This window comes from Dama dama, chromosome 33 (assembly GCF_033118175.1).
Source record: "Dama dama isolate Ldn47 chromosome 33, ASM3311817v1, whole genome shotgun sequence".
NCBI classification, from domain to species: Eukaryota; Metazoa; Chordata; class Mammalia; order Artiodactyla; family Cervidae; genus Dama; species Dama dama.
Window position 1 is genome coordinate 53,346,900 of NC_083713.1, and position 144,179 is coordinate 53,491,078.

Sequence of the window (144,179 nt, forward strand, 5' to 3'; positions counted from 1 at the left end):
CTATCACCCACTTCTAGAGGCTCCAAGAGATGAGGGATCCTGGCTGTGTTACTACACCTCTAGTGCCCACAGCTGTGTCTGAGAAATAGCAGGCTCTCAATAATTCTATACATCACTTATCAGTCACTCTCCGCTCCCTTCTCTTCACCCACATGAATACACTCACATATACATAGTCTCTCCACCATGCACATATACCTTTAAGATTATTCACATTTTTCATAGATAATTCCTACAGGCTACTTTAGATGCTATTTTAATTAAATTACATATATAAGAATTGTTGAGGAGCAGAGCCACTGGGTATATCATCAGATTGCCCTAAACCTAAGGTTGTCAGTCTCCCTAGAAATATGCTTTGACTTAGGCAAGGAGGCAATAAATTATTAATAACATGGAGAGATTTTTACTCCCAGGGAGGGACTTGGGCACCAGGGGAGAAATAGTCTCAATCATTGATTCATTCGGCCAATTTCTATTTCCTTAAATAAAAAGTGGTACATCAATAGAAAGTTTAAGGATAATGATGGAACACTTAATATTAAATGAAAGAAAAACCAAGGAGATGTGGATGAGATTTGAAAGACTTTGAAGTCCACATGAGGAGGGATTTGGTCTTTTGCCTTCCACCTAGAATACATAATTAAGATGACTTTGGCTCCAATGGGGCACATGGGGACTGTAGAAGGTTTGAACATTTTAAGGATTTAGAACATGTCTACACTTGTCTCTGCCTTAATTACATAAGGGGAAAGCTTTTATTTTAACTCTGGCCAAGAAACCCTAGTCATGAAACTGTTTTTATTTGACGAAATGTTTACTCTCACAGGAAAGAGGCAAGGCTGTGCACATTTGATGAGCCAACACTGAAGTGGTTATACATGAGCAGAGGGAAAGATCCAAGGAATGGGCATGGAAAAGTTGCCAAAATTATCATGACATCAAGGTCATAGATCAAATCCATGACCTTCCTGAAAATCTTGGGAAATGCATGTTTACAAAATACATGGCACAACACGAAACTTCTAAAGGCATTCTCCAAACAGTCATATATTTCAAACTGCTAAGTTGTATATAACAATGAATAAAATGTTAATGTTTCAAAGACTTTGAAAGCAAACACGCTTATAAATGCAGATTTCAGTTATAGAGAAATCCTTGTCGTGAATCATCTGTACATACCTTTTCTTTGCACAAATGTAGCCAAACTGCCAGACAGCTGAAAGATAAAGACGAACGCTGAGAACAAAGAACAGCGCTAAAGCTAAGAGAGATTTGACTCATGTTTTGAGGGTCCATACCCCTTCTGATTGCTGTGGGATGTTTACTGTTCGTGAAGAACAGAGAGAGTGAACACTGATTATGAGCTCACTCCAAAGTCTCTCACACCCAATAAACTGTGCTGCGTTTAGGAGGTCTGGTTGGGAATGGCTGAGACCATCCTATCAGAATGACTCCTCTGGAAGCTCTGAGATAATCTTGCATAGTCACAAATATTATTACTTGGTCAATAAAAACCTCATTTTGCAGGACTAGATTGATGAAGATAAATAATACATGCACAGTTAATGACTACAGCAACAGTCTGGAATCCAACAGCCTCGAGGTCTCGCCTCAGTCCATCCCCTATTTTACTCTGAAATGCACGATACTTAAGCTGTTTCCCTCAGTTCCCTGGTTCAGTTTTATTTACTACTATGTACAAAACATTTTCCTAGAAGATGAGAGATACCAAGATGAATAAGAAACTCACCATGCAATAGACTCTAGCCCAGTCACAGCAATATAAATTAATACCGAGTGAATGGGAAACATTAGGATTAACATGTAAGGAATTACCAAGTTTTAGAGCTGAGTGAAAACAAAGGATTTGTATACTGAAACCCCCTATCTTAAGCTTATGGAAGATAGTACAAACTTAACAGTTCTTAACTCTTGATTGTTGTTTTAACTTGATTGAGTTTTTAACTCTTTATTGATTGTTCACATATGCTTGACCCTTTAGCGAGGGCACAATTTTTATCCTTCTCCAAATGTAATTCCAACAAGGACCAACTTGGATTTCTATGAGGTATAAAGCATACCATTTCTGAGGGAAATAAAATATGATTGAAATTTTATAGCAAATAACACACCTAGGCAACCTTGTCAACTGCTATTATGGCATGGCATTTAGAATTTCTTTCTCCTTTGAGTTATAGCCCCAACTATATTATAACTTCTTAGAAGACAAAAATCTGAGATTTACGCTTATGGGTTTAGAGTGCTTAGCACCAAAAATAAAGCATACTGGATACTCAGAATCCTTTTCCACAGTATTGGACTCTCATTTTGAACCTATGTTCACCAACACAATCTCTATATAAGATGAAAGCAGGAAAAAGTGTTGAAGTAAGTCAAAAGAAGTTTAATGAACATGGAAGGGAAGACTGACTAAAAATTACAAAACAGAAAGGCCAAGATCCTGAACTATGCTTATATATGCATCACTGAGTCCCCATCTCCTTGAAGAGTGGCCCTATTTCAATATTTATTCAATGAGTAAATGAAATAATTATTACTCTCTCTCTGGGTCAAAATATTGAGCTCAAAGGATCTGAGATAGCAGGTTGACCATGTCCCATGAGAAGAATCGCATGATCTATTTGGTTCAAAATAATAATATGAAATCATTCTAGCCATTATTCACATATCTACAATAAAATGAGTGATGAGGGGAAGCAAATGAGAGAAAAGAATACAATTCATGGAGGACATATTATGTGTTGTCTTTTTTCAATAAGCCTTATTTAATTCTTAAACATTCCTATAAATTAGATGCTATTATTCTATAAATTTTTTAAAAACTGAGTAATAAGTGTTATTATCACTAATTCAAGAGAAATAGGGGAAACTGAAACAGTTTTGTTAAGTCAGAAATATAAAACATCAGAAATTAAATTATCCTTCAAAATGTTGACATGTTAATTTAATACTTTTACTAAAAAGAACAATAGACAAAATGCTTACTTTAAAATGTATGAGTATGTTTGCACAAACAGGCACATTTCCATTGGATGATAAAGCTAAAGTATCCCTTGGAAAAATGTAATGAACAAATACAGAAAACCATTTTACCAAAAAAACTCCTATAAATGACCTCAGTTCTGTTTTGGAAGAAACTGCTCTCTAAGGAGAAATGAAGTAAGTTTTAGTTTCAGCATTCACTGTCTTTTTGTGCTGTTCATGAATAAATTGGACTAATTGTTGGATGTGAGAAGTGATGGTTTTATAGTATGTATTACTGCCCCCAAATTTTTGGTTGCTAAATTCACCATCTTTAACCAACGAGTGAGGCTGCATCCAGAGGAGATACGATTTTCAATATGGAGTTCCCTAAATTCTTTGCAATCCCCACATATATCTGCAACAGGTAATCCCAGTTATCAAGTTCACAAACTTGAGACACTGAAAGAGCTTCCTTCAAATATCACATAACATTTCAACATTTAATATGCATTTTAAGCATATCAATTTCTGCATATAAAGAGTGACTAGCACATCATGCATTACAATATCATACTAGTTCTGAGGAACAACGGCTTTCAATTTAAAGAAGAAAACACCCTCCAGCTGAAGAAAATTCTCACATTACAATATGTTTAAAAGAATCTATTCCAGTTGTGGTTGGTTGTCTATGAGAAATCTTTTTCATGGGGGAAAAAAAATTGAACATTCCCATGTGAAAGTCTTTTTCACAAGAGAAAAAAACTGTACGCTGCATTTTATACAAACTAGGTGAATTCAAAATGATGGATCATTTCAAAAATATTCATTATACTATTTACTTACATAAATGTGGTTGTATAAAAAGTAAAAAAGGAATGCATTCACAATTGGTTTAAGTAATTTTCTCTTGGCAAACCACCATATAAAACAGGGGCGTCATGGCGCCACAGAATTCTGAATTGTGGTGGAGCATCATCAGTACACATGGCATTAATCTTTGTCTCGTTGCAGGAGACACCCTTGCTTGCATTAGCAGGCTGCCTCTTAAATGTAAGATGGTGTAATGTAACTCAGGTTTAAATAACACAATAAATAAGATCTATTTCTCCTTAGTTTTCTCACCAATCACTTCCAAGCCCCCTTTGTTAAAGTGCTTCATTGTTTACACATTTTAATGTAAATAACAAATTCTCAAGGTGGGAGGGGGTACTTTTTCAAAAGAACATGGTGAAGGAAGCCCTCAAGAGGGTAAGATCAAATTTTTTTATTTAAATTGTTAAGCAGTTAAAAGATTTTTTTTTAAGTCAGCATATGTATGTGAACGTAGCATAATTACTTGCCCCACTTTCTTGTCTTTTAGCAAACTGACAGTCCCAATATTTTGGAAATTGCACTGTTTTATATCACTTCATGTTCCCCATGACAAGGGGAACATTTAGCTGTCTTTAATGTCTTCTAATTAAATACTCAAAGCATTCTTAAAGTCTCCTTTTTCCAAATATAGATATATTTTAAAATAACAAACTTTTCCAAATGCATTTTTCTATTGAACTGAGAAGCTTTCAGAAACTGTCCCCACTGAATATAATGACTATTTAAGGAAACAAGCTATTTATGTGGAAATATTAAGAGGGATGATTTTGATAACCCACACTCAAGGCCAAAATAAGGATCATTGGGACTTTTACCGAAGAAGTTAATGGAGGCCAGGCCATTGGCAAATGACCTTGAAATCCCTCGATGTAGCCTCAAATTGGCTTCAGCACAAGCTTATTATTAATGCAGACAGCTAGTGTATGCCATGAAAAGCACATGATATCTCTCTGAAACCTAGCTATCACTCAGGCACCCCCATATACAAATATAAGCATCAACGTGACAGCACTTTTTTACATGATTTTTTTAATAAATATCACAAATTTGTTAATCAGTATTTTATGTTGCCTAAAAAATAGAATAAGCAGATAAAGTTTAATTAAGTAGGTATATAGAAGCTTTTTATATAAGAATTATCAGATAAAGTTATCTTAATAAAATGTATTATCTTACAATATTTGAATCAGATTCTAGATTGTATTTTCATCTTTAATTTGTAAGGTCCCAGAGACACATATCAAACATCTTTTATTTTAGATATCTCAACATGTGAAAACTATATTCCCCAAAGGCTTTGAAAATTGATATGACATATTTCAGAACTTACACACATGTGCATGCATGCACAAACACACACACATACACACTCACTCTACCCAGTCAGAAAGGAACTGTTTGCTCAGTTTGCAGATATGAAATCATTAGGGACTGAGTTTTACTTTGGGAAATTTGAGCACCATGTATTGTTAATGTAAAATAAAGAAATAAAGCCTGGGAAGTTAGAAGATTATTTTTTTTGGAAATGCATGTTTAGAACTTTAAAAAAAAAAAAAAGAAAACATTCTCCTAATGGTAAAGCATTAACAAATACTTTTTCATATGAATAAAATCTGTAATCAGTTAGATAAGAGCAATGTGCCTTTTTTTGGCATTTAATCAAACAATGAAATCATATACACATTTCCTGACACAAAAGACAAATGATGTAATAATCTGAAGGAGTTTCTCTATCTCCTTGGAACTTTGCATACTTGACTTGTTTTCCATATTTTGTGACTTTAAATGGTGGGAAAATTATATTAAAATGCTTGTAGCAGTTCCTCTAAACTAGCATCCTTTTTGTTTTATTGTATTTAATATAAAAGCAGCAATTATTTGATTTCAAAGTTATGAAAATATGTACCTTATGAGAAAACAAGCAATTTAAGCTTTAATTGGTGTCATTTTTCACAGAACTGGCAAGATTCTTGCATCCCTGGCATGTTGTTTTTCTATAAAACTGCAGAGCTGCCTTCAATGAATGTTTTACGAACGCAAAAGTTGTTATATGAAGGTATATGCATAGATGCCTGGAAATATAAGATTTCTGGTGGGAGTTATTTACAAAAGATGTATTTCATTTGTTACTGTGCGTGTAACAACTCCTATTATTCTAAATGTTTCTCTCTTCTCAATAAGACTGTTCTTAGCTCATGTCTATGAAACATTGGGGCTTGTGTTTAAAGTAGAATAAAAGTGGATGCTTTGATGAGGCAAAAACATAACACGTGAGAAAAGTAAAAAGAAATGATAATTTTAACTGAAAAGAAATCATACTGTAATATACTAAAAGGCTAATTCTGGTTTTAATCAGAAGAGACAATATAAAATATACGCTGGGAGGCTTGTCTTACATAAATTACATATATGAACCACAAAACTTCTATTTTTTGAAATGTTGGTTTACCATGAATACTTTGACTTATTTCTGTTCAGATTACACACATCCCACATTTTCAAAATTATGTTCTATGCTGAAGGACAACAGTTCTATATATTTATTGAGAGGTTTCACGACCTGACCTTCTCCAAGGATTTCAGTGGCTTCTATACCTGAGGAGGTAGGTACTTGTTTATTGTTGTTTTAAATGCAAATTTCCAGAGCTACAGCCAAGATTTATTTTTCAAAAGATCAGAATGAAGATAAAGAATCCACATTTTTTAAAAATGTCTAGATGGTTCCTATGATCAGCCAGATTTTTAGGAAAACTACAAATTAGTGGACATTATGCTGGAAGTCCTTTCTGGGTAAATAGAGATTAGGACAAATAAGTATTGTTTATTTTAATTACATCATTCACTTTGTTTTAAGTTGACCATATTTATTGAAAACAATGATGAACGTATACAGAGTGCTACTATATGCCAGGCACTGTGCTAACCACCATATATGCTTGCAACCCAACAGTCTTATAAAACAGATAACCATTCTCTCCTCTTAAGGGATGAGGGAATTATTTGTTAGGGAGCAATTTACTATAGTCACAAAGCAAGTAATAAACAAGTAAAAAGTGTAAATCATTTCTGTGTGACTCTAAAGGTCAATTTCCTAACCACTGTATTACACATGGAGACTCAAACAACAAACATGACCATAAGTGTTTTGAAAGCCTTTTCCTGTTGACTGCTCAAGTTAAGAATCAATGCTATTAATACTTAGGACTGATGTGATCCGAACTATTGACATTTGCTCATTATTATCATTATTGATCTGATTCAATTTTGATTCACATTGAACTACCAAAGATGATTGAGTTGTATCAGCACAAGTTTTCCCTTGATGCCATTTTCTATAAATATCAATATTAAAAGTTCTAAATAGTAGCTGAATGGGAAACAAATTATATAAAATTTTCAATCCATGTATAATTGCCACCTATTAATTTACTAATCCATGACTGCATGAAACTAACAAGATATAACAAAGATATTGGCAGGAAAGTTAAAAAGATTATTTTTCTGGGACCTACAAATTTATTTCCAAAGGGATATCAAAGCATTGTTCATTGTTGAGAGTTGACCTTTGATCCTGAGTGTTTCTCATGATTTTTCCATTTTGGATTATAAGTCTGTCCATGGTTTCTCCCAGTACTCTGGATTTACTCCTATCAGAACACCAGCCTGTGAACCCTTGAGACGCAGGGCTTCTGATATTTGTCCTTCAATCCCCTGAGGGAGCCGTATTGGTTTTGTTTTGTTTTATTTAATTGTTTTTATTGAAGTGTAGCTGATTTACAGTATTGCATTACTTTAAGGTTTACAGCAAAGTGACTCAGTTTATAGATATATTGTTTTTCAGATTACTTTCCCTACAGTTCATTACAAAATATTGAGTGTGGTTCCCCATGCTAATACAGTAGGTCCTCATTGGTTATTCTATTGTTATGGGCCTAGTTCTGGACATGGCCAACAATTTTTTTTAATGTATAGAACAAGATAATACACATTTTAGGCCTTTAAGATTATATCATATCTGTGGCAACTATTCATCTCTGCTACTGGAATGCAAAAATGGGGATACACAATACATATGTAAATGGGTATGGTTGTGTTCCAATTAAGCTTTCTTCATGGACACTGATATTTTGGTTTCAGTTTTTATGTGATACAAAGTACTATTCTAGTTTGGATGTTTTTCAATAATTTTAAAATGTAAAAATTATTTTTGGCTTGCATGCATGCTCAGTTACTAAGTCGTGTCAGACTTTTTGTGACCCCATGGACTGTAGCCTGCCAGGCTCCTCTGTCCATGGGATTCTCCAGGCAAGAATGCTGGAATGGGTTGCCATTTCCTATTCCAGGGGATCTTCCCAACCCAGGGATTGAAGCACTGTCTCCTGTACCTCCTGCATTGACAGGCGGATTCTTACTGCTGAGCAAAATGAGATGCCCATACAAATACAGTCAGAGGGCCAAATCTGACTAGTGAGCAGTAGTTTGCTAACCCCTACACTGCTGCTGCTGCTGCTAAGTCGCTTCAGTCGTGTCTGACTCTGTGCAACCCCATAGACTGCAGCCCACCAGGCTCCCCCGTCCCTGGGATTCTCCAGGCAAGAACACTGGAGTGGGTTGCCATTTCCTTCTCACAATGCATGAAAGTGAAAAGGCAAAGTCGCTCAGTCGTGTCGGACTCTTAGCGACCCCATGGACTGCAGCCTACCAGGCTCTCCGTCCATGGGATTTTCCAGGCAAGAGTACTGGAGTGGGGTGCCATTGCCTTCTCCGACCCCTACACTAGGCAACCAATACTCATTTGTTGACTGTTTTCATGGCAAGGTAGTTGTGAGAAAGTAGTCTCTGCTTAGGCTGAACACATGATGAAATTATGCATATGATAAAGGAAAGCCTAGTTCCTGACTTTCAATTTCTGCTTTAGAAATAAAGGATAGGAAAAGAACTCCTAAGATAGTAATTAATAGGCAAGGCCAAAAGGACGCAGTTGTTGTTTAGTCGCTAAGTCATGTCTGACTCATTTATGACCACAGGGACAGTAGCCTGCCAGGTTCCTCTGTCCATGGAATTCTCCAGGCAAGAAAACTGGAGTAGGTTGCCCTTTCCTCCTCCAGGGGATCTTCCCAATCCAGATATCTAACCCACGTCTCCTGCATTGGCAGGTGGGTTCTTTATCAGTGAGCTACCAGGGAAGCCCAAAATGAGGCAGGGCCACGTAATTAACATCAAATTAAAGATTTCTAGAAAAATCCAGGTCACATGTAGACTGACTCAACAAAAAAAAACTATAGTAGTCCATCCTCACCAACAGATAAAGATTTTTAGTTGCTTCTCTAACCTCTTGCTCAACATCCTGTGGACCAGGACACCTGTTCCCACATCTCACTCTCACTCTGATCCTCTTCCAGGCTCATATTAACTATTTATTTGACCACAGTTGCCTTGATTTGAAAACTCAAAGTTTGTTTATGGAGCAAATCTGAAGTTTTTCACAGACAAACTGCATTACTGTGCCCTGGCATTTTGTGTATTTAGTTTGTCTGGGAGAACATCTTACAGGACATAGGCCATCCAGGCAGATCTCGGAGGGTGCTTGTAGGGCTGGGCAAGTGACAAAAATGAAGGTGAGAACTGAGGCAATGGTATACGTGGGCATACCTTGTCCTTGCCTGCATCCTGAAATCCCTAAATGCAGAGGAACAATTTCTGTCAGTCCCATGAGTCCCTGCTGAGAATATAAAGCAATAAGACTTTACATTAATGGATTCCACCACTTTATAGTCTAGGTTTCTTACAAGACACAATACACTTCCTTCCATTACTAAGATGCCTGAACTTCTAGGATACAAACAGACAACTCCCTGCCTTCTCTCTATTAGACAAGCCAGGCCAATAATCCCATATGCTCACATGTCATCACTTCTCCTCTACAACCCAAAGCACTCAAAGCAAGAGAATGCATGAAGAGTTACTTGGTTTATTAATTAGGAAAAATGATGTGCCTTACTTTAGAAGTTGTTCTTTGAACTTCAAGAACTGGTATCTTACTGTTTACAAATATGATATTTGATCTCTAGCCTGAAATACTTGACTTCAAAAGAAAATAGTGGAGAGTATTATGATATAGAGGAATTCAGTAGGGGATTCAAGAGTGCTTGCAGCAGTCGTCATAATATGTGACCATAGACTTATTTGCTGAAGTGCTTAATCACTGTCACCCTCCTAGATGGTGAGCCCCGTTGGAGTAAGGACTATATTTTACATGATGTAAAACAGAGCCTGGTATACAACCAGTACTCAATTAAAATGCATTAAACAAATAAATTATTAAAGTGATCAAAAGTTAGTTGACAAATAATCATGGTTATTTATTTACCCATAACAGTAAATAAACAGACATTTCCAGTTCACTTTACCACAGTGCCAAGTCAAACAATGACATGTCTCTGCTTCAATTCAAGACCTACTCTTATAATATCCAGCACATGTGTGTCAGCTTCTGCTCAACTATTCCTTCATGTGATTCTGACCCTCTGCTTCATCCATCTTATATTTTACTTTCCTTATTATAGTATTATTCCTTTCCTTACCATATTACTCACTGCCTTTTGCTTTTTTTTTTTTTTTTCCTTTTTTCATCTCTGTCTTCAGGAACTTCCATTACCTTCCTAGGCCAAAATAATATCTCCTGCTCCCTGAGATGACAAATCCATGGTTTGTGGAATTAGTGAGGACAGTAGCAGTTTCCTGACTGCCACTTCTTTGAGTAAATATAGAGAATGACATCTATATCTATATACCTACATCTATCGTTCCATTGATCTACCTATCTATCTTTATCACTTGCTTTAATGCTGAAATAATGCCGTCACATCATGCTACATGTCTACATCTGTCTCCTTCTGAACACTCTCAGAAGCATACAACGTGTACCTGTGTGCTCAGTCACTAAGTTGTGTCCATCTCTTTTGCGACTCCATGGACTATAGCCCACCAGCATCCTCTGTCAATGGGATTCTCCAGGCAAGAGTACTGGAGTGGGTTGCCATTTCCTCCTCCAGGGGATCTTCCCAATCCAGGGATTGAACCATATCTCCTGTGTCTCCCACATTCTTCATCACTAAGCCACCTGGGAAGCCTGTCATGAAGTATCAGTCTCCTGTAATCAGGAATAATTAGAAGTGGTGACCAAATTCCAAGGAACTTACAAATGCCCACACTCAGCAGCCTTAGAGTTGTCAGTTCAGTTCAGTCACACAGTCATGTCTGACTCTTTGTGACCTCATGGACTGCAGCATGCCAGGCTTCCCTGTCCATTACCAACTCCCAGAGCTTGCTCAAACTCATGTCCATCGAGTAGGTGATGTCACCCAATCATCTCATCCTCTGTCGTTCCTTTCTCTTTCTGCCTTCAATCTTTCCCAGCATCAGGGTCTTTTCCAATAGGTCAGTTCTTTGCATCAGGTGGCCAAATTATTGGAGTTTCAGCTTCAGCATCAGTCCTTCCAATGAATATTCAGGACTGATTTCCCTTAGGATGGACTGGTTGGATCTCCTTGCTATCCAAGAGCCTTTTCCAAAACCATAGTTCAAAAACATCAGTTCTTCGGCACTCAGCTTTCTTTACAGTCCAACTCTCACATCCATACATGACTACTGGAAAAATCATAGCTTTGACTAGACAAACTCTTATCAGCAAAGTAATGTCTCTGCTTTTTAATATGCTGTCTAGGTTGGTCATAGTTTTTCTTCCAAGGAGCAAGCGCCTTTTAATTTCATGGCTGCAATCACCATCTGCAGTGATTTTGGAGCACACAAAAATAAAGTCTCTCACTGTTTCCACTGTCTCCCCATCTATTTGCCATGAAGTGAGGGGACCAGATGCCATGATCTTAGTTTTCTGAATGTTGAGCTTTAAGTCAACCTTTTCACTCTCCTCTTTCACTTTCATCAAGAGGCTCTTTAGTTCCTCTTTGCTTTCTGCCATAAGGGATGGTGTCATCTGCATATCTGAGGTTATTGTTATTTCTCCTGGCATTCTTGATTCCAGCTTGTGCTTCATCCAGCCCAGCATTTCTCATGATGTACTCTGCATATAAGTTAAATAAACAAGGTGACAATATACAGCTTTGACATACTCCTTTCCCAATTTGGAACTGGTCTGTTGTTCCATGTCCAATTCTAACTGTTGCTTCTTGACCTGCATACAAATTTCTCAGGAGGCAGGTAAGGTGGTCTGGTAATCCCATCTCTTTAAGAATTTTCCATAGCTGGAGGTATAGGGATATGAATACAAGACAGATTTTAAAGGGAAGTACTATTACTTGCCAACCAAATGATTATGTTATGCAAAGGCAAACTAGTTAGGATGCTTGTAGTCAACTGTCAGACACCCAAATTTAGCTACATATATAAAAAGAAAATTTACTATAAAGGTTTACTAGTCTGTCTTGTGAAACCAAAGGCGAGGAATATGGCTCAACCTCAAGGAAAATGTATACTCAGGGACTCATACATACTGGCTATCTTATCTTTCTCTTTCATTTCTCTTCTCTGCAAGTGTTTAGTTCTTCTCTCTTTTTCTGGTTTCTTCAGTTTCTTAAGCTATATGGCCTAGTTTTATGACAGTAGAGAACCTGGTCCAACCACTAGAGGCTCTAAGCCCAAATTTCTATAAAGATATTTCTTAATCTGAGTGCTTATACCTAGACTGAGCTGTAGCCATGTGGAAGAGAGTGGGTGAGTAGAGTAAAATTTCTGGAAAATGTGTCAGGGCGGGGGCTACTTGGCAAACAATCTCATGAAGAGTGTACTACAAAAGTGTAAAAAGGATGAGTTAAATATGCCTCCAAAATCCCCGATTTTAAGGTGTTCACCTCCTGTGAACAGACAAGAAAAGGAAACAGGAAGGATCACAGGGGACAGAAGAGTAATTCTCTCCAACCCACACTCAGAGTGAAGGGGAGTTCTGATATTATAAATTTACTGTAAGATATCAAAAGTTGTTGGATGAATTACTAGACATTGATGTCCTCATCTCCTATTCTGTTCTAAATGAAGCTCAGAAAGGTTGGGGAAACAAATATTAGCAAAGAATAAACAAATAGCATTAGGTAAATCTGGCAAAATTCTGAAAGAGAATTTTATGTGAAACTCAAACTAGACAATCAAGAGATCACATTTATTGGTTCCATCTTTATGTGGCATGTTTAGACACAGAGCTAATGACTGCAGGTGTTATTTTAATATGAGGCCTGCTTCCCTAAAGAATCTCATGTCCAAATACATATCTATGAAATAATGTTAACTGTGAAAAAAGAATATATATAATCAGAATTATGGGTTCCTAATGGAAGATATTATAAATCATCAGAACCATCAAGGAATACTTCAGGAAGGAAATAGAATTTCACTTGAGTCTTCAAAAATGAGCAGGAGTTCACCAACTAGAGAAAGTGGAGGGCATTCTGTGTCAATGGGGCAGCAGAAACAGCACTGGACGATATCATGGTTTTTTTGTTGTTGTTTTGTTCACTCTGGGAACCAGGCACTTGACTAGGAAAAATTAAGTCTGGCTCACTTAAGGCCAGATATCAACCCACTTTACAAAGTAGTAGATGAAAATGATTGGAACAAATTCATGAAAGTAGAAAAATACATGCAATTGTCTAAATCATAATTCTCTGCAGCAATCTAAGTGATAGCCTAAATGTTTGGGGATGAATGCTAAGGGACTTATTCCTATTCCAAACTGGACATCTCTGCTTCCACCTGTTCAACTACTGATGAGTCTTCTGCTCTCCTTGACCCTCACTAATATGCACTGGTCTTGTATATCATTTATTGTTATTGGTAAAAATTCTTATTCTTCATGATGCCCACATTTCACCAAGTGCCATGTCTGCCATAGTCTATTTAAGAAGATTAGGTTTCCTCTAAGACACTCATCTCACACGCTAGCAAAGTAATGCTAAAAATTTCTTCAAGTCAGGCTTCAGCAATACGAGAACCATGAACTTCCAAATGGTCAAGATGATTTTAGAAAAGGCAGAGGGACCAGAGATCAAATTGGCAATATCTGCTGGATCATCAAAAAAGCAAGAGAGTTCCAGGAAAACATCTATTTCTGCTTTGTTGACTATGCCAAAGCCTTTGTCTGTGTGGATCACAATAAACTGTGGACAATTCTGAAAGAGATGGGAATACCAGACCACCTGACCTGCCTCTTGAGAAATCTGTATGCAGGTCAAGAAGCAACAGTTAGAACTGGACATGGAACAAAAGACTGGTTCCAAATAGGAAAAAGAGTACACCAAGGCTGTATATTGTCACCCTGTTTATCTAACTTATATGCAGAGTACATCATGAGAAATGCTGGCTGGATGAAGCACAAGCTGGAATCAAGATGGCCAGGAAGAATATCAATAACCTCAGATATGCAGATGACACCACCCTTATGGCAGAAAGTGAAGAAGAACTAAAGAGCCTCTTGATGAAAGTAAAAGAGGAGAGTGAAAAAATTGGCTTAATGCTCAACATTCAGAAAACTAAGATCATGGCATCTGGTCCCATCACTTCATGGCAAATAGATGGAGAAACAGTGGAAACAGTGGCAGACTTTTATTTTCTTGGGCTCCAAAATCACTGCATATGGTGATTGCAGCCATGAAATTAAAAGACGCTTACTCCTTGGAAGAAAAGTTATAACCAACCTAGACAGTATATTAAAAAGCAGAGACATTACTTTGCCAACAAAGGTCCGTCTAGTCAAGGCTATGGTTTCTCCAGTAGTCATGTTGGATGCAAGAGTTGGACTATAAAGAAAGCTGAGTGCCAAAGAATTGATGCTTTTGAACTGTGGTGTTGGAGAATACTCTTGAGAATCCCTTGGACTGCAAGGAGATCCAACTAGTCCATCCTAAAGGAGATCAGTCCTGGGTCTTCATTGGAAGGACTGATGTTGAAGCTGAAACTCCAATACTTTGGCCACCTGATTTGAAGAGCTGATTCATTGGAAAACACCCTGATGCTGGGAAAGATTGAGGGCAGCAGAAGAGGATGACAGAGGATGAAATGGTTTGATGGAATCAAACTCACTCAAATGGATATGAGTTTGGGTAAAGTCCTGGAGTTGGTGTTGGACAGGGAGGCATGGCATGCTGCAGTTCACGGGGTCACAAAGAGTTGGACACGACTGAGCAACTGAACTGAACTGAAGACATTCCATAAATGATTTGGCCCCAAGGACAGTATCCTCCCTTATGGACAGCTATGGCTGCTCACCTCTGAGTCTGTGTATTACGTCTATTTACTTAGGCCAGTATTCTGTACCCCTCTGGTGAAGGCAATCTCTATTCCTTCTAATTTGCATTTTGTTCCTTTGTTCTTTATGTGACAGTGAGTTCCTAAACTGAAAACAAATCTCCCATTAGGGAGACAGAGAGCTACCTCCTCATTTCTGGTTGAATACTATTAAAAATCCTACCTGGTTGCTACATTTCGGTAGTAGAATTTGCCATTTCCCTCTGATAGTCATGGGATTTCCCAGGCAAGAACACTCGAATGGGTTGCCGTTTCCTTCTCCAGAGGATATTCCCACAGGGAATCAAACCCACATCTCCTGCACTCCAGGCAGTCTCCTGCATTACAAGTGGATTTGTGAGTATTACAAACGTTGTTTGTAATAAACAATGTTATTTGTTTAACCAACTGAGCCACCAAGAAAGTCAAACAATAAGGAGAGAGAGAGAGAAAGCGACATCATCTTACTTTTAACAAATACACAGCCAGAGCTGACTGGAACACAAACTAGGTATGAACAAAGTAGAGGTAATGTTTTGTGTGTGTGTGAGTTCACAAAGAAAATACATTTTTAAGGTTCAGAGATTTTAAAAATAATTTCTCTTTCAGAGGGAGCATTCTCATTTCTCATTAATTATAAATAGTATAAGAGGAATAAATTTTAATTTTTGCATTAACACTGCAGAAGAATTCAATGAGAAAGAAACAGCTAACTGTAAACCGTTGCACTGAGATTTGAAAGACTATGAAAAGATTTGCGCTGAATTCTGTTTTCTTTTATTTTTTATAGTCATTCCTTTTCAATAATCACTCCTATGAACCTATGTGCATCAAAAAGTGAAAAGCTGTATATCTTCAAAGCACTCAAAATAGCTCCAGTGGTTCAAAATATGCATGATGATCAAAACAGACACCTATAAATACTGTAGACCTATCACATGATAAATACACATTTTCAAATATTTGTACATTCACATATGTATATTTATGGAGTGGAAAGGGAAGAAGAGATAGAGGGAATATTTCTGTTAATGCTCATAACTAGTTGGCAAATATATATCCCACAATATGACTACAGTGCATGGGACTTATGGGAATATGTATTTCTGTATTGTACACATACACATAAACATAGAAATTGGAATGTTCACATGTACACATGCATACATATTTTAAATAATGTTTTAGATGCAGTTTGGAAATACATATGCATATACATACTCACACACATTCTGAAATGCCATCATTCAACATAATTCATGATGTGTATTGAAATATATCAAAGCAGAAACACATTCCAGAAAGAAATACTCACTGGTGCAATTAAATCATAAAGGAGTTTAATTTGTTCACTTAGTAGCTAAATGTTTTTTTTTCAACATTTTGGCTAGCAGTTTCTTAATGAGAAGGTACCTGGAATGAATTAAATTTGCTTATTATTTAAACTCATGAGTTAAAGTGTTTCTTCAGGGAGTACACTTATGCTTTGATGCATTTCAATAAATATTGTTCTTGAAAATGCCTGTTTCAACTACTTGAAACTTGGAACCTGAAAATTCTCATAATAGTCTGGTTTATGAAACTAATCACGAATATTTGTGGGATACACAGACACAATATGCCTCTCACCCTTTTTTTACATAGCATCTTTATTAAGGTCTAATTCATATACACAATTCACCTACCTAAAGTATACAATTTAATTTTTTCGTGTATTCACAGAGTTGTGCAACTAGCTCTACAATTAATTGTTAAGACATTTTCATCACCCCACAAAGAAGCCTTGAACCCATCAGATCTCATTCCCCATTGTCTCCCAACCCACTTCCCCTAGGCAACCTCTAATCTACTTGTGTCTCTATGGATTTTCCTATTCTGAACATTTCATATAAACACAAACAAACAATATTGAGGTCTTTTGTGACAGGCTTCTTTCACTTGGAATACTGTTTTTAAGGATTATCTATGGAGTGTCATATGCTTCATTTCTTTTTATTGCTGAATAATATTCCACTATATGGATACATCACATTTTATTTATCTGTTCAACAGTTGAAAGACATTTGGGTTGTTTCCTCTTTTTGACTATCATAAGCAGTGCTGCCATGAACATCTGAGTAACAAGTTTGTGTGGACATCAGTTTTCACTTCTTTTGGTACATACCTAGGAGTGGTATATAACCAATGGCTGGCCATATGATAATTCTGTGTTTAAGCTTTTGCAAAACTACCAAAATGTTTTTCCACGGTGGCTGCCCATTTTACATTCTTACCAGGATTGTATGAGGATTTCTACTTCTCTGTGGGTCACTCACTTTGATGTCAGTGATCATGCCTCCTAATTCATCAAATCAATGCATTTCCTAGATGCTGGGTTGTGTGCCCTCCTGTGTCCTTCTGACGGATGCATGTGAGCATAGCCATAACAGATGGGATACGAGCCCTGATTACTGTCTTGTATGCATTGCCACAGCATACTGTAGACCCAGAAATACCAGCCCTCCTTCAAGCACACCTTTCAAGCTGCCCTAAGAAACCTGTCTACACTGAGGTTTACCAACTGTAAAATGAGGGAGTTTTTTCCAGAGTGAACCAGCCCACTTCCACCTTGTTTGTAGAACTAATTGCTTCTGTTTTAAACCCATTTGGTGGCCCCTCCAGCTCCATGGGACTTCGCAGGTGGTGCTAGGGGTAAAGAACCCGCCTGCCAATGCGGTAGACATAAGAGAGGCAGGTTCAATCCCTGGATCAGGAAGATCCCCTGGAGGAGGGCATGACAACCCACTCCAGTATTCTTGCCTGGAGAATACTGTGGACAGAGGAGCCTGGCAGGCTACAAACCATAGGGTCACAAACAGCCAGACACGACTGAGAGATTTAGCACTCACGCACACACACACACGCCAGCTCCATGAGCAAAGTAGGTATGCAAGGAGTGAGCACAGATGGTGTTTTAGATCAACTTAGAATATTTTGCAAACACAAACCTTGAAACCGTTTAAGCAATAGCCATGTGAGCAATGTATCAGTCCAGTGAGGGAAGATGATCCTATAGATTGTTTAGATTCTTAAATAAGTACCCTTCCATGTTCTCAGAAGAGACTCCATTCTTTCACTGCTAGAATAATTTTAAACACACTATTGCTCTTTCCTAAAATTATTATATGACACATGCCTTAAAATTTGAATGAGTTATAATTTACTTGATTATGTATAGGTTGCAGCTTATTTCACTATATCCAAAACAACCTTGAAAGTGTAGTTGCTCAGTCAAGTCTGACTCTTTGCAACCCCATGGACTATAGCCTGCCAGGCTCCTCTGCCCATGGAATTCTCTAGGCAAGAACACTGGAGTGGATTGCCATCCCTTTTCTAGGGGATCTTCCTAACCCAGGGATTGAACATGGGTCCCCCGCATTGCAGGCAGATTCTTTACCATCTGTGCCACAAGGGCATCCTCCAAAACAACCTTGAATAGGACATAATAAGGGAAACACTAATGAAGGTCAATTTATTTAATTAATTAAATTGTTCACTTTTTCATATTTTTAGCATACAATAGACAATCTCAGTGAATAAGGAGCATATATGCCACCCTTCACTATAGTGAAATACACCATCATATACTGAGGTTAAGGGGGTTAATGACACAAGAAAAGCAACAATAATAATGATATAACAATACCATCTGTATACTCACTGTATGTGCCAGTAAATATGCTAATTGTTTTACCTATAAAGTAAGTTCGTCTTCACAGGTACCCACTAGAGTGGGTGCCCTTACTCTCTCCAGTTTAGAGATGAGAATACTGATCTTGGGAAGTTAAATTACTCACTCATCTTTTGTTATGCAGCAAGTAATGCTGGGCTAAAACTAGAACCCAGGTTTATCTGATTCCTGTGAAACCTCTAGGCCATGCTACTAACAAAAAAGGTTATGGCCACTAAAAAAGAGACAGTTCTGTAATATATTTTCTACAGCTGCAATTCTCAGCATCTCTACTCCTCATTGAAAAGCATGTTATTTCAGGGGGTAACTGACAACCAAACACTGTCTGTGGATTAACAAAAGAGTATGTCTCTCACACATATTAACAGTTTTATTTTAAATATGTAGAATATTTCATGCTTGATAAAATGCAAGTTCATTACTGCTAAATTATACTAGCCTTACTATGACTATGTAATATTTCAGTCAACAGATAATGAAAATACAACTATCAATATGTTAGCATCTGGAAAATTGTATTATTTTTGGAAGAGAGGAGCTTCATATCTGAAAATGATAATACCTATAAGAACTAAAGAGTTTTCATAGCCTTAATGAATAAAATGTACTTCTAAGCATAGATAAAGCAGCTATATATGCCCATTAACTATAAAAATGTTATGAAAAAACTATAAAATACATGTGCTTGAAAATTTCTTGTTTGCAATTTATAAATATGAAATCTAAAATACTAAAAGACTAATTTTCTTGGTGTTAACAGAAATAAAGAATCATTATCATAACAAATAACTACATCTTAACTATTCACTTAGAGTCCAGCTCCTATAACATACTAGGAATTTAACCAATATCTTAAATGTGCAATTTGTGACCCTCATTCTGTGCTACCCTCTGGAGACCATTTTTGGGGTTGCTCAATTTAAAGCAGCAATCTTAGCATTGTCTTTAATTAAAATTCAATAAAACCCCTCAGTTTAAAAGTTATCATGGTCAAAACTGTGGGTGAGCTACAGAATCCAGAGATGATGGCAGTTAAAATGGATTTAGCCACCTATGAGGTGTAATAATCATGCTGAAAAGCATGGCCCAGAGTGTTTTCATTGCTTTTACAAAATGAAACATGCATATAAAATAAAGAAAGCATTCAGATATGACCATAAATAAATTATTGCCACAAAATGAACAGTAAATAAGAAATCACTTATTAAACGTGTTACCTAACATTCAAACACAAATTCAAAATCATGTCTTAGAAAATCTATGAATTTATGAATTATACACATGTAAAAATGCTACTCACTGTCTAGACTGTGTATTCTCAATATTAGCAGTGACAACTCTAGAGAGATCACTGGGTCCAAAGAGGGTCTGTATCTGAATCATTCAAAGCTATGTCATATAGCATATAAAATTTATATAGAGGTAAAAGAGGTAATTCTACATTTTGAGAATCATAGACTGTGATTCTCAAAATGTAGAATTGTGGTTGCATAAATCTAACCCATGAATAGGTTTCCCAGGTGGCTCAAATGGTAAAGAATCTGCCTGCAGTGCAGGAGACCTGGGTTTGATCCTGTGTCAGAAGATCACCTGAAGAAAGGAATGGTTACCTACTCCAGTATTTTTGCCTGAAGAATTCCATGGAGAGAGAAGCCTGGCGAGCTACAGTGCATGGGGTAACAGAGTCAGACAAGACTAAAATGAAGTTGTTCAGTCGTGTCCGACTCTTTGCGATCCTGTGGACTGTAGTCAACCAGGCTCATCCGTCCATGGGATTCTCCAGGCAAGATTACTGGAGTGGGTTGCCATTTCCTTCTCCAGGGGATCTTCCCAACCCAGGGATCAAACCCAGGTCTCCTGCATTACAGGCAGATGCTTTAACCTCTGAGCCACCAGGGAAGCTCCAGACAAGACTAAGCAACTAACACTAATCCACTAATATTCACTCAGTAATATAATTTTGTGATATATATATCATATTATAAAAGATAGCTTTTAATAATATTCATTGATTAACAAATATTTATTGAGTATATATGCTATAATGCTATAAAATGAATGGTATTTTGAAAGCTACTGGTTTAGAATCCAATATCCAAAATCTTATATCTCTGCACCCAGCTAGCTAAGAGTATTGAAAACCTAAATTCTTTATCATAATTTGGTTTTCTCACATGTAAAATAAATTAATTCCACCCATCTCATAAGGTTGTCTGGAAAATTAAATAGTTAAAATATTTTGTAAACTGTGAAATAAATAACAAAATTGGCCAAATTAGTAGTCTGTCATCAATTTACATGAAATACAACACTGCCTAATTTTTTAAAACACTTTTTAAACATCCATTTTGTCAAGCAAAAACCCAAATATATTTTTAATAAGGCAAACTGGTTACAATTTATAAAACTTATTAAAAATATTTATAGTTACAATTCATACAAGTAGAGTGGCTTTGATCCAGCTAATTCAAGCCAATATTCATCAGTACAAATACGGGTGCCTAATAGTGCAAATATCCTGTATGACCAATGGTATGGATATTTTATTAACCTTTTTCAATTTTCTTTTATCTATATGATATCAGAATGATCAGTTTCTTTTATTACACACAGCTAAGAATAATAAGTTCATTTCCCCTCTAGCATACTCTCCTAGGTTACTAAACAGAGTTGTGAAATCCTCTCCAAGGCTCTCATCAGTTTCTTATTTTTTAAAAAAAAATAAACTTTACTGGAGAATTACTGAGATACAACAAAGCTGACTGAACCATGAGAATAATTAGAACTTCGAAGTAACCTTCCAGATAATGTCTCTCTGAAAAGGAGATTTAGATGATCAAGAACTATGGGTAAACGACAGTCTTGATAAAGAGCAAGCAACTAAAATCATCTGGAAAAATACTGAGAATGCATATAAGAGGCAAAAATGTTAAACTTTTAAGCATATTATTAACTCATGCAACAGATATTTGAGGGGTTTGATGGATCAAGGAACAAGCAGTAAGATTATAATGATAAATCTTACCGAGATCGTGTATATAAATAAGGATTATGCACCAAATAATAGAGTTGAGAAAAACACATTAGATATAGATGCAGATGAACATATGGACTCCAATAAAGCTGTGTATGAGGACTGTACCACAATATAAAGATTGGTGTGACACACACTATATATAAACATTTCAAGAGTGATGACCTAAGTGGAAAGATTGGGGAAAACATCTTAGAACATAGGGTCTTGGAAGAGCACAGTGCCACTGAACATAATAATAGGGAAGGAAGTTTTGTCAGACCTAGAACCATGAAAGTAAAGACACAGCATGGGAAACTATCAATTGCATTCAGATAGGAGTGAAACCACTTGACTAGAGTAAGAGAACCTATAAGTAAATATGTGGAGATAAGTTTGTAAATATGGTAGAGCCATATTATAAGAGGGCATTGAGCATCAAGTTAAGAATAATTGATTGATATCTGGTAATTTTTTTTAAACTTCAGAGACATTTTATGCCAATATAGTACATGCCATTGTATTACATTTTAGAAGTTTCATAGGAATATTAAGCTGGCAAACACTCATAAAAGGAATTAAAATGAGAAAAAGCTAAAGAAGAGAGTAATGGAACCTATTGTAGCAGCAAGATACAATGTAATTGGCAAGTGGGAAGGTAAGGAGGCCTGCCCTTAGCTACAAGAATGAGCGAGAGAAAGAATGTTATAAAGACATTTTAAAGAGAGGATTGGCAAGCAGTAGTAACCATTTGGATTTAGAATTAGAAATTCTATTTTTTCCCTCTTTGGCAAGTATTATCTGGCATTTATCCTGTAAATTTCCGTATCTGCAAAAGCTATTGGGGTAGAAGTAGAACGAGGAAAGAAAGGATGGTGATTTCCCTATTCTTCTCCATCTTTCTGAGAAATATTTGATAAGGTAAACAATTCTATAATACCAAGTGCTCACTCTCCATTTAATTTTTCATCTATAAACAGACTACACCTTATATTCTCCCCCGACCCTAACCTTGATTTAAAAATATCTCCATTTATGTGCCGATGCTCTAGAGCCCCAGGAAATAGAAGTGGAGTCCCCACAAGATGAGGTTAAAACACCAGCAGGTTGCAATGGCATGAATAACGATTTAAATGATAATTTTTTGAAGTGTATTGTATCAAGACATGTTCATATCCTAAGCTGAATAATGAGCTGAAGACAATGAAAGATTAAACAACAACAACAACAAAAAATCATCAAATCAACAAGATGAAAATAAAAATATGAAACCCAAAAAAAGTCAATAATTTTTGGATCAATTTCAAAAGAACTTCATTCCATCAGTGCCTCCATGCCCTAAATGTTTACCATCTGCTATGTTTTCTCCAATTTGTATTTTAAAACTCTTGCTTCTATCTTTCATTTGCAACTTGGTCTAATTCTTTTCTTTGCTCCAAATTTCTATCACTCATTTCTCACTCTGAACTTACTAATTCCTTCACCTGGGATTGAACTAGCATTTTCACATTTAGAGTTATTCCTCTTTCTCTATTATATTCCCTCTTGAATGACTCATTCCAGATACAGCTCTGAATGCCTGAGCACATCACTTTGCTAACAAAGGCCCTTGTAATCAAAGCTTTCCAGTAGTCATGTACAGATGTGAAAGTTGGACCATAAAGAAAGCACCAAAGAACCGATGCTTTCCGATTGTGATGACAGAGAAGATTCTTGAGAGTCCCTTGGAGTGCAAGGAAATGAAACCAATCATTTCTAAAGGAAATCAACCCTGAATATTCAACCCCGATGCTGAAACTGGAGCTCGAATACTCTGGCTACCTGAATCAAACAGCTGACTCATTGGAAAAGACCCTGATGATGGGAAAAATTTAGAGCAGGAGGAGAAGGGGGCAACAGAGGATGAGATGGCTGAATGGCATCACCAACTCGATGGGTACTAATTTGAGCAAACTCCAGGAAATAGTAAAGGACAGGAAAGCCTGGCACACTGCAGTCCATGGTGTCGCCAAGAGTCAGATATAGCTGAGCAATTGAACAGCTACGACCTAAGCCCAAACTGTCAGCAGCTTTAACCAGTGATGTAAGGGATCAAGGTGCCAAATGCATGGTCAGTATCTCCTCAGAACTAATAGTTTTGATATCTTCCAGTCTCCTATATTGTTTCAGGTTCTAAAGTCAGAGGATTTTCTTGAATTTTTTTCTGGGGAAATATTTCAAGTTTATGAAAACTTAAAGCTAGTCATGGAGTCAGAAAAACCTAGTGAAGTCTGAAAGCTCTGTAGGCACTTCAGCATGATAAGGGAAAATTAGTCATTCAAAAGGAAAGATGAAAAATAGACCTAAAAAAATAAGAAGATGGGAAGTGTGGAGTGAGAGCAAAGGGTAGAGGTGGGTGTGGTAGACAGGAGAGAATAGTATTCTATCAAATCTTTCCCAACAGTACATCTTGTTTGGATCATGCAATTTGAGCAGAATTTGGGGGTCAGTTTTTGTTCTTCTCTGCCATTTTTAGAATTGGTTTGCCCAACGTTATGACACACATGTTCCCAGTTACCATAATAGACTACATATGTAACGTTAACTACATCATTTCAGAGCTCCATTTGCAGATTCTACATTTTATTTGTCTCATACTCCCCCCTACCCCAAAGGAGACAGGCTGTTAATCCGCTCCTCTGTGGGAAGGTTATGCTATGGCTGGCAAAATGTGAAAAAAAAAGTCTTTGTATTCCAGTTGCCATGTTAGCTGTGATATACACACATATACATTTCCTCTCCAGTGTTGGTCTTCATTAATTCATTTTGGAATTCATAATGCAGCATTTCAGCATCGTCTTAGAGAAGCTCAGAGCAGATTTTTCTGAAGTTTGCAGCTAATGTGAATAGGGACATCTAAATTCATACTCTTTAGGGTGAATCTTAAACTTTTGATAAGCCCTGCCTGGAAATCCAAACTCAGGATTCGTCACAGAGAATGTGTCTCATAGTACTAAGGGAGAAAACTAAAAGAGATTGGCTTTTTCCCACTATGTGTCTGATGTGAAATCTAAGTGGAACAAGAAAAGAGGAAAGTTCTAAATCATTTGAATAAATAGAAGAAGGGGCTCAGTCATAGAAACACAACATTTTAATTTCATATCAATACTTTCCAGCTATGTTAAATGTTAAGTATTACTTATCTTACTTGCTAAGAGTGGAGAGTTAATAAAAGCGACTGCTTGTTTCTATGTAAAAAAATGTAGTTAAAAAGATATGTATTAGGAAATGAAATACAAAAGCAAAATGATTACTAAAAGTTTTGATTTTCACATTAGAATATCAGCACTTTGTATTTTGATGCTTTAGAAAGAGATTTAATTCACAAAACAAAACTTTACTATTAGTTCTGGTAGAGCTTTGTTCCAGAAAAAAAACTGCTTCATTTATGACTTCTCAGGAAATGTATATAAAGATGGTACGAGTGTTAAAAAAATGCATTCAAAGTAGATTTTCCCAACTACAGGAAAATTTTATATATATGTGTACATATATATATAACTGACATATATGTAGCTGGATACTTCAATAGTATTAATGCTTTCCTAGGAATTAATTTTTTCAGATATAATAAGTTCAGTTTTCTAAGAAAAACTTTTCCATAATGCAATAGCTCTGTTTTTCTCTCTAAAATCTTACAAAAGAAGACTTACAAATAGATCATCAATTATTTCCATTGTCCTTTGATGGTTTCCTGAATGTTCACTTTTGGAAATTCTTCCAAAATTAAAAGTTTCAAAGTTAAAAAATATTTATATGCAATCATAATCTGATACAACACACAAAAAAACCTTTCACTCTTTCTCCACTTAATTTTGCTTATTTCTCAGAGAACTCAACAATAAAATCATTAAACAGTATGATTTCTGAGACCTGGACAATCAAAACTAATTTTTTCTTATTCTAAAGTTGCAAATGTCACCACAGACATATAAAGAATACTTTTCATTTTAAAATGACAATAATTAATATATAAAAACACCAAGGACAGCCTTTGAAAATCTTAAACTTGAGAAAAATTAAATAGTAACTTTCCAAAGAAAAATATAAACTAGAAAACATGATTGCAAAATATCAAACTAAATACAGTAGCAAGAGTACTGAAAACATATCTGAAGTTTTATTGCATTATTTTTATTTCAGAATTTGTATAATTTTCATGCAAACAAGAAAAGTGATACAATTATATGCACAAATTATGTAGGTCAGTTTTCCACTCTAAAAGTATGTATTCCCTCAATTAATAATATCTGGTCAATTCAATGTGCATCAAGAAACTCTATATTAAAGATAATATTATATTTTTCTTTTGGAGATTGACAGAATCCCATATCGTACTGTATATACCTTGAGCTCTCACTCTCATCTATCACTCTGCATTTCATATCAAATTGATTTTGACACATCACATTTGAATAAAACAGTGGTAGAACATGCATACTCATTTACACTTCAATATTAATTGTTACACTTTTTATGCACTAAATAAATGTACATAATTGGTAAAATGCATGGGAATTAAGTCAAATCAGCTGAATATGCACTGTAAAAAAGAAAGCATTTCCCTATCTTAGGCATAGCTATATACGAAGATGTGTAGTAAGATATACCCTGTTATAGAAAAATGATTTATATATTTATGTAAAATTACATTTTAGGTAAATATTCTCCCTAATCTAGTAAAACAGAATAAATTTTCATTGGGTTTAGAGTTCGGAAAACAGGATTTGTCTTTATTCTAAAATTGAAAGAAATTATTTCCTACATAGAGACCATTAAGTGAGAAAGTCAGAACTTTTGAGATTTGCAGCCCCAAATCTGAGGCAATGAGATCTTCTTCAGGGTCAGTGACCTCTAACTACTGGAAAATCTATGAGAAGGGCTGAAGAAGGCTAAGATTGGAATAAATCAATTGAATTTAACAGAATCTCCTTTTAAAAGAACTATGCCACTATCGACATTTTACCCTTTTTCTGGCCAAAATCACGTGTCCCCAAAGAATTTCGTTTTTAAAAATTAGGGGGAAAGGGATCAGCTGGCCACCAATTTTTCTAATCCTATCAAATCACAGCAGAAAATCATGCCTGATGATTTAACAATAAAGTCACTATTACCAAAAAAGTGATCTGGAATAGAAACGTGAAAGTCTCTTAGAAACATACTACATACTACAATATTGATACCACAGTGATAATTTTTTTAGATAGCAATGGTGTTTGAGCCAAATAACTATGGAAGAGAAAAAAAGCTGTGAGCTAATATTTCTTAAATGAAAATGGTTTGTGTGTGCATAGAAGTGTTGAATACCTTAATTCAAGGGCAAATACTAATGGCTTACTCAAATTGAGGTCAAAGAACTTCAGTCCATGAGAATAGTTTTGTTCTTATTAGGTAGGAAGTTAGGCATGAGCAATGAGGGGTGTCCTAGCCCACAAGGATGCAAACTAATCTCTAAATGCCATCCCAGACACACCCAGGAGAGCTCACAGATATGCTACAAAATAACCACAGAGACTTTCCAACTCCTACACATGCACCCTAAGCATACAGTGGATAGAAACTAACCATAGGGACTTCCTCAAAGAACCTTAGGCAGCTAGGAGAATATTAAGGGTTCATAAATATTCTACACATATATACATCTGATTATAACAGACTGAATTATGGGAAGACATACACAACAGAACCCATTGGTATGTAAGTTGCAACTGTCAACAGGCCTTGAGCGTATGCCCGTTTGCATTTAGTTTCCTGAATGGTGGTAAGTACAAGCCCTATTTTGCATAGGGCACAACCAAAATGAAAATGCAGCAAGTATAAAAAAGGGTAAGACAAAAGAGCTTGCTCCCATGTCTTGGGAGTGTCTGTTTAAACAAAGACCTGTCTATTTGAGCTGTAACTTCTCTGTTGTTTTAAACCCTTTAGTCTGTCATTCCAAATTTCTTTGTGACAAAATAAGAACCAAGAGAGAGAAGCAAAGCAACCTGACATTCTTAAAAATAAAACTGGCCCCTGACCTTACTAATAGCCATGAACAAACACAGATCATATTTTTGAATCTTAGACAAAGCTTATGGATCCTCCTTTAGAGCCTAGTCACTTTCCCACAGTTCTAGAACACTGTTTCTAAACCTAGGCACTATTGACTTTTTAATCCAGATAATTCTTTGTTCTGAAAGTCTATCCTGTACATTGTAAGAGGTTTAGTAACATGACCTCTACTCACTAGATACCAGTATCCCCTCCAAACTGTAACAATAAAAAAATGTCATCATACTTTGCCAAATGTCCCTTGGGAGTAAACTTGCTCCTGTTGGACCTGATGTTCTAAAGGGTGGGGAATAACATTTCTTAAATACTAGCTCATGTAGGAAAGCAAGGAGTAATACCTGACAGCTTTATAAGGAAGGAAAAGACAGGAATGAGACAAAATGATAACAATTCTGCATACAATCTTGGATCACTTGTGAAGGAGCTTCATTTACTACATACACTAAGTATGACCAGAGATTGAGAGTGTTAGTTGCTCAGCCATGTCCAACTCTTTGTAGCTTCCCAGGCTCCTCTGTCCATGGAACTCTCCAGGCAAGAATACTGGAGTGGGTTGCCATTTCCTTCTCCAAGGGATCTTCCCAACCCAGGGGTCAAACCTGTGTCTCCTGCACTGCAGGAGGATTCCTTACCTTCTAAGCCATCAGGGAAGCCCTGTAAGTATGACTAACACTACAATAAATATAAATAGCAATTATTTCATTCTGCATTAATATACAGATACCCTACAGTGAGAGCATCCTAAGTTAGTGCTGAATAATATAAATTATATTCATTACAGTGATCCTGAATCAAGAATTGTTAAGAGTTTCTTCAGTGTACTCCATCAAAGAAAGTAAAAGAAGATATAAGACATTTGAGAGAGATTTCCATTTTAGAAAATTGAACTTTTGTAAATTCAGGTCTTTTGATATTTATTGGGGAAAAATTTTTGTGTTGATACATATTTTAGATTTTACAAAACAATGTTGATTTGGAATTTCTTTTTTGTAGCCATTCCTTAATGGGGATTCAGAAAAGAGACATCACCCATAAAAGGGACACCTTATTCCCTTGATAAAATCTTACAATTATAATGTGTGCCTAATTCAACTCACAGGTCTAATCAAAGATAAATCCTGCAGCTCCCACCTGGTCAGGGATACCTGTGTGAATGCTAGAGAGAGGTGTGTTAAACTAGAAAGACTTGGTCAGTTTCCAAAGCCCAGCTCAACGAAACCTTTATCAGACTGGGTTCTCCAGGGAAATACAATGAATGGCATATACATATATAAGTATATAAACATATAAAGGGGCTTCCGAGGTGGTGCTTGTGGTTAAGAACCTGCCTGCCAATGCAGGAGACGTAGGAGACACAGGTTCAATCCCAAGGTCAGGAAGATCCCCCGGAGGAGGGCATGGCAACCCACTCCAGCATTCTTGCCTAAAGAATCCCATGGACAGAGGATTCTGGCAGGCTGCAGTCCATAGGGTCACAAAGAGACAGACTGAAGCAATTTGCACACACACATGCATCAATATACAGAAATAGGAAAAGGGATTTACTATAAGGAATTGCCTGACATGATAACAGAAGCTGAGAAATCTGAAGATATGCAGTCAAAGGCCCGAGAGACAGAAAACTGATGGTGTAGTTTCCAGTCCTACACCAGTCCAAGTCCCAGTTCAAAGGCAGGAGGGGACCCACATCCTGGCTCTAAGACAGGCAGAAGGAGGGTGAATTCTTACTCAGACTTTTGCTCTCCTCAGGCCCTTACCACCATGGATAAGGCTCACCCAGGTTGGGGAGGGTAATCCTCTTTCCTCAGTCTACAAATTCAAATGTTAATCTCATCCAGAAACTTTCTCATAGACATACCCAGAGTAATGTTTAACCAGAAACCCTGTGGTCCAGTCAGGCTGAAACATAACATTAACCATCACAAAACTTGATATGAAGAGAGCCTGTAAAACAGAGTCAGGATTCAAAGTAGGAGAAAGAACAGAAGAGAAAAAACAAAGGAGCTCACTACCCCAAAGCAAAACAGTGTGGCAAGAGTCAGAGACCAGTTGGGTGTGTATAAAACAAAGTCTTATTTTGGAGAAATTTTAGAAATTTTACTTACCCACTAGAGTAAACAAATAAATGAGCAAGCCCAATTCTAAAGTTTGAGTGGCAGTCTGAAATAGGAATACAGGACTAAGAAAAGAACTAGAATGGGTGTCAACCTTTCCATCATGATGTCTGTGGACCTCGGTCCTTCCTGGGGCCAGGAGGAGAGGGGTGGGATAAGGGGATTCCAGAAAGAGCTGTCAAAGGGATTGGAAGGGAGTCAATGACTATGTTCTCTGTTCACTTGTATTTTAGACATTAAGACAAAGTAGTAACCATTCACAGATATAGACTTCAGTTTGGAACCCAGCTCAGTCACTTACTAGTTATATAATTGTGAGCAACTAGTTAACTTCTCTGGCCATTAGTTCTCATATATTAAATAAACAAATAGACTAAGTAACATTCTGATGACATGAACATTCACATTCAATCACACTACTGGTGACTGGCTGCCAGTCTTCACCTGATCTCCAGTCTCAAATGAAGGTGGGCCACACAGGATTAGAATTTCATCGGTGATTACTCGTGGTCATTTTGGACTAACTCAAGTCAAAGTGTTGTCACTTGTGCACGGCACATGTCTCATTTTCTTAGTTTTGTACTTTTTGTCATAGAACAGACCATCTAAAAAATATTGTTTCTTCGTAACTTTGCAATAGAACAAATACATAATTTCTGTGATTAAATTTCCTGAATACCCTTTTGGTGTCATGGTGAAATTTACAGTATCTACCTAATAAGGCAGGCAAAGCAGGTCTAGGTTCTGAGGGGTCTTACATTAATACAATTTTGTAAGCCTCTTTAAGAAAAAATGTATAAAATCATATACAAAGATGGGCTCAATAAAGGACAGAATTGGTATGGACCTAACAGAAGCAGGAGATGTTAAGAGGTGGTAAGAATACACAGAAAACTGTACAAAAAAGATTTTCTTGACCCAGATAATCATGATGGTGTGATCACTCACCTAGAGCCAGACATCCTGGAATATGAAGTCAAGTGGGCCTTAGTAAGCATCACTATGAACAAAGCTAGTGGAAGTGATGGAATTCCAGTTGAGCTATTTCAAATCCTGAAAGATGATGCTGTGAAAGTGCTACACTCAATATGCCAGCAAATTTGGAAAACTCAGCAGTGGCCACAGGACTGGAAACGGTCAGTTTTCATTCCAATCCCAAAGAAAGGCAATGACAAAGAATGCTCAAACTACCGCACAGTTGCACTCATCTCACACACTAGCAAAGTAATGCTCAAAATTCTCCAAGCCAGGCTTCAACGATATGTGAACCATGAACTTCCAGATGTTCAAGCTGGATTTAGAAAAGGCAGAGGAACCAGAGATCAAATTGCCAACATCCGCTGGATCATGGAAAAAGCAAGAGAGTTCCAGAAAAACATCTATTACTGCCTTATTGACTATGCCAAAGCCTTTGACTGTGTGGATCACAATAAACTGTGGAAAATCTGAAAGAAATGGGAATACCAGACCATCTGACTCACCTCTTGAGAAATCTGTATGCAGGTCAGGAAGTAACAGTTAGAATTGGACATGGAACAACAGACTGGCTCCAAATAGGAAAAGGAGTATGCCAAGGCTATATATTGTCACCGTGCTTATTTGACTTATGTGCAGAGTACATTATGAGAAATGCTGGGCTGGATGAAGAACAAGCTGGAACCAAGATTGCCAGGAGAAATATCAATAACCTCAGATATGCAGATGATGCCACCCTTATGGCAGAAAGTGAAGAACTAAAGAGCCTCTTGATGGAAGTAAAAGAGGAGAGTGAAAAAGATGGCTTAAAGCTCAACATTCAGAAAACTAAGATCATGGCATCTGGTCCCATCACTTCATGGCAAATAGATGGGGAGACAGTGTCAGACTTTATTGTATGTGCTCCAAAATCACTGCAGATGGTGACCGCAGCCATGAAATTAAAGGTACTTACTCCTTGGAAGAAATGTTATGACCAACCTAGACAGCATATGAAAAAGCAGAGACATTACTTTTCCTTCAAAGGCCCATCTAGTCAAGGCTATGGTTTTTCCAGTAGTCATGTATGGATGCAAGAGTTGGACTATAAAGAAAGCTGAGCACAGAAGGATTGATGCTTTTGAACTGTGGTGTTGGAGAAGACTTGAGAATCCCTTGGACCGAAAGGTGATCCAACCAGTCCATCCTAAAGGAGATCAGTCCTGAGTGTTCATTGGAAAGACTGATGTTGAAGCTGAAACTCCAATACTTTGGCCACCTGATGTGAAGAACTGACTCACCTGGAAAGATCCTGATGCTGGGAAAGATTGAAGGCAGGAGTATAAGGGGACGACAGAGGATGAGATGGTTGGATGGCATCACTGAATCAATGGACATGAGCTTGAGTAAACTCCTGGAATTGGTGATGGACAGGGAGGCGTGGCATGCTGCAGTCCATGGGGTCACAAAGAGTGGACATGACTGAGCAACTGAATGGAACTGAACTGATGCAAAATCATTAATATAATACTAGGTATCAAAGAAAATGTTTGTTCAGAATGTGAAAGAAAATTAGAGTCTTTTTAATGAGAAATTTTAAAACAGGACTTTGGAAGGCGCTATTGTAAGTGAATAGCCCAGGAAATGTAAACTTTAGTAGCTTCTGGGGCTGGATGAGGATTGAAGAAGTTTATGCATAGAAATAGGTAATGCCTGATAATAAGAACTTATCTTCTGCAAATGTTAGCATTATGATTATCAGTGTCAAAGTGGTTAATAATCATGATGATTGAGCAGGTACCAAGTGAGGACACTTGAGGATGTAAGAGGTTTGGAGGAAGGCTGTGGTGATGGATCAAAGCTTTCTTACAGTCTTTGCTTTCTCCTCTTTCTGAGAAACCTGGCCATTGTAGCCCAGCACAGAGTAGGGAAAGTTTTCATATGAAGAAGTATCAAGTGAAGAAAGGGACCAGAGCGCTACTGGCCTGATTAGTAGGGTCAACCTGGGAAAATCAGATGTCAAAGCTATATTGTCTTCTGGTGTTATAAAAATGAAAAATTAACAATAGAAGCATTTTGTAGTAATAACCACAAATATATTTACAATACAGTATAATCAGCAAAATATATACATAAACAAACAGTTATAGTAGTACAAACAAAATAAAAGTAGACCATCAGTTGCCTCCAGAAACATTAGAGAAGACTTCTAAAGGAAGAGATGCTTGAGTAAAATTCTAAATGGGAGCAGTGACATGCAAGGAAGATGTGTAGGAACAGGTGTGGGCCACGTGAGACAAGCAGGTAGTACTCTGGAGTTAAGTAGTATGACAGGAGATGAAACTGCAGCGGTAGTTTGGGATGGAATTGTCTGCCAGGGTAATGTATTTGGCCTGATGGAAACAGGGAGATAATTAAGCACTGATTTTTTTTTTTTAATGAGCTTTATCATAACAGCCTTGGGGAAGTTGTGCAAGGGTCACTTTTAGGGGGGTAAAAGCTACTGTTAGGGAAAGTGCCCTTGTGTATGTCAGGCTGCATAGGCTACACACTGCACAACTCCACGGGCATGTCATTCACATAGACTACAGAGAGAACAATGCTCCTTAGAATTTTTTACATGAACAATGAGGGATCATGAAGAACTTAACCAAGCAGATGCAAGAGGATGAAGACCAGATAACAGCACCAAGAAATATTCATACTTCTGAGAGACAATTAGTGTATCTGGGACACAATACTTCTCTTCGGTTTCTTGTATAGTTGCTGATGCATTAAGGGAACTTGGGGCAAGCTTGAAAATACAAGCCAATACAACTTTAAAAGCACTTGGGGAAAGATTCATTTCTTCTTAGGGGTCCATGTTGGCCAAGCTACCCCTCAGTTAAGTTCAGTTCAGTCACTCAGTCGTGTCCGACTCTTTGCGACCCCATGAATTGCAGCACACCAGGCCTACCTGTCCATCACCAACTCCCGGAGTTTACTCAAACTCTTTTCCATTGAGTCGGTGATGACATCCAGCCATCTCATCCTCTGTCATCCCCTTCTCCTCCTGCCCCCAATCCCTCCCAGCATCAGGGTCTTTTCCAATGAGTCAACTCTTCTCATGAGGTGGCCAAACTGTTGGAGTTTCAGCTTCAGCATCAGTCCTTCCAGTGAACACCCAGGACTGATCTCCTTTAGGATGGACTGGTTGGATCTCCTTGCAGTCCAAGGGACTCTCAAGAGTCTTCTCCAACACCACGGTTCAAAAGCATCAATTTTTCGGCGCTCAGCTTTCTTCACAGTCCAACTCTCACATCCATACATGACCACTGTATAGCCTTGACCAGACGGACCTTTGTTGGCAAAGTAATGTCTCTGCTTTTTAATATGCTATCTAGGTTGGTCATAACTTTCCTTCCAAGGGGTAAGTGTTTTTTTTTAATTTTATGGCTGAAATCACCATCTGCAATGATTTTGGAGCCCAAAAAAATAAAGTCTGACACTGTTTCCACTGATTCCCCATCTATTTTCCATGAAGTGATGGGACCAGATGCCATGATCTTGGTTTTCCAAATGTTGAGCTTTAAGCCAACTTTCTCACTCTCTTCTTTCACTTTCATCAAGAAGCTTTTTAGTTCCTCTTAACTTTCTGTCATAAGGGTGGTGTCATCTGCATATCTGAGGTTATTGATATTTCTCCCGGCAATCTTAATTCCAGCTTGTGCTTCTTCCAGTCCAGCATTTCTCATGATGTAGTCTGCATATAAGTTAAATAAGCTAGGTGACAGTATACAGCCTTGATGTACTCCTTTTCCTATTTGGAACCAGTCTGTTGTTCCATGTCCAGTTCTAACTGTTGCTTCCTGACCTGCATACAGGTTTCTCAAGAGGTGAGTCAGGTGGTCTGGTATTCCCATCATTACTGATAGATAAATGTTCAGAATGAAAAATTGCAACAAATGAGAAGCTAGAAAGTCAGGGTGCTTCGCACTCACTTTTCAGAACATGCAGGAACAGTTCCCTGCCCAGGCGCTTCTTGTTTGGAAAAACAAAATAAGACAAAATAAACAGACGAACAAAAACATCATTTGTTTCCATTTACAGAGAGTTCAGGAAAATTGCATTTGTCTTATTTTTCTCACCAGTTTCATTTACAACAGATTTATGGAATTCATGTTCACATTACCTTTAGGGCACAAGAAATCCACAATTATACAAGAATGCCAAAACAGGGGAGGAAAATATCAAGTGTCTGTAAATACTAACTATGCACTAAAATCACTCTGCCAGTTCAGTTAAAACCTGAGTCTTCACCTGGTCTTAATCTATCTCTAAACACCATTTACCTAAGCTAAACTGTTGTTGTTGTTGTTTAGTTGCTAAGTCATTTCCAACTCTTTGCGACGCCATGGACTATATAGTCTGCTCTTCTGTCCGTGGGATTTCCCAGGCAAGAATTGCCATTTCTTTCTCCAGGGGATCTTCCTGACCCGGGGATCCTACCTGCATTTCCTGCCTTGGCATGCTGATTCTTTAGCATGGAATCACCAGAGAAGCCCTGAACTAAATTTTCACTCAAGTCATTGACTTGAGATTTTCCCTGTCATTTATATCAAAAGGAATTCTCTTGTCTTTAGCTATATCACCCAGACTCAAAATAAATCTATTTATTTATAAGCCCAGTAAGTCCAGGGTTCTTAGTCTGCCATTTCTTCATTATCAAATCATTATCAACAATCAGAAAAAAAAAAAGAATTAACTACATGAAACAATGGTATTTATACCTTCTTTATTTTCCTACCATCATAATGTCTTTCTGATATTTCAGAGACCTAATAGATTTTGCTGCTTATAGTGTAATCTAATGGGAGATTTTCAGAAACGCAGAATCTCATTGAAAGTTACTCAGTTGTGTCTGACTCTTGCAATCCCATGGACTGTAGCCCACCAGGCTCCTCTGTCCATGGGATTTTCCAGGCAAGAGTACTGGAGTGGGTTGCCATTTCTTTCTCCAGGGGATTTTCCCGACCCAGGAATTGGACCCGAGTTTCCTGCATTCCAGGCAGATTCTTTACTGACTGAGTTATAAGGGAAGTCTGCAGAATCTCAGGCCCTACCCCAAACCTATTCAATTAGAATCTATATTTTCATAAGAACCAAGATGACTCCTATAAGGTAGAGTTTGAAAAACACTATTTTAATCGGCTTCAAGGGAGATGAAGGTACCAGGCTAATTAGCTACTTTCACAAAACCACCTTAAACACACATTACTAATAAACCAAATGAAGTACATGAGTTTTCCAAACAAACAACTTGGCTCAAGAACAGTTCAAATAAAATGATGAGATGAGACAGTTAGAAAAGGAAAAAGACCACCAAGAACAGGGGAAAATACAGGCTCCAATTAGAAGTGCTGAAGTTTCCAAGTTTTGAGGCTGATTTCAATAATTTGACTCTTAAAGACTGCCCACAAAACAGAGAATTTGGTTCCTTCTCCTTACTTGCATGAATACAGAACTTCCAATGAGGGAAATATTCACTTCATATCATATTTTAAATGATTGCAGCCAATGTCAGGTGGCTAAATTGTTCAGCCATCAGCCTTGTACCTTGTACACCAGCTGAGGCATGCCTAGCTCCTGGAAAATGGGCTGCCTGTGTGCTGCACGCCTTAATTATTATATTAACATATTGAAGTTTTCTTTGATTAGCTCTTCTCTGTGAGTGTGTTTACTCTATCGAAAAGCCCTTCAGTGATTTACAATGAAGGTAATTTTTCTTGTCAGCTTACTTCAAAAATCCAATAAGTATAAATCCAATGCAATTTGAGTTTTGCAGACACTTTCCTTCCATTTCATCCTGTTTGTTTCCTTCACTTCCCTTTTTTCCTTTAAACCTCAAGTGGAAATCTTCATTTCCTGAATGCAAAGCAGGCGAAGCCTCTCCCAGAACACACAGGGTTGCTCTGCCTTTCTGGTTCCTGTGATGCTGGGCACCTCTGCTTACAGTGGGCAGAATTCAGGCTGCCTAATAAGACTACATCAGAGCACACTCAACTTTGGCCTACTTGGCAAGATTTGCACATTGACTAATTGAAAACTGATGGACGTTCATATCTGTAAGTACAGAGCAATAGAAGCTTTTTTTGGAGCAACGCACATACAAAACTCCCAAATTCACAGTCATCCTTATACCTGTTTCCTAAATCTAAACCTGTAGGGTACTGGCATGTAATTCTTAGTCAACAACCTCAAAAAAAGACAGGGATATTCTGTGGCATTCCAAGTCAGCATTCACTTCTCTGGCAAGTGCCCTTACAAGTAGTGAGCCCTGTTTCTAATTATTTTAGCCACATCCCCAGTGTGTTCTCCTTAAAATTTTCGCATATGGTAAGGACTGAAGTTAAAGAATAAATATTGGTTTTTATTTGAGTTGTATGCGTGCTCTCACGATTTTTTTTATTATTTAAGATTCAGGGGAAGAACTGCTCCCCCCACAGGCTATAAGTTAGCCCGAGCAGAAACCAAATTTTATTCATCTTTGTAGCCCCCTCCCACTTGCACTTGGACTAAAGATTGGTGCTTAGCTGTGCTCAATGAAGCTGCTAACTTGCAGCTACTCTCAACTTTGCATCAACATGCTCAATTTTCTTTTTAGCGCTACATGACAGAACAACAATAAGAAAACAAAAAAAAAAAAAAAATCAAAGATCTCTACTCCACTACCAAATGCAGACTACTGAATAGATGAGGTATTTGAATTTACCTATACGTCTCATCCAAAATAAGCCTTCCTAATTGTCCTCTCCTGACACTGTAAAATGTTTCCAGAAGTTCCTCTTTGTAGTGTCTTCTAAATGAACTATAGTCTTTTAAAGATGATTTATTTGTAGATTTTTTTTTTCAATATTTTATCTAATTTTCCTTTCCTTAGTATCACAGACCCGACTCATTGCCTCACCTACATGAGAGTAGTTTAGACGCAGGATGTCATTTTTATGACTACAGACTACTGTCAAGTTAAAGCAAATGGCATTGGTAAAACACAACCTCAGAGGAGAAAGCAGATGACAAATGAGCAGTGGCTACAGGACCACAGCGGAACCTCATTGGTATCACATGTATTCACCCCTCAGTGTGCATAGCTGATAGGTTGGCAAGAAGACTCAGAATAGGTCAGTTCCCACCAAGGGCAATCAAGTGGTGGCAGCTGTAGATAGGGCGGTGAAGTTTGGTGGTTACAGACACTGACTTTGAACTCAGACAAGCCTGCGGTCCCTTGGTTATCTTGTGTGGCACTTGAGAACAAAACACAGAGAGAAATTAAGAATAAGACTCTCCCAGAGCCAGGAATTTCAATGAAAGACAATGAAAGAGGTAGCCAGCACCAGGAGACATCAGCCACAGAATTCATCAGCAACCTTTATCTTCAATCTTCAGGTTCAAAGCCTCTGTTAACGATTTTCTATTCCTATGCAATAGAAAAATAACTGGTGCCATTTTGTGCTAAGCATTAAGGTCTCTGAGTTTTGCTGGGGAGTCGTGTAAGTTTTAATAAAATTACTGCAAGGTAATGCAAAACTTGACAAGGGCGGTATGAATAAAGTGTGAAGCACAAGAAGATGCAGCTAATTTGACTTTGAAGGGAGGTCATACTCAAGGTGAGTGTTCAAGCAGAGGAGGACTTTGCCAAGAAGACAAGGAGTGAAAAGAATTCAAAGTGGAAGAATCAAAGGCAGAGCCAGAGAAAGGTTGACAATTTCCAGAATTGTTAAATATCCTGGTATACTCAGAGCAGATGGAGGATGGAGATAAGACCAAAAATATAGATGTAGAGGTGAAGGTTCCTGCAGGAAATGTAAAGGAACTCAAAAATTTAAAGGTAATAACTGTTTAAGTAAAAAGTTGATAAGCCCATATCTATGTCTTAACTTTTTGGTTTTTCTCCCAAAACCATGACATTTAATCATGGTGTCCAGTCCTACCTTTCCTCTGCAATGTCCTTAATATTGAATGTCTTTATTTCTCTTGCTATCACTGGCACCAGTTCAGGCCTGCACCATCTCTGGATGTCTAGCATAACCCTCTAGCAGATCACCTGACCTCTCACCTCTCTTTTTTGAATCCAGTCTTTGCTCAGGTGCCAGGCAAAGTTCAAACTTCTATGACTCCCCTGCCCTTGGATTGAAACTTTTTGATAGTCATGACAAACTGACTGACATACTTATCCAAATAAACAAACAAACAAACAAAAAGCACATATATTCGGGAAGACATCCCAATTATGTGCTGCCCACAAAGAATATTAAGTGGAAAAGGAAATTGCCTACAGCTAAGGCCAGAAGCCCAGAATCCTACCGGAGGAATCTGGAATTCCTAATAAACCTTGGAAAACATGAATTTCTCAGCAAACAATCTAACTCTTCTCCAAAAGGTCTCAGCTATCTTCTTTGGACATTTCCCCTTTTATTTATTCCTCTGGACCATGTGCTGTAACCTAACACACTCAAGATTTCTCAGCCTCATACCTTCTTCCACACTGCCCTCAAAATAAGGAATGCTTGCATCTTGTACGGTTTCTTTGCCAGGAAAATCCCTACCCGTCCTTCAAGGCTTAGCTACCACCCACCCGTGGATGACTTTCTTATCCACCCATCTGGATGTAACCTCCTTCCCTACACTCACATTGAAATTGCTCAGAGAATTTTGCCCTTCAGTCAACTTACTTACTTTATTATACATGTATTATAATCACAGTGAGTAAGTTGATGGCAGGGGCTATTTTCCCTACTGTATCCTCTGGAAATTTACCAATGATTTATTTGATAAATAATAACAATTTATTAAATTCAATAACTTCTGATCAGACATTGTATTAGATATCTATTGATATGTAACAAATCACTCCAAAAACTTAGAGGCTTAAAATCACAAACATTTAGTATCTCACACAATTTCTGAGAATTTGAATTGGGGGAGTGACTTAGCTGGTGGTTCTGAGTCAGGGTCTCTCATGAGGATTGTTAGTAGGACCAGAGTCATCTGAAGGCATAACGAGAGCAGGAGGATCTGCATCAGAGTTCACTCAGATGGCTGCTGGCAGACGCTTGAGCTTCTCACTAGATGCTGGCTGAAGGCCTTGGTTATTTGCCACAGGGGCCTCTTCTTACGGCTGCTTATGACATAGAGAATTACTTCCCCCAGAGTGATCAATCCAAGAGAAGAAAAGAGAATGAGAAAAAGACCAAGGCTGAAGTGGCATGTGTTTTATAACTTAATCTCAAAAGTTAATCTTAATATCACCACTTCCGTGGTATTTGTCACACAGACCAATCCTGGTATATTGTGAGAGGGGACTGCACAAAGGCATGTATGCCAGAAGAGGGACTCACGGGGGGCTGTATTGGAAACTGTCTATCATAGGTACCTCCAAATTATGCAGTAAGAAAGAGTCTATTCAATCACTGACTCAATGGAAGGCTAATATTCGCTTGATATTCTTTATGTTTGATCAATATCATATTTTGCAAATAACTTTTAAAATGTAATAGGAACTAATCAATGACTTGGATTATCTCATTATTTAATAAGCAAGGAGTCTCAATAGATGAGTGGTAAATTGTCCAACAATCAATATCACTGATGAGTGGGGTATCTTCCTTTTTTTTTATATCTCACCAAAGAAAACATGGTAGCTCAGCTGGTAAAGAATCCACCTGCAGTGCGGGAGACCTAGGTTTGATCCCTGGGTTGGGAAGATCCCCTGGAGGAGGGCATGGCAACCCATTCCAGTATTCTTGCCTGGAGAATCCCCAAGGACAGTGCAACCTGGCGGACTACAGTCCATGGGGCAGCAAAGAGTCAGACATGACTGAGCAACTAAGCGCAGCACAGCACAAAGAAAGCATTTTTAAAGTTAATTTCAAAGTCCTTACCCTGGACTAGCGCTGTCCTTTAGAACTTTCTACAGCAGTAGAAACGACTAACATATACAAACAACACTACTGTACATGAAATAGATAACCAGCAAACACCTCCTGTGTAGCACAGAGAACTATATTTAATATTTTGTAATAATCTACAAGGGAAAAGAATCTGAAAAGAATATAGGTATATTTATATACATATATACATATATATATATATATATATTGGTGTTTAGTTACAAGTCATGTCTGACTCTTTTGCAACCCCATGGACTGTAGCTCACCATGCTTCTCTGCCCATGCATGGGATTTTCCAGGCAAGAATATTAAAGTCGGTTGCCATTTCCTTCTCCAGGGGATCTTCCTGACCCAGGGATCAAACTTGATCTCCTACATTGGCAGACAGATTCTTTACCACTGAGCCACCAGGGAAGCCCATATAGGGGCATATATATATATATATATATATATATATATAACTGAATCACCTTATTGTACACCTGAAGCTAGCACAACATTGTAAATCAACTGCACTTCAATTTGAAAAGGAAAAGAAGTGTTTTATATTTGTTTAATCCAAAAGATAGCCACTAGACACATGGAACTATGAAGCGCATGCAATGTGACTGCGGAACTAGATTTATTATATTTTATTTAATTTAATTAATTCAAATTTAAATATAAATAGCTACATGTGGCTGACAGCTATCACACTGGACAGTTCAGGCAGGTCTAGACTAATGTTTATTCTTTTACTTTGTTTTGACATAGACCTGAAACAGAGTTTATAGTGATGTCTTAGCAAATTATCAAGTTCTAGGGTCAAAGTATTTGGATTCCAACTTAGATTCTTCATTTACAAGTGATTTGAGCTTGGAAATTGTACTTCACTTCTCTTTGCCTCAGTTTCCCCTATCAGCAAAATACAAGTACTTACTCCTATAGGATTGTGGGATGGATTAGCACCAGACACATAGTAATTGTGGTAAATATGATTACAGTCTCTAATACTATGTAACTATTTCTGAGCATATTTCTCCAATGCCAGATATTACTTAATTTAATGGAAATAAGTGCATAAAATGAATCTTCACAATCCTATTATTATATTAAGAACAAAGTAGCAAGTATAGTAACTTCAGAGGAGGGTTTTTTTTCCTTTGAGGGTAGACAAATCATTAGCCGAAATATCTTTTTCTTTCCTTAGTTTGACATCAAAGTTTTGTGGTGGTTTGCAATATATCAGTCATAACTTTGATGATCATCATCATGAGAAAAACCAGGAAAGTGCCCTTAACTAAATTTGTAAAGTTTGCAAGTGTTCATTTGAAGTTACTGTTCTTTGAAAGATGAGAAAAATATGGCCTTGTTCCCAACAAAAGTAAATGTTTCAATCCCCTACCTGTAAGTATGAAGATACTGTATTTTATTTGCACAGGTAATACCATAAACTTTATTAGTTTCCTCCAGGGGAATAAGTAAAGTTTAGTTGCTGGCATTGAAAAGAAAACAGATTTTTCATTTAATATAGACTGAGATAAATTCTGATTAAGTACTATATAAAGAAAAATGGTTACAATATTTATTATAAAAACAGCACATAGAACTCTGTTTTATATTTCTATCATGTCTCTCTCTCTCTTTCTCTCTCTCGCTCCCAGTCTCTCTCACACACACACACATGATTTTAAATCAGAACTCAGTCCAAGTACCATAGAGAAGAGGTGAGTTATACATCTTCCTTTCACAATTTATTATTGATCTGCTCTCACTGTAGTTTATTTTCTTCCTCAGGGGAAACTAAGAACTTCTTTATCAATTTGGTCAAAGTTTTTATGACTACCCTTTGTCTGACTTATAATGTAACATAATATATTCAAACACATCACTTGATAGTATCTTGCTGATCTCTGTTCTAAATATCACTCCTCCTCATACTATGATTCAATTTAAAGACTCTTTCCAAAGATCAGTCTAAATAAATAACAAGTTAGCTTTCAGGCAAACAAATGAATTTGCATTGTTTTATATTCGTCATAAATATTTCACTTAATTACCGAGGTACCTTGTTCAGAAACACAAAACAACATTATAAATTAATTAGCACTGTCCCTGCTGACTTTTTAGAAGTTCTGTGGAATGTAAAAGCCAAAAGTAAAAACAGCCTGCAGAGCCAGCCAGAGCACATATTATATCGAAATGCAAAGGCCACAAACATGTCATAGTAAAAATTTGAGATATATTTTGAAACACCAAGAGTTTATCTTTTGTCAGGTGTTACCCTATTTATTTTTAAATTCAAGGTCAAAGAAATTCTCCTCCCTTTTTTTTCTTCTTTTGCTTTATATAATCCAAACTGACAAAATCCCATATTATCTTGAAAGTGATTAAAGGAGTTACTTTTCTCTCATTTCAGGGTAATGAAATTCTAATATAACTAAAATGTAACAACACATTTTCAAAGATAGGGAAGATTATCATCATGAAATGTACTCTCAATATATAAATGTTGACATATTAGAATAAGCACCTAATACAAAAAATTCAAGTCCATTTAATATTATCCAAAACAAAGGTAACACATTTTTACTTAGCTGACTGTAACATGATAAAAAAGCCATTCTGAAATTATTACTTCCAAATACATGATAATTTATAATGTTTCTAAGTGGAAGTGTAATGTAGTCTCAAAGGAAATAGTAAAAGTTTATAATTTCTGAGCATGAAACTAAAATAACAAGGTGTCCATATTTTATGAAATCATAGCCATAATGTTTTGTGAAAAAATGAATTTAAATGTAAATCTTACAGAATAAGTGATACAAATATCAAATTAGTTTCCAAAACTTAATGCTTCAGCCCATTTAAAAGTTTTAAATGCTTCATTATATAAGTATATATAGGGTTTTTTCAAGTGATCTTAATAATGTATAATATCATTATAAAATACTTGAGCTTTTTCATTGTTAGACATTAAAGTATCTGCTAATTCTTCACTGAAACCTCTGCTAAATCATGTTGCTTTCCTTCTTGGTGAACTAACAACAGCCTGAAGGAATTAGTGCTGAGGAGAAAAAGTCAAGAAAACAAAAATATTTTGTTTGACCAAGCAAAAGGCACCAAAAATGGTTTGGTTTAAACGATGCAATAATTTGTAAACTGGGTCTGATTCTGCCTGAGTTAAACAGCTGGGGCTTTTTTCTGAGGAGCTGGGGAATCAATTAAATCCCTCTAATACAAGTATCATATCTTCAACATGCCTTTTTTGGCAATATTAGTGAATGTTTTATAGAAAGACTGTTGTAAAACAGAACACTAGTTACGTAAAAATAATACTTAAAATATGCATGTTTTGTATAACATGTATTAGAAGTGAGTGTACATGCAACATTCCAGCAAAACTAAGAAGCAAATTATCTCTTTTCTGAAAAGAGACTGAAAGTAATAAGGACTGAAAATAATAGCACAACACATATATAGGAACCCCTGGTTACATTCCTTGATTGACACTTTCTACCTCCTGAAACAAGAAAGAGTTAATTGGTAGATTTCTCAACTGCAATTTCATGATAGTTTACTCATTGACTGTTGGTTAGTCATCATGCTGACAGTTTCTAAGCCATCTTTTCTAGGCATACAAGGAATGAGAAGATGGAATAAATGGCTAACATTTAATTAACACATTTCCAGAGTTTCTAAGTAGTCACTATGCTCTGCTCTCAGAAACATGTGAAGTACATTCTCAGTGTTCATATTGCCTGGTCTCTAATTCTTTATCTTGCCATGTAGTATCTTTGGGCATGTAGCTTCTGTTCTTTCAGTGGTCTATGTTGGGATGCTCCATAAAATGAAGTCATTTTGCTCTGACCTTTGTTAATTTGAGGTTGCTATTATTATTTCTGGTACAGAATAACATTTAAAAAAGTGAAATCATATGAGTGTATGTGGGTGAAAAGACTGAATAGGAAGCTAGATACATATTTATACTAATGATAAGATAATAGGTATTTTATACTATCACTGCCATAGAAATGTAAACTATTAGTAGTAAAATTTTATACTACTCTTTAATTTCAACATGTTTTTCATGTTTACTGAACTATAATCTAAATCAAATAACTAAAAGAGATGTTGAGTAATGACTGACACCCAAGCTAGCTAAGTTATAATCTTACTGAAAGAAAAGATAACTAGCCAATGATTCAGCTATCATGCTGACTGTAAAGAGAGATTGTAGATTATATTTTCCTGAGAAGGGTAAAATATGAAAGGTAGGTTTTAAAATATAGGTTAAATATCGATGTACATTTGTTTGTATGTATGTATATAAGGTATATTCAGGAGATTTGTCTCAGTGCTAAAAAATAGAGAAATACCCAGTGCTTAAAATGTGACAAAGTATAGGTTGCTAGAAGCAGGGATGTATAAAATGAGGCACTTCATATTTCATATTATCCCCTAGCTATTTGGTCAACATGCGATTAGTCCAATGACACTATACCAACAACTGATTCCAGCAATGGAACATCATTCTGAAACCTCACTTGGATACTCTCTGCTGCTCAGAAACCCTCCCATTCATCTCTTCTGGACTGCTAATAACAGTCAGACAGTAGCTGTTTCAAACTATCTCTCTGTCTATAATTTCAGTCCTGCTTCAACTCACTCCATTGCCTACCATGACTCCATTTTTTTCCTTTACTGAGAAGAATAAGGCTATGTGATTGATAGACATTTTTAAATTCTATTCCCTCCATCTCAAAACTACCACTATGTCATCTTTTCTCTCTGGCCTCCATCTCAACAGTTTTACAAGGAAAAATATTTTTAAAAATTTTCAAAATTTAATTGTTTTATGTGCTTTCTATCCCATCTGAACCCACATCTTCTATTCATTCAATCACTCATTCATTCAATCACTAGGCCAGTCAACACTTACTGGGCAGACATGCAGTACAGTAGTTTGAAGCCAGTGAAAGTGAAAATGTTAGTCACTAAGTCATGTCTAGCTCTTTGCGATTCTATGGACTGTAGCCTGCCAGGCTCTTCTATCCATGGAATTCTCCAGGCAAGAATATTGGAGTGGGGTGTCATTTCCTTCTCCAGAGGATCTGCCTGTCCCAGGGATCAAACCCAGGTCTCCTGCATTGCAAGCAGATTCTTTACCGTCTGAGCCACCATGGAAGCCAGAGGCGGGTTTTAATACCTGTCTACTCACTTTCTAGCTTAACAAGCACAGACAAGTTGCTTAATCTTTCTAGCATTCAGTTTGCTCATCTATAAAGTGAGTTATACCTTTTTTATATACCAGTATGAAAATGAAATAACAAATGGCAAATTAAGCACTTACTACACTTAGTACATAGTAAACTTAGAAGCAAGAAAATGCTAGTTTCTGGGGTTATATAGTTGAAAAACGTGATCCTCAGGACATTGTATCTTTTGGGGATCATGCCTTTCAATTATATATGATATACACACATGAACATATGTGTGTGAGTTTGAGTTGTTGTTCAGTCACCAAGTAGTATCCACTTTTGCAACCACATGAACTGCAGCAACCCAGGATTCCCTGTCCATTATCTCCCAGAATTCACTCAAACTCATGTCCATTGTATTGATGATGCCATCCTTCCATCTCATCCTCTGTTGCCCCCTTCTCCTCCTGCCCTCAATCTTTCCCAGCATCAAGGTCTTTCCCAATGAGTCAGCTCTTTGCATCAGCTAGCCAAATTACTAGAGCCTCAGCTTCAGCATCAGTCCTTCCAATGAATATTCAGGGCTGATTTCCTTTAGGATTGACTGGTTTGATCTCCTAGTAGTCTGAGGGATGCTCAAGAGTATTCTCTAGCACCGCAATTCAAAAGCATCATTTCTTTGACACTCAGTCTTGTTTATGGTCCAACTCTCACATCTATACATGACTACTGAAAAAACCATAGCTTTGACTATATGGGCCTTTGTTGGCAAAGTGATGTGTCAGCTTTTGAATACACTGTCTAGGTTCATTGTAGCTTTTCTTCCAAGGAGCAAACATCTTTTAATTTTGTGGCTGGAGTCACCGTCTGCAGTCATTTTGGAGCCCAAGAAAATAAAATCTGTCACGGTTTCCACTTTTTTCCCATCTATTTGTCATGATGTGATGAGATCTTCATTTTTTGGATGTTGAATTTTAAACCAGCTTTTCACTCTCCTCTTTCACCCTCATCAAGAGGCCCTTTAGCTCCTCTTTGTTTGAGTTTCAGTAGTGCAATATAAAATGGAATATAATATGGAGTATAATACAATGATCAATTTTAAGCTATAATTAATAAAAGATAAGCTGAGAGGCCAAGTACAAATAAATTTACAAAAGTTTAGTGTTTCTATATTATTTGATTCCCACAGAGATAAAAAAGATTTTATTTATAATTACTATAAAAATATATAAGAAAAAACTTGGTGTGAAAAACATGAGATTTAATTAAATAAAACACTTACCATTGACTAAAGCATATAAAAACTTAGAATAAATTAAAAGATAGCTCCCTTCCTGGATATTATAATAGTCAGAATATCTTGTATTCTGAAGAAAATCCCAATGAGATTTGTTTTGTACTTCAAATAAAAGGAAAAGATTCTAAAATGCACCTGAAAGGATATACAGGTAAAAGTGGAATTGGAAATCTGAAAAATGCTGGCATATGATAGGGCACTTTTCCTACTAGATATTAAGAGGTATTATATTAGTACAATGGGCTTCCCAGGTGGCGATAGTGGTAAAGAACCCACCAGCTAATGCAGGAGACATAAGAGACCTGGGTTCGATCCCACGGATCCGGAAGACCCCCTGGAGGAGGACATGGCAACCCACTTCAGTATTCTTGCCTAAAGAATCCCATGGACAGAGGAGCCTGGGAGGCTATGGTCCATAGGGTTGCAAAGAGTCAGACATGACAAGTGATTTAGCATGCACATGTAAGTACAAAAATGAAAAAAATGGAACTGTCCCTAAAATTAGCAGATAGAAAATGGAATACATAGATAGCTCAGGAGGAAAACATAATAATTCATATGTTAAAGCATAACATACAAGAATGGTGACCTAATCTGTCAATGAGAAAATATTATTTAATAATTAATTCACTATTGGGGATTTTAAATCTAAACCATATGTTTATCCCATTAACAAAATTGACCACAAAATATTAAAAAGAAATTCTAACATTGAATAACATAATTAAAGGGAAGCAACAGGCTGTGAAATTTTTGATACATATCAATTATAGTACTAGTATATGAATCCCTCATGCAAATCGATAAGACCTAAAACCTAATTACATGTACAATCAAGTGACAAAAGGAGTACAAAAGTAAATAAGAATGTGAAAAACAATTTACAGCCTTTCCTATTACAAAAGAAAAGGAACCATAGGATACTCCTTCTGCCTGTCAAAATTAGAAAGAGATAAGGGTAATGCAATAGTCCATGTTTGTTATGGTGTGGTCAAACCTATATGGGCTTCCTGGGTGGCTCAGTGGTAAAGAATCTGCCTGCCAATTCAGGAGACGCAGGAGATGTGTGTCATGACAACACAGATCCCTGGGTCAAGATCCCTGGAGGAGGAAATAGAAACCAATTCCACTGTTCTTGCCTGGAAAACATGGACTGAGGAGCTTGGTGGGCAACAGTCTTTGGGGTCGCAGACAGTCAGACACGACTGACTAACCAAACACACACGCAAACACACACACTGTTGTTTGGAGAGTAAATTAGTACATATGCGATTTTATTAGTTCATTCTCTCCATTCAGCAGGTATTTTGTGAGCATTTGCTCTTTATAAGGAATTGTTTTATGTAGTTGGAAAATTGGTATCAAAGGCTTTTCAATATTTCCTTTTTTATTCTTTGGATTACTTCTAGGAAATCTATCCTAAAGAAATAAACATTGACCAGCAAAAATGTACATGTAAGTGATATTTATAATAACTTTAATAGCAAAAACTGTAGACACACCTAAAAGTCCAACAATAAGAATGATTAAATGAATATTGATATTTCCATATATTTGCTTATATATTCTTTAGACAAAATCAATTTTTTAAAGAATATAAGAACCTTCAGGGTAATTAACAAGATGAGAGTTGCATATAGTACAATCAAGTTGCATGTAGAACATACAAGAAAGGTAAGAGGGGTTATCACTGGACAGAAAACTACAGCTTGTTTTTTTTTCCTTTTTCTATACTTTCCTACATTGGTTATAATGAGCATGTATTACTTTTAACATCAAAGAAATAATATGCATTTTTAAATTCTTTGAAATAATAGGGAAATGATTATTTTCACCTAAAAATATGAGAAGGCCTCAAAGGCACCTTTTAGACATTGCTCTATTATTATCTCTCTTGAATTTTCAGTCTTTCTTCAGCCCACAAATGAACTTAGATCTCTCCTATTAAAAAATTACTTTCTCCTTTTCCTTTGAGCTAGCATATATTTTTCACACCTATTATTACCACCAAATTTCTTGGAAAAGCGATTTTTTTTGTTTCTTTGTTGCCATCCATACATCCTTTTCAAAATGCTTCCCATTCCAATATACTGATTGAGCCTGTTCTATCTCAGATCATGATAAGTCTATTTCAAATTCAATTTTCTCCATCTTTCTTCTACTCCTTGCTCTATCTACATTGTTTGATTTTACTATTCTTTTGATAATTTTCTAATCAATACTTCATTGGTTCCTCTTTCTCCTGTTACACTTTAGATAATTTTCTCAACATTCTACTCTGAGCCTTATTCTCTTCTCACTTTCTATATACTCTTTATCTTAAAAATATTGTCCATTTTCATACATTAATTTATCTCCTCTATGCATATAATTCACAAATTGATATCTGATTCTCCCTTGAATCATATCCCCTCTTTTTTTCACCTGCAGGCTAGAAGCTGCCACTTGGATGTTCTTCAAGCATGCCAAACGTAAATATCTCAAATCTTAAATATTTACCCTGCCTTTAAATTTTTTTTTATCATTTGACTTCTCTATTTCTATTTACTTTCCCACAATTGTATGCATACCAAGCTCAAAATATCTTAGACTGCATCTTTGTCTTGTTCCTACTCGTCCAATTGTCCAAGATGTATATCTATCTATTTATCTATATCCTTTCATTTCCTTTGTCATTCTTTTGAACTCTAACAAAACAACCCTTACTTTAATGTAACCTGGCCTGCTTTCATAGAAGTAATAAACTCTGATGGTTAGTCAAACTTCTTCCATAATCTCCTGCTTCCCAAAACACAGCCAGATTTATCTTCCTACAACACCACTATAATTTTATCACCACCTACTCAAGTGACTTCCAAATGTCACTCAAGTTATATAAATGCAGTTATCTTGGCATTTAAGATCTTCTTTAATCCAGTCCTACCCTTTTTCACTGCTACTGTACAGATTCCCTCTGCTCTAAGATGCACCACTTTGTGTGTATGAATCCAGTTCAGTTCAGTTCAGTCGCTCAGTCGTGTCCGACTTTTTGTGACCCCATGAATCGCAGGTGGACAGGCCTCCCTGTCCATCACCAACTCCTGGAGTCTACTCAAACTCATGCCCATTGAGTCGGTGATGCCATCTAGCCATCTCATCCTCTGTCATCCCCTTCTCCTCCTGCCCCCAATCCCTCCCAGCATTAGGGTCTTTTCCAATGAATCAGCTCTTCAAATCAGGTGGCCAAAGTATTGGAGTTTCAGCTTCAGCATCAGTCCTTCCAATGATCACCCAGGACTTATCTCCTTTAGGATGGACTGGTTGGATCTCCTTGCAGTCCAAGGGACTCTCAAGAGTCTTCTCCAACACCACAGGTCAAAAGCATCAATTCTTTGGCGTTCAGCTTTCTTCACAGTCCAACTCTCACATCCATACATGACCACTGGAAAAACCATAGCCTGACCAGACGGACCTTTGTTGGAAAAGTAATATCTCTGCTTTTTTTTTTTTTTTTTTTTTATGTCTCTGCTTTTTAATATCCTATCTAGGTTGGTCATAACTTTTCTTCCAAGGAGTAAGCATCTTTTAATTTCATGGCTGCAATCACCATCTGCAGTGATTTTGGAGCCCAAAAATATAAAGTCAGCCACTGTTTCCACTGTCTCCCCATCTATTTCCCATGAGGTGATGGGACCAGATACCATGATCTTAGTTTTCTGAATGTTAAGCTTTAAGCCAACTTTTTCACTCTCCTTTTTCACTTTCATCAAGAGGCTTTTTAGTTCCTCTTCATTTTCTGCCATAAGGGTGGTGTCATCTGCATATCTGAGCTTATTGATTATTCTCCCGGCAATCTTGATTTCAGCTCGTGCTTCTTCCAGCCCAGCGTTTCTCATGATATACTCTGCACATAAGTTAAATAAGCAGGGTGACAATATACAGCCTTGACGTACTCTTTTTCCTATTTGGAACCAGTCCAGTTCTAACTGTTGCTTCCTGACCTGCATACAGGTTTCTCAAGAGGCAGATCAGGTGGTCTGGTATTCCCATCTCTTTCAGAATTTTCCACAGTTGATTGTGATCCACACAGTCGAAGGCTTTGGCATAGTCAATAAAGCAGAAATAGATGTTTTTCTGGAACTCTCTTGCTTTTTCGATGATCCAGCAGATATTGGCAATTGGATCTCTGGTTCCTCTGCCTTTTCTAAAACCAGCTTGAACATCTGGAAGTTCTCGGTTCACGTATTGCTGAAGCCTGGCTTGGAGAATTTTGAGCATTACTTTACTAGTGTGTGAGATGAGCGCAATTATGCAGTAGTTTGAGCATTCTTTGGGATTGCCTTTCTTTGGGATTGGAATGAAAACTGACCTTTTCCAGTCCTGTGGCCACTGCTGAGTTTTCTGGCATATTGAGTGCAGCACTTTCACAGCATCATCTTTTAGGATTTGAAATAGCTCAACTAGAATTCTATCACATCCACTAGCTTTGTTTGTAGTGATGCTTTCTAAGGCCCACTTGACTTCATATTCCAGGATGTCTGGCTCTAGGTGAGTGATCACACCATTGTGATTATCTGGGTCATGAAGCTCTTTTTTGTACAATTCTCCTGTGTATCCTTGCCACCTCTTCTGAAATTATGAATTATGAATTCAAGGGTATGAATTACCCTTTCAGAACTTGATAACACTCTTCCTCAGACCCAGCCTAAGTGTCACCATAATAGTGCAGCTCTCCCTGGCCATCCCCACTGCTGCTTCTTGCTAGGTTTAGTTGGGTCTGACTCTTTGCAACCCCATGAACTGCAGCCCGCCAGGCTCCTCTGTCCATGGGTATTTCCCAAACAAGAATACTGGAGTGGGTTGCCGTGCCCTCCTCCAGGGGATCTTCCCAACCCAGGGATTGAACCCAGGTCTCCCACATTGCAGACAGATTGTTTACCATCTGAGCCACTGGGGAAGCCCCCACCCCCACTTGTTCCTTATTTTAATCATTCTTTTGGCAATTACTGACTTCTCTTTGTGATTGTCCATGAAAGTGCTCTCCTCTCAAACTAAATTGTCAGGTTTTTAAGTATAAAGGTTGAATCAATTTAGCTTAGAATACATCACAATACCTGACACAATAACGTGTATATAGCAAGTTCTCAAATACTGAGAAACAAATCAAGAAATTTACAGACAGCAAACTATTTAATACTTTTTAGTCATTGTATTCATGTATTTCTCTTAGCATATGGCTTGTTGATCTACTCTGTAAGATTATTAAAGCCTTGGGAATAGGTATCATACCTATCTTTTTATTTATAAATGATATAAATAATATAAACTTTATATTATTTATAAATTTATTTATAAATAACAGATTATAAATAAAGTCTTGGGAATGTATTATATAATAATATTTTCTCATTATGATGTGTCAGTGATTTATCCATAAAGAGATACTGATTATTAGGGTGACTATTCAGGTTAAGGCTATTTCTTGATCCAATTAAAGCTTTACAGAAAAGCTTAGGTAGATGCACATGTTCTTAAATATAGGCACAATTAGATCTCCCAATGGTAGATGAATCAGGCAACTCTTTTATTTGGCAGATTTTTCAAGGAAAAAAAGCATAAAATGACCAGTCATTTCCCTGAGCGCCTCTCTTATTTTAATAGCTATTACTCTCACTCCATGCTCATCTCCCCTGAGATACTGTGTTGGATTCTTTTCCTGAATAAGTCTTTCAAAAATTAAAGATAAATACAAGTCTCAGAATACCAACAACATTTCTCTCTGAGACATTTCTTATATGTTAAATCAAAACAGGGTGACATTAGAACCCGGTATTGCTCAGATCAGGTGAAGCCTTCCCTGGGTAACTCTATTACACAGGACTGTTCCCTCAGCTCTGAGCCAAAAGAAACAAGAGTAAAAGCACAATAATATGGTAATATCATTCCAAGATCCCAAATGTATCTGTAAAACCTCAGCTGGAAGTTGATTTAACCTCTCTGGTATTGTCGTGTGACCCCTGAGGTGGTACCTTGCCTTCTATAAGTGAGTAGAGCGATTACCATTACCCGTGGAAGCCAGAGCTCCCCAGTGACTTGGAAGAGTCTTGAGAAGGGATAAAGTTTCATAGCTTATTGCAATTCTTCCAGCACTGAAATCTCCCGGAGCTGAAACTCATTCAGAAATGATGAGGCATTTGAAGCTGCCTCAAATAAGGGTTCTCTACTAAAGTGACTGGCTAGTCCACATTCCACCTGAGAAAATGATGAAAAATCACATTCAGGGGGGAAAAAATCCATCCCTACAATTGTACAATGGAGCAGAGACAATAGTTATTAAACCGATTTTGATTCAAGTTTGTTGAACTCTTTAGATTCTTTATAGGCCATCTGTACTGGAGGTTTTAAATTTAATTTCTCCCATCTGATTCCTGTGATAACTTCTGTACACTGGATAATTAGGGAACTGAGCAAACAAACCTCCACCCTTCCAGTATCAGGACACATGCACTGTCCCAGGTTTACCCAGCCTTCCAAAGGCCTTCCCTCTAGAGCACCATGATCCATCTCTCTCTCTCTCTCTTCTTCGGCAGTTTCCCACACTGCAGAATGGAGCAAGGAGAAATTTAACATGTGGGGACTTAACTGGCGCTAACTCAGAGTTTGGCTGTTATCCCACAAGAAGCAAAGCAGGAACAACAGGCCCCCTTTGCATTCACAATATTCTTGTTTCCATGTAGGAAAGGATTTTCAAGTGCAATGGTGATCATTGGCTCATGAGCCTCCTTTCCCACTGGCTTCCTTGGTTACATACCATGCATGTTTTAAAACGCACATCATTGGAGCAGGTTGGTGACAATAGCAATTTGGGGCAGCACCCTTAAAGCAGGACAAACTACCTAAACTGGGGAAGGCTCTCAGCAGAGGCCCTGGGTTTAGGTGAGAGGGGGTATGGAGAAGCGGGAAGAGTTGTGAAAGACAAGAGGGACATTCACAGAAGAGAACGAACGACTGTATCACATGAAATGGTAAGTGAGAAAACTAAGCACTTCAAGCACAGTGTAAGAAACATTTAAAGTCAGCTGAACTGGAGCAGAAGGCTATGGGAATTACCGCATCTGATTTCTTATGTGGAGAGTAGCCTGGCTCCAAAGAGAGGTGCTTTTATATTAGTTTGCTGACTGGAGGTAAGAAAGAAAGGCAGCAACAGGAAATGGATGTTTAAGGCAACTTGCAAGCCCACGTAGGAAGCAAGCCGCTGTTCTGCTGGGCGGCCCTGCTGCCTTCTACTGGTGACCCTCTGTGGACACTGTCATCATGGAAGCAAGCAAAAGCTGCCTCCAAGAAAAGAGAAACATTTTAAAAGAAACAGAACGATCTGGCAATTTTTTTTTTTTTTTTAAAGAACACAAATAACAAAGGACAAAGTAAATGGGTGAGAGAGGCAGAGTCAACTTTTTCAGAGCTGTGAAGTGAGGAGCAGGGTGAGAGGGAGCAGAAGAGAGAGAGGGAGGAAGAACTCTAGAGAAAGAGGAGAGCCTACTAAAGAAGCCAGCCCCCTGTACAGACAGCCTGACGCCAGATGGCTTCTTCTAATAAATATTCAACCTTAACTCTGTTCCCATGTAACTTTGTTGTAAAGCTGCCAGCACACCCACACAGATCTGGGCCAGCAAGATGATTACAGTAGTACAAACAAAATAGTGCAATAGAGGAAACAGACAGACAGGGTCCTGTCCACAGACAGGCAGGGCTGGAAGATGTGAGCCGACGGACCTTCAGATTTAATGCTTCAGAAGTCCTAATAATAAGTAGCATCGGAGGGGAGGGGACCTCAAAAGAAGAGAAGAAACGTTTAACTCTTATCTGTGCTCTGCTTCAGGTTTTAGCACTGAAACATGTACAACTTATACTTTAGAGATTACATAGGAAACATTAGATCTCAATATTTTCCCGTGTAACCTCTATGTTTAACTACATTTAGAGTAAAAACAACCTCACTAAAATCACCCTCATTGTTAATTGCATCAGTATATAATAAGAGCATGTACTTTAAGAATTATCATTTGGAAAAAAAATATTCACCATATATTTTTAAAAAACACAAATAATCTCTTTGAATGTCTTTTTTCTCTTCTTATCCCTCTTTGAGCTATTTGGTACTTAAATTCTATTTAGATATATAGGCACCTTTTGATTCTAGAAGGAGAGGTATTCAGTATGCATTTCAATGTTTCTTTGGAAGAGAATTTGAAAATATTGATGTCAGAATAAAACGTTTCATCAATAAAGTAATTTATGGAGATTTTGAACCAAACAATGCTAAACGCAGCTTGAGGGATTGGTGATATAGTGAAATATTATTTTAGAAATGCATATTATGAAATACATTGTGTGATGTTAGAAACAACTATTAGAGAACTATATCAAGCTTTTTAAATTTTAGTTTTCCAATGATAAACATAAACTTCTTGTTTTAGAAATGAACTAAACCAACTTAGTAATGAAATACAGCAACTTGGAGCAAATCATTTAAAATGGTTAGTATAAAAATGAGTTTCCAACTATATTTTATGTTTTAATTCTCAACTTGATATCAAGAATTGTCCAAAAAGAATCTCTAAAAGAGTTCATCATAAACCAAGGTTTCTCTTACCTCAAAATCAAGAATATATTTTTGTGGGGTTATCTGTGAGCACTGATAAGACTGCAGGAATGGAGACGTAAGAAAAACCAACAAAACAAAAAAATTAAACACTTAGGAAAAGCTAGATAAGTTTTGTTAAGTGCATACTGTTGTTTTGACAGTTTGAGAATCTGCACAGATTTTACATTTTATTACACTGACATCAAAAGCTGTATTGATAGGAAAGGACCACATTTCTAACAAAGAGAGACAGATAAAAATTAGCATTTATCTTCTGGTGACATTGAGCTTTCTAAGGGTAAGGCGTATAGTGTTTTCTCCTCCCTGCAGAGAACTCTCTCAGGGAACTGAGAAAGCTTGGAAGGTGAAGGCTTCCCAATTAAGGACACGATGGAGACAAATCCTTGAAAAGATATGTATAAATTGCACACATGAAATACAAACAATACAAACATATCTGTATACGAAATATGCAGTTGTGCATTCAAAGGAGCTAATGGCATGCAATAATGGGAAATTATTTGAACATCTGCTTGCACATTAATCTGCATATTTTTGCACATGCAATCATCCATTTGCATCAGCATATTTTGCATGTCACATGCACACGTTAGACACCTGTTATTAAAAACCAAGTCCCTAATATGATGCTGATTCCCTTGAATATATTTTGTTTTCATGAGATTGATCATAGAGTCCAAAGGGTAGTGCATTTTTAAGAAAGGGGGCAATACACACAGAATGATATTAGTGGAAATACACGTACTTCTACTTTATCTATGCCTGGGCAGTAGACTTCAGGGTTCAAAAAGGGAATATGATTGTTTGGTAGTGAAAAAGCAAAACAACATGATAGAGATGAATCATGACACCACCCAGCTCCTTGCTTCTGGTAGAAAAATGATCAACCACTGAAAAATAAATTGAGAAGTCAACTATGACAAGTACTATGCTTACTAGTACATAGTATATGGTCAATAAACAGTTGCTGATTCCTTGGTTAAAGAGATGTATAATTTAACTAAAATGTCACATTTAGCTAATGGTTACTGAGGCTCAATGATCTACCAGATTTTATTCTGACTGCTTTTACAGGCCTATCTCATTTAACTCATATGGACATAGCCTTTGAGCAACTATTGAAAGATTGAACTAAAAAGACTAGGCTGTGCTACCAACTAGGAATGTGAACTTGGATTAATTTGTCTAGTAAGTGATTTTGTAAAATGGTAGACTGCATTGAGTCAGCAAATATGCCGTACATATGGTGCTACTATCCCCTTTTTTAACCGTGGCAGAAATAAAAAACTCTATCCCAGCACTTTTTCCCACTGAGCCTGGACTTAGCCATAAATTCTTCCTTAACACTGCACTCCAGGCAACCACCACCAACTGATCAAATTTGGCACACAAGATGAATCTATTTTCTATCCTTGGACTATATTTTCTCTAAGACTTTCTCCATATACTGAATCAAAAACTCTTATAGAACACTAAAATCCTTTGTTTTGAAGGAACTATTCTAATTATTTGCTTGTTTTCTAATTACAATGTATCAAATGTGCTCTGAAACTAGTTGCCCATTGTTTAAGACATAGAACAAGCGACTCTTGCTCTATGTAGAATTTCAACTGTAATAGAGTATTTTTAATGGATTTAATCCATATGATATGCTATAGCAAAGTCATGTTCAATATATTTCCCCCTTTTGGATTATCCATAAAAGTACTTTCTTCCAGGCAGTTATGCAAAGTGGATCAGGAAAGCAGCATGAAGCAATGCTTTGCACAGCGCAGCCCTTGGGCATGGAAGAAAGACAGCAGCCGTGGTCCCAGCTTCTGCCAGACAGAGCGTTGGTGGTGTGATAGAAAGCAAGGAAACCTGTAGGCACATTAAAAGGACATATTCAGACTCTTCAAAAGATATGGAAAGATGGGAAACAAATGGAGCTCTCAGAGAGGATGGTTTTTCGAGAAAAATCGCTAGGAAATCCTCCAGTGTGATAAGCATTGCAAACAGCTGAGATGAATCCATCAAAAGTATATACTGAGTGTTTGCTTTATGTCTAGCGCTGGGCTATGCTCTTAGAGAAGTACAATAAAGGACTATAACACATTGCCTGCTTTTGTAGAAACTGCATCCTAGTGGAAAGGAATAAAACTTACAGATAACATTGCAAAACTGCTCATACACCAAGAATATTCTTCTTTCCAGCTACATCTATACCCACAAGGACAACATTTCAATCCCCTGTATCACTTTGAATGGCAAGGCTCCAACAAAGAATGCCCAGAATACTTTTTATGAGGTAGCAAAATGATTCCTGTTTTGATCTTGACATATGGATTATTTTCCTAGTTATTTATTGTGCCTTGCCTCTTCTTTTCATGATGGTACCTGCTCATCACACATATCTCTTGTTTCTAGAACCATCATCCAAATTCCCCTAAAGAATCACCATTCACCCACATTCAGTTGTGTGGATTGGGTGGAACTTCACATCTAGCTCCAAGGGTGGGCAAGTGATCTTCATCAGACAATGGCAAGGAGACTTAGCATTTACTGGGGCTATGGTAAAAGAGAAACTGTGCAATGGACTAACTGGTGGCCACAGGTAGAAACTGCCTAATGAGAAAGCCCAAAAAAGGAAAACAGAACTTTTTTTTAGAAATAGAAACAGACCAGTCCCTAATGGCACAATATGAACACTGGGATATAGCGAAGTCTAATTCTAGCTACATTCCTGGACTTTTCAGTTACCCAAACTATCAAATTCTTACATCCCACCTACCACCCAGCTTAAACTAGTTTAAACTGGAGTTCTACAATGAACAACTTAACCTGGCAAATTCAATCCATATCACTGACATACATCGAGGCAGTCAGTTGGTCCCAATTAAAAAATCACATGGTGAAAGAACTTAAATCACTTTCCCTAAATCACATAATAAAGGTCAACAAAAGTACAGAAAGTAAAGGCCTCAATTTTATGAACAAAATTGAAGCATCACATTCATAGAAAGTATTCCCTATAGCTAGTTTCTTACCCTTACAGAGACTGAGAACCAAATCCTACATCCCTTCACCTCGTCCAAGTCCCTCCTAATATACCCTCTGGGAAATAGAAAATAAGATAATCACCACAATTGCCCTTCACTATAATTTTCCCTTGAATTAGGATTTTTTTCAAGTTGCTAATAGAGAACCTTTATAAAAATAAGAGTATCTAATTATTGGGGAGAATTATCAGAATTCCAAGAAGTTTCTTGTTAGGTCTATTTATAGGACTATTAGTGTTAATTCTCAATTTAGAGACCCTTCTCCTGCTTATTTCCCCTATGAATCCAACTGGCTCTGAGTCCCTCAGAGGGAGAGGCCCAAGTAGTACAAAGTTCACTCAGAATTTAGGGCATTGCCTAGGGACAGCAGTCAATGATCATTCTTAATGTCATCCCAGGATACTAGCAGAACACTAAGGTGTTTTAGCCTGACTCCAGGAAGTAATTTATGCAATGGATTTTCTAGCTGGTGAAAATGAGTAAAAAAGAAACAACCAAGATCAGGAGGAGCTAAATTTCTCACACATAATATGGGGAAAGGGGAGGGTGGGATTAATTGGTAGATTAGGATAGGCATATATACATGGCTGTGTATAAAATGGACTTCCCTAAAGTCCATTTAGGGAAGTGGCTCAGTGGTAAAGAAACTGCCTGCAAAGCAGAAGGCATGGGTTTGATCCCTGGGTCACGAAGATTACATGGAGAAGGAAATGGCAACCTACTCCAGTATTCTTGCCTGGAAAATCCCATGAACAGAGGAGCCTGGAGGGTTACAGTCCATGGGGTCACAAAGAATTGGACACAACTGAACCACTAAACAACAATAATGTATAAAATAGATATGTAGTGAGAACCTACAGTATAGCACAGGGAACCCTACTCAGTGATCTGTGGTGACCTCAGTGGGAAGAAAGTCCATAAGACAGGGGATATATATATATATATATCAGCCATATGTATATGGCTGGTTCACTTTCCATACAGCAGAGACTAACACACCATTATAAATCAACTATGTGAGCATGCTCAGTTGCTCAGTCATGTCCAAATCTTTGTGACCCCATGGACTGTAGCCTGCCAGGCTCCGCTGTCCATGGGATTATCCAGGCAAGAATACTGGAGTGAGTTTCCACTTCCTCATCCAGGTGAATCTTCCAAATCCAGGGATCAAACCTGTGCAACTGTGGCTCCTACATCAGCAGGCAGATTCTTTACCCCTGAGCCACCTGGGAAGCCCATAAAGCAACTATATTCCAATAAAATTAAAAATAAATAAGTAGAAGTCACAGAAGCTCCTACAATCTAGCCCCCTCCATGGACCTTTCTCAGTACCCCAATAGCTACAGACTATACCTTCATACGGATTTCCCTAGTGGCTCAGATGGTAAAGAATCTGCCTGCAAGGCAGGAGATATGGGTTCGATCCCTGGGTCAGGAAGATCCCCTGGAGAAGGGAGTGAAAACCCATTCCAGTACTCTGGCCAGGGGAATTTCCTGGGTGGAGGAGCCTGGCAGGCTACAGTCCATAGGGCCTCAAAGAGTCAGACAGGACTGAGTGACTTTCACTTTCACAAAGCTACATTAGGGGGTCCCTGAGGGTTGGGTAGATTTTAAATTAAAATGTAAAGATTTAATTTAAAAATAATAATATTAAAAATATCAGAGTCAATCCATAATTGCTGCGTAGGTGAACCACTGAGTCCTTAGCTCATTGCCTAACCTAAGAAGTCACCCACTGACAATGTGAAAGTATCTCCATCACTGACTCCTTACTACTAATATCACATTTAAACTAAGCATTTGTTCTTTTCAATCTACTTTCTGTTTAGAATTGCTTCTATTATTTTGAGCTCGTGTTTACTTTTTCACCTTTTTGTAAGAAAAATTGCATTTTATTAGCTAGAATCCAAAAACAGTTAAATGAGGAAAACTCAATAAAAGGGCTAAAATAATTTTTTCATCCAAAAAATTTGCTGAGAAATGCCATGTTTGTGGCTGTGCCTGCAGTCATTTCAGTTACAAGACACATAGTAGGAAACAGTTTTGGGATTTTCAGCCAGTAGTTTATAAATTGAATGAGCTAGATGTGTCCATTCATATAAAGTTAATGTAATTTTTCTTGGGAAAGTTTAATATTCTACAAATCCATTATCATATTTACAAATTAATCTTCCCTTAGGAAAAAAGATTGAAGATTTACAGAAGGAAGTATTTTATTACTTTTAAAACTGCATTTTTAAAGAAAATAAAAGAAAAAGAAAGAAAATTATGTCAAACTATAAATGTCTTTTTATGACTAACAGTTTTGTAACACCAAAATTTATGAAAAGAGAAGAGAATAAATCAGAACATAGAAAGATTTTTCAATGAGCTCATAGAAATTGCAACTCCTATATCACAAATTGCAGACTCCTGAAAAATTAAACCTGTTGATGTGAATACAAACTGAATGGTGTTAAATTCATTAGACACTTAAGGCTATTATGGATTTCTCCTGATAACTTTTTGGGGTTTTTTTGCCTAAACTCTCAAGCTACTTGTTGCAATTTTTGACAAGTTGGGATTTTAAACCTTCACAACACCAATGACAACAAAATTCTGTGTTCATTTAATTTCTTTCTCAAACTTTCAGTGACTTGTTAATGTTGAACAGGTAACTGACAACATAATTAATTCTTAACATTCCACTGTCATAAAACAGAGTTTCCTAGAGAGAAAAACTAGAGTGTAAAGTAAAGGAAGTCTCTACACACACAAATTTCTGACATGCTGTTGAAAGGAAGAAAAGTGAATTGATTTTCCCCCAGATAGTCTCCTTTATGTTCATCCCTAGCCTTTATGTAACATAATATTAATGACAATCATAAATAAGATGCAAACTATAATGATTTATTAATAACCACTTTTTGCAACATTTCTAACTACTGGAAAACATCAAAGTATTACCTTTATTAAGATGTTCTTCTACAGGAAAAATTTGTTGCTGCATTTTTATTACAATATCATCATACACAATTCTCCAGATGGCAAGTCAAATAGTAATAATAATAAAAATAAATGACTACTATCTATTTTTTGATCACTTCACATTTTGCAGGACAGTGCTAAATACTTTTGATACATTATCTTATTTAATATGTAAAGTAACCCTATCTGGTGAATACTGTGATCATTTACATTTTACACATGAAAAAATTAAGCTTAAATATATTAAATATCAAAGGCATCTTTGATACTTAATATCAAAGATGATGGATCCCAGAATGGAATTCCAGTTCCTCTAATTCCTGAGTGTGCCCTCTTAATTTTACTCAAGTAACTTAAGTAATTAAACTTTCCTCCCAGTATTTTCGAAGATTTAATAAGTGAACTACTAAAATTATCCAGTGGAGAAGGAAATGGTGAACCACTCCAGTATTCTTGCCTGAAAAACCCCATAGACATCATTGCCTGGAGGCTTATAGTGCTTGGGAAAGCAAAAGAGTCGGGCGCAACTTAGTGACAAAGCAAAAACAACAAAAATATTATCTAGAATAATTTCAGTGATCTGGACCTCAATACCACAATTTAGCAATGTCAGATATTGGAAAGTTTATTTCAATTATCTTCAACCAAATTTGACTTCTACACATTATATCCTCTTGTTCTGTCTTGTCTTCACCTTTTCTTGTTGTCATCTTCTGATTTTCTTCTCTGGTACATTACACTAGCATTGTCCTATTATGGCTTTTGTAAAGCATCTAATTTCACACTGAACATCCTCAGTTGTAGTGCAGTCCTTGGAAGGATATGTTGCCAAGTTCTGTCACTACCTGTTCTCTTTTCCTTAGGTCCACTGTTCTTCAATGTCCCTCTTTAAAAGGGTGCCTCAATTGGGCACAACCCTCCATAAGGAGGTAATCACCAAGAATGGTAAGCCTCCTGATTTTCAGCTTCAATCTTTTTCACCTCAAAGCTCTCACATTAACTGAAAAGCCATGGCAATTAGATTATGGGATTAGCTAGAAGATGTATCATTTGCCAGACAGTATCAAATAGTATTCCTCAAAGGGCTCATCTTTTTTTTCTTTTTGGATTGATTATTTGGCCAAAGTGTGTTCAGTAATAGTTTTGAATAGGAAAGAAATGTATGAGAGAAATTCTCAGAGCCAAGCATGAGAAAGAAAGAAGACTCTTCATGATCCTTTACTGATGGTCCTGAAATCAGTCAGAAGTCCAAAAAGTAGTGCTTTCTCTTTGGAGTCAACCAGACAAGTTTCATCACAGTGACAGAATGGAAGCCCTTCCTGACCTGTGTATATGGAAAGAACTAAATTCACCAAATTTCACTGAAATACTTGATAATCAGTTTGAAAAGATACTCTGCCCAAGAGCCTTTATACTCATATTGAAACACTAAGTTTCTATGACAGTGATACTGGTGTCAAAATATCATGAAACACAGGTAAAAGTATTGAGTGTGATACATGTTTGCACAGTATTTCTGCTTTCCATATATCACTTCATATTAATAGGCAAGGTAGAAAGAGACTGCTGTTGGTTCTTCATATTCAAGAGAGAAACTGAGAACTGAAATTGCTAAATACATTTTTATATTTCACCCAAATATAAATGACAGTGGAACTGAGAGAAACAAGACTGGCCTTCCAGATTAATGCATTCCACACTTCCTCTCATGAAATGGGCTGTAGTCCATCACACTTAACCTACACTTTCCACACCTCCAGAAGGAGATATCCACAGATATACCTATTTACTTTGGCGTGAACTCAAAGAAATTAGTTTGCAAATATGGTCTTTTCTTTGTGCATTAACTAATTTCTCCTTTCCACACATACACTCCAAGAACATCAGGTAGATCCATTTACTTCCACCCCCTCATCCCACTGCTCCTCCTAAAGTGACATATTAACTATGGCTCATTTGAAATTTTCTCTTACAAATGTAGGCTCAGATTTCAACACCTAAACGAATTACATATACACCATGCAAGCCTGTTTGTTCCAGGTCTCTTAAAAGGAGAAAATGAATGCAGTGTATTAATCATCAAACTGATGTCCCTGATTGAAAAATAAATTATTTAAATGGTAACACTTCAGGGTTTTTTTTAATATACTACTTTCTAGAAAATTTCCTCAACATGTAAGGTGAACAGAATGAAAAAATCACTACGACCACAGTGACATATGAATAAATTAAAGCCATGAATAGGCTACATGATCATGGTCAGTCCAAAATGTTGGGCATTACTGCCATTAGTTCTGTAGTTAATAATCAACTTTTATGGATGGTACTCCATTTTAGTTTTAAGAAGTTCTAAAAATTCAGCTTGACTACTACATATTTAAATGAATTTTATTCTTTTCAGAGCACAAAAAACAAAGGTAACCCCTAATGTAGATTTATTTTTTTAAAAAAAAGCTTCAGTTCAGTCGCTCAGCCATGTCCGACTCTTTGTGTCCCCATGAATCACAGCACTCCAGGCCTCCCTGTCCATCACCAACTCCTGGAGTTTACTCAAACTCATGCCCATTTAGTCAGTGATGCCATCCAGCCATCACATCCTTTGTCGTCCCCTTCTCCTCCTGCCCCCAATCCCTCCCAGCATCAGGGTCTTTTCCAGTGAGTCAACTCTTCGCATAGGTGGCCAAAATATTGGAGTTTCAGCTTCAGCATCAGTCCTTCCAATGATCACCCAGGACTTATCTCCTTTAGGATGGACTGGTTGGATCTCCTTGCAGTCCAAGGGACTATCAAGAGTCTTCTCCAACACCACGGTTCAAAAGCATCAATTTTTCAGTGCTCAGCTTTCTTCACAGTTCAACTCTCACATCCATACATGACCACTGAAAAAAAAACCTTGACCAGATGGACCTTTGTTGGCAAAGTAATGTCTCTACTTTTTAATATGCTACCTAGATTGGTCATAACTTTCCTTCCAAGGAGTAAGCGTCTTTTAATTTCATGGCTGCAATCACCATCTGCAGTGATTTTGGAGCCCAAAAATATAAAGTCAGCCACTGTTTCCACTGTGTCCTCATCTATTTTCCATGAAGTGATGGGACCAGATGCCATGATCTTAGTTTTCTGAATGTTGAGCTTTAAGCCAACTTTTTCACTCTCCTCTTTCACTTTCATCAAGAGGCTTTTTAGTTCCTCTTCATTTTCTGCCATAAGGGTGGTGTCATCTGCATATCTGCGCTTATTGATATTTCTCCCAGTAATCTTGATTCCAGCTTGTGCTTCTTCCAGCCCAGCGTTTTTCATGATGTACTCTGCATATAAGCTAAATAAGCAGGGTGACAATATACAGCCTTGACGTACTCCTTTTCCTATTTGGAACCAGTCTGTTGGTCCATGTCCAGTTCTAACTGTTGCTTCCTGACCTGCATACAGGTTTCTCAAGAGGCACGTCAGGTGGTCTGGTATTCCCATCTCTTTCAGAATTTTCCACAGTTGATTGTGATCCACACAGTCAAAGGCTTTGGCATAGTCAATAAAGCAGAAATAGATGTTTTTCTGGAACTCTCTTGCTTTTTCGATGATCCAGTGGATATTGGCAATTTGATCTCTGGTTCCTCTGCCTTTTCTAAATCCAGCTTGAACATCTGGAAGTTCACTGTTCACGTATTGTTAAAGCCTGACTTGGAGAATTTTGAGCATTACTTTACTAGTGTGTGAGATGAGTGCAATTGTGCTGTAGTTTGAACATTCTTTGGGATTGCCTTTCTTTGGGATTGGAATGAAAACTGACCTTTTCCAGTCTTGTGGCCACTGCTGAGTTTTCCAAATTTGCTGGCATATTGAGTGCAGCACTTTCACAGCATCATCTTTTAGGATTTGAAATAGCTCAACTGGAATTCCATCACCTCCAGTAGCTTTGTTCATAGTGGTGCTTTCTAAGGCCCACCTGACTTCACATTCCAGAATGTCTGGCTCTAGGTGAGTGATCACACCTTCGTGATTATCTGGGTCATGAAGCTCTTTTTTGTACAGTTCTTCTGTGTATTCTTGCCACCTCTTCTTAATATCTTCTGCTTTTGTTAGGGCCATACCATCTCTGTCCTTTATCGAACCCATTTTTGCGTGAAATGTTCCCTTGGTATCTCCAATTTTCTTGAAGAGATCTCTAGTCTTTCCCATTCTGTTGTTTTCCTCTATTTCTTTGCATTGATTGCTGAAGAAGGCTTTCTTATCTCTCCTGGCTATTCTTTGGAACTCTGCATTCAAATGGGTATATCTTTCCTTTTCTCCTTTGCTTTTTGCTTCTCTTCTTTTCACAGCTATTTGTAAAGCCTTCTCAGACAACCATTTTGCCTTTTTGCATTTCTTTTCCATGGGGATGGTCTTGATCCCTGTCTCCTGTACAATATCACGAACCTCTGTCCATAGTTTATGAGGCTTTCTGTCTATCAGATCTAGTCCCTTAAATCTATTTCTCACTTCCACTGTATAGTCATAAAGGATTTGATTTAGGTCATACCTAAATGGTCTAGTGGTTTTCCCTACTTTCTTCAGTTTAAGTCTGAATTTGGCAATAAGGAGTTCATGATCTGAACCACAGTCACCCCCCAGTCTTGTTTTTGCTGACTGTATAGAGCTTCTACATCTTTGGCTGCAAAGAATATAATCAGTCTTATTTTGGTGTTGACCGTCTGGTGATGTGCATGTGTAGAGTCTTCTCTTGTGTTATTGGAAGAGGGTGTTTGCTATGACCACTGCATTCTCTTGGCAAAACTCTATTAGCCTTTGCCCTGCTTCATTCCATACTCCAAGGCCAAATTTGCCTGTCACTCCAGGTGTTTCTTGACTTCCTACTTTTGCATTCCAGTCTCCTATAATGAAAAGGACATCTTTTTTGGGTGTTAGTTCTAAAAGGTCTTGTAGGTCTTCACAGAATCATTCAACTTCAGCTTCTTCAGCATTACTGGTTGGGGCATAGACTTGGATTACCGTGATATTGAATGGTTTGCCTTGGAAACAAACAGAGATCATTCTGTCGTTTTTGAGATTGCATCCAAGTACTGCATTTCGGATTCTTTTGTTGACCATGATGGCTACTCCATTTCTTCTAAGGGATTCCTGCCACAGTAGTAGATATAATGGTCATCTGAGTTAAATTCACCCATTCCAGTCCATTTTAGTTCGCTGATTCCTATCATGTCGACATTCACTCTTGCCATCTCCTGTTTGACCACTTCCAATTTGCCCTGACTCATGGACCTAACATTCCAGGTTCCTATGCAATATTGCTCTTTACAGCATTGGAGCTAGCTTCTATAACCAGTCCCATTCACAACTGGGTATTGTTTTTGCTTTGGCTCCATCCCTTCATTCTTTCTGGGGTTATTTCTCCACTGATCTCCATTAGCATATTGGGCACCTACCGACCTGGGGAGTTCCTCTTTCAGTATCCTATCAATTTGCCTTTTCCTACTGTTCATGGGGTTCTCAAGGCAAGAATACTGAAGTGGTTTGCCATTCCCTTCTCCAGTGGACCACATATATGGAGTAGGGAAGACATATAGAATAGCCATAGTACATGTTTACACTCCCTCTGATTTAACTTCAGAGCAGATTCCTCATGTTTTCCATTTTGTTTAAACCATGTTGCAGATATACCATGCATGACTAAAATTTACAGGAATAAAACTACCAATAAGATCAAGTACAAGGAGAGAAAGAAAACTTGAGGGGAAAACTCGCCTTGAACAGAATGTAAGAAGTCTGAGTAGTCATTGAAATCACAACTTAGAGTATGCATAACTCAATTTAAAAAAAAAAAAAAAGGGAATACCCAGCGAGCACAATTAATTGAACTCAGCAGGTACAGGAACTACATTCAATGATGAGACATATTAGTCAGTGGAGGGTAATTGCTTTAAAAAAAAAAAAAAAAAAGACCAATTGTGTAATGATACAAATTCAAGGAAAATTTTGTTATTTAAGTAATGGTACTGAGTAGAAAGGGCTTTCCTTGTGGCTCAGTTGGTAAAGAATCCACCTGCAATGCAGGAGACCTGGGTTCGATCCCTGGGTTGGAAGATCTGGAGAAGGGAAAGGCTACCCACTCCAGTATTCTGGCCTGGAGAATTCCATGGACTGTATATTGCATGGGATCGCAAAGAGTTGGACATGACTGAGAGATTTTCACTGAGTAGAGAAACATTGCTAGGGCCCTCCTCATGTAGTCACTCAAGGGCATAGGCTGATGGGGGCTGTGCCATGCTTTATATATAGCTTCTAAGGTCACCATGAGGGTCATCTTCCATCTAGCCAGTAAGTAAGGGCAAAAAAAATGGAAAAGAGCTTGCAGTGATTTTTAATGGGTAAGGTCTGAATAGGATTCACATTCTCTTCTACCCACATTCTATTGGTTATACCTTATCACATATCACATGATCATAATTAAACATAAGATGCTGGAAAATGTTGTAGTTGTGTGATTATGAAGAAGGAAAACCTATGGAGCACTTTTTTTTTTTTTTAACAGCTAGCAATTTCTGTATTGTCTGTCTTTCTGGTCACTATAGACATGTTCATCCTTCTTCCTACATATACAACACATTTAGTAATATCCTGGAAAAAGATAATCCATGTAAAGCCCAGGAGCCACTGCATTATTGCATTTCTGTCTACTCAAACTTGAAGTGGTTTCTTGTGGTTCTATGAGCTATGAACCAAGAAGACACATCCTTCTTCACCCGCATATATACCTCTGCATCAATGGCAGAATAGAAATAACTCCAATAAAGACTCCAGTTATGAAGAGAGGAAAAGAGCAGAGAGTAATCACAGATCCACAGCAATGATGAAACCTTGCTGGGTAGATTTGGTAAAGTCACAATTCATAACTCTCTAGGAGAAGCTACTCTGCCCATTGTTCTCCATGACAGTGGCTGCAGATTCATGACTGTATCTGAAGTGAGCTCTGAAAAATACACTCAGAGGTCAAAACTGCTACTCTGCACTTCAGGCTAATCTAAGTTTTGGAAACTGAGGGTTGTTTTATAATCACAGAGTTTTGCAAGGCCAGACATTTTGTTTTATTAGCAATACAGTCCCCTTAAAATCTTGTTGCCTTCTAATCTCTTTAGTTCCAGTCAGTTCCCTGAGTCAGTAATAATCACGTAAATTTTCTTTCCAATTTATGGCTTGGGCTGCTTTATGATTTTGTTTATTTAATTTTTTGTCTGTTTCTTAACTCATTTTGCTTTCTACCTCTCCTACTTTTCTCTCAACATAATGGCAATGAATTTGGATCATCTAAAACAAAGCAACATGCTTAAATGGAAGGCAACCCACTTAATTATTTTAAGATATAACCCAAATGCCATTCTATTCATCCATTTAAAGTAAACAATTCATTAGTTTTTAGTATATTTACAAATATGTGCCACCTCATCACAACTTTAGAACATTTCCATCACCTCATGAAGAAACCTCATTCTCTTTAGGTACCATTACTAACTCCTCCATCCCTCTGGCTCCAAGTGAATTACTACTTTCTATTTCTATAGATTAGCCTATTCTGCTTATTTCATAAAAATGAGAGTATATGCAGTCTTTGTGATTGACGTCTCTCACCTAATATAATATCTTGATGCATGTATCAGTATTTTATGCATTCATTTTTATGGTTGAATAATATTCCACAGCAGAGTTATATCATATGTGTTTATCCATCCAGCAGCTGTTAAATGTTTGAACTGTTTCTACCTTTTGGCTATTATAAATGATGGTACTGTAAATATTAATGTACACCTTTTTCTGTGGACATATGCTTTCACTTCTTGTAATTAGAAATAATGGGTAATATGTAACTTTATATTTAACTATTTAAGGAACTTCCAGACAGTTTTCCAAAGTAGCTGTACCAATTTATATTGCCATCAGGAGTGCATGAGTATTTCAATTTCTGCACATCTTCACCCACAATTATTATCTGGCTTTTTGATTATAGCCATTCTAGCGAGTGTGAAGTGGTAGCTCATTGTGGATTTTATTTGTTTCTCTGATGACTTATGATACCAAGCATTTTTGTATGTTTATTGGCTATTTGCATATTTCTTTGGAGAATGTCTATTTGGCTCCTCTGACAATTTTTCAGTTGAGATCTTTTTATTATTGAGTTGTAAGAGTCTTATATATTCCAGATTGTTGTTGTTGTTCAGTCTTTAAGTCATGTCCAACTCTCTGGAACCCATGGACTGCAGCACGCCAGACTCCCCTCTCCGCTGTCTCCCAGAGTTTGCTCAAATTCATGTTCATTGAGATGGTAATGATATCTAACCATTTCATCCTCTTGCACCTCTTTCTCCTTTTGCTTTTAATCTTTCCCAGCATCAGGGTCTTTTCCAATGAATCAGTTCTTTGCATCAGGTGGCCAAAGTATTGGAGCTTCAGCTTCAGCATCACTCCTTTCAATGAATATTCAAGGTTGATTTCCTTTAGGATTGATTGGTTTGATGTCCTTGCTGTACAAAGGACTCTCAAGAGTCCTCCAGAACCACAATTTGAAAGCATCAATTCTTCGGTGTTCAGCCTTCTTTATGGTCCAACTCTCACATCTGCATGCGAACTACCATGAAAGCCATAGCTTTGACTATATGGACCTTTGTCAGCAAAGTGATGTCTCTGCTTTTTAATACTCTGTCTAGGTTTGTCATAGCTTTCTTCCAAGAAGCAAACATCTTTTAATTTTATGGCTGCAGTCACCATCCACAGTGATTTTGGAGCCCAAGAAAATAAAACTGTCACTGTTTCTGCTTTTTCCTTTCCAGTTGTTATGAAGTGATAGAACTAAATGCCATGATCTTAGTTTTTTGAAAGTTGAGTGTCAAGCCAGCTTTTTCACTTTCCTCTTTCATCCTCATCAAGAGGCTCTTAAGTTCCTCTTCACTTTTTGCCAGTAGAGTGGTATCATCTGCATATCTGACATTGTTTATATTTCTCCTAATGATCTTAATTCTAGTTTTTGATTCATCCAGCCCAGCATTTCACATCATGTACACAGCATGTAAGTTAAATAAGCAGGATAACAATATACAGCCTTGTCATACTCCTTCCCCAATTTTGAACCAGTTTATTTTTTTAGATACAAACTCCTTATCATATATGATTTGCAATTTTTTTTTTCCTACTCTGTAGTTTGTCTTCACTTTCTGGAAAGTTCATTTTGATGAAGTCTAAAGTTATCTATTGGAGAAGGCAATGGCACCCCACTCCAGTACTCTTGCATGGAAAATCCCATGGATGGAGGAGCCTGATAGGCTACAGTCCATCAGGTCACTACAAGTCGGACATGACTGAGCGACTTCACTTTCACTTTTCACTTTCACACATTGGAAAAGGAAATGGCAACCCACTCCAGTGTTCTTGCATTGAGAATCCCAGGGACAGGGGAGCCTGGTGGGCTGCCGTCTATGGGGTCGCACAGGGTCGGACGCAACTGAAGTGACTTAGCAGCAGCAGCAGCAAAGTTATCTATTTGTTTTGTTGTTGCTTATCCTTTTGGTGTCACTTTAATTTTTTTAACTACTTTTTAAATTATTTTTTTTTGTTATTTCTTTAAGCATTGCTCTACGGCTTGCAATATACCTCTTAACTGATTGGAAGCAGCTACAGATTTATACTAACTTAATTTCCATGAGACATGGAAATGTTACTCTTATATAGCTATATTATCTTTCTGGGGGTATTATTTTGATACATATATTACATTTATAAATTTTATAATCCCAATGACACATTATATTTTATATAATTTTATATATTTTAAAGAAGATAAGTGGAGAAAGGAGAGCAAGTATATATCAATAGTTTTTTCTGTTTTATCCTTCTTGTTTATCATTTCTAGTTCTCTTCATTTGTTCCTATGAATTTAAGTTACCATCTGGAATCATTTCCGTAACCCAGTACAGCTTTGCTCCCACCCACCTCCTTGTGCTATATTGACAAATATATCACAATTCTTTATGTTATAGACCCAATAACACTTTATGTGCATATGGCTTTATATAATTGTTAAAGTCAGTCAAGAAAATAAATGAGAATAAATATATATTTGTACTGCTGTTTAGATTTGAACTTCTCTCTGTGGTCGCTTGCTTTCAGTTTGAAGAAATCTGTTTAGTATTTCTTGCAAGTCAGGTCTGCTAAATACTGTTTCTGTTTATCTGGGAATGTCTTTACTTTGCCTTTATTTCTGAAAGATAGGTTTGCTTGATATAGGATTCCAGGCTGACAGGTTTTTTTCTTTGAGCTCTTGATTTTGAGAAAGGATAGAATATGTTATTCCATTACTTTCCAGCCTCCATTGTTTCTGATGAGAATTCAGCTGTAAATCTTATTGGGGTTTCCTTGTAAATAACTCATTTTTCTCTTGCAGCTTTCAAAATGTTCTCCTTATCTTTGCATTTCAGAATTTTTACTGTGATGTGTCTATTTGTAGATTTCTTTGTGTTTATCTAATTTGGGATTCATGGAGCTTCCTGGATGTGTAAACCAATGTCAATAAATACTGGAAATTTTTAGCCAATATTTCTTCAAATATTTACTTTGTTATTCTCTCTCTCTTTTCCTTCTGGTAGTTCCACTAGGTATATGTTGGTGTGCCAATAATATTCTGCATTTTTCTTAGGCACTGTTTGTTTTCCTCCATTGTTTTTCTCTGTTTTTCAGATTGCATAATCAATATAAAAGCTTGTGAGTTTTTCTTCTAGTTTCAAACCTACTATCAAGCTCTTCTAGTAATTTTTAAAATTTCAATTATTAAAATTTTTGATTGCAAATTCCCATTTAGTTATATCTATAATTTTTCTTTCAGATATTCTATATTTGATGCAATATTTGTAACAGATATTTTGAAGCCTTTGACAGTTTAAGTCCACCACCTGGTTTTTATCACAATAGTTTTTGTTGCTTGTTTGTTTCTGGCATAAAAGTTATATTTTCTTGAATACCTGTATGTCTCAACATTTTGTTGGAAACTAGACATTTTAGATCATATATTATAGCAAATGTAAGCATTTGGTGCTTATCTTCTTGGTCTTGTTTCTGTTATTTGTTTACTTGGATATTTAGTGACTGGCTGGATTATTTTAGTAAAGTCTATCTGTTCCCATTCCCCCAGAGCAGGAAGCTTCCGTTGTTGCTGCTAAAGGGGCAGAGTTTGTGTTTGCCTCTAGAATGCCTGGGGATGACAGTGGTTTTGGCAGAGCTATTTTGACCGGTTTTCCTGACCAAACTGTTAAGCTCCACTAATTGCTGACTGATTGTTCTATTGTTTCCAACCATGCTCTGGGGCATAAATTGCTTCATACTCTAAGACAATCAGGTCAGGCTCTTTGAAGAGACTGTTCTTAGGTCAGTGTTGAGATTTGTTCTGACACTAGGGGGGCTCTTCCCAGCTGTCTCTTTCTCCACTTCTCTCCAGCAAACTAGCCAGCCTACAATTTAGCCTATATCTGCAATGAATCTATCAAACACCTTTTACGACAACTTCCACTCTCTTTAAACATGCCCTTAGATTTGGACTCCTCGGACTCTATTGCAAATAAAGGCAATCGCTCTGGAGGAAACTTAGAGATATCAGTTTCAAGGCTTGCTTCTCCTTCCGCCACCCTCAGATAAGCCTCTGAGCCATACACTGGGGTGGGGAGGACAATGACATGTTTTCTCTAAACAACATCTCCACTTTAGGAGTTTTGCACTCAGTAGAAGAGGGGAGTGGAATGCAGCCACTCTAAATCTCCTTAATTTGCCTCTCTCAGTGTGGAAACTCCCATCCCATGAGCCAGAGCAAGTCGATCAGGGCTCAGGCTCTCAGTGGTGCACCACCCAAGGTTGAGCCTCCATCCCATGAGTGGAAGCTGGAAAGATGAAGGGGACCCATTTAGCCATGCTTGCCCAGAACTTAACCTCAACAAGAGGTAGCTGCATCATGTTAAGAGATGCTGCTGACCTGTCCCTCCCAGGAAGATAGCCCGTCAACTGGAAATAGGAAAGTAAAGGCAGCCCTGTAGTCTTGGCTGTAGTAGTATCAGTGTGTATCTCCTTGAGATTAGAGGAGAGGGAGTCTGCAGGTCTTGGTTCAAATACCACACAATCTTAGAGTTCTTAACAATTTTAATAGATTGTCTTGAATAAATATGTCTTCATATGCTATACATCCCATAGAGTCATTTTCAGAGAACTTAACCTTATTATTTTAATTTTCACTAGCTTTACTGGGGAAAATATCTGAGAAGCTACTCACACTGTCATGCCAGAAACAGGATTCCCAACACCCTTAATTTTACATTTGCTATAATAAGTTTTTTTTTTTTTCTTTTAATTGAGAAGCATTATTAGGACTTTGACAATCTTTCACCTACATTTTAGAGTACAGAAGCAGTTAGCCTTTACATTCCCTAGAAGGCCATTTATATTCACAAATCAGCCTATTCTTTCCTGAGCTCATTTCATCCTTGCAATGCCATGCCAACCAAATGCAGCAAAGAGGAACACAATAAGATTCTAGCTCTTTCTAACAACTTTTTCTAGATTAGCAAACTCAGTATATCTGCCTTCCAGGTTGTTGTAGCCAATAGTTTTACCAAATATTTAGCTACTGCATAACATAGATCCCCAATATTTTTCCATTCCACTTTTCCTTGTTTTCTGCTGTCCAATGATAGAAGTCAATGATATGTATTTTAAGTTTTTGGTATGGCAACGATATATGTCAAGATACTAATTTCTGTTTTAATTATGTGAAGCAAACCAGTAAAACAAATAAATGTGATTGAAATTTACTTCTTGCTCAAGTAATAGTTCTGGGCTAGAGATCAGATCAGGAGGTCAAACTTTTACTCAAACTAATATAGAGATTATAAAATAAAGAAACTATCAATGCTTTGTGAATGATATGCAGGACATTTCTCAGGGAACACGCAACCTAAAAGACATTTTTATCTTACTATAAAAATTTTATATATATATAATCTTTTCATCATAGACTTAGAGACTTCTGTGGGCCATTACAGACACAAAGCATTATTAGGTTGAAGCTTTTTTTAGAGGTAGTTTGCAAGCATGTTGAAAGGAGCATTTACTGGACATGCTAATATTAAAAAGGAGCTTTATTTCCTAACATCCTCTGCATTTCACTCATTTGTGGGACCTGTATCTAGAGAGAAAATATACCAGTTCCCCAATTCCCATATTTTCAGATAGAGGTAGAATTTCTACTCTACCACATATAAGGGAAAATTAATAAAGGAAGTGTCATTTTCAGCTTCTCTCTACTCCCACTCTGTTTCATGGCTGAATTATGTCCCCTCCTCCCAATTCATATGTTGAAGCCCTAAATCTCAGTATCTTAGAATATTATTGTATCTGGAGATAAGGCCCCCATAGAGGTAATTAAGATAAAGTGGGGTCACATGCAAGGGTGGGGGGATCTTCTAGTCCAGTGTGGCTGGTGTCCTTATAAGAAGAGAGTAAGCCATAGAAAACGAGGAGACCTAGGTACAACCATACGAGGACACAGACAGCTGCAAACCACGGAGAGACCTCAGGTGAAACCAACTCTACTATCTTCTTGATCTCAAGCTTCTAGCCTCCAGAACTATGGGAAAATAAATTTTTGTTGTTTAAGACATCCCGTCTGTGGTATTTTGTTATGGAAGACCCAGCCAACTAATACACATGGTCAAAGGGGTAGCATGTAGTTAAGTTTAGACGTAACAGGGCATGATTGAAACCTTCCAACAGTAAACAGTAGCCAGTGAGCAAGGATTATTCATTCATCCAGAAGATACCTATTGAATAAGTACTGCCGATGGGTACTGATTTAGATACTGCTAATTGAGTAGTAAAACATTCTGATATGATCCCTGACTGCAAGAAACTTAAAGTCTAATGGAGAGAAAAAATGAAGACACTGTGTACTCAAGACACCCCCGAATATGATGAAAAGCCAGGTTGCCTAGTTCTTCCTAGAGAAATCTGGAGAGATGATATCCACATTGGTTTACATTGGATGGTGGGGAGCTGGGGGAAAATGGATTGGGTCAAAGCAGCCAGCCAAATGTATTTTCTCATCTGCTCACTAGATTCTTTTGACCCTGTATTGTTGGGGGGCAGCTTACCCTTGGATGGTCATTTATTTTGAACAGATGGAACAGGGCTTGGAGACGAACCACGAGGACAATTGCTAACTAAAGGTTTCTTCGGTTTTCCAATCAGGAGTGGATTATAGCTTTCACCAAACCCATACTGGTTAACTGAAGTATACAAAAAATACTAATAATAAATAAAGCACACTCTAAATACCATATAGTTAAAGCTAACACAATTCAGTAGTTGTATATAGTTTAGTTCAGAGTATGGATGCTGTAACAACTATGAGGAAAGCACAGGTTTTGGAACTGGATTCAATGTAAGATGAAATATACATGTAATGGGTACTACTGAGGTGCCAGCTATTGCTAGGTACTAAGAGAGGGTACCGAGAGGAGGAGGGGAAAAGACATTGGTTCCAGCCCTCATCAGCTTGTGCAAGTTATTTAATTTCTCTGAATCTATGTACTTATATGGTAATTGAGGATCAAGAAAGCTATTCTGGATAGCTCTATAGAGAGAAAATTTTTATTAAAGGGGCATTTAAAAGTACTTAGCCCAGTTCCTGGCAAATAACTTTCTGTTGAATGTTATTCCCTTTCACTTCTCTCTACCCTTTGCTCTCTGCAAAAAATACAAAGTGAAAAGAATCCCATTGGATATTGTTCAAATGCATTACCAAATGGATAAGGAAGCTGTGGTACATATATACCATGGAATATTACTCAGCCATTAAAAAGAATTCATTTGAATCAGTTCTAATGAGATGGATGAAACTGGAACCCATTATATAGAGTGAAGTAAGCCAGAAAGATAAAGAACATTACAGCATACTACCACATATATATGGAATTTAGAAAGATGGTAATGATAACCCTATATGCAAAACAGAAAAAGAGACACAGATGTACAAAACAGCCTTTTGGACTCTGTGGGAGAAGGCGAGGGTGGGATGTTTCGAAAGAACAGCATGTATATTATCTATAGTCAAACAGATCACCAGCCCAGGTGGGATGCATGAGACAAGTGCTCGGGCCTGGTGCACTGGGAAGACCCAGAGGAATCGGGTAGAGAGGGAGGTGGGAGGGGGGATCGGGATGGGGAATACATGTAACTCCATGGCTGATTCATGTCAATGTATGACAAAACCCACTGAAATGTTGTGAAGTAATTAGCCTCCAACTAATAAAAATAAATAAAAAGAAAAAAAAAAAACAAATGCATTACCAAATATCATAATCTTCATAGTCAAATTCTAAGTCTTTCTCTTTAGAGAAAGATGACTGAATGAGTTTGGATCTTGTTTGAGTAAATCAGCTCTTGCATCATCATGGGTAAAACATTTTAGGATATGAAGTATATTCTAGAGGGTGAGTGTGAGCTCAGTGGCTTCAATTGTGTCCAATTCTTTGCAACTCCATGGACTGTAGCCCACCAGGGTCCTATGTCCATGGGATTTTCCAAGCAAGAATATTGGAGTAGGTTGCCATTCCCTTCTCCAGGGGATCTTCCTGGCCCAGGAATTGAACCTGCATCTCCTGAATTGAAAGGCAGATTCTTTACCACTGAGCCACCTGGAAGCCCTCTATTTCTTCTCTGTTTTGCTAATTTTCTCATCCTTTCACTACAGTTTTGGGCTCAGAGCAAAGAGTAAAATCATTTGTTAAAATAGAATAGAAAAAGGAAACCACAAAGAATAATCTACAGGCAATGGAAATAAAAATAATCCATTCTCTTAAAGCACTAAGAATGATTTGATATTTTTTCATGGAGAATATACTAACATATATATTCAGTAAGATATAACTATCTCCCTTTTTTCTAAGAAAAGATAAAAACAATACAAAACAGGAAAGGAAAAGGAAAGTGAAGTTCCTCAGTCATGTCTGACTCTCTGCGACCCCATGGACTGTAACCTACCAGGTTCCTCCGTCCATGGGATTTTCCAGGCAAGGGTACTGGAATGGGTTGCCCTTTCCTTCTCCAGGGGAATCTCCAGGGATCGCACCCAGGTCTCCCACATTTCAGGCAGATGCTTTACCATCTGAGCCACCAGGGAGACTATACAAGACCGAGGGTGAACCAATCTCATAACCTTCAAAATGGTACTGAAAATATTCAATAGTAGGGAACATATAATTCAGACAACATATCATATGGTGTGTGTTATCTCTATTGTATTGAGTCAGACTCTCCATGTACCCAATTGACAGTTTGGTTCAGCCCCCTAGGAAAAACTATTCCTTCCTTTTCACAACTTTCCCAGACTCTAGTCATAATCTCAAAAGTTTTTGATTGGTGCACTATGCCCTGAAATCCTATTCTCCAGTATATAATTATGAAGTCAATCATTTGCAGACTATAAAGCCAACATGTCCCTTTATTTTATCTTTGTCATTCCTTGCCTCCAGTTAGTCCACATTCCATGAATCAGAAGTATCTTGATTCGGGATGAAATGTTAGCTTTCTCAATGGACATCCTGCTTTTATTCTAATCCCAAATTTTCCCCAAACATCTCTTCTAAATCTGCTCCTTTTGTTTTTTGCACTTGAAGCAGGCTGTAATTAGACCTAATTAATTTCTATCCATTATGCTGGTCAGTTATTTATTTTATTCTATGCTGTATTCAATGCTAAGCTCCTTAGGGACTGCCAAGAAACAAAGCAGGAGGTGAGATCTACACTTAGACAAAAAGCCATGCAATATCAAGTAATATCCTCATTTTTTCCTCTATACTTTTCATATTTGTACATAAATTTATACTCCTTTCATTAAACTGCTGAAAAAAAAAAAAAAAAAAAAAAAACTTTTGTCTTTAACTCACTTGGCTGTATGTAAAGTATCCATAGCTATGGTATATAATGAAACCACCCTCTATTTAGAGATCCCTGAAAAATCTTCATGCAGGAGAGTTCATTTAAGACAGAACATTCACACAATTTGAACACAGTGTTAAGAATATAATAAGCAAAGAACAATCTTCTGGGTAATACCAAAGTTTACTTAAACAGATTGATAACGTACTCACCAAAAAAATAACAGGATCAGTTTTCAGTTTGTTCCCTTCTGAATGACTTACCCACCAAGCAAGATAGTACAATTACTGGTCTTCATTGTAAATGCCTGGACCCCCGTATGGGCTCTGATAGGAAATCATCCAGTAAGAACAATGGCATTTCTCTTCATATCACATCGCATAGTTTTTGTGGCTGTCAGAAAACATATACAATTCATTAAAGTCAAGGGGGGAAAGGGGGTGTATATAGAGAAACAATGTTTAAAAAAGCTCATAATTATTTTTTCCAGCCTTAATTTTTCTGTTTTCCAAGCAGACCTCTTTGCAAACCCGTTTCTCGATGCCCACTGATAAGCTTGGCCAATTGAAACGTCTTAAACAGAAGTAACTGCTCCCACAAACCCCAGCAAGATTTCTGTAGCAACAGCTATGACCTTTTGCTTTTTCTTTCTGGTTTCAAAGCTGCCTTTAGTGGTCATTCAAATCATGAAAGTGTTAAGTGGGAATAGTCGTAAATCAGCTTTTTAAAGTCTGTTGCCAGCATGAACTCTGTATGTTTAAAAGGGGAGGGGGAGATTTAAGGCCACATTCAAGAGGACTTCACAGCTGTTAAAGTCAGCTTTCTGGGGATCTGGTAATTCTACAACATGATGGTCTTTTTTTAAAAACTTACTTGTCCAAATATAGAGCAAATACAGGTGGCTCAATGGTAAAAAAAAATATATATATGCCTGTCAATGCAGGAGATGCAGAGACACAGGTTCAATTCCTGGGTTAGGAAGAACCACTAAGAGTAGGAAATGGCAACTCACTCCAACATTCTTGCCTGGAAAATGCCATGGACAAACAAGTTTGGCAGGCGACAGTCCATGGGTTTTCAAGGAGTCGGACACAAATGAATGACTGCGCACAGCACAGTCATGCAAATAAGTTTAGAAATAATTTTTCAAAATAAATTTGGCCAAATGAGTAGTTTAGTAATTGGGCATATCTAAAACAATTGGTTATTTTAAATGAAGTCTGCTTTTCTGGAGGACACATTTTATATTATAGCATGCCTCAGCCAGTAGAAGTAAAGAGCCAGATATATGGTGTCTACCACATCTCCAGACACACTTATACTTGAATATGGCAAAATTTTCTAAAACAGGGCTGGTCAGACATTTAGTAGAAAAGACAGCTGTCTACATGATACATATTGAGAAATAGTGAAAAGCATTTCTGCCAAAAATATCTGTTCCATTCCCCCCACGTTCTTATTACCATTTTTCCTGTACCATTTAGAATTCTAATCACTGGTCATTATTTTTGCACATCATTAAAAATCTTTACCAGAAAGCAAGGATAGTATCTACGAAGACACTAGTAAGTCATTAACACCTTACCTTGAATTAAATCAATCAGACCATACAGAGAGTTTACTTAAAGGACCTGAGGGAGTATAACACCAAATAGGTAATTTTGATACCTGAAGGGATTTTTAAAAGACAAATGTTAGGCAATTTTACAAGAGCCCTAAAATACCTGGAGGTTTGTCAGGGGCGGCAGAATTGCAGTGAGTCCTAATCACCAGGTTAGAGGAGGTGTGGAAAGGAGAAAATCTGAGATATCCTTTCCCTCCAAACAAACTAATATAAAACCTGAGTGCAATTGGCAGCTTTTGAAACACAATAATAGTATGTGATTTATATTCTCCATCTAAATGATACAAGATTTAGCTACAACTAGCAATACCTTATGCCTAATAACAATTTTGAGTGAGGTATAAATTTCTCAGCCCTAGCAGGTGCCCCATCTTAGTCTGAACCAGGGTGTAGAGACTCAGCAAACACACATTAGCATTTTACAGTTAAGTGAGAGACTTGGGTACAATGCCACCAGTCACATTAGTCATAAAAATCATACGGTCAATTACTGAATGATTAAAGTTGCATCCAGAGAGTTCTGAGACAAGCGAGTAATGTCAGTTACAGTGCAAGTGTGTGTTGGGGGGGGTGGTGAGGGGAGGACACGCAACATAATGGAGGATTTGATGGAAGTGACAAATTCAAGCATATGATCCAACAACCCTGGCAGGTAATCTTGTTCTAACACACAGACACACCCTCACTCATAGCTGAATGCTTTAGACTATTGGCCTATAATCACATACATCACTCTCGTATTCAATAAAGAAGACTTCAAAATAACAGCATTTTTTTGAAAATTACACTAGAGGAAATTCTCTGAAATAAATTAGTGATAAAAGAATAAAGCTGTTAAACGAATATATTTTTCATGCTTCAGGGCTATGTGTTTAACAGTTTTCTAACTGTTCATTTATAAAACACACACACACACTTCAGTTGTTATCTCCTAGAGTTGAAATTAGATATTTAATTGAGTGGAGGGAATGAAAGTCGCTCACTTTTAGATATGGCAACTATTTAAAAATATTTCTGTAAAATGCTTCCTAGACCACCATTGGCCCAAATTCTTGGCAAACATTCCTGTGTGTATATATAGCTGTTTTTATAAATGTCATTCTGTAAGAGCTAACTCCTTCAGAAACATGTTTATCTTAATTAGGAAAGTCAACAGACTCCTAATAGGAAGAAATGGGTATTTTTCTCTGTGGTATCACAGGCATCAAAAGATCCAGTTCTTCTGCCAAATCAATCTTTCTTCCTGCCTGCCTTTCAGACTCAGGTGACTGCAGACAGCTGAGCAGGCATTTTCCCCAAAGTCTCTATTGACCTGGCTCCAGTCTTTGCTCTGTCCCCCCATCTCTTTCTGTGTCACTCCTCCTGTGTGGGGTGTTTTTTTTTTTTTTTTCTTGTTTTTTTTTTTTTTCTTTTTGCCTTGGGAAACCTAGGGATATTCATGGCACTGAGGCAAATAATGTGGAATTAAAAACTAAATTCTTGAGGCCTTATCCTAGCAACAAGACCATCACCATCTGTTCAGAAGACAAGCCAGCTATTATCCACTGCATTCTTTATACAAACTCCATCACCTGTGAGGGGAAAAAAATGCCCCTTCCTGGGTTCTCTCTTTGTCACAGGAGAAAGAAGTCTGTTTCCCTGTGATGCAGTAAAACCTAAAGAAAGCAAACAGGATTGGAAGCACTTAGGACAAATTTAAAGAAATCTACCCAAAGGCCCTATACGGTCAATCCAAAATGTCTGATCATTGTCATCTGCGCATAATAAAACCTGACAAAAATATTTTTGATGTCTCTCAGTAGCCACTAAATTATTTAAATTAGAAAATAACAAATGGAGTGTGTGTGTCTGTATTTTGGTAGTAAAATGATTGTCATAGTCTCTCCTTTATTTTTAGCTTCAAAGATTTTATTCATTTCACCTTTCAAAAACTACAGCAAAATTTATGTTTTGGAAGTGGCATTAAAATGTTATTTCAGTACTTCAGGGTAAGAATTGATCTATTTAGACATCTAGTTTAGTCCAGGATAAAAATTTTTCCTTGAGAAATGTTTAAAACAGTAGACAGTAACTCAGTGATATTTTGTGCAATAAAAATTATATTATTAGGAATACACAGTCTGTTTCCTCTCCTAAAATAGTTCAGTACAAAGGAAGAGAATATCTGTAGATAGAATATTTGAAAACCCCAACCAACATCCAAAGTCCAGCTATATGATATAATTCCATATTATTTTCTTTCTAGAAAGAAATACACATGGAGATATAATCCAATAAATTTAAAAAGAATAGATTTAATGACTTGCTACCTTGTGCCAATCATTACATAATGTGCTATTATGTGCTATTGAGTATTTTCTAAAATTTGACATGATTTTTATGAAAAATATATCAACAAACAGAAGTGAAAGTGAAAGAGTTACTCAGTCGTGTCTGACTCTTTTCAACCCCATGGACTGTAGCCCACCAGGTTCCTCTGCCCATGGAATTCTCCAGGCAGGAATACTGGAGTGGGTAGCCATTCTCTTCTCCAGGGAATCTTACCTACTCAGGGATTAAACCTGGGTCTCCTGCATTGCATGCAAATTCTTTACCTTCTGAGCCACCAGAGAAGCCCCAGCAAATAGAAAGTGTCCCTCAAAGCCTAGAAATAATAGCTCTATAATTATAACTAACATTTGGTTGGTGATTATTACTTTATAATCCATCCATCTTTTCTACATTATCTCATTTGATCCGGATAAAAAGTCTGTGATGCTGGCTGAGCAGTCATCTCTATCACTCACTTAAAGATGAGGAAACCTAAGTTTAGAGAGGTGTGCTGGTTTTCCCTTGGTTCCCTAAGAATCCAAAATCTACTTCAACCAAATCTAAAACTAAACTCTTTTTTAAGGCATTATTTATATCTGTACCATCAGAAATAGAATACAAATGAATGTGAAAATTCAGGCTAAAGCAACAATTGCTCTTCATTCTCTGGAACAGATTACTGATATATATGTTGGTTGATGTTCAAAAATAGCATTTGTGTTGTACCTAGGCTCCGTTTTCATGAGTCAGCGTGCCCAAAGTTGTCTGTAAAATAAAAACTGAAGTAACCCATGTGACTGTTAATTATCTTCCTTTTTAAATTACACCTTGGATTCCAATCATCTGCATATTGGGCACTAAAAATTTCCTACATGTTTCCCACATGGCTTTTGCTAAAATTTTCCTAGTCAGAGCTACAGTTGAAAATCCTTGCCAATAAGGTAGGGATTCTGAGAAGCAGCTGAATCATTCTTTTTATCCCATCTGTGAATATCCTGGAGCTGAGGGAATAAAATCCCAATAGTTGGCTAATTTCAATGGATGGAAGTAATACATCTGTCTGGTTGCAGCATATCAGAGTAGGACAAAGACACACATAAATACGGTAACCAGATAAGATATAGGAGAGCTAGGTCATGGAAGGATTCTTTATCCCATAGAGAGGTATTCAGATGGTGAAGCAAAAATTATTATACGTCATAATAATTTGCCTCTAGTCAATTAGAGCCACTTAGTTATACAAAAATATTATAAGGTATTTATCAGGACAGTACAAAGATGTGTGCAGGGAAATAGATTTCCCAAATATGTAACATGGGATGATAACTGAGTAATATGTCTTTAGTAATGCTCTCAATTCAGTTTCAAGTCTACAAGAAAATACTTTTTCAAAAGATTAATTTTCCCAGCAAAATATAACTAATACAAAAACAATTATGCAGAATCATTATTCCCAGCCTTCATTTTCAGATTAACTTAAAACAGGTGTTAGTGATGCTAACAGCAATGTTTTGATCCCCATGAGGCCTGGTGACCTCACTTTCTCTGTTCCTTGAATAGAGAACATAGCCTTTCCTTCTTAGTTCCTTATAAACACATGCTGGCAGTCACAAAGGAGAATTTCTCAAAGGGAAAAATAGCAGGATCAGCCAGCAGACTAAGGAAATGGCATATATACTCCTCAAAACTGATCATAGTTTATAAACATCTTTTCAGTAAAAAGATTCATTTTAACTGGAGTGACCAACAATTCAGGTTTGCCTAGGACTTGAGGGAGTTTCTGTGATGAACTTTCTGTGCTAAAACCAGGAAAATCACAGGCAAACTTCAGTGAGTTGTTGACTCTACTTAGCTGTAAGATAAATTGGCTTGCAGTTTAATTTGACACCACTACTCATAGTCTTTAACATTCCTGTACAAAACATTTTAGGAAAATGGGACTAAAAAGATCCAGGTTTCTATTTTGAGAATCAAGAGCTCTAAAATGCACTTCAGTAACAGAAATCTGGAGTTTCAAACTTCTTAATTTATGCAAGCAACTTTGTGAGTTCTGCCCACACTAAGACCATTGCTTGTCTTACTTCATTGACTCATCTAGTGCTACAATCAAGAGTTATCTTGCCTTCCTCGTCGCCTGCCTACTGCTGAGTTATCCATTCATCCTATTATGCCTCTGTTCCCTTTACTAAGCCTGAGAGCCTGATAATTTGTTAATGATGTGAAACAACCAAAAACCTGTCCCCATCCCACCATTTTTTAATAGCATGGAAATGCTTCCCTACTGTTTTAAGGGAAGAAAAAAAGATTCAATGGATTACATTAGAGGTTGTCAGGGCACAAACTCATTACCCTGTAAATTAATTTGTACAAGGGGTGGAGGAGAAAAGTATCAAGAATTTATGTCTTTAGTTGCTTTGAGGTAACTAAATGGTTAGTAAAAGAAAGTTGATCTTTCAGAAAAATTCCAACAAGTAAATAGAGCAAGAACGATGGAATTAGAAAAATCACCAGCTTGCAACCCTGAAAGTAATGATGGATACAGGCAATGATCATCAATGAATGGAAAATCATTACTGAAAGACTATTAAGGAACGTTAAAAAGCTGACATGACTTTTCAAGTTTAGAATCATGTCATACAGGGCACCTGGCCATTATATGTCTCACACAAAAGGCATACACTGAATCACATGTGAAATGTTCTAGAGTGAAACTAGTTATAGCAAATGCCTCTGGTGCTCACTTTCCAGCCTTCTGCCCACCTCTGATCTCAGCTGCAGGTCTGGGGAATGGTTCCAATTCACCGTGTGCACGTACCAGCTTCCACGGAAACCTTCAACCAAGGGGAAAGGGAAGCCAGTGGTGAGCTTGAGAGGTGCTTTCTAAACCCCCCGAGGTCCCCACGGAACCCAGCTCTGCTGCCTACAGCTGGCGCCTTGGTGACACAACCTCAAATGGTCTTGTTCTTCCTGGCCCACTCTCGCTACTCCTCTGTCCTGTCTTGTTGAGTCACTTTCCAAATAAACTACTGCCACTGGCATTGGGGTCCTTCTCTGCAAGCCATGCTTTCAGAAGAGCTTTAGCAAAGTTTTTGATGAAACCTATATCAGATTATCTATTTATAGGAAATGCAGGAGATAGAGGAACAAGATCACTGTTGACTCAAGGGGTGTCCAATTTTCCCAGGATGGATGACTGGTATTTCAAGCAAATAGAATGCCTGAAAATAAAGGATAGAAGGGAGGGAGGGAAGAAGGACAAAGGGGAGGAAGAGAGGAAGAAAGAAGCCTTTTGCAGATAGAGAGACCTATATGACCACCGAGTATTTATGTGAACTCTGTTGAATCCTTATTTGAGTAAACCAACAATTAAAAAAAAATTATATTGAAAACAACGGGGGAATTTGAATACAGTATTGGGTGATATTAAGAAATCTTTGTTAATTTTGTTAGGTTGATTAGCAAAGTGAAGTGGTTATGTTTAAAAAATGCCTTATAAAATGAAATTCATACTAAAGTATTCATCGGTGAAATCATGATATTTTGTCTGGAATTGTTTAAAAATACTCCAACTAAACAGCTTGGACAGCAAGGAGATCAAACCAATCAATCATGAAGGAAATCAACCCTGAATATTCATTGGAAGGACTGACACTGAACCTCCTATACTTTGGCCACCTAATGCAAAGAACTAACTCATTGGAAAAGACCCTGATGCTGGGAAAGATTGAGGGCAGGAGGAGAAGGGGATGACAGAGGATGAGATGATTGGATGGCATCACCGACTCAATGGACATGAGTTTGAACAAACTCTGCAATATGAAGGACAGTTCATGGGGTTGCAAACAAACACAACTTAGAGACTGAACAACTCCAGCTAAAAAGTAAAAAATAAAGTGAGGAATAGGTGGTATCAGATTGTTAAAATGTTAATAATTGTTGAAGATGGTAATGGAAATAGGGAATCATTATCATTATTATTCTCTCTACATTTGTTCATGTTAAAATTGTACATAATGCAAAGTTAGGAAACAAAAAATTAATAGTCTGAAAAACCCTGAATTCAAATGTGTAAAATAACATCAACTCTAATTTTGAAAGTGAAAGTTCATTGCACAGTCACGTCCGACTCTTTACAATCCCATGGATTGCAGCCCGCCAGGCTCCTCTGTCCATGGAATTCTCCAGGCAAGAGTACTGGGGTGGGTTGCCATTTCCTTCTCCAGGGGATCTTCCCAACCCAGAGATTGAACCCAGGTCTCCTGCATTGCAGGCAGATTCTTTACCAACTGAGCCACCAGGGAAGCCTAATTTTACTTCTACTTTAATTGATTGAAGGCAGTGCAGGCACCGCAGTGATAATACCATTGGAAGAAATTCAGTAATTTCCAACATTTGTCTTTTACCTCCTTTGTAACCAGGAGCATATTTCAGTGTAAATTATTTTATCATTGGTTAGCATACTCTAGAGACTTCTATTATAGACCAAGTGTTTGTGTTTTTCCCCAAAATTCATATGTTAAAATCCTAACTCCCAAAGTGATGAGAGAGAATTAGGTCTAGATGAAGTCATGGGGGTGGAGCCCCCATAATGGGATTAAGGAAAACCAGAAGTCTCTTTGTGCATATGACACAGAGCAAGAAAGTGGCAGTCTGCAAAACAGGAAAAGACCTCTTCCTCACCTCATTAGGAAGAGAACCTGCTATTATCTTGACCTTGAGCTTCCCAGCCTCCACGCCTGTGAGAAATGTCTATTTTCAAAGCCATCAGCCACCATGTCTATGATATTTTGTTATATAAGGTGCAGTTTCTGTGTGTACTTAGGAAACAAAAAGTTATTTAAATATTAGCTTAAGCTAGATATTATTAGGAAGCTATAAAGAGGAAAATGAACATCTTATATTTATACTTTGAAAGCATTTCCAAATGCATTATTTCTGTTGATTCTTAAAGAATCCCCAAGAGTGAAAGTTAAATAATATGCAGCAAAATTAAATGATGGTGAATATGAACTATTTCCCCTTCACAGATTACTGCCTTGTCATGGTGAAAGGACTTGTGTAACTAAATGAAGCTATAAGCCATGCTGTGTAGGGCCACCTGAGATGGACGGGTCATAGCGGAGAGTTCTGAAAAAACATGATCCACTGGAGGATGGAATGGCAAACCATCCCAGTATACTTACCATGAGAACCTTATGAACTGTATAAAAGGACAAAAAGATCTGAAACCAAAAGATGAGTCCCCAGGTTGGAAGGTGCCCAATAGGCTACTGGGGAAGAGCAGAAGAGAACTACAAATAGCCCCAGAAAGAATGAAGCAGCTGGGCCAAAGCAGAAATGATGCACGGTTTTGGGTGTGTCTGGTGATGAAAGTAAAACCCAATGCTGCAAAGAACAGTATTGCATAGGAAGCTGAATGTTAGGTCCATGAATCAAGGTAAATTGGAGGCAGTCAAGCAGAAGATGGTAAGAATAAACATCGACATCCTAGGAATCAGTAGACTAAAATGGACAGGAATGGGTGAATTTAATTCAGATGACCATTATATCTACTACCGTGGGCAAGAATCCCTTAGACAAAACAGAGAAGCCCTCATAATCAACAAGAGTCTGAAATGCAGTACTTGGGTGTAACCTCAAAAATGACAGGATGATCTTGGTTCTTTCCCAAGGCAAGCCATTCAATATCACAATAATTTAAGTCTATGCTCCTATCCCTGATGCCAAAGAAGCTGAAGTTGATCAGTTCTATGAAGACCTAGAAGACCTCCTAGAACTAAAACCAGAAAACAGATTTTCTATTCATCACTGGGGATTGGAATGCAAAAGCAGGAAGTCAAGAGATAACTGGTGTAACAGGCAAGTTTGACCTTGAAAAACAAAATGAAGCGGGGCAAAGGCTAACTTAATTGTACCAAGAGAATGCACTGGTCATAGCAAATACACTTTTTCAACAACACAGGAGATGACTTTACATATGGATATCATGAAATGGTTGATACCAAAATCAAATTAATTACATTCTTTGTAGCCAAAGATGGAGAAACTGTATATAGTCAGCAAAAACAAGACTTAGAGCTGACTGTGGCTCAGATCATCAGCTTCTCAAAGCAAAATTCAGGCTTAAACTAAAGAAAGCAGGGAAAACTGCTAGGATAGCCAGTTACTACTTAAATCAAACCCCATATGAATATGCAGTGGAGGTAACAAATACATTTAAGGGATTAGATCTAGTAAACAGGGTGCCTGAAGAACTATGCATGGAAATCCATAATAATATATAGAAGGCAGTAAACAAAACCACTCCAAAGAAAAAGAAAAGCAAGAAGGCAAAGTGGTTATCTGAGGAGGCTTTATAAATAGCTAAAGAAAGAAGAGAAGCAAAAAGCAAGGGAGAAAGGGAAAGGTATATACAACTAAATGCAGAGTTTCAAAGAATAGCAAGGAGAGACAATAAGGCCTTCTTCAATGAAGAGTACCTAAAACTAGAAGAAAATAACAGAATGGCATAGACTAGAGATCTCTTCAGGAAAATTGGAAATACAAAGAGAACATTTCACCCAAAGATGGACACAATAAAGGACAGAAATGTTAGAGACCTAGTAGACAGTGAAGAGATCAAAAAGAGATGGAAAGAATACATGGAAGAATTGTACAAGAAAGGTCTTAATGAACTGGATTACCATGATGGTGTGGTCAGCCACCCAGAGCCAGACATTCTGGAATGTGAAATCAAATGGGCCTTAGGAAGCACTTCTGTCAATAAAGCTGGTGGATGAGATGGAATTCCAGTAGAGCTATTAAAAACCCTAAAAAATGTTGCCATCAGGGTGTTGCATTGAATATGTAAGCAAATCTGGAAGGCCCGGCAGTGGCCATAGGAATGGAAAAGGTGAGTCTTCATCCCAATTCCCAAGAAGGGTGGTACTAAAGAATGTAGTAACTATTGGACAGTTGCACTCATCTCCCATACTAGCATGGTTATGCTTAAAATCTTGCATGCTAGGCTTCAGCATTATGCAAACTAAGAACTTCCAGATGTCCAAGCTGGATTTAAAAAAGACAGAGGAACCAGAGATCAGATTGCCCACATTCACTGGATCATAGAGAAAGCAAGAGAATTCCAAAAATATCTACCTGTTTCATCGACTATGCTAAAGCCTTTGTGTGGTTCATAATAAACTGTGGAAAGCTCTTAAAGAGATGGAAATACCAGACCATCTTACCTGTCTCTTAAGAAACCTGTATGCGGGTCAAGAAGCAACCATTAGAAGCCTGTATGGAACAGATGACTGGTTCAAGACCAAGAAAGGAGTAAGACAGGGCTGTCTGCAGACACCCTTTTTGTCTAACCTATATGTTGAGCACATCATGAGAAATGCCAGGCTGGATGAGTTACAAGCTGGAATCAAGATAGGCGGGAGAAATATCAACAACCTCAGGTATGCAGATAATATCACTCTAATGGCAGAAAGCAAAGAGGAACTAAAAACATCTTGATGAGGGTGAAGGAGGAGACTGAAAGAGCAGGCTTAAAACTAAATATTAAAAAAACTAAGATCATGGCAACCAACTCCACTACTTCATAGCAAATAGAAGGGGGAAAGGTGGAAATAGTGACAGATTTCCTCTTCTTGGGCTCTAAAATCACTGCAGATGGTGACTGCAGCCATTAAATCAGAAGGTGATCGCTTCTTGGCAGGAAAGCTATGACAAACCTAGACAGTGTGTTGAAAAGCAGAAACTTTATTCTGCAGGCAAAGGTCCATATGGTCAAGGCTATGGTCTTCCTGGTGGTCATATATGGTTGTGAGAGCTGGACCGTAAGAAGGCAGAGTACCAAAGAATTGATGCCTTTCAACTGTGCTGCTGGAGAAGACTCCAGAAAGTCCCTTGGACAGAAAGGAGATCAAATCAGTCAAACTTAAGGGACATCAACCCTGAATATTCGTTGGAAGGACTGATGCTGAAGCTGAAGCTCCAGCATTTTGGTCATATGATGCAAAGAGCCGAGTCACTGGAAAAGTTTCTCATGCTGGAAAAGATTGAGCTCAGAAGGAGAAGAGGGAGTCAGAGGATGAGATGGCAGGATGGCATTACTGATGCAATGGACATGTACTTGGGCAAACTTCAGAGATGGTGAGGAAGAGGGAGGCCTGTCACTCTGCAGTCCATGGGTTGCAAAGAGTCAGACATGACTGGGCAACTGAACAACAACATGAATTATTTGACATTAGCTACTTTATAGGGTGTCCGAGGTGACACAGCGGTAAAGAATCCTTCTGTGTCAAGAGACACAAGAGACATGGATTTGATCCCTGGGTTGGGAAGATCCCCTGGAATAGGAAATGGCAACCCACTCCAGTATTCTTGCCTGGAGAATCCCCATGGAGAGAGAAGCCTGACAGACTACAGTCCATGGGGTGGCAGAGAGTCCAACATGACTGAGCATACACACACACACACAGCTACTTTATGAATGTATAGTTGATCATACTTGGAAATGTCATGGTAAACCGGGAGCTTCTTGAGGGAAGAGTGTTTTTAAAACATATTTGTGTTTGTGTCCCTAGCATGTAAAAAAGAATTTGACACATTATGTGCTTGCGCTTCATTACTCAGGCATGTCTAACTCTTTGCGACCCCATGGACTGTAGCCCACCAGGCTCCTTTCCTCATGGGGATTCTCCAGGCAAGAATACTGGAGTGGGTTGCCATGTCCTCCTCCAGGGGATCTTCCCAACCCAGGGATGGAACCCAGGTCTCCTGCATTGCAAGCAGTTTCTTTACCATCTGAGTTACAAGGGAAGGCCAAGAATACTGGAGTGGGTAGCCTATCCCTTCTCCAGGGGAACTTCCTGACCCAGGAATCAAATCAGGGTCTCCTGCACTGCAGGCAGATTCTTTTCCAGCTGAGCCACCAGGGAAGCCCTTGACACATTATAGACATTTGATAAATATTAAGGCTTAAATTGCCTTAAATCCATTACAGAAGTAATAATTGCTCATCTGTCTACTTATCTCATCATCACTAGTCTTACATTAAACTAACACGGTCATTTTTTTTTTCTGGACTTTCTAACTGTTCTCCTTACATCTGCTGCTGGCAATACTAATTACATTGAAGATAGAGTACTTAAAAATGCAAATATGATCACAGGACAACACTTACCCACATATACACCCACCCACGCCTAAAACCATTCAATTGTGTTTTATGACTCTATTGCTTTCATTATTTTCTACATTTATTGTGTGATTATTTCATTGATCTATGTCTTTCCTAACAGACTTTAAATTCCATTTTTAGTGCAGGAACTCAATTAGTTTTTTGTCCTTATTGCCATCTCCAGGTCTCTACATAGTGCTTAGAATACAATGTGTGCCAAATCTAAACTTGTTTTGAGTTATTTTAGCATGTTACTTTCGTTACCTGAACTGAACAGGTAAAATAAAATTATGGAGGAATATTCTTGTCAAAGACATTATTACTTGGCCAACAAATGTCTGTCTAGTCAAAGCTATGATTTTTCCAGTAGTCATGTATGGATGTGAGAGTTGGACTATGTGTTGTTAGAGAAGACTCTTGAGAGTCCCTTGGACTGCAAGAGATCCAACCAGTCCATCCTAAGGGAAATCAGTCCTGAATATTCATTAGAAGGACTGATGCTGAAGCTGAAACTCCAATACTTGGTCAGCTGGTGCAAAGAACTGACTCCCAGGAAAAGAACCTGATGCTGGGAAAGATTGAAAGCGGGAGGAGCAGGAGATGACAGAGGATGAGATGGTTGGATGGCATCACTGACTCAATGGACATGAGTTTGAGTAAGCTCCAGGAGTTGGTGATGGACAGGGAAGCCTGGCGTGCTGCAGTCCATGGGGTCGCAGCGTGTCAGACACGATTGAGCAACTCACCTGAACTCATTATTGTTAAATTAATATAATTGTTTCTATTTAACCAGTTGCTAGAATACCTGTAATATTACAGCTTACTATTAACAGAAAAGCAGCACCTACATCTCCTTGACACAGAGTGACCCTGCTTGTCAATTCAAAGAAGACACTGAAAGAAATCCATTTATCTGTCTTTACCTATAATGGTTATGTAGAAAGTGAAAGCATATTTGGTAGCTTTCAGGAGCATAAGCAATTCTAAATGGACAACAGGCAGTAAGTGGAAGCTGTAAAAAATTCCCATTCTGTTTGAGTCATTTGACTTTTAGCTCTTTGGTGAAACTTGTTTTACAGGAAAAAAAATGCATAGAAAACTCAAACTTACTATAGGTAAATTTCAGAGCTTGTTATTTGAAAAAAAAAGAATTTTGAAGAACATTTGTAACCGGCTTTTTTTTTAATTTCTGGGTCCCAAGGCATGGGTCCCCAGAACTTTCCTTGCTAGTTCTAGGAGTGATGCATCTTTTGCTCTCTCAGTAGCACCATGTCTCACATTATTATCATCCATGTGCTCATGTTTCTTTCACTGGTTTATAAATGTGTGAGGTCAAGATCTGGTTCTACCCACAGTAGGTGCTAAAGTTCAGTAACTCTATTGAATGCTGTGATCTAATTTACAAAAATTCAATTTATACTGATGACTTCTGTAACAATAGTCATTGTGTTAAGTAGAAGATGTGCCAAGGGACATGGGCCAACTGTAGTAGGAAAAAATCATCACATATGGACTGGCCCAAGGAGGGTAATGGTGATCGGGGCTGACTTTATCTTTGGAGTTCTTTTCCCATCTCTGAACTCCATGTTGGTTACCCCTTCAGATCATCACCCTATCTTCTGTTCAATGGAATTAGGATTTAATGAGTTTCACTCTGTATGTATTGATACTGAAGACCTGGGTAAAGTATTTGATTAATTGTTTAAATCATTTTAAAGTGAGATTTTACTTAAAAGAAATATCATTAAATTATAGCAGCTTATAATATTATGATAGAATAAATTTTTTGCAAAGTTTTTATTAAAAAACCCTTTTGAAAAGTTTTTACTATCTACAGAAGGATGCCGGCTTAAAGTTCATAGAATATTAAAGCAGGAGAAGTTTTCAGATAATTTCTGGTTTAATACACTAAAGACTCAAAAAGATTAAGTGATTTTATTAATCAGCTGATAACAGATATTTATTGAGCACCTCCTGTACTATACAAGGTACTAGGAACACAAAGATAAATAAGAACAAGAATCTGATCATAATGAGTTTCCAGTGCAGCAAGGCACAAAAAACGATGGCCCATGTCTTCCACATGTAGAGGAAATATTTACAGACTCTCAGCATTTAGAAAAAAAAAAATGTGGCTTTTCAATGAGCATCTTGATGAGCATATTAGTATTCATGGGGTGCTTATGTCTCTCCATAGGTACCATTGTTATGGAACATATTCCATCTGAAAAGAAATAACCCCCTGAAGGGTGTGCATTTTGAATCTAAATAGTACCCTTTCTTTTTGAAATTTTAATTTTTGGAACTTAATAGAGAGTCTACTGGTACCAGAAAGACTTCATCTCCCCAAAATCATCTTAAAGTAGCTATAGAATCCCAAAAGGCTAATGAGTTCTTCAGAGTTTCCCTAGTTATGGAGAGGAAATCATTAGTAACTTAAGACAGAAATAAAGAAATCATCTAATTAATGTATTCAGAGTTGAATCTTAATGTCCAATTATTCTCTTGATTTAACACAACCTAGTAACAACATAACATAGTCAGCAACATTGTATTAATGTTGGAAGAATTAATGGAAAGATAGCCCTGTGGGGGAAGGAAGAATTTTTTTACTCCTTTCCTTTTTCCCATACAATAAGTGAATCTTCTGCTTAAGTTGATCATCTTTTAAAAAAAGAAAAATAAGTAACCCCACAGAATTAACGTGAAAACAATGTTGTGCTGAAAAGTCAGAATTATATTAATTAAAGCTTATAAAATATAATTTAAACAAAGGTCAGTCTGTTCAACTCTTTAAATATTAGCAAATGATTTTTCTATCATTCATTCTAGTCTCCTAGTTCAGATCTATTCATTGATTAAACCAATGTCTATTTAAAATGTTTAATTTCCATATTTTATAAATGGCCCAATATTAAATAATACAAAGAGTAAAGAACTAAAGTGCCACTATTGTCACATCCATGTTCGTGCTTCCATTTCTTGAAAGGAGAAAATTAAGGAAGATTCTTTTTTAATATTTTAGTATTTTACATTAAATAATATAACACACAGTGGTAATAAAAAATTGAGGGTATACAAATGTATTACAGTACAAATCTGTACCAATGTTTAACCCCTAGTCTCCCAGTTTTCCTCTACAAAAAAGAAAAATTTCCCTCTAAGTGTTTCAATTCTTTCAAAATTAAAAGTTCTTATCTTTTAAATATTAATAATTCATAAAATGCAATAGCCATATAACTGGCTTTATTTTAAAATCATTCAACTACATCTCACGTTCCCTCATCAAAACATTAAATAAATTTGTTAACATAAATTTCAATACTGCTTTAAACTTTCATCAAAGATAAACTTATATTCTCTGGTTGTTTTTAAAAATTGTTTATTTACGTCTCGCTGTGCTGGGTCTTCACTGCGCACGTGGGCTTTCCCCAGTTGTGGCGTGTAGGGGCTCCTCTTCATGGCAGTACATTTGCCTCTCATTGTGGTGGCTTCTCTAGTTGCAGAGCACAGGTTCGAAGTGCGCAGGCTCCAGTAGTTGCGGCTAACGGGCTCTAAAGCATAGGCTCAACAGTTGTGGTGCACAGGCCTTAGTTGTATATGTCTGAATAGTCTGTGTCCCCATAAAGAAATAGTATTAAGCTTGCAATGTACATACAAGAACCCATTCCAGGTACTGGATTCAGTTCAGTTCAGTCACTCAGTTGTGTCCGACTCTTTGCGACCCCATGAACCGCAGGGCCTCCCTGTCCATACCAATTCCTGGAGTTTACCCAAACTCATGTCCATTGAGTCGGTGATACCATCCAACCATCTCATCCTCTGTCGTCCCCTTCTCCTCCTGCCCTCAACCTTTCCTAGCACGAGGGTCTTTTCAAATGAGTCAGCTATTCGCATCAGGTGGCCAAAGTATTAGAGTTTCTGCTTCGACATCGTTCTTTCCAATGAACACCCAGGATTGATCTCCTTTAGGATGGACTGGTTGGATCTCCTTGCAGTCCAAGGGACTCTCAAGAGTCTTCTCCAACACCACAGCTCAGAAGCATCAATTCTTCTGTGCTCAGCTTTCTTTATAGTCCAAATCTCACATCCATACATGACCACTGGAAAAACCATAGCCTTGACTCGATGGACCTTTGTTGACAAAGTAATGTCTCTGCTTTTTAATATGCTGTCTAGGTTGGTCATAACTTTCCTTCCAAGGAGTAAGTGTCTTTTAATTTCATCGCTGCAGTCACCATCTGCAGTGATTTTGGAGCCCCCAAAAATAAAGTCAGCCACTGTTTCCACTGTTTCCCCATCTATTTGCCATGAAGTGATGGGACCAGATGTCATGATCTTAGTTTTCTGAACATTGAGCTTTAAGCCAACTTTTTCATTCTCCTCTTTCACTTTCAAGAGGCTCTTTAGTACTGGATTAGATACCAAGAATTACAATCTCTTTCCAAACTAAATTCAAGAAATGGAATCTGACTTTGAGAACCACAGAGTCTAATTGAAGAGATATAGTCCATGCAGATGACATATATATGGCATTGTTATCAGTAATCACTGGACAACCAGAAATGTAAGAATTCAAAGAAGAGAAAATGACCACTATATGCTAATTGTCAAGAAGTGCGTTTTTTTTTTTTTTTTCTTTTAGAAAAACAGGGTTTAAACTGGTCTCAAAATATGTGTAAGAGTAAGATGCACATTTAAAAATAGACCGAATCCCAGAGGCAGGAGGAAAGAGCTCTAGAATACTTCTACAGGACAGTGAATGAGCATGTGTCTGAAGTACAAAATTATTAAATGGGCATAATGGGAAATCAGGCTAGAAAGGCAGTTTGGGAAAACCAAGTTAGAGAATCTAGTCACTATGTGTCAGCAAGGTACCATTAGGGATGACTTTTGATGAGAAATGACATGATAAGTAATTATGTTTTATGAAGATTAGTTTGGGGAATTCGTTTTCATCTAATCATTCATGTTTCCATTCATTCAACAAATACTGATTCAAGCTCTAAAATATTCAGGTATTGTACTGTAATTAGAAGCAAAGACAAGTAAGATACATTTCTCACCCTCAAGATGCTTCTATCCTAGAGATAGAAGTGCCATTAATTGTGATGTGTGGCATGGTACCGCACCACTCTGAATACTATGGATGTTGAGAAGAATTATTTCCAGATAATTCTTGTAATCAGAGAGAGAGATAATACTTGGGATCCTGGCAGAGCCAACTCTGGAATAACAGATTGAGGTATCAGTATGAGTTAATTATATGATGTGGAGAAGAGGAGGGAATGAAGACATTTAAGCACATGGGCACACTTCTGTGAAGGCGGAAAACCATAGCATGATGGAGCCATCTCTTTGTTGCCCAATGGCCCTTCTGTGATTTCAGCTACAGCTGTAATACACAGCTCTGTGCAAACTCAGAGGTGACATCCCACTCCAACACTTCAAACATAAGGGCCTTTTCTCAAGTTCTTGAAGTCACTTAGCTTCTGAACAAATGCAGCCTGAAAGGGTTGGGGTGTTATACCCAAAGATATCCTTCAACCAGGGGCAGGGGAGCAAGAGATGGTAGAAGTATGTCTCAGCTGCCTGTTCTTCCGACAATTCAGATAGTATGACAGGCTTCTCAGAGGTTTCCAGGAATGAATCTCTATCGCTCAGTATAGGACTTCCCTGACATACCCTGAAAAAACACCCCATCACGCTATTCCTCCTCCCTCATTTCTGCTTCCTTATATAGCCACCCAAATAAACTCCCTGCTACCAAGTCCTTGCCTCAGGAGAATCAAAAAGAGACAAAAATCTCTTATTCAAGGTGACTATAGAGACATGGGTAGCAATAATGAGAGGGGTCACAGTGGATGGAGGATAGTTGTTTTTCAAACTAGAGAGAGCTTTGTGTGCCATGCTCAAAACTTTGAATTTTATCCAAAGATTTATAGAGAATACAGAATGATTTTAAACAAGAGAATAACATGTTTAAAATTTTTGTTTTAAAAGCTCTCCCTGGCAGCAGTGTAAAGAGTATGAATTGCAACACCATAGATGGAGAGTTGAGGTCTGATTTAGAGACAGTACTGTTATCGAAGGAAGGTATTTTGAGTCTTAATTAAGGAATTAATGATAGGGATGGTAGGGATGAACGTGAGAGTTGAAAACCATCTGCTTTTAGCAGTTGGTTGGATGTGTGGCATGAAAGAGAAGGGAGTCTCTGCTTTGGGACAATGTTTGAGTAGCAACACCATTTGTTCAGGGACAGAATACAGTAGCAGTAGGTTGTGGGGGTGGGGGTGGAAATGAGTCTATTTTTTCAGCATGTTAATACAAGGGCTTGGGGTAAAATTTACATGGAGAGATAGGTAGAGAGGTTATTATTGGTAGAGGTTTGGATCACAGACATATGCATCTGTTGAATAGGATTGTGTTAGGCCCTGTGATAGGTTCTTTTAAATATGACTTCACTTAACCCTCATAGTAAACCTAAACTGTGGATTATTTTTATAACTTTGCATTTGAGAAAATAATTTCAGAAAGGTCATTTAATTTGTTTAGGATCACACAGCAAATGAGCACTGGTGATAATATTTGAACCCAGGTCTGAAAGTTTAAATAATGCTTTTACACTATGTCACTCTGGCTCCACCATACTGATTATACCACCATCATCATCTTGAAATAGCTGATTGTAGAGCTACAGTTTTCAGCTACAGCAGATAATAAAGGTAACAGGACCCACAGGACTCACGCTTGTACCACAAAAAAGCTTGACATTATGCAAAACCATGGAGCTAATCTATTACCCTACCTGCAATGAAACTCACTTTATATAGCTGTCACATTGTTATAAATGGTTCTACCCAATATATGGGATGAAAGTAATATTATCTTTGTGAGTTTATAAAGCATGTCACCAGTTATAATTAAAAGCAAAGAAGGAAGAAAAGTGCTCATCTTAAGTAATATACTCAAGATCTACAGGATGAAGGGTGGTAAAAGAGGTGTTTAACAGCACAAAGTGGTAGGTGTTATTTTCACTGGAGTGCTTCACAGAACAGATGGACTCCTAAGAATGAAAGGGTGAGGTATCTTGTGTGTGTTCAAGAAAAACAGTTCTGGGTGTAGAGTGAAGGCTTGGGAGAACACACATACAGCTCTGAGTGGGCAAAGATTCAAGACCATGGTTATACAGAAATTCACAATTGTAGTTAGAAACAGAAAGTTACAATGATAGTGAGGATCAAGACTTAATAAGGGATAGAGAGAATACATAGAGAAAAATTGGCTATATGTACATACATGTAGTGCATATATGTACATGGGACACATATTAACAGAGACTTCTAAAGATAGAATCATAAAATATTCAGATTGGAGAAGATCTGGCAGAGTATTGTAATTCACAAGTCCTACTTCTACCCTCATTCTGCAAAAGAAGAAACAAATGGAAAGGTTAAGTGATTTTTTCCAAGATTTTTTTTTTTCCCAAATTTAAACCCACAAATGGGCTGGGCACTTATTTGTCTCACTTTATGGTAAACTGAAGATTTTATTAGAAATAATAGTGACTGTTCCCATGGACCTTCCTATGCGTGCATCTTATAATACATGATTCTATCTTAAAATGTAGTCTTTTAATATTCTTGAAACAATAGGATCACCAAAGAGATATAACAAAATCCATGGGATTAGTGAGATACTCATTGGGTTTTTTGGTTGCTGTTGTTAGTATTTTTAATCAATCATGTGAAGTTAGTTTATGGTCAGTACATCTTGGCCATAAACCTAAAGGATAAATATTTATGGGATCTCTGAAGTTCTATGGAATTATAGCTCTCTTAAATGGAAGTATCCTGTTATTTTATAATCATTTTGACTATAAAAAAGATAGTATTAATTGAAAGGTTTTTAATTTCTTCATGCAACTTGTGGCTCTCAAGCTTTAGGGAGAAGCACCAGAAGCATCTGGAGGGCTTGTTAACACACAGATCACTGGGTCTCACCCCAGTGTGCATGATTCAGTAGGTCTAGGAAAGGCCTAGAAAATCTGCATTCCTCACAAGTTCCCAGTGGTGTCAATGTTGCTTGTCCAGGGACCTTAGTCTGAAAACCACGGCACTAATTAGATCATAAACAACCCATGGACAGAAACTGTGTCTCACTCATTTCTGTACACTTAGTGTCTACCATAGTAGAAACTCAACAAATGTTTATAGGGATGAATAAATGACTAAGTGATTATATAAATGATGTCACGAAAAATGTTAGCTAATTTGGACTATTAACTGCCCAGCTTAAGAGTCTTCTTGTTACTCCCACTTATAAAGAAATTAATAAATCAAGAAAATATTAAGTAATTGCTGTCCCATTTGCTGAAAATGGAAAAGCTGAACTCTGTTGTCATGGATACAGTATTCTATTTTCAGCACTAGTCGTGTCCTACTTGTTAATGACTGTTACAGTAACCAATAGGAAAATAACACTTCACTCACCACATTTCATTAAATTTAACACCTCATATTAAGCTTAATGGGACAATAAGAACAAAGTTCTGTTTGCCAATTGTTTACAGAATTCCACCATTTCCCTGTAGTTAGTGAGTTAGACAGCATCAATCTTTATGAAAATCTCCCCCCCAAAAAAGGAGAGAGGAAAATAAAAGCTTTCTATTTGACTTAATAATAATGACCTCTGGGCCAGACATTTCCTGACATTTAACCAATAGTCAAATTAAAAGACTCTACTGTCTTTGATTCAGGGTCTCTGCTTCTACCACAGATTATTACCTTGCAGGAAATGCCCTTACTTTAGAACATTATAAATTTAATAGAAGAGAGAGCAAAATAATATGAATTCTGAGCACCAGGACCTTAAATACTTGCATTGTAAAAGGATAAATGCAAAATATGGTGGAGAAAAGACAAACTCATTTAACTTGAATAAAATCCTTCACAGTTTGATTTTGATGCCAATCACAATGAAATAATAACCTTAATCATTGCAACCTGGAATCATGTTACTTTATTTCCAAGGAAAATTGCACTGTGAGGGTAAAGAGCTTCCTAATGCATCAGGAGAGGACTGATTATAAACAAACAGTTCAGGCTCCAGAAGAAAAAAAGAGATAATTAAATATATTTAACGATGCATACATCTGAGCAAAAGATCAAGGAAATATTGGAAAACACAATCATTTAGAAGTCAAGGGGAATAAATAGGGTAGGAGAAAAGGACAGATAACTCAGAGGGACTGAATAAATCTCAGATAGGATATAAAAGACTGGAAACAGATGTTTATATTAAACTGCCAATGGAGTGATGAAACCATACAGATTGCGGTACCAATTTAACTGGAAAAAACTATGGCGAGCAGACAGAGATTTGAGTTGGAGCTCTATTTTCCACCAGTCAACTAAAGGAGGTGACTGCTGCCGCTACTGCTAATGATGAATACCATATGCTAGCAAGAGACAGCCAGTGTGCTCGGCTGTGTGTGTTGGTTTGGGAAGATATGTATAATTTTCTTTATCTGATACAAAATTAGTGCAACTTCAAATAGCTGCATGCAAAATGCCTGAAGAAGAGCTCATATCATTTCTCATTGAAAAAGTTAAGTGAATCATTTAAAATTTTTTCATCTCAACACAATAATTCAGTTTAAATAGTTTTACCTGATTTAGCCTTGATATTGTCCTATTTTTTTATTATTTTTTTTAACAGAGAGGAAGGCCTACAACAGAATAACCATGTAGTCATATAGTCAAATGTGATATTAAAAAACAGGAAATTTGCTGCTGACAGACTTAATTGAGTATATATATAACATATATATATATATATATATATACACATATATATATAAGCATGTAAGGTTTATTTTTGTCTCAGCTAAGAAAGGATCCAAAACTTGTACTTTCACCATAAATTTCATTTCATATTGAAAAATGTCAATTTCCCAGTTTACAAAAAGCAATCTTCAAAAAAAGAAAACACTGGATTTGGCAATTTGGAGTTGGTTGTTTTCTTTAAGGAAAAACTGTGGTCTGGATGCAAGGTTAAAATAAGCAAATGGGCAAGGTTGAAGAAAAATAGTAGATGAAAATTGGTGTATAAGTGTTATTATTTTATTTAATGAAAGCAGCTATAATTTCCTTAATTCTGAGGCAAACACCTGGTTAACCTGATCAATTCAGCAAGAGAAAAAAAAAAAAAAGAAAGCCTTGGTTATCTTCTTTCATATCTGACATGACTGTTGATCTGAATTTTTTATGTCCCCATCATTATCTTAATGCCATATAGACGTGGTCTAAATGTTCATTTTTTTTTTCCCTCCAAAACTCATTAAAATACGGAGAGGAGAAAGGGAGAGCCACAGAATAACTTAAAAATATTTTGGTAGTCCTCATTAGAAAGAGTTTTAAGCACATTGGATTTTATTTTATTACATAGTAATAAAATTTGGCCAGAGGAGAGATGTTCAATATGGAACTCCAAGGCCAAATATAAGTGCCGCAAAGTCATAACCACTGAGCCTTTGACCGAGTAGACTTGGAGCTGAGGAAAGCAGTTGCCCTAGAAAAACCCTCTGCGCTATTAAAGCTACTACTTTTTTAAAATACCCTCTGCCTTACCAGCTGAGGTTCCTTTTACACTTATTATTATGGAAAGAAAAAAAGCTTCTGACTGAATGTGAACCTCCTAACAAATATTATAAGATCAACAAATAAATAATAAAATATGCCTACTAATCTAGCTCTGTTCTGAAAAATGAAACAATTTTTTTTAAAAAAAAAAAGACAATGTATACTGAAACACTGAAAGAAGAAAATTAACTGTTTGTAGAGACATTATGCTGCCTTTCACGCTCCTGTCATTTCATTCCTTTCTATAGGCCTGGGACTTATTTTCTTTGCTGAAATAGTCTTTTGGATCTCTAATATCAAGGGCAAACGTGTTACTTGACGGCGTTCCACACTTGTCTGTTGGGAAGACTTACACTACCTGATTCTCTCTCCTGCTCCTGGTCCAGCGCTGACCTCCATCACAGGCCTAACCCTCTAGCCCCTCCGAGACTGTGCGTGATCAATCCTAGCACCTGGTGAGCAAGCCTGAGTTCACCTTCAGATCCTTCAGAGTCGTGAATCCTATTGAAATTCCTCGCAAAGCTTTGCATTCCTTGCTAGGAAGAGCAATTACTCCCTCTGAAAAACTTGAAAATACTCCCTAACCTAACAAGGGAACTGGGGCTTGCTTGAGGAAGCCAGACAGACACCAGGCTCTGCTCCATCCCCCACTATCCTGCTTGGGTTCCAAGAATCAACAATGAACTAGCAAGCAAGGAAAAGAAATTAGAATTGTAGAAGTGCCAAAGGTATTCCTTGGAGCGGTGAGAATATTGTGTTGTCATGTAAAAGAGCCCTTGAAAGATAAAGGAACGAAGTCCAATTATTTTGCTGGTTCCATGTTCATGTGAATTGCTGTCTAACTTCAGACCTCCAGTGATATCATAGTGCCTGAAATAATTAATTCACCTCTTACTTCCAAAACATGTTGGAAAATTAATTCCCAGTGCTAAGACAAATTTGGCAGCAGAACACATTACAATTTTGCAGGTTACCTGGCAGTCATTTTAAAATGTCATCTTGGGTAAAATATAGTCTTCTATCTTCCCTACAGATGCAGTCTGTCTGATTTGTGGGCTTCATTTCTCATTATATTAAAGAAAACATATGCTTTTTTGATGTTTTTATAAAAGAATACAAGTTACCTTTCTTAAACATTTATATAGATGAAAAAATATATAACTGTAAAAAGTATTAATTTATATCTACAAGTAAGCAAGAATAAATATATGAAAACCAATTAAATTAAACATCATAAATAAATGTTGGAGGTAAACTTTGATATTATTGCATGGCTGTTTTTGAGGTTCATCATGGAAGGTACCTACATAATAATTTAATCTCAGCGTTAGGGCAGCCTAGACTGCAGTGAATTGCTTTAACTGGCGATAAACCCCTGGATTTGTATATAGAAACCTAAGAATGAACATTGAGACACCACCAACATCTCAGTATATAATTAGCACCCCGTCAGACAACTAAGGAAACAAACTGAGACATAAAAACAATTACAGTGGTTGAAATACTGCTGCTGCTGCTAAGTCGCTTCAGTCGTGTCTGACTCTCTGCGACCCCATAGACGGCAGCCCACCAGGCTCCCCCGACCCTGGGATTCTCCAGGCAAGAACACTGGAGTGGGTTGCCATTTCCTTCTCCAATGCGTGAAAGTGAAAAGTGAAAGTGAAGTCACTCAGTTGTGTCCAACTCTTAGCGACCCCATGGACTGCAGCCTACCAGGCTATTCCATCCATGAGATTCTCCAGGCAAGAGTGCTGGAGTGGGCTGCCATTGCCTTCTCTGGGTTGAAATACTAGGTGTAATCAAATGAAAATATTTCTTCCATCACTTTAAGATTTCTTTTTTAAAACTAATGAGCAAGGCTTTAGAATGCACAAACTCTGAAGGAGCCCAAATTCCTTTTGATGGAATCTCATTTGGGCTACTTCAGTCCCAAGAAGAGGCTATTTATGTGAATACTGCAGTAAAGGAAAAAAAAAAGCCAGACACAGCTGGTTACCCTTTCCTTTGGCAGAGACCAGCAATGGCCTTACCATCCTTATGTTTATGGCAACACAAACTACTTTATTTGAAAAGTCACTCATTTCTATGATTGCAGTGGACATGTTTTCATCAACAGAGCAGTTCAGGAGGAAAAAATTATTTTATTAGCTAATTTTCCTTTCATGAATTAGGGATTTTTCTCTGCACAGAGAGAAACTTCAAACCCCTCTAGAAATGGAAGCATGCCCATGGATTGACTACTACAGATCAAGTTTCCAGTGGGCTAATAACGTGCTCCAGTGAAAACATATTTTTAATTTGCTTTTAAGGTTATTTATTTTTTTATTATTACACTAAGGGTTTATAATTTAATGTCAAACATAATTTTGCACGAATTATGTGACTGTGCTATGATGCAGTAGATAAGCTGAGTGTGCCTGGTTGGCATGGTCTCAAACGATGTTTTTGAGAAAATGGATCACCATTTGGCAGGTTGCCAATTTCATAAACTGCTCGGTAGAACTTAAAAAGGAAAAAGTTGCAAAAAATTTTTGTGTTTGGCAAAAAATAGTCCCAGTAATATTAGAAGCAGAAAAAAAAATAATTACTCTCTATTGCCATCTACTAGATGTAACATAAATTGTATAAAGCTAATTAAGAAATTAAAAGGCTTCCAATTAAAAATTGCAAAGTCATAGTCATTATAAATTGTCATCCAGCCAAGTGGAATCATATTTTTCAATGAGAATATTTGTTTAAAAATATAGTAGTCATCATAGTGTCTCCAAGGTTTATGATCAGATTGCTAAAAATTTAGGAGCCTCAACAAAGTGCCAAGCATTATGCTGGGAATGGGAGATACACAAATAACAGCTATACTGCCACAGCTTTCAAAGAAGTTCACTGTCTAGTGGAGGAGACAAGCAGAGATGTCCTGCCAGAGTAATGCAGTAAATGTTGTAATGAAGTTATGCAGAGGGTCCTCTGGAGCACAGATAAGGGGCGTCTGGTCAAGATTTGGGAGTGGGGTGAAAGGTTAGGAAATGGCCGCAAGATGAGACTGCAGAACAGATTTAGTGTTCTAAGTTGGAAGACAATGACCCAAGAGAATTAACTTCTGAAATAAATATATATTTATATATTCATCCACAAGTTAAAATAAATGTAAATATAACATTTCTATGACATCAAGCCATTTTCAAATGTGTCAGCTAATCCAAACCTCAAACTGACTCTGGAAGTTTAAGGATGGGAGGGGAGAAATATCTTCACTCTACAGGTAGAAAAAATAAATCCCAGAACAGTTAGTGACCAGCCCAAGGTCACCAGGGTAAGAAATGCATTATAAGAAAGCCAAGAGCAAACTCTGGGACTCCTGACTTCCAGACCAACTGTCATGCTGGTGCACACCACTCTGCCATTATCCTGCTCATTTATCATATCATCACTAACAAAACAGCAACAATTGAACCTTTAGCCATAGAATGTGTAATTAGAGAATAACGTGAAATGTCATTTTGGCTCTCCAATTAAAACAAAAAACTTCAAGTTAACATAATCAGTAAGAATCCCATATATATTTTAAATGCCATTCATTTATCAACCACAAATTCTAAATCAAATCATACAGAACATGAAATCAAAATTTTTCTGTTTCTACACTATCAAATTCAAACAAATATTTTGGCAAATAAGTAAGTAAATCTGAAGGCTTAAAGCATTCCACTAGGCATCTGGTTACTAGACAGAGTAGTCACATAAGTTATCTAACCAATTTTAGGAAAATTGCTATGATGTTAATTGGGTTGCTGTGTCATTGATCTGATTTTGTCATAATGGTAAGTGAAATAACTGAATTGTGAAACTTTCAGGAATTTTTATTTTTTGGTAAATTCAATTGTCTTTGTAGACAATCTTTAGCTGCATACAGTTCTACTTTTGAGTTTCTACTCTTGCCTCAAAGTATTCATTTTTGACAATATAAGAGATGTGAACATACAAAGCAATGACCTGACTTGGAATAACACAAGTACTTGAGGTTCTTTTCTTTTATTATTGAAGAGTTTTTTTTATCAAGCATAGGATGGTCTGAGTCAATCTCTAATCCATACAGGAAAATACTAGTGACTAAATACTTGCTTTCAAATGTTAGGGAGAAAATAGAACTTTCTCTCTACATAGAATCACAGAGTTGGTTACTAGCAATAATGACATCGTATTACTTGTCTACTTGGATTACTTAGGTAATCTATTGCAACTCCTCTTAATATTTTCTAGTTGCCTGTATCCTTACTGTGTAAAAGAAACAGGCTCCTCCAAAGGCTGTATGCATGTCAGGTTAGCTTAGGCTATGCTGCAACAAGAAACATACCCCAGAATCTCAGCATAATTCATAAAGATTTAGTGACTGTTCATGCTACATCCTTTATGGGTCAGGTAGATTCTGAGTGATGTCACAGGGATTTAGAATACTCCTATTCCATAATTATGTCAACAGGAATATTCCAGAGCAGTTTATTGCATCAGAGAAAAAGAGAGCTGAAGAATCTACACATCAGTTCATAGATGCTTTTTTATCTTTTTACTTCCCCCTCAGACATTTGGCCAAAAGGAATCAGCTGGGACTGGCTAACTTATAAAAGGGAAGGAAATGTGGAATAACCCTTGTATATTCTGTGAACAACAAAATTTTTTGTCATACTGGGCATGGTTCTAGTGCAATTTACACTACTAACATACTCGGAAACTCGAAGTCCCTAATTTAAACATATCACAATATAGATTATGCATCTAGAGTTAGAATGAGTATTAAATGTTAAATAATAAAGGAGATAATATTTTAAAACAATAATAAAAAATTACACAATTTCTAAAAACCAACAAAGTAGAAATGAAACTAATCTCCCATATCATTTCTATTTTGTATTTTTATTTATATATTCCTACACTAAATCTTTATAGAAATCCTGTATTCTAGGAAAAGAAGACTCAGTAAGACTCTAAAGTTCACCCAAAGTGATGATGCTACAAGCACTGGATCTTGGATTGAATCTAGTTAGATCTTAATCTAATATCTCTATTCTTGCTACTTTATCATGCTGACTTCTCAAGTGTAAATTGATCAGGAAAATGATCAATATTTTCCTTCAGTCCAACTAAAATTACAAACAAACAAACAATCAAAAAAGCGCCACAAGTAAAGGTAACTCTAATCCAAGGTTCTTGAGTGTCCTGAGAGCAATACTGTAAAAGCTGAGTTCAAAAGTAATAAATTAGCCGGCTAATTCAAGAAGGCCAAATGAAGAATGGGAGTGTACCCATAGTGCTAAATAGAAGGGAGAATAAAAGTAGCCTATGAAATATGAGGATTTGAAAATGCAGATGGAGTTAAGGCTTGACATCTGTAACACAAAGAATCTAGTGCCTTAATTAAGAACTGGCTCTGGCATCAGACTCACCTGGGATGATTTCTGATTTGGTTAACCTTTCCATGTCTCAATTTCCTTTTTCTATAAGATGAGCATAAGGCCTACCTTATTAGGCTCTAATGAAGATTATTTTAAAGGAATGTGTATTTGAAGTGTTGATCACAATGTATTACAATGCCTTTTTCTGAAAGTCGAAAGGTCCTAAAGGGCCTCGAGTCACAATATTTAGTATTATGAATAATAACCTAGCCAGAGTGAGACTGCTCACATAGTTTTTCATGTGACTTACAGGGCTTTTACAAGGACTTTTTGGTCATGAGGTGGGATACACATTATTATAGGATGCAATGTGCCATATGAAACCTACATGGCACTGAAAACTCATTCTAAATATCACAACTAACCTTAAATAATAGAAACCTTCCCTACAAAATACATAAGCACTCAAAAATTAACATAAATTCAATAAGACTAAAATAACTTGTCTCAATTTTTCTACAACCTTAAAAAAATTTCCCATTATATTTTCATAGTTCCTGATAACCTAGTAAGTTATTAAGATGGGCAAAATAACTCATGCCCCCAGGAAGTGACTAAAAATATAGGTTAAGATGTTAATCCAACTTAAACCATCTGTGATTTCAAGCTTGGTTTTATACAATACTGTTCAGCACATTTTCCAGTAGTCATGTATGGATGTGAGAGTTGTACCATAAAGAAGGCAGAGCACTGAAAAGTGATGCTTTTGAACTGCGGTGTTGGAAAAGACACGTAAGAGTTCCTTGGACGGCAAAGAGACCAAACCAGTCAATCCTATAGAAAATCAACTCTGAATATTCATTGAAAGGACTGATGTTTAGCTGAAACTCCAGTACTTTGGCCACCTGATGCAAAGAAACAGCTCATTGGAAAAGACCCAGAATGAGAAAAACAAGTCAGGAATAACCCAGATAGCAGCGTCATGGCCTTGAAAAAGACCCTTTCATTCAGTTCAGTTCAGTGAAGTCGCTCAGTCGTGTCTTACTCTTTGTGATCCCATGAACCGCAGCACGCCCGGCCTCCCTGTCCATCATCAACTCCCGGAGTCCACCCAAACCCATGTCGACTGAGTTGGTAATGCCATCCAACCATCTCATCCTCTGTTGTCCCCTTCTCCTCCTGCCCTCAATCTTTCCAGCATCAGGGCCTTTTCAAATGAGTCAGCTCTCTGCATGAGGTGGCCAAAGTATTGGAGTTTCAGCTTCAACATCAGTCCCTCCAATGAACACCCAGGACTGAGCTCCTTTAGGATGGACTGGTTGGGTCTCCTTGCAAGTCCAAGGGACTCTCAAGAGTCTTCTCCAACACCACAGTTCAAAGGCATCAATTCTTCTGTGCTCAGCTTTCTTTATAGTCCAACTCTCACATCCATACATGACTACGGAAAAACCATAGCCTTGACTAGACGGACCTTTGTTGGCAAGTAATGTCTCTGCTTTTTAATATGCTGTCTAGGTTGGTCATAACTTTCCTTCCAAGGAGTAAGTGTCTTTTAATTTCATCGCTGCAGTCACCATCTGCAGTGATTTTGGAGCCCAGAAAAATAAAGTCTGACACTGTTTCCACTGTCTCCCCATCTATCTGCCATGAAGTGATGGGACCAGATGCCATGATCTTAGTTTTCTGAATGTTGAGCTTTAAGCCAACTTTTTCACTCTCCTCTTTCACTTTTACCAAGAGGCTTTTTGTTCTTCACTTTCTGCCATAAGGGTGGTGTCATCTGCATATCTGAGCTTATTGATATTTCTCCCAGCAATCTTGATTCCAGCTTGTGCTTCCTCCAGCCCAGCGTTTCTCATGATGTACTCTGCATATAAGTTAAATAAGCAGGGTGACAATATACAGCCTTGATGTACTCCTTTTCCTATTTGGAACCAGTCTGTTGTTCCATGTCCAGTTGTAACTGTTGCTTCCTGACCTGCATACAGGTTTCTTAGAGGCAGGTCAGGTGGTCTGGTATTCCCATCTCTTTCAGAATTGTCCACAGTTTATTTTGATCCACACAGTCAAAGGCTTTGGCATAGTCAATAAAGCACAAATAGATGTTTTTCTGGAACTCTCTTGCTTTTTCAATGATCCAGCAGATGTTGGCAATTTGATCTCTGGTTCCTCTGTCTTTTCCTAAACCAGCTTGAAGTAAGCAGTAAATCTTCTTTTGATGAAAATTTATAAAATCAAACACTCTTTTCTAATAACTCTTAACTTTTCTAATAACTGAATGTTATCTCAAGTGTGTCAAACAAGACCATACCATTTGTCTTTTGGAAAGAGTATTCATTATAAGACATTTTCAGTTTCAAGCAGTCCTCAAGTAAACAAGAATCGTAAATAGAAGTAGTTGTACTATAGGACCAAAAGTCAAGTGTCCTGGATTCCAGCTATGGCCATACCCGTTTTACTAAAGTATTTTATTCCTCCATTCCTCAGCTATATTCATCTACTAGATAAGGAGTTTGCAGATAAGATGATCCTGTGAGTCCCAAGTGAAAACGTCGAAGTCTTCTCTTTGTTCAGTGCCATTCTTAGACCAGTATGTGTTTCCCTCAAGAACAAAATGTTTCCCAAAATATACTAAACACTGACCACCAAAATATAGTAAACTCTGACCACACACAGCCTATGTGACAATCTAAAAGAGGACCGTATCTTAGGAAAACAGAATGACACACTATGAATGGATGGATAGTTGTCTAACATCACATAATAAAAGACAACTTGGGCCTAGTATATCTAATCATTCATGGTAAATTCAACCAACCACTTTAAATAGGGGTATTCCAGATTGTCTCAACCTCACTAAATGGTAATCTTTGTTTGAAACAAAAAAAGAAACTTTGTGAGTCACAGGGAAGCAGACTAACTTAAGACCTAACAACAATTCTATTAGTTATTATTTCTTATGAAAGTGGTAGTAGCTGTGTGCGACCCCATGGACTGTAGCCTGCCAGGATCCTCATTCCATGGAATTCTTCTCAAATCCTTTTTAAATGTCATCTTGTGTGTTAAACAATTAGTAGGCATCATTATATGGAATCCTCTCAACAACTGCAGTTAGATAACGTTATTCACATTTTACATGGAAAAGATGACTCTAGACTTTTTTTCTAAGGTTGCATTACTGATATATGTAAGAGCTAGTGTTTGAACACACTTCCGTCCAACTCCAAAGCCTGTATTCCTAACTACTGCTTTATGGGCAATGTCTCTGTTGGAGGCATTCTCCAAATCTTCTAATAGAGCGTACAAAGACTATTTTAGGAGCATATGGTAGGGAAGAATATGTATAATTCTGCTGCTTAGGCAAGGGTTATTTTAATAGCCACCTTAAACCAGGATTCTACTTGTCATTTTGAAAGTAAAAGCTTTGCAATTTAATAAAAAGAGACTAATTCATCGAAAGATACTAAAAGTAAGATGAATAAAAGAGATATATCTCTCTTCCAGAATTAACATATCTATTCTAGGGTCAGACAGATTTGCATATAGTTCAAGTATCAGATTACTGTCATAATCTTCAACTGCCTTGAATGGAGGTAGATTTAAAACAAGAATATTTTCTAAATTTTTTATTGAAGTATAGTTAATTTACAATATTGTGTCAGTTTCAAGTATACAGGAAGGGGATTCAAAGAATAAATATATTCTTTTTCAGATTCTTTTCCATTATAGGCTAATTTACTGAGTATTGTTCCTTGTGCAATACAGTAGGCATTTGTTATTTACTTATTTTACATATATATTAGTGTATATATGCTAATCCTAAACTCATAATTTATCTCTCTCCCCTCCTCTTCTATCATCTTTGATAACCATAAGTTTGTTTTTTATGTCTTTCTATGTTTTTTAAATAAGTTTATTTGAATCACTTTTCAGATTTCACAAATAAGTAATATAATGATATTTGTATTTCTCTGTCTCACTTCACTTAATATGACAATGTCTAGGTTCACCCCTGTTGCTGCAAATAGCATTATTTCATTCTTTTTTATGTCTGATTACTATTCCATGATATACCACATCTTTATCCATTTATCTGTTGATGGACATTTAGGTTGCTTTCATGTTTTGGCTATTACAAATAGTGCTGCTATGAAATTTGGGGTGCATGTATATTTTCAAATTACAATAATGGGAATGCAGGACCATATGGTAATTCTAGTTTTAGTTTTTTAAGGGACCTCCATACTGTTCTCCATAACGGCTACACCAATTTGCATTTGCATCAACAATGTAGGAGGTTTCCCTTTTCTCCACATGCAGTCCTGCAATTATTATTTAGACTTTTTAATGATGGCCATCTTGACGAGTGAGTCAGTTCAGTTCAGTTCAGTTACTCAGTCGTGTCCGACTCTTTGTGTCCCCATGGACTGCAGCACACCAGGCCTCCCTGTCCACCACCAACTCCCGGAGTTTACCCAAACTCATGTCCATTGAGTTGGTGATGCCATTCAACCATTTCATCCTCTGTCATCCCCTTCTCCTCCCGACTTCAATTTTTCCAGCATCAGGGTCTTTTCAAATGAGTCAGCTCTTCGCATCAGGTTGCCAAAGTATTGGAGTTTCAGCTTCATCATCAGTCCCCTCCAATGAACACCCAGGACTGATCTCCTTCAGGATGGACTGGTTGGACCTTCTTATAGTCCAAGGGACTCCCAAGAGTCTTCTCCAACACCACAGTTCAAAGGCATCAATTCTTCTGTGCTCAGCTTTCTTTATAGTCCAACTCTCACATCCATACATGACTACTGAAAAAACCATAGCCTTGACTAGATGGACTTTGTTGGCAAAGTAATGTCTCTGCTTTTTAATATGCTGTCTAGGTTGGTCATAACATTTCTTCCAAGGAGTAAGCGTCTTTTAATTTCATGGCTGGAATCACCATCTGCAGTGATTTTGGAACCAAAAAAAATAAAGATGCCACTATTTCCCCATCTATTTACCATGAAGTGACGGGACCAGATGCCATGATCTTAGTTTTCTGAATGTTGAGCTTTATGCCAACTTTTTCACTCTCCTCTTTCACTTTCATCAAGAGGCTCTTTAGTTCTTCTTCACTTTCTGCCATAAGGGTGGTGTCATCTGCATATTTGAGCTTATTGATATTTCTCCCCACAATCTTGATTCCAGCTTGTGCTTCCTCCAGCCAAGTGTTTCTCATGATGTACTCTGCATATAAGTTAAATAAGCAGGGTGACAATATATAGCCTTGATGTACTCCTTTTCCTATTTGGAACCAGTCTGTTGTTTCATGTCCAGTTTTAACTGTTGCTTCCTGACCTGCATACAGATTTCTCAGAGGCAGGTCAGGTGGTCTGGTATTCCCATCTCTTTCAGAATTGTCCACAGTTTATTGTGATCCACACAGTCAAAGGCTTTGGCATAGTCAATAAAGCACAAATAGATGTTTTTCTGAAACTCTCTTGCTATTTGATGATCCAGCGGATATTGGCAATTTGATCTCTTGTTCCTCTGCCTTTTCTAAAACCAGCTTGAACATCTGGAAGTTCACTGTTCACGTATTGTTAAAGCCTGACTTGGAGAATTTTGAGCATTACTTTACCAGTGTGTGAGGTAAGTGCAATTGCATGGTAGTTTGAGCATTCTTTGGCATTGCCTTTCTTAGGGACTGGAATGAAAACTGACCTTTTCCAGTCCTGTGGCCCCTGCTGAGTTTTCCAAAGTTGTTGGCATATTGAGTGCTGCACTTTCACAGCATCATCTTTTAAGATTAGAAATAGCTCAACTGGAATTCCATCACCTCCACTAGTTTTGTTTGTAGTGATGCTTCCTAAGGCCCACTTGACTTCACATTCCAGGATGCCTGGCTCTAGGTGAGTGATCACACCATTGTGATTATCTGGGTCATGAAGATCTTTTTGTACAGTTCTGTGTATTCTTGCCACCTCTTCTTAATATCTTCTGCTTCTGCTAGGTCCATACCATTTCTGTCCTTTATTGAGTCTATCTTTGCATGAAATGCTCCCTTGGTATCTCTAATTTTCTTGAAGAGATCTCTCGTCTTTCCCATTCTATTGTTATCCTCTCTTTCTTTGCACTGATCACTGAGGAAGGTTTTCTTATCTCTCCTTGCTATTCTTTGGAACTCTGCATTCAAATGGGTATATCTTTCCTTTTCCCCTTTGATTTTGGCTTCTCTTCTTTTCACAGCTATTTCTAAGTCCTCCTCAGATAGCCATTTTGCTTTTTTGCATTTCTTTTTCTTGGGGATGGTCTTGCTCCCTATCTCCTGTACAATATCATGAACCTCTGTCCATAGTTCATCAGGCACTCTGTCTATGATCTAGTCCCTTATTTCTATTTCTCACTTCCACTATATAATCGTAAGGGATTTGATTTAGGTTATACCTAAATGGTCTAGTGGTTTTCCCTACTTTCTTTAAGTCTGAATTTGGCAATAAGAAGTTCATATCTGAGCCACAGTCAGCTTCCAGTCTTGTTTTTGCTGACTGTATAGAGCTTTTCCATCTTTGGCTGCAAAGAATATAATCAATCTGATTTTGGTTTTGACCATCTCATGATGTCCATGTGTAGAGTCTTCTCTTGTGTTGTTGGAAGAGGGTATTTGCTATGACCAGTGCGTTCTCTTGGCAGAACTCCATTAGCCTTTGCCCTGCTTCATTCAGTACTCCAAGACCAAATTTGCCTATTACTCCAGGCAAATTTGCATTTGTCTAAAAATTAGTGATACTGAGTTAAATAGGAATTTGGATAGATGTTTCTGCCTTGTTTGATTCTGCCAATAGAAAAATGCATATATACATTCAGCTCCAAAGTAAAACCATTTGTAGCAAAAGTTTTTGTCTCCTGAATTTCTTTTTCACAGTATGCCCTTTACTAATTCTACTATAAAATCCACAAATCTAATTAAGAATGTTTGAACCAGCAAGAGAACTGTGCAAATAATTTTTATCCAATTTTAGCTCACAAATGTAGATACTATTTCATTTGCTATGTATTCAGATAATTCTTTTCCTTAAGAAAAAGATTTTTGAATTCTAGAAATGTCCACAAACTAATTATACTAAGCTTTCCATCATCACAAGAAACACAATTGTACCTCTTGTGGCTTGTAATGGTAATGGTAGGCTTCCGCATCATTGCTTTGACAATCTGCCACTGGTTCTTGTGGTCTTCATCCTGGTCTCCAAACACTTGAAAACAGCTGGCAATCTTGATGGAGAATTACTTTCTCACTTGTTGGTCCTTGAGCTTTTTAACAACTTAAACTATTGTCATAATGATGTGGCCATGCCCTCGGGCTTCAATCTGATACAGCCACCACAGTCTATGGTTAGAGCCTCTTAGTACAGTCCTGAAATACTTCTTAGAGTTCCAATCTGAAAACTTCCGAGAAGAAATTTGTTATTTAAAATATTTGCCTTCATCTAGCATCAGATACTTATAAATAATTGGAGTTAGGAAAATAAGCATCAGCAACCAATATAATAGCAGGCATTTTATTTTTTTAATGAATATTCTCTTAAATCCACACCTTGAGAGTTGCCTAACTTAGTGAGATTACATGGCATTAATATAGAGTGTTTTAAAATATAATTGCATTAACATAATATCACTAAACATGGGTAAGGGAAATAGTAATAGTAAAAAAGAAGTGTAGAAAGGAGATAACTTGAGAAGACTATAAAGAAAACAAGGGGGAAAAAATATAGATAAATAGTACTGAAACCAAGAAGAAAGGAATGAAAAAAAAAAGAAAATTATCATATGGTAAAGATTGCAGATTACTATAGCACTCTGCTGAGTTGAATTACAGCATTATAACACCAAGATGTGAGTGGACTGCAGTTGTATGATTCCATTTTTTTAAAAAGGCCAAAATCATTATGTGAGTTTCAAAATATGGGATATAACTTGTAGGTTGTGGGTCATTTTGGCTGGGTGAAGGGGGTCTAACCTTATCAGAGACTGAAATAGCAAAGGTTATAAAGCATACAATTTCATAAAATAAATTAAAATGTCATGGCTATTTTGGGGATTCACTGTTAGATTATTGTTACTTTTATTAATCAGTGTTGGCCTCTGAATCTTTTCCTATATAACTGGAAGCAAATCCATAAAGTATTGGCTAATTTTGCTAAAGCGTTTTTGGTAGTAGAGAATGATGTTAATGACCAAACATCATATTCTTCATAAAATATTGGGTTAACAAAAATACTGTTACATTTCCTATAAAATAGCAGATAGTTTTCTTAACATCAGATTTGTGGATGCTTTCAATCTCAATTCTATGTATGAATCTTCAGAGTCCTAATAGTTTAGCAGTGCTAAGAGTTGAACAACTATACTAGGCTCATCAGGTCAAGAGCTTACTCCCCTTACTGCAGCTCTAAACAAAGTTATCATTATCATTTCTAGTAAGTTGACAAACCTGTGATTATTGGTATTGTAGACTACATGACTATTATTGTATGATTAAAAAATAAACTGTTCACATATTTTGCATTGTTATTAGAATTGAATTACCAGTGCCAAGTAGAAATTATTTATTTAATAGTTAATGTGTCAAAAAGTAGCAAAAACAAAACATTCTCTATAGATGCCTTCTTAGTAATACTGGCTTCCCTGGTGGCTCAGCTGGTAAAGAAATCACCTGCTATGCAAGAGACCTGAGATCGATCCCTGGGTTGGGAACATCTCCTGGAGAAGAGAAAGGCTACCCACTCCAGTATTCTGGCCTAGAGAATTCCATGGACTGTATAGTTCATGCGGTCGCAAAGAGTCAGACACAACTGAGCGACTTTCACTTTCTTAGTAATACCAGGTGTGAAACCATTGTTACACACATATCTTTCCATTTTTCAACCCCTAGTAGCATGTATTGCTCTAGCAAAACACAATATTGAATCTTTCTCTTTCCAGAAGTAGAAATGCTAATAAGAAATGATAATGTATCAATAAAATAAAGGAAAATGAGGGGAAGAGAGAGACTACATTATCATAGACCATAGCCTGAATCCTATTAAGATAAACTATAAATGCATGGGTGAATGGGGAAAAGTACAACAAAAATTAGGAAGGAGAATAGCTTATAGAGAACACCATGAAGACAAGATTTCTGACAGTTTTCTACTGCCATTATATAATGAGATGACAAAATCTACCGAAGTTATTATAGCACAAGAACACAAAAGCTACTTTTTCTCTTAGGTGAGGAAGATGAGGAAGACACTGCTTTTCTATAACAAGTTTTGTTACAATCTGAGTTATGAAATGTACTAAAAGTATTTATCCCTTAAAATTAGAACAGTAATGACTAAACAAAATGGATTTTTTTCTATACAGTTTATAGATCTGTTTGTTTGTCTTTTGTCTGAAAATAAGCTGTTACGAAAAAGCCTTTCTCCACCTTGGTCTTGACTGCCCAGAGTTCATGCCTTCTACAAATAAAAAGCTAAAGGTGGCCAAAGATGGCAAAGTAGTCTGCCTCACAATAATATTAATCACACACAAAGCATTAAGTTAACATTCTTAGGTCTAGTTCTTTCCCATAGCACATGCATAACAAAGGCTTCTGTTAAATATATTCATGGATAATATCAGATTATTCCCTTTTATTTTCTCAAGACAACTTAGGGCAAAAGACCTTAATAGACATGTTTCCAAAGAAGACATACTGATGGCCAATAGGTACAGGAAAAGATGCTCAACATTGCTAAGTATTAGATAAATGCAAATTAAAACTACAGTGAGGTACCAGTCAAAAAGGGCATCATTTAAAAATCTACAAATAACAAATGCTTGAGAAGATGTGGAGAAAAGGGAACATTACAACATTATTGGTGGAAATGTAAGTTGGTGCAGCCACTGTGGAAAACAGTATGGAGGGTCCCTCAGAAAACTAAACATAGAATTATCATATGAACCACCAATCCCATTCCTGGCATATGGCCAAACAAAACTATAATTCAAAAAGATATACACACCCCAAATTTCACAGCAGCACTATTCACAATAGCCAAGACACGGAAGCCACTTAAATGCTCATCAATAGATGAATGGATAAATAAGATGTGGTACAGATAGAGTGGAGTACTACTCAGCCATAAAGCAGAGTGAAATAATGCTATTTATAGCAACATAGATGCAACTAGAGATCATACTAAGCGAAGTCCTAAAGAGAAAGACAAATACCTTATGATAGCACTTATATGTGGAATCTAAAATATGACATCTATGAAACAGAACAAACACACATACAGAATAAACTGGTGGTTGCCAAGGGGGAGGGGACTGGGGGAGTGATGGAGTAGGAGATTAAGATTAGCAGTTGTAAACCTATTATGTACAGGCTGGATAAGCAACAAAGTCTTACTGTATAGCACAGAGGACTATATTTAATATCCTATAATGAAGTATATTGGAAAAGAATCTTTTTAAATGGAATGTATATATACATGTGTGTGTGTGTGTGTGTGTATACCTTTCTGATCAGTTATACATAGTCACCCACTTATTTCTTATCCTTTAAAATATGACTTCTACTTTCACAGCTCTGCTGAAGGTTGACAAGTCAAAGAGCCCTTTCTCCTATCCATGTGCTTCAACCTGTTGGCAGCATTGAACGGTGCAAAAGCAGAGTTGAACAGACCTGAGCACAAACTGCAGCTCAACTGCTTGCCAGCTGTGTAACCCTGGTCATGTTACCTTATCTCTCTGAACATCAGATTCTTCCTTTGTACAATTAATGTAAGAATATATCTCTAACAGTCTGCCTGGGAAGATTAAATAATACCGTGTACATTCAGATCTGATTTTTCATTGATACACAATGTATATTCTTTTTGCTCTCCCTCTACACTGTTTCATTTTCCATTTTCCACGATGCTACAGTCTATGACAGGCCTCTTTTCTCATTGCTATACCCTTTGTCACTTCTCAAACTCCTCCATGACTCTTCTCCCATGAAAATGGATTCTAAAGATCTATCCATATTCCTGATTGTTTCGTTCTTTACCTTATACCTTATAACTCCATCCAGTCTTTGAACTATAATCTTTACCTTTGAATTGCCTTTTCCTCTGCTTACTTGTCTTCATATCTCTCTCCAATCTCCCCATCTCATGATCTCCCACAGCAGGCTAGCCATCTACTGGCAGTTCATAAGCTCAAACATTGCATTCACCATGCAAAATATACCACTGTCTCCACTCTTACAATATGCTTTTCCTCTTGTGTTTCCCACTTTAGTAATGAGGCCACCACTTATAGAGTCAAACAAGCCATAAGTCTTGCTACCACCTCCTACAGCACAACTCTGACATCTTATTACCCCTAACTGAGCACTTGAAGTTGTTCCGATTGCCTACAATGAAATCTCTTTTGTTTTCCTTCAACAACCTATTTTTCACCAACTCTGAACATCATTTTTGCTATTGCCTGGATGCTATTCACAATACCTTATTCTGTATTCACAGTACCTTAATTTGGCATTCAATACCAAATACCTGGTTTGTATTTGTCATTTCAACTCATTTTCTACAACTCACATAGATTCATCTTATAGTTTAACCAAATTGGGCTAGTCTTAGCACTTCATTAACAACTCTCAATATTCCTGCCTTCCTCTTTTTATTCCACACCTTCGCAAATCTCTATCCTCCAATTCCTACATTTTCAAATCCTAGATGTCTTACCAGGGTCAGTATCAGTGACCTCTCTCCATGAAGACTTCCCTGACTTCCACAATTCTAAACTATCTTCCCCTCTCCTAAGTGATCAAGATAGTTTAGCAGTTTCTCTCTTAGAGTAACTTTCAAAAAATGTCTTTCAAAAAAATGGTTATTTATGTTTTACAGCCTGCTAACTTGAGCATCCTTCCCCCTTCCCAAAACTTTTCTGCACTCTCCCTATCACTTACCTCCTTGAAAACCTGAGTAACAACTTAAAGTGGCCTTAGAAAATCCAGACAACCAAATATATTAAATAAGCAATCTTAAAGGCATACCCATTTAAAATTAAATGTATATAAAATCAATTCAATGAACTTTCTAGGAGATAGTTGACCATCTCCAATAAAGAAAGTTACTTTTACACAGTCAAAGCTTTGTAAAGTACAGTTCCAAGATCTCAGTTGTGTTCTGAGTGGTAAGGATTGCTGGAAATCAGACCACCAGATAAGTGAAGTGTTACTGTACAGCCAAAGGCTTCTTGCCAAGGATATATAATTAGCAGCAGAATCAACTGGCATTACTAAACCATATTTCGTTTTCTTTAATCTCCTTTCCCTCTCTTTTGTTTTCCTCCTCCCTGTTTGTGACTGATAGAGCCAGATGATCAATAATCTCGCTTTCACCAGCTCTGATCATCATCTTTGCTACTGCCTGGATGCTATTATTCACTTTAATACATTAATCCTTTGGTTGAAATTCTTAAACCACAATTCTTTATTCAAGGGCCATCTTGGCATCCACGTGCTGATAGCAGCTTGTCTGATGTTTCAAAAAATTAAATCTGAATGAAGTCTCTCTCTCTCCCCTAAAAGAGCTGAACAGAAGAGAGAAAGAGTAAGATAGAGAAAGATATCAGCTCATTGACACGATCAAATATACAGAGAGAAAAATGAATCTTTTTACATAAGAGAGCAGGAAAATTTTACCTTGTGATTACTACTGGATGTCAACATGCCATTTAATGACAAAGTGCTGAGAAATATTGTGGCATTTTATTGAATCTCGTTATTATCACAATGGGAAATAGAACACACACTGTACTGGCTAGCAGACCAAACCTTTGTATGATTGCTGTAACCTTTGGTAGAGCCCAGTGATTTTTGTTCCTTTTCAGAAAGACATTAAAGTGACAGTGTGGCAGGCCATTTTTTCCACCACACACACTAAAAGTAGTGTGCGTGCGGCAGAACCCTGCCAAAGCACGTCGCATTCATACAAAGATCCATACAGATCTTAATCATAAAATCATCCATTCTGTACTCTGTTTTTATGACATTTATATGAATCTGGCCACAGCCTCATCAAGCAGCTCACAGAGGAAAATTGTTCTATTTATGTGGTCGAGACAGGGTGGACTTGATTTTCAAGCAAAGAGAAAAAGAAATACTCAATTTTTTTTGTAGTCACAAATCTGGAACTCAATAGAACTATTTTACACCATTTTGTAACTATATTTGTAACAGAGGATCAGAAGAGATGATATCCTCTTTCTCTGTCCCTTTTCAGTAGTAAAGTCATACACTGATATTTCTGAAACCGAGAGACTGAGTGAAGACACCTGGAAATAGTTTTCTCTTTCTTTTCTAGTTAACTGCAAAAGGCAAAGAAATGGATGTGTGGGTAAAAGTAGAAAGGAAACTTTCCAATGTGTATCTGCTTTAATTTATTCTTGCCCCTGCATGATAGGAATTAATAATTTTTCAATTACTTTCCTTAATGTTCGCTCCTTTTACTCCTCTGGTATGCCAATGCACACACACCACAGAAAAGGGAATGACTTCTGAAAATGTTTTCAGACTCATCTGCCCTTTCTTTTATGTTTGTGATGATGATGCAAATTAGTCTATGTGCTTTTTAGTGTAATTGTTTTCTGGACTTTATTAAGATATATAGAAATAAAAACAACTGTTTTATAACATCTTTCAGAAAGCTAATTTTCTGGGTAAGCTACGTGAACAAGTAATCTGTAAAGAAGTAAAAATATCTTGTTGGTGTGCTGACTTAATTATGTTCCATCCATTCTTAACAACCTTCAGTCATTTAGAGGAGTTCTGGCTTCACTAAGAGTGTCTCCATATAATTACTGTTTTGTTATCATCACACACGGCTCTTAGATGTTGCACTCATTTTCTCCAAGTCAGAATCTAGACTCTGATCATCTAAATCCTGCATTTATGAGAGAGATCTGAGTTCAAGTTTTCTGGCTTCTTTTAAATTTACTGTTACTTATTTGACTGTGGAATAATTATAGAAAAGTCCCAGATCATATATAAAATATGACACCACATGACTGTGGGCCCCCAAATGTGAATATTTTTATATAATTTCATCAGAAGATAAACCTTTTTCCCTTTCAAATAATACAGAACACTCCTCCTTTCTTTTAGAACAAAGGGGAAAAAAGAGGAAGTGCCAATAAGTGCAAGACTGTTATAAGAAACTGAATTAATGTGAATAATTATGTAATGATTGCTCCTAATTAAATAAGGATAATGCTCAGAGTGTCCCTTTCTTTTTCCTTCAGAAACCACGGGTATTTAGGAATATTCTGTACACTGCTTTCTTTCTTTAGCAACCCCTCCCCCAAATAAATGACAGCATAAATAGACACATAAACTCCATATGAATCATTAGTGTATGAGATACTGTTACCCTGGGGCTGCTGTAACTCACATATATTCCCTCTTTCTATTTCAAATCTTTAAAATATTTTCTTTTCAAATACTTATAAAAGCACGTATGGTTGAAATAAAAATAAAGCACATACAGATGATACTTTCAAACACAGCACTCTCATATAGTAGAAATAAAATAGGCATATTCTGTTTCTCTGGGTCCAATATATGTTCAGGGAAAGTAAAATCTTAAAAGTAGAGAAGATCAAGACTAGATTGTAGACTTTAAAATGTTACAACTGTCATTTTGAAAAGAATTGGCATCTTTCATGCAGTCCACCTACTTAATTTTAAAATTTATGAAAGAATGTGCATTCCATTGTGAAAAGTGTGTAATGGGTAAAAGTGTGTGCTTCACATACAATCACTATGTGAAGAAGAGAAGCTTAGATAAATTTAAACCATTTTAAAATATGTTTGCTAAAAAAGCTTTTTATTAAAAAAAAGTAGAGTAGTTTGTCCTGAGACCATCTATTTACTGGTATCAGTGTCATCTTAGGGAACCATAACTTAGTGAAAATAATCTTCAAGGAAAAGAATGCCATATAATTCTGAAAATCCAATACCTTAAAATCGCTATTCTAAAGATACAGGCCTCCTAGGAAGCATGTGTGATCTCTCCCACCCTGAGGCTTTTCCAGACTTTTAGGATGCTAGCTTTTTGTGAGAGTTAAGACAAATATTAACGACAAGGTTGGAGAGATCAGCATGAAGCAAGGAAGTTGACCACGTACCTGTTTTGTTTTGTTCAGTTTGTTTGTTTATCTCAGAACAATAAGAAATTTCTACAGGACTCCTTGAAAACAGTGAAAAAGCTCCTTAATGATCTTTATGGTCCTGCAGATATATTCGGAGAAGGCAATGGCACCCCACTCCAGTACTCTTGCCTGGAAAATCCCATGGATGGAGGAGGCTGGTAGGCTGCAGTCCATGGGGTCGCTAAGAGTCAGACATGACTGAGTGACTTCACTTTCACTTTTGACTTTCACGCATTGGAGAAGAAAATGGCAACCCACTCCATTGTTCTTGCCTGGAGAATCCCAGGGATGGGGGAGCCTGGTGGGCTGCAGTCTATGAGGTCGCATAGAGTCGGACACGACTGAAGCGACTTAGCAGCAGCAGCAGCAGATACATTTCTCACTAAACTACACTTTTTTGACAACACTGGGATTTAAAAGAGTAACTTATTTATTTCTACTTTGCAAATAATTTCATCTATACCATTTTTCTAGATATAGAGGACAAGTGTATGGATACTAAGGGGGGAAGGAGGGTATGGGATTGATGGGGAGACCAGAACTGGCATAGGTTCAGTTCAGTTCAGTCACTCAGTTGTGTCCAACTCTTTGCGATCCCATGGACTGCAGCATACCAGACCTCCCTGTCCATTACCAACTCCCAGACTTTACTCAAACTCATGTCCATCAAGTCGGTGATGCCATCCAACCATCTCATCCTTTGTCGTCCCCTTCTCCTCCTGCCCTCAATCTTTCCCAGCTTCAGGGTCTTTTCAAATGAGTCAGTTCTTCGCATCACGTGGCTAAAATATTGGAGTTTCAGCTTCAGCATCAGTCCTTCCAACAAATGTTCAGGACTGACTTCCTTTAGGACGGACTGGTTGGATCTCCTTGCAGTCCAAGGGACTCTCAAGAGTCTTCTCCAACACCACAGTTCAAAAGCATCAGTTCTTCGGCACTCAACTTTCTTTATAGTCCAACTCTCACATCCGTATATGACTACTGGAAAAATCATAGTTTTGACTAGACAGACCTTTATTGATAAGGTAATATCTCTGCTTTTTAATAAGCTGTCTAGGTTGGTCATAACTTTTCTTTCAAGGAACAAGCATCTTTCAATTTCATGGCTGCAGTCACCATCTGCAGTGATTTGGGAGCACACAAAAATAAAGTCTGTCACTGTTTCCACTGTTTCCCCATCTATTTGCCATGAAGTGATGGGACTGGATGCCATGATCTTAGTTTTCTGAATGTTGAGTTTTAAGCCAGCTTTTTCATGCTCCTCTTTTAATTTCATTAAGAGGCTTTTTAGTTCCTCTTCACTTTCTGCCATAAGGGTGGTGTCATCTGCATACCTGAGGTTACTGATATTCCTCCTGGCAATCTTGATTCCAGCTTGTGCTTCATCCAGTCCAGCATTTCTCATGTATATAAACTAGACAACTAAGGAGATCCAACTGTAAAACACAGGGAACTCTACTCGATGCTTTGTGGTGATCTTAATGGGAAGGAAATCCAAAAAAGAGGGATTATATATACATACATGTGTGTGTGTGTGTGTGCATGTGTGTGTGTGTGTGTGTGTATGTGTGTTAATTGCTCAGTCGTGTCAGACTCTTTGCAACCCCTTGGACTGTAGCTGCCAAGCTCCCCTGCCCATGGAATTAAACAGACAAGAATACTGGAGTGGGTTGCCATTCCCTTCTCCAAGGTATCTTCCTGACCCAGGAATCAAATCCAGGTCTCCTGCATTGTAATAGATTCTTTACTGACTGAGCTACCAGGGAAACCCCATATATATATATGCATATATATACGCATATACATGTGGCTGATTCACTTTGCTGTACTGAAAAACTAACACAAATTATAAAGCAACTATATCCCAATTAAAATGTTAAAAATGAAAACAAAGAGTGACATACTTTCCATATGAAGGATTATTCATCAATGACACCTTGACCACCATACCAAGTTGGTCATAATGAAGACAAAATGGGGCAAAGTAGATTTAACATTCAAAGAAGAGCCTCAAGACTGCCTTTACAAGCCAGGTCCTTGCACTGAACACAGCTTCAAAATGCATCAGGAAGCATTTTGTCTGGAATAAGAGAGAAGTTGCACAATGGAGGCACATTATAATGTACATTGAAATAATGGAATCACAACTATACATAACTTGACCAAAAATATAAATGAATAAATGAAGAAAGATTTATTTATGTACCAAGGCAATCCTGTCAGCTGTTTCTACAGAGTGAGCATGAAATAAGAGACATGAGGCAATCTTCCTTTAGCCAGTCTCAGTTCTCATGTGTCTTTCATATATTAAACAGCTTCCCGCTCTGAGGGTGACTCAGAAAACCATTATTTTCTAAAATATGGACCTTAAATGCTAGCCAATTATTTATTTATATTCAAGCAAAAAAAAATGTTATATATTCCATTACTGGAGAAAAACCTTGCTGTTTTGGACATACTGAGGAAATAGAATCCATTGGTCTCCAATACGGCAGCTTTCTAAGAAAGAATTCTTAAAGTAATTTTGTCTAACACAATCTTCTCCTTATATTCTCACTTTGGAAGCTAGTTCATAGCTCCATAAGATAAGACTCTATATATCTTTTCTTTTACACAAACATATAGCACTACTGATAAAACTGATTCCTGGTACCCATAAAAGAAATCATTTGGCAAAACAAAAGAATTCATTGAATATTTAGAGTATGCCAAGCTGGATGCTAAGAGCAATAAAAGAAAATCTTCTACATGATATGAATTCTCAAGAAATTAAAATATCATGCATGAAAATTACAGCAACCAGACTTAAGATTCTTAGCATGTAACAAACACAAATCTTTTTATTTTGTGAATTAAATTATATAGAAGGGAAGATGTTATGAGTACAACATGAAATAATCCAAGAAAACTTTTGTCAGTAGTACTTGAGATGAATATTGAAAGAGGAAGCATGAATTAAAGTGAAAGAAGTTTGATTTCCTAAGGTTACTAGTACACAGTCATATGAGTAGTAATGAGATCAAAATGGGTAATACTAGTTTAGAAAGATTTTCTAGCACTCAAAGAAAGATGGTGGGGGAGGCAAGGTGACAGGCTCAAAGAGAACAAATTTGTTGCTCATTATGTTTGGGGATTGAAACAGGAAATTTGAAAATGACATTAGAATATTGTCTGGATTTCAGAAAAATCATTGGTTTAACATATTGCAAATATCACCAATGGTTCTTGAATTTTTAACCAGTGAACTGCAGATGAGTCCAGGCTACACACAAGAAAGGGATTTTTTTTTAATTTTTTATTGGAGGATAATTGCTTTATCCTATTATGGGTATTAGGATATCCTTTATCCTAATATTATGCTAGCTTCTACCATACATCACCAAGAATCAGCCACAGGTGTCCATATGCTCCCTCCCTCTTGAACGTCCCTCCCAACTCCCACCCCCCACCCCATCCCACTCCTCTAGGTTGCCACAGAGCACTGGGTTGAGATCCCTTGTCACAGGTCAGACTCCCACTGGCTGTCTATTTTACACATGCACACGGAATCTAGAAAGATGGTCCTAATGAACCTGTTTGCAGGGCAGCAATGGAGAGCAGACTTATAGAACAGACTTGTGGACACAGTGGGAGAATGACAGGATGGGAGGAATTGAGACAGTAGCATGGAAGGGAATTTTTGAATGTACTTTAAAAACAATTCACCATGGAAGTATTGAAGCAGATCAAGATCTGCTTTCATATTTACATATACTGTGTAAATCTTCTAAAAAGTCAAAGATACAAATAGAATATCCAAACACAATCACTAATTTCTATTACAACTGAAGGAAGCTCAAGAATGAACACGCACATACCACACAATAGCATGATGAGACTTTTTCATCTTGAGAAACGGTTTGAATCGACAAAAATTATAACCAACCCAAGGATTTACATAAGAATAAGTATGGTTCTGGCACAACAGGCAACACTTCTTTCAATCTTTTTTTTTTTTTTTTTACAAACACACTTACATTCCCTCTTCATATACAAAGACATGCACTCAGTTTAACATTGTTACATGTGTAGGCTAGTTCAAGCTCTGTGACTTGTAGATGTGCAAAACCTGGAGGACAGCAAAATTCACTAACATAAGTCATCTTCAAAAGAACAGCGGAAGAAACTCTACAAATACCAATTGAACAAACTCTGGCGGTTGTCAAATCATATCCAGGAAAGCAACAGGCTGTTAGTTCAGTTTTGGCAAGTAGAAGTGAGGTATCTGTTTTGATCAAAGCTTCCATGATACCTGAGAAACAAACTGATAGACTTGCAAACAAAAGACCATAAGCAGCAACAAAACACCAAGGTCTAAGGAAGCACATAGTCATGCAAGGATTGATTGCTGAAGCCTACGATTGCCGAATCTCTCTTTCTGGGATTAATGCCCATAAAGATAGCAACACCATCATCAGTGTCATCTTCAAACAAAAGACCACAATATAGAGAGAACAATATTAATTATTGTCAAAATCACTTGTGCACTCAGCGATTTCAATAGGAACAATCAGTTTAAGTGGCAGTAGCAAATGCTCGACATAAAATACGCTTGCTGCAATCCAAACTGGATTTAAAGAGAGGTGAGCGACCGCTTTAGTTGTTTAATCTGGTTATATCTGAACTAAAGTAGTTCACATTTTTAGAATGAATGAATCAAAGGCGTAATTGTTTTTGTCATCTGCACAGCAATTTTACTCCTGAATGCATTGTTTTAGGCAGGAATTAATAAAAATTGCATGCGCTTCAGGTGCTGGGTAGATCACCCTTTTCCACACAGCCCAGCCTGGAGCTGTGAATGCTCCTTTTCTTATTATCAGTTAATAATTCTCTCTCATTGAGGCAAATTAGGAACTTGACTGTGTTAGAGAGTCCAGAACACTGCTAGAGGCAAAGGGGGCTAAATGGCAGAAATTCCTCTCTGAGCAAGATGCATGAAGCACGACATTGTGTCCACCACAAAAGCCGCTCTGTATTTTTGATCCTTTCTAATTTAATTAGCCCAAGAGGTAGCGCATTAATTTGCCAAGAATTCTTCTGATGCGAAAGCTGCCCTTATTGCAGTGAAGGGAAAAAATAACCTGCGTGCTACAGTGGCATGCTAGTAATGAAAGGGGGTTATTTTTGTGTTACAAATGGCATTGCAGGGTTACAAGAGACCTTTAAACCTTTTTATCTCTGGTTAGGTCATATGTAACATAGTGCAACACAAAGCGCTAATTAACCAATTCTGGTCCAGACATCTTTTAGAACACTTAAGAGAGTTACACAGTTAGAACCCAGGTCAAACTCATGGCTTTGCTTGCTTTTTAAAAACTGAAAGCATCTTCTAATGTATATATTAAAAAAAAGAACAAAAAAGTCATCAATCGGCAGTTCAGTTATTCTACGGACTCAGTGCTCTTAGATATTTATTCTTGTCTTTGTTTTCTTTCTGTTGAATGATATTCTTTATGTGGGCAAGCTGGAGCCTTGAAGTCCCTTAGAAGGTCTCTTGGCTCTTTATGCTGTATTTGTTTGGTAAATTGTCTCCATGTTAATCTTCTTCATCAAATACTTGGAGTCAGTTTTGAAAAACTTTGATCAGATCTACCACCACGGCACTTCATCACCATGTGCTTCTGATATGTGCTCATGCACTGGAATAGGTCATTTACTCATTAAAGAACAAGAAGCATGCATCCTACCTTGAGAAGTCCTCCCCGATACTTTGAACTGTTAATTAAGCCTATGTAATCACATCTCCTGTTTGCAGAATTGTTTCTTTCTAGAAATTATAGGTTCCCACTTAGAAACTTTCAACACCCCTGTCGCTTTCCCTCACCACTTTTCATTCTGCTGCCTGAACGTGGCTGGGTAAAGACACACACTTCCAGAAACCAATTCAAGAAAACCTGAGAAGTATTACATTTAATTCTCCCATCCCCTTAATGAAAACCAGTAGAAGACAATAGCTTTCAAGTAAGGCACTGATATTTCCCTCCCTCCATGCTTCTGGCTAAAAATCAGTGAATTAAGGAGTGGTGGCATTTAGTGTTTGGAGATGCATTATGGATATCCAGAGGCATCACAAGTAGCCAGTTTAGGGCTGAGTGTAAGATTTAGTAGCCAAACAGAAGAAATTAGCTTTGTCAGGAGGTAGGACTGGATGGATCCAGGCTAAAGGGAGTGGGCTGGGGTGAGAGGGCAGAGAGCAGAGAAGAGAGAAAAGCATCTGGAGAGAAGAGAGAGATCTTTTTTAAAAAAAACAACTTGTGAACGAGAGGTTTAAAATGAGAAAGAAAAAAAAAAAAAAACAGCAATTGGGTGTTAATTTCAAGGAAAGAAGAGGAACTGGAGTGAGAATTGAATTAGGAGAATCTCTTAATCTAGCAGTGTTTCCTCATGGACAACTGCACAAAATAAGTCTCTCAAAACAGAGCTTGCCCTTTCAAAACATATTTATTTTTTAAAGGTAACATGCTCCCAGATACTTTTGTTCCAAATTAGAAATACTTTTCAGATTGATGTATAATATAGAAGTAAAATTTTAAAAACTTTCTGTTATTAATTTTTGTCCTGAACTAAAAGTCTTTTATATTTTATGTATGCTTTTTAAAACTCAGCAGCTAAATAGTAAAATAACAGTTTTCTTACACAAATTAAAAAGTTCATATATAATGCCATTAATATCACATATGAGCAAGATAACTCAACTGAGAATGTGCTTTTATGGATATATGTTAAACTGTTCTGAATTTTTCCAGGTTGTCCAAAAGATTTGAAAGGGTAAAAAGATTTTTTAATACACAGTAAATACTTCTGAAATAGTGAATTAAAATGAAAAACAGATGACATATTTATTCAGTTTTTGGCTTCTGTAACATCAAACAGCACATTTTCTTCAAATGGTTTCATCAGTGGACCAGTAACCTCTTAAGTTGATTGACTCAAGCATGTCACTTAGTTGATGATTGAAGGTTTATAAAATAGTCCCTAGTTATTTTCATCTGTCAACGTGTTATATATCTCTCACAATAGATTAAAAGATAGCATTTATTCCCATGCTTTCTCTACAAATAATTTTAAGTTTTCGAATAAAATGAAGACACAATATATGAATGTGAAGTATTTAATTTCCATTAAAGAAATATCTTGAAATTTATATTTAATTAATTTTATTAAGTGTTTGTTCTTTTAAAGATTGATAAAGTCAATACAAACTGCTCACAAAGGGAAAAAAACATTCAGCAACTTAGCAGGATTGTACACATAAACTTACTCAGTCATAGGTGGTGTTGTTTAGTTGCTAAGCCGTGTCTGACTCTTCTACAACCCCATGGACTGTAGCCCACCAGGCTCCTCTGTCCACAGGATTTCCCAGGCAAGAATACTGGAGTGGGCTGCCATTTCCTTCTCCAGGGGATTTTCTTACTCAGGGATCAAGCTTGCATCTCCTGCATTGCAGACAAACTTTTCTACCACTGAACCACCCAGAAAGCCCATTCAAAGTCATGGTGAAAAGTAAATGATAGGCATATCCGAATTTGGGAAAGAAAAAAATGAAATTTATTATTTTGAGGCAATATTTAATAAATGATAAGAAATTACTTTCAGTGACTTGATAAAAACCTGCTCTTCCCTCAGGAATTTCAGATACCATTACTATCTTAGAAAATACACAGCAGAGCAGAAACAACTTACTTATGTCTGCCTTCAAGACGAAACCAGGACCCTCAGATCTCAATCCATTGCCATGAAGCCCACACCAGGATAAGTCTGAGTATGCATGCATTCCTTAATATTTTCCATGTCCTTGGAAATAGGTTGATATTTAAACACTCTCAACTCGGGCAAGTTGAAGAGGAGCTAAAAGTTCAAAATCCTTCCTGGAGAAAAAGGAAGAGTGAAAGACCAAAAGCAGGAGAGAGATTTCTCCCCTCAGACACAAAAAGAAGGAAAAAGGATATTTAGTTCTCCACACCTTGACCATTTAGTGGGGGCCAAGGATAAATGCCCTGAAGTGCTGTATTTGGCAGGGTCACAGTCCAAGCAAATGACTCACTCAAGCCTGGAGACCAAAAATGTTAATAAGAGGACCCTTGTGGCTCAGCTGGTAAAGAATCCACCCGCAATGTGGGAGACCTGGGTTTGATCCCTGGGTTGGGAAGATGCCCTGGAGAAGAAAAAGGCTACCCAGTCCAGTATTCTGGCCTGGAGAATTCCATGGGCTGTATAGTCCATGGGGTTGCAAAGAGTCAGACACTACTCTTTGAACCAGGGCCAGCAACAGCAGTGAGATACACCCAGAGAACTGAAAAGGCAAGAGGAAGGATGCAGCCCAGAGAGTGGTGAGTGCAACGCACCCCTCACTGGAGAGGGGCTTCGCTGGAGGGCCACAGCCAACACAGCCACTCACCAGAGAGAGAACTGGGGGAAATAAATTGACCCCACACTCCTCCCACCCACTGCTCCACTGTTTCTGTGAGTCTTTGATAGAGACTAGTCAGAAGACGGAGGGCAGCTTTTGTGACCAGCCACCCTGAGAGAGGGTGGCCTGGAAGGCAGTCAGAAGGTAAACAGCACAGGTGACTTTTAATAACTTAATTGTGGACAGGAAACATTTCTTAACATTAATGCAAACTGTTAATGACCTTATGGAAGGAAAACATGATGTCTTTTTCAGACAGAACATTTGACAGTACTCGGAGATAAAAAAATATATGTGTACACACCCACACCCACCCACACACATACACTGAATTATTGTCGAAAGAAAAATAGAAGTCAACTCATAAAACTAAAAGATTTTTTAAAATCTGAAGTTATGACAATAAAACATAAGAATGTAAAAACAGATAACTCTAAAACTCTGCAACCAGCCTCGGCAGGGGGGAGCACATTTTAAAAATTTTATTGTCACTTATCATTTATTAAATATTGCCTCAAAATAATGTTATAACATATGAGAATAGGAGGGGGAAAAAAAATGAAAGGACAGGTGAGCAAGGGAAAAATTAACTGAAAGAACATGTTAGCAGCTCAGTCATTTCTCTTACTCTTTGTGACCCCATGGCCTGTAGCCCACCAGGCTCTTCTGTCCATGAGATTCTCCAGGCAGGAATACTGGAGTGGGTAGCCATTCCCTTCTCCATCGGATCTAGGGATAGAACCTGGGTCTCCTGCATTGCAGGCATTCTTTACCACTGAGCCACCAGGGACCCATGTCTGACTCAAAATTAACGGAAACATGACTCTTTTCATTTTCCTTTTCTTCCCCACAGTGTAGCCCCAGAATTCTTCTAAATCTCTAGAGGCAGCAATCCAAGGATCCCCTGAAATCTCACTACTCTTTAGATCACTGCATAAAGTTTTGCTTTTGTTTTTTTTTTTTTTTTCCTACAAACCAGTAGTTCCCATCCTACTTTATTAAGCAATCTTAGGAGGAAGACATTTAGAAATACAGAAGTACAATCCTCCAGTCATTGAAAAATTCCTGCGTGGGTGCTAAGTCACTTCAATTGTGTCCAACTTTTTGTGACCCTCTAGACTAGCCCACCAGGATCCTCTGTCCATAGGATTCTCCAAGCAAGAATACTGAGTGGGTTACTATACCCTCCTCCATGGGCTCTTCCTGACCCAGGGATCGAACCCAGGTCTCTCATGTCTCTTGCAATGGCAGGCAGGTTCTTTACCACTAGTACCACCTGGGAAGCCCCTTTATATGTATATACCTATATATGTATAGGCCTTTGAAGACAGAAGTGGTTCTGGGGACCAGAAGGGCTAGGTTTTGCTGAATAGTCTCCCCCTTTCTCCCTCTCCTGACCTACCAAGCTTACCTCCTCCCTATGTACGGCTGAAAATATCACAACTGTTTATTTTCTGCCCTGTCACTTTGAGTGTCTCCTTCAATGCTGCTTATTCCTTTCTTTCTTCCTCTCCTCCTTCTCTCTTTTTAACATGCATTCATTACACCAACACTTACAGAACATTAATATTGGCCACAGCAGTAAAGAACCTGTCTGCCAATGCAGGAGACTCAAGAGGCTCGGGGTTAATTCCTGAGTTAGGAAGATTCCCTGGAGAAGGAAATGGCAACCCATTCCAGTATTCTTGCCTGGAGAATCCCATGGACAGACAGCCCTGGCAGGCTACAGTTCATGGAGTCACAAAGAATCGGACACAAATGAGCACTTATTACATTATTTAATTGTAATATTCTAGCCACTGGGCAAGGCTGAGGATACAAAACAATAAATCAGGATATCTGATCCTAAGTAGAACACAATATAGTGAAAGAAAAAGACACATTGTCACACCATCCTTTCCCACACCCTGCAACACAACATAGCAAATACTATACACATAAAGAACATCTATAGCACATATATATGTATATATGCTATATATAAATGTATACAGATGTATATATAAAATCTGATACTGAAATACCTCCAGTCTCTTGAGGAAAGATTCTCTTCCACTTAATACAGATCCTCCTGGCATCATTCCTATGTCTCCTGGTCTTTATTGAATTTCAACATGCTTCAAGGCATTTAATATATATGCAAGGATATTACAGCCCACTCAGAATGGTAGACATAAGCTTCTTTCTGGATGAGAGTTAACAGTAGTGGGAGGTGAAAGAGATGGAAAGAAGTAAATAAATCTAGAAGAGATGGAAGGAAGTAAATAAATGGATAATACATGCAGAGGATAGTATAAGGATGTAGGAGAAACTAAGTACCAAGATTCCCTCCAAAAATGCCTTTTTCCATTATTTCCCACAGAAATACACTAATAAACATCTTAAATTTAATCTTTGGAAATACATTTTATAAAGAAAAATAATATGTAAAAGAACTATTTCATTGTGTCGTCACCTTTTTCAGAAGCACCTGCCTGAGGACAGAACACATATTTCTCCAAGCTGCTAGAATCACCAGAGATCTTTAAAAACTATTGAGTCCAAGCCCAACCAAGTGGGCCCAGGCACCAGTGTGGTTTAAAACTCCCCAGTTGACACTAATGTACAGCCATGGTTGAATGTAATATATATACATATATTAAGACATATGTAATAGATACATACTTAGTTATATCACCAGTTACCTGTGTATCCTCCTTAGCAAAATGAAACCAAAAAATGAAGTAATTTTTTGTTTTCAATAATTGTTAAGAATTTATTATAATTACATATGATATGCCTCTAAAATCCTTTAAAAATAAAGATGGGTATTAAATTTGGGGGCTTCCCAGGTGGCTCATGGTACAGAATCCTCCTGCCAATTCAGGAGATGCAAGAGATGTGAGTTTGATCCCCAGGTTGGGAAGATCCTCTGGAGAAAGAAACAGCAACCCACTCTAGTATTCTTGCTGGGAGAATCCCATGGACAGAGGAGCCAGGCTGGCACCACTTCATGGGGTTGCAAAGAGCCGGACATGACTGAGTGACTGAGAACACACACACACAAATTTTTAAATATAGCCTATTGTTGAATAAAATAATTGAAGGGTAAAAGATTTTTTTAACACTTTATAAAAGGAGACTCCTAGAAAAATAGCAGTCTTGGTAAGCAGATGGAGTTTCAGTCAGAATAATAATACAAAACTTTTATTCAAGCTTACGCCCTCCCACTTACATCCTCTTTTTTCTCATCTATGCCATATCTGGAATCTATGGTACAGAATTTAGGTTGTTTAGCAATTTGCAATACAAGTTAGTTTGGGTAATGCTGACTTACAGGAGTTCGAAAGTCTCTTTCATCTGAATATTCAGTGCTATGATAAATATGCTTGAGTCCCTATTAGTTAGTAGTATTAATATATGTTACAGTTCCCAAGTGCATTCACAGTTTTAGAAGACATCTCTAGGTTGGGCTTGTGCTATGTGTTCAACTGCTGAAATTATGGAAGGGTTTAGTCTTCAGAGGTATGCTTTTAAGGTATGGAAACCCAGATTAGCTCTGGCATATAAACTACCAAAAACGTTCTTGTTAACTGGGCAACATGTTTTCTAAAGGTGCAAAATCCACTTTGTTTCTATCACTTGTCAGAGTTAAGCATAAATAATGTACAAACAAACAAACTGTGCCAGTATAAAATGTAATATTTGTTTATGAGACACTTTCAGAATCTGACAGTGGCCCTCTGTTAACAATATTTAGGCCGTAATTATATTGGCCAAATTTTACAAAAAATTCTTAAGCTTTGGGTAATGTTAAGTGGCTTTAACACTGCCCCTGTATCTGATTTCTAATCTCATATAAAATCAGACCAGAGTTACCAGTTTTAATGATCAAACTGTCACCGTAAAAGCTAAGCAAGAATAAAACTAAGAAGCTGTTATTTAGCAGGCTAACATTCTCCTAATCCTGGCCTCCTTAGTCTTTGAAATTTTCTGAATCAGTAAAAATCCCCTAAAATGTTAAAAGCAGTTACCATTATTTTTTTTTATTTTGTCAAGGAAAAATATATAAAAGGAATGAAACTACATCTATTGTCATCATTACATCATTACATAAATACCAAAAAGTAGGAAGTACAGAATCTCTCAATAAAGACTAATTTTTAAAAGAACAGACTTAATGAAAAAGTTTTTTTTTTTTCCCTTGAAGACCTAATTTCACTGCAATCCAGTGAAAATGTCATCACAGATCAGCCTGAGTCCATTGGCCAATATTTGAGATTCACGGTTCTGAGGGCTTCATTTAGTCTCCTGCCTCGTTTCCAGGAAAAGTCTGCTTTCCTTCTCTTTGATACCTGCACAGAGCTTCCTGTCCAACCTGTTTAAAGCGCAACCAGCGTATTCATGACAAATCTGAAAGGAATATTTCTCCATCCAATTTAGAGCTCACAGTTGTACCAGAACTTACAATAAAGTTAGCATAATTAGAAGAGTTACTCCCCTTAAAGATTGCCATCTAGGTAATGCCAGAGTTCTTTTTTGTTATTATTTTGTTCTGTCTTTTTTTTTTTTTTTTTAAAAAAGAAAAACCAAAACAAAATTTATTTGTGTGTTTACCTTTAAACAAAAGTTCAGGCAGCAACCTTCAACCCATAGTAAGAATCTGGGGCCGGTCAGTCTTATAAACTAAAGTTTTTCCATACTGTATGGGAATTAAATGATATATTGTGTGTAATTTTTATATTTATATACAATTGCAATTTTATATATTAGCCAAGTGTGTGATTTTATATATTCAGCCAAAGAATGAAAGATTTTGTTATCTTATGAGAGCATTTATTATGACATTCAGAACAATGAGAATACAGATTGTCTTATTCACATTCTACAATCCATAATCATGTGAGCCTCTGTTCTGCCATGCTTGAGATAAATTTACTATTACACGATAAATATATATTACCAAACTGAACAGTACTACCTGATGATCTCATTTTCTTCACAATATAACATTCAGATTGTTGATTTGAAAGCATATTCTTTATTTCAAAAGTCTAAAAACAGTCATCCGATTCAATATAAAACTTTGAAAACATCTTGCAACTGAGCATACTCCAGATTTAAAATATAGATTTTTAAGTTAATTGTAAATGGTCTGACCTTTAATTAATTTCCATTTTTTTCTTAACAGTACTTTGATCTTTGGTAAAGAACAAACATAGCTTTATTGATTCTGTTAATAAATATTTCTTTCTTAATTGATTTATTTCTCAGTTCAGTTCAGTTCAGTTGCTCAGTCGTGTCCAACTCTTTGCAGCCCCATGGACTGCAGCACACTGGGCCTCCCTGTCCATCACCAACTCCCAGAGTTTGATCAAACTCATGTCCATTGAGTCAGTGATGCCATCCAATCATCTCATTCTCTGTCATTGCCTTCTCCTGCCTTCAACCTTTCCCAACATCAAGATCTTTTCAAATGAGTCAGTTCTTCACATCAGGTGGCCAAAGTATTGAAGTTTCAGCGTCAACATCAGTCCTTCCAATGAACACCCAGGACTGATCTCCTTTAGGATGGACTGGTTGGATCTCCTTGCAGTCCAAGGGACTCTCAAGAGTCTTCCCCAACACCACAGTTCAAAAGCATCAATTCTTCAGTGCTCACCCTTCTTTATAGTCCAACTCTCACATCCATTCATGACTATTGGAAAAACCATAGCCTTGACTAGATGGACTTTTGTTGGCAAATGTCTCTGCTTTGGGTCATAACTTCCCTTCCAAGGAGTAAGCACCTTTTAATTTCATGGCTGCAGTCACCATCTGCAGTGATTTTGGAGCCCAAAAAATAAAGTCTGACACTGTTTCCACTGTTTCCACATCTATTTCCCATGATGTGATGGGACCGGATGCCATGATCTTAGTCTTCTGAATGTTGAGCTTTAAGCCAACTTTTTCACTCTCCATCTATCCTTTTTAAAGGATGTAGTTCAGGGAATGACAGTTCAAATACTCATGTGAATTTTCCCCAGTTTTCCAATGCCCCACATCCATACTGATCTCAGACTTTATATTCTGTGAAATCATTTACAAGGACTAAAGGTCCTCCAAATGGTTAATGCTGAAAGAAAATCTTGCAGGTTATTTTTCTCTCCTCCAGTGTTAGGGACACAACTTACAGTAAGAAGCCAAGTGCTTCAAAGGAAGTGTCCAACAGGGCCTCTGTACAGGTAATAAAATAACAAATCAAGCAAAGACTGTCAGCAAAACAATATTTGCATTTAATGTGGGCTAGCTAGCTGAAACACAAAAATAATCAATAAAAATAATTAAACAATTTTAAAATTTGTCATCCAATATTCAAATCAAAAGCTTATAGTAAGGCACTTTATCTGAAAAAAAAAAAAAGAGCAGCCTAGCTTTACAGATTTGTAGCAAACAAGGAGCATCTCTTCTGTCCAGGTTAAGCAAGAAGCAGACAAGTGAGCATCAATGTGCCTCAACCAAATGGAACCTAAAAAGCAGCCCTTTAACAACAGTCCTTATCTTTAACTCCCCTTCTTCTTCATCTAATTTCTCAATTTTTATTTCCAACATTCTTCCCTCCTGTGATTGGCTGAAATAGTGCTAAACTGCTAGACTACAAATGATTATTTAATGCTGATCCATATGGTATTCTTAGCATAGTGCTTCAATATTTGAAATCCAAATTTAATTTTGAAAAATTTAATATCTGTATACAATGTACCAGAGAAGACATATATAACCACCTTAAAGAAGAAATGACTTCAAGTTCTACAATATTTGATTGTACTTGAATTGACAGTTTTAACAGAGATCTTAAAATATCTGCATTCAAAATTGTGTTGGTCAGCCCCCAAAACACTAAAAAATAAATCACAGAGGCTTATATTGGCAGTGCAATCCAGCTTTGTCTAGAAGAGGCAAACACTTAGCCAAACACCCTGAAAATTCCATTCCTATTGTGGAAGTAGATATACCAATCTAAATCTATTTATTATTTGACTTTCTTCTTCCTCTTCCTCTGCTTTTTTCTCTTCTTCTTCCTTGTCCTTCTCCTTCTACTTGTAGACTCACCAATTAGATGCCCAGATAGGACTATCCAAAGTGAGTAAGTCTGCTTGTAAGGCTGATCTATGAGTTATATTTCTCACTCTAAATTAACAAGATGGTATTCCAACTCCATATCAGTCACCCTGAACAATGGATTCACTCCTTGTGTGTGACTGAAATCAAGTTTTTGAGACTGGGAGGCTGAGGACCAGATTGGACTGTGTTCAGTTCCACAAAGACTCTCCCATTGTAGAAACATCTTGAGAAAAGACATTGTTGATTATGAACATTGTTCTTTCCATTTTGAAACTTTTATTGACATAAGCTTTTAACACAACTTTACAAAGATAGAGAATTTTCACTACGATATAAAGTTCAACTCTCTCCTTGTGTCAAAGAACCTAGACAAACATGGTTTTTGGTTTTGGGGTTTTGTTTCTGGGGGGGGATCAGTATCACATTTTAATATGTTTCACATTGCCTCTACAATGGTGTTGAATGTTTAAGAAATTTTCACTTTTCTACAAATGAGATTGCTAGCTTTAAGCAACAGCAAAATGATATCCCATTTCACCAGCCTCAGCACTTGTGTAAAACAAAATGAGCTTTTGGACCATATCAAACCTCCATATGTCCAGGCAGTGTTTATCTTAATTTGGAACATTAATTACTGAATGGGAAAAAATACATAGAGTAACAATTAAAGGCCAGAAACCAGTGAAAATTCCTAACCTGAATTTTCAGGCTCAGGTAAAGAAAATGTTATTTCTGAAGTGACATCAGTTATCAGGAACTAAACCATGCATATAGGGAAAGGGTTACAACTGACAAAAAAACTTTCCAGAAATGTGTCCTTCATATCCAAAGTCCTAAAAGACTTCGTAAAACTCCGCCCAACCCCTACAGCATTCAGGAATACTGACAGACAACAGGAATTTTGCAGAAGGCACTAGTAGAAGGTGTCACTTCTAACTTTTCCAATAATGTTTAATTCTTACCCTTAGTAACAAAAACATGTCTGGCATAATACATGTATTACAGAAACCCCTGTATTTGAACGACTCAGCTTAACACAATAGAAGCCAAAAGCCTGAGCGCTCCTAGCAGTAGCTGCTGCAGCTCTGATTCTGGCTGTGTGTGGATAGGATGTGAGGGATGTAAATGGCTTCATCTCTGATTGGTGATGGGCAGGACTCAGAAGCAAATGAGGCACACATCAAGACGACAAGCAAAGAAAAGGACCCAGTCTAAACCTACATCTGCTCTGTTCATCCTAAGACTGTCACCAGTATTCTAGACAAGGAGAATGAGCTTTTACTATGAGATATTTACTCTAGATATACCTGTATGTGCATGCTTGATAGCCTCAGTCATGTCTGACTCTTTTGAGACCCCATGGACTGTAGCCCACCAGGCTCCTCTGTCCATGGGATTCTCCAGGCAAGAATACTGGAGTGGGTTGCCATATCCTCCTCCAGGGGATTTCCTGACCCAGGAATGGAACCAGAGTCTCCTGTGGGTCTTGCATTGCTGGCAGATTCTTTACCACTGGCCAGTGGGGAAGCCCAGATATACCCGTACATAAGTTAACTAGATATATCTGTATAAAAATTAAATATATGTAAATATTCTTACCTATTAGTTAACTGGACATAATTCTTTAGTGCATATTTTGAGATGAGCTTTCTTCAGGTTAAAAGCAAACAAGTAAACAAATTTAGGATGTTGATGAGTGCTATGCAATAAGAGTATTATAAAAGAGAATAGCAGAATCAACAGGGAACTTACTGCAGACTGAGTGTTCAGGAAAGACCTCGTACGTGACCATTAAGCTGAGCTCTGTAAGGGCTCAGAGAAAAAGCAGGAGAAAAACAGATTTCTAGGCAAGAGAGGTATAAGAAGGATCTAAGGCATCAAAAACTCAACACACTCAAGGAACTGCGTGTAGGCCATCAGGGACAACCAGAGTGACTGAAGTGCAGACACTGATAGACAGAGGAGCCGAAATGCAGCGGGAGAATTTGGTCAGGCAGCAGACACAAAGGCCTGAGGGGCCAGGTCAAGGGGCTTGGACTTTATTCTCTGCACGCTGGGAAACTGCTGAAGACATTTAAGCAAGAGACTAACATGATTTAATCACTGTCACTGCTATCTGGGGAATGGATTTATGAGGACACAGTAAGCAGGAAGACCAATTAGAAACTTATCATAGTGAAAATAAACTCCACAGGGAAAAAAAGAGATAATAATGGATTAGCACCAGATAAAGGCAGATGAAACAGAGATATAGGCAGGTTCCAAAGTTCTTTCAGATATTAAATTGACAGGAATTGGTTATTCATTTGGTGAAGGGGTGAGAAAAGGAGCAGTAGCAAAAACGACTTACAGGCAATGGGCTTGAGCCAGGGAAGGGTAAAGGAACAGCATTCAGGTCTATCAGACAGACCCAAACACAATGATACTCTGGGGAAACGAGTCACAAAAAAAAATCACCTTCAGAACGAACATAGATAGAGACTATTTTCCTTAAGGTGTGAGTTCTCTGAAATATGTCATACATTTGAAGAACAGACTGGGGAAGTATTGGTATTGTCTAGTTCTTTGAGGAATCTTTCCAATCCTTTCTATCAAGCTTGAATAATATTAATCTGGGGTTTTTAGAGAGTTAAATAACTGTTTTCTTTCCCCTGGATTTGGAACCAACTGAAAATAAGACACAAAAAATAAAAACAAAAAACAGCCCGTCAGAGATCAATAGGGCTTATCACAGAACTAGGCGTTGGATCTATGGTCAAAGGCTGGCTAAAACTCCCCACAATCCACATGCCATCCCCCATTCTAGCCTTAGGACAGCTCAAAGATGGTAAACTGTAGGTCTTAAAAGCAGACAAGGCTTCCCAGATGCACTGCCCTGCACTAGCCCAAGGCAGAGAGGGAACACAAGGGAGAAAGTCCCCAATACTTAACATCTTTTATTTTTCTCCATTCAGTTGGGAATCAATTATTAAAGGAGACCAGACCCTTGTCACCCTCAAATAAGATTACCTGCCTGCCCTGTCTCGGAAGTTGTGAATGTGCCTTACTCTAGCTTACCAGAAATATCACTGAATGAAAATGAAGATTCAAATTGATTGCAAGTCCCTTCTCGGTCATACCACTCATTTGCCCTGGGTTCTGGGGAGTAATTTAATCCCTGTTAGGGATAAAACATGATAATGAAAAAGAAGTGCTTTAGAATTGCAGAAGATATAAGCTTTATTCTTGAAGAGTTTGCCAGAGTCACTTCCCACTTTATGTATCTTGAAAAGTGTGAGACCCTTTAGCATCTCAATATGCTTCCCTGGTCAATTAAACTTGCAAGTATCATTTCTTCACCTCTGAAATGACAGACAGTACTTGGAGGTCTTCAGTCTTTTTCTAAACAGTGGAACCCTTTCTTCAGATACCATTAGAGTTGGAAGACCAGTATGTGAAAACACTAGAACTAAGTGATCTTGGAGAGACCTGGAGTTCTGGGTTCATCAGAGAACATCTTAGGACTCCAAGCAACATTTTAGGACTGCCTTTCTGAAATTCTGTAACCCTGTAACTGCCACCCTCTCACTTCTTAGTAACAAAGTATCTATGTGTCCAAAGAACCAGACAGTGGCTCTTCCCCTTGACAGCATATTGAAAGAAGCACACCACTTGTTCATTGATGGCAGATGAAAAAAAAAAGTCTAAAAGCAAACAGGTGAGGTGATGGGGACCCTCTCAAAGGAAAAAAAAAAAAAAAGATGAGAATTACCAAGGATATATTTGATTGAGAATTAAAACTCTAACAGAACCAAATTTCATTTCATTTCATTCATTATCATGGGTGGTTTTAGTACAAGTTTGTATTATTTTTTTTAACTCTATGTCCTTGCTTCTTTTGACTCTTATGATTTGTGAAATCCTTTTACATCTGAAGTTCTTTGCTGTTCCCCATGCCATGTGCTCAGTCGCTCAGTCAAGTCTAACTCTTTGTAACTCTTTGCAGTTCCACAGGAACAATTAAAAAAGAAAACAGAAACTTCTGGAGAGATATACAAACAGGATACACGTCAGAGTACTGATGCTCCTGGTTTCAGGAATTCTCATTTAATTCAAATGTTGGTTTAGTCCTGTATTGAATTATACTGTATTATCCCATTATATGACAAAGCATCATTTAACAGGAAGTCATACTCTTTTGTTATGTTTGCATTTCATTTCCATGCTACCTTTTAGAAAACAAGTAATAAGTGGAAGCAGAACAGGTATTTGTGATTACTCATGAGTTTGCTTTCACATAATTTAATAGCCACAGATTTTTAATATTTATAACACATGTTGAAAGGATTTAACATATGTAGTGATCTTCACCAAGTAACTCCATACTCTTCTTGAATACAAAGATGCAAATTTTGTCACCATTTATGCAACCTGTTAAAAATATTGCTATTAATTCATGTGAATGATTTTTCCTCTAAAATTTTAATTAAAACACAAATGCTTTCCACACTTCTATCTGCAGTATCCAACACATGCATTTTTAAATACTGACTGATCAGTTGAATAAGAGGGGGTTTCTTTATAAGTGAGGTGCTTTCTTATACCTGAAATTTTCCACAGAACAGTTATTTTTGTGTAAAAGGCCATTCAAAAGCTAAATAACCATCACACTGCAGGCTCTTAATGACAATTCTTTTTATATCTCTCTGTATTTCTAAATGTGCTGTAATAAGAAAAAGAGGAGTAGAAATATTCTAAGGTAAATAGGAATAATAGCACCCATAACCAGAATTTGAGAGAAAACCATGTCATAAGTAAAATCACCATTAATGAGAAGCAGAAGCATCAGAAATGTCCTATCACAAATGCATAACTTAGGACTTCTGCAAGAGCTGTTATTTGATGCAGAACACTTGACTATCAATTATAATGATAGCTAGTAATTCTTTTTCCATTCCTAAATCTAAATTAATCCAAAGCTATCTAGCATAATACAACTGAGAATGTTGTCATATATTTTGAAATTTTACATTCTAAAATAAGTTTTAAAAATTTATTGAAATACTTCTTTAATTGGCTAACTTTTTCTTCATAATAATAAAAAAATTGAAATAATACAATATAATAATGTAACAGTTTTCCAGAATCTTTAAAAACAAAACACACACACATATCCTTTGTTCTTTAAAAACATTCTTCACAGGCAAATTTTCAGCTGTGTCATTTTTGTTAATATAGGTAATTATAATGTTTCATATTCTTT